Below are 143,949 nucleotides of genomic sequence, written 5' to 3' on the forward strand. Positions count from 1 at the left end.
CAAGATCATCAACTTGAAATTCGAGAGGCTTTCGCCTGCGATCTGCGTAACTCTTCTGTCGGCTTCGGGCAGTCAGCAGATGATCACGGATCTTGGCGATTTTATCGGTTGTCTCTTGAACAAGTTCGGGTCCTGTGATTTGAGTTTCACCCACTTCGCTCCAACAGATCGGGGAGCGGCACTTACGACCGTAAAGTGCTTCAAATGGGGCCATACCAATACTGGAATGATAGCTGTTATTATAAGAGAACTCGATCAAAGGCAGGTGTGAATCCCAATTACCTCCAAAATCAAAAACACAAGATCGGAGCATATCCTCAAGAGTTTGAATAGTTCGCTCAGACTGACCGTCAGTCTGAGGATGATATGCCGTACTCATGTCCAAGCGAGTTCCTAGCGCAGATTGGAGAGATTTCCAAAAGCGAGATATAAAACGGCCATCGCGATCGGATATGATGCTCAAAGGAGTACCATGGCGGCAGACGATTTCCTTGACATAAAGCTGCGCGAGTTGCTCCACACGGTAGTTTTCACGAATGGGCAGGAAGTGAGCAGACTTAGTCAAACGATCCACTATTACCCAAATGCTATCATGTTTGCTTGCTGTCAAAGGTAACTTGGTAATAAAGTCCATCGCTACACATTCCCATTTCCACGTAGGAATTTCAGGTTGTTCGAGCAAACCAGATGGGCGTTGGTGTTCAGCTTTCACTTTAGAACAAGTCAGACATTTAGCTACGAACACAGCAATATCCTTTTTCATACCGGGCCACCAATAAGTAATGCGCAAATCCTTGTACATCTTATCAGCGCCAGGATGAATAGAATACCGAGATTTGTGCGCTTCACACAGGATATCAGCGCGAAGATTCTCATCAAAGGGAATCCAGATGCGATTAAGATAGCAGAGAATTCCACTCAGATTAGGGACAAAGAGTGCTTCCGCGCCACACGCTAACTCGGCGCGAAGGTTACCATTACTGATGGATGCGCGCTGCGCGTCACGAATACGCGATTCAAGGTTGCTTTGAATCGGCGCGAAGTGAAGCTGGGTGCGCGGCAAGATACAGTTAAGCTGGCAGGGTTTTCGGCTGAGCGCATCGGCTACCACATTAGCCTTACCAGGATGATACCGGATCTCACAATCGTAATCGCTGATGAGTTCGTTCCATCGGCGTTGTCTCATGTTAAGTTCCTTCTGATCAAAGATATGCTGAAGGCTTTTATGGTCAGTGTAGAGGATACACTTAGTACCATAAAGGTAGTGTCTCCAGATCTTCAAGGCAAAAACAACTGCACCAAGTTCGAGGTCGTGAGTCGTATAATTCTTTTCATGAACCTTAAGTTGCCTTGATGCGTAAGCGATAACCTTGCCTCGTTGCATAAGAACACAACCGAGACCTTGGTTGGAGGCATCGCAGTACACGACAAAATCATCATTACCCTCAGGTAGCGCAAGAACAGGAGCTTCACACAACAATTGCTTGAGCGATAGGAAGGCTTCTTCTTGCTTCGAGCCCCAAATATACGGTTTACCTTTGTGCGTTAGAGCTGTTAAAGGCAAAGCGATCTTCGAGAAGTTCGAAATGAAGCGCCGGTAATAACCAGCTAAGCCCAGAAAGGAACGGATCTCGGAAGGAGAGGATGGCGTAATCCAGTTCTTGATTGCTTCAATTTTGGATGGGTCGACATGAATACCCATCTTGTTTACAACATGACCAAGAAACTGTACTTCATCAGACCAGAATTCACACTTGGAAAGCTTGGCAAAGAGCTGCTCGGTTCTAAGCTTTTGCAATACCAAACGGAGATGTTGCTCATGCTCGGCCTTGGTCTTAGAATACACCAGAACATCATCGATAAACACAATCACGAATTTATCCAAGAAAGGCCTACACACCCGATTCATTAGATCCATGAAAACGGCAGGTGCGTTGGTTAAACCGAAGGACATGACCAAGAATTCAAAATGGCCATAACGAGTTCGAAAAGCAGTCTTCGGAACATCCTCATCGCGGATGCGCAACTGGTGATAGCCAGAGCGGAGATCGATCTTGGAAAAACAAGAGGCACCTTGGAGTTGATCGAAGAGGTCGTCAATACGCGGTAAGGGATACCGGTTCTTAATGGTGAGTTTGTTCAACTCGCGGTAATCGATACACATGCGAAACGAACCATCTTTCTTTTTAACGAACAACACCGGAGCACCCCAGGGCGAAGAGCTAGGGCGAATGAATCCTTTAGCAGTCAACTCTTGAAGTTGGCTGGCCAATTCTTGCATCTCAGCGGGTGCAAGACGGTAAGGAGATTTAGCTACGGGGGAAGCACCAGGGACAAGATCAATACGGAACTCAACTTCACGAGCGGGAGGGATACCAGGAAGATCATCAGGAAAAACTTCAGGGAAATCACGCACAACAGGGATATCACGAAGCTTCTTCTCTTCAGCAGGTTTGACCACATGGGCTAAGAATGCAATACACTTCTTCCGCATAAGCTTTTGGGCTTCGGCGCAAGACATAAGCTTAAGACCACTGGAGGGTTTTTCGCCGTAGATGCGAAGATCACCGTTTTCTCGAGGAATGCGAATCAACTTCTTGGCGCAAATAACTTCGGCGCGATTATTCGAGAGCCAGTCCATACCAATAATAACATCAAAGCTCCCAAGAGGCATGGGGATGAGGTCGATCAGAAAATCGTTTTCGTTAAGGTTAAGCGTGCAATCTTTAATCACCGAGTTAATTAAAACAGTTTCGCCATTAGCCAATTCAACTGAAAAATCTTCTTTTAAGTTATCGAACGGTCGCGCAAGCTTCTGCTCAAAGGCGCGAGAGATAAAACTTCGATCGGCGCCAGTATCAAAAAGTACAGAAGCATAAAATCCGTTAAGTAAAAATGTACCATTAACTACGTCATTATTCGCTTGCGCTTGGTGCGCGGTTATGTTAAAAGCTCGTCCGCGTGTCACTTGGTTCGAAATCTGGTTCACCGGATTCGCTTGCGTAATCTGAACTTGTAGTCTCGGGCACGCGTTCCGGAAATGACTGGGATCACCGCAGTTATAGCACGACCTGGGTCGTGGGTTTTGGTAGGTTGGTTGTGGGTTCTGCGGGTAGACTGGTGGTGTTGGCGCAATTGGGTTGGCGAGAGGGACTCTACAGTATTCGGCAGAGTGACCAACGCGGCCACATCGGTTACATTGTCGACACGGGGTTTGGGTTGGGTGGTGAAGTCTACAGGTTGGGCAAAAGGGTTGATTTCCTGTGTAAGGTTTCTTAGGTGGCGGGGCAGGGAGTGCGGGATTGGTTAAGGCATAGTTGTGGACTACAGGAGGTGTTGGGTAGGCTGACAGAGGGTTAGGCGCGTAAACTGGAGGTTGATAAATGGGTTGCTGGGTAATGGGCGGGTTGGTAAGCGCATAGGCCTTGCGCCTGCGCTTGAGGTTGTTACGGTTTGAGGGTTCAGGTTTGGTTTCTGTTGGTTCAGGGACAGTCTTGGTGGGTTTGGTCTTCTCAGATCCCCGCAGGAACAGGGTTCCTGCTCTGACATGGTTGTCGCTGAGCACAGCGGCCAACTCGATGGCGTCAGAGAGGGTAACTGGGTTTCTAGCCCATACAGAATCTTGAATTTCCATGGGGAGACCCCCAAGGAATTTCTCTATGGCTCGGCGGGAAGGGGTAACAAGGTGAGGGACAAGCAGGCTTAGTTCATGGAAGCGCGTCGCGTACTCGCGCGCTTCACCGCTGTACTGCTTAAGATTCCAAAATTCCTCCTCCAGGCGCTTAACTTCGTTGGGAGGGCAGAATTCTCGCGTAAGAATTTCCTTGAATTCCTCCCATGTCATGCTAGAAGCAGCCTCTGCGCCACGCGCATGAGCTACTCCATTCCACCATGTAAGCGCTCTGGATTCCAGGACACTGGAAGCATACAGGGTTCGTCTGTCTGAGGGGCATTGGGTGTGGAGGAAAGTGTTTTCTATCTTCTCAAGCCACTGGAGCATCACGGTGGCTCCTTCAAGACCTGTGAATTTTGGAGGGTTACCCGCGTTAAAGGACTTAATGTTATAACTGGAGGTATTATTTTGGCTCAAAGCTTGGGCTATTGCGGCGGCCATTTCCTGGGAACGTTGCTGTCTACGCCTGCGCGAGGCTTCTCTTCTCTGAAATCGGCGAGATAGCGGAGGCATTCTATAAAAATTTTAATTTTAGTTAATATCTTGGTTTTAGCACAAAGTATAACCTCGAAAAGCTTGGTTTCACGGAGTTAGATACTATCAAAAGTTAAAAGTAAAATAAATGACCCTAAATGCAGACTTAATAAGGGTAACAAATTCGAATCAAGAATCGACAATTCATGTATCACCATGACTTTCCGAATTCCCAATTTAAAATATACGAGCAAACGAGTATTGGAGATTGACGATTCATGTATCACCATGACTTTTCAATCTTCAATATAAAACATACAAGAAAATGAGTATTGGAGGTTGACAATTCATGTATCACCATGACTTTTCAAGTCTCCAACCTCAGAACATAATCATAAATGGAAATTGAAAATCAACTATTCATGTATCACCATGACTTTTCGGATTTTCAAACCCAACAAACGAATATGTAAGAAAAATCAATCGAAATTCAACAAAAATCGAAATATCGTGAAATAAAATCATATACTGCGCAAGCGCGAGCATATTCATAAATAACGAGTAATTAACAATAAGCGCGCAAACATGAGATTTCTCTCATGCGCGAGAAGGGACTCTTAGGTATTCTAGGCCGTTACGTCTAACCACCTATCCTAAAGTCAACGAGCTCTGATACCAATCTGTAACACCCCGACCAAAGGCGGATTATACATCGGGGCGCCACATATTGTTTCATTACTCGTGACACTATTGGGTGTCAATATTTAATAAATATATTCATTCACGCATGCGCAACGTATACATAAGATATAAATAAACCAACATAAATCAATATATTATAAATCAAAATATTCGAACAGCAATAACTTGTCTTGATACATTTTAATCTAGGTCCAAAAGTAAAAACGTCCTATGTGTCCACAAGCTCCAAAACAGCTACTGCAAACCTGAACATGTGTTAAAATAAACGTCAAACACTTGCGTGTTGGTGAGAAATCAAGTTTAATACAATACATAGATAACAATAAATCTGCGCGCAACACGTGTATGTCTGGTGTTTAACAAGGGTGCAATCAGATTGTGATCAAGCCTAGATAGATCATAGCTCATAGTTCATAGTTCAATCCGTGCTCCCAATTGAGCACAAAAACGAGAAAACATCTGTGCAAGTGTAAAACAAGAAAACCGTAAACGATAGGTCTCCCGTGTTCATCTAATGGATCCATGAAAACTTCGGAATAGGCCGAACAAAGCGGTTAATGATACACACATACAAATAAACAGCCAAGTAAACGTCCTCAACACATGGGATACTGCGCGACTAAAGTTCATAAACAAGTTTAAGACTCTAAGTTTGTATGAACACATGAACATCCCAAAACATTAAAAATAAAAAGGGATTAGGTACGAGATTACTCACTTGATAAACGATGCGGTGTAAGATAAAGCAAGAACCAACTTTAAACAAGCACAGGTTAACCTATAATTAAGATTATTGTTTTAATGATTTGTTTTAAGTCTTGATTATAAGTTTGCATAAGTAAATTATTATATATATATATATTACCGGAAAAGCAGGGCAGAACAGGAAGGAAGACGGAGGCAGAGAGGGAGGCGGCAGAGAGAGCAAGGAGAACAGGAGAGATTAAGTGTTTGTGTGTGTAGTGTTAAGAAAATAATGTTATTATTTATAGAGAAACCCTAGGAGACATAAATCCAGAAAAAGGGGAAAAGATTCCAAGACAAACAGAACAAGACAAAACAAAAGATAACAAAAGATATCAAAAGATATGGCAGCTGCAGGGGGCAAGATAAAGCTGACAGGGAACAGTAAAAAAGGCATGGGCGGTTCAGATAAAGGTACTGGTCAAGCATGGCAAAAGCAGATCTCAAAAGATAATGTCAGTCACTTTTTCTGTCAACCAATGGGGTTGGTGCGCATGCTGCGCCGAAAGTAACTTTTCAGACAAAGCAGATTAGGTCAACAGCTCAAAAGATAAGACAACACAAAAGCAAACGGCTAGATTCCACAGAAGAAAACTCAAAGGGTTCAGCGCGAGAAGGCTAAGGCGCGAAGGCAGACACAGAAGGTCAAGAGAGCGCGAGCGCGAAGGCAGACAGAAACAACCTTAACGCGTCGTGGAAAGAACTACATTTCTAAGCGCGTCGCGGGAAGAGTCACATTTCTTAGCGCGCCGCGGGAGGAACTAGAATTCCTAGCGCGCCGCGGGAAGAACTATAATTCTTCGCGCGTCGAGGGATGAACTACGATTCTTAGCGTGCTGCGAGAAGAACTACAAATCCTTAGCGCGTCGCGGGAAGAACTACCGTTCTTAGCGCGCTGCGAGAAGAATTACAATTCTTAGCGCGCTGCGAGAAGAGTTCGTCTCGCGTATTGCTGAAACAGATGGTCTTCATGCAGGATTCCTTGTAAGGAGTCTGCGCAGACAACCTTAGGCGGGAAGGAACAAAAGAGTTAGAAGAGAGGGAAACAAGGCTTAAGGGCGGGACGGCGACAAGAGGGAAAAGAAGGCGGAAAGAGAGAAGGAGAGGGACGGGACGGCGGAAAGAAAAAGAGAGAGAAAGAGGCGGGAAGGAAATATATTTTATTATTATTAAAAATAAAGTATAGGTATTAATCATAAAAGAAAGAGATCGGGTCAGAGAAACGGGTACCTGGGTCGGGTCGGATCGGGGCAGATGTCACATCCGACACCGACGCAAACCCTCGCCATAGGGCGAAAGGGAAGCGTAAGGAAACGGACTTCCAACCAAGAAGGAATTTCGGAGGAACCTTCAAACCAAGGACCGCGGGGGGAAACCCACGTGACTTCTCCAAAACCTTTAGACCAACTGTTGCAAATGCGGGAACGTCCAAGTTTGCAAGGGACATTGCGGAAGCAATCGCCCCGAAAAGTGCCAAACAAATGTCCAACATAGGCACTTATGATGGTATGTCCGACCCAGACGATCACTTGAACAGATTCATAGCGGGGGCAACCGTCAGCAACTGGACGGAACCCACGTGGTGTTATATGTTCCAGATGACGCTGGTTGGAGCGGCCAGGGCATGGTTTGATCGTTTACCGGTCCACCACATCTATGATTGGGCGGACTTTCAACACAAGTTCAGCCAACACTTCAGTCAACAGAGGAAACATACTGAAGAGCAGTGGACGATCCTCAATGTCGTTAGAGAGGAGGATGAATCTTTACTAGACTTCATCACGAGCTTCAACTCCAAAAAGCTGAGTCTGGGCACCATAAGCGAAGATCTTGTTCGCGCCGCTTTCATCCAGGGCGCCGAATACCCAGAGCTTATCCGCACGTTGACGGGTAAGGACGGCATGCCATCCACATGGGATGCCATCATGACGGCGGCCAAGCGCTTTGCCGAAACGGAGAAGCAACTGGGTAAGGATCTTCCCCAGAATACACACCTCTACACGCAGAGGACTAGAGAAAACAACGTTCGGACCGCTCGGCAAAACAAAAAGAGGAAGCTAGGTATTTGGCAGTCAAGGGTAAACTTTGACACCTCATCCAACTCTCGCCCTCTAGTAGGCGGAAGGGATAACACGCACCCATCAAGCCGAAAACACCGGTGGACGCCACTCACCAAAAGCGTCACGGAGATATTTGCCACCGAAAAAATCCCATGGCCAAAGGCTCCAATGATCCGGCAGCGACCTAATGCGGATCAGAGCAAATCCTGTGACTTCAACGGGACAAAGGGTCACAGCACTGAGGAGTGTACATCCTTGAAGGATATTGTTGAAACATTCGTCAAGGATGGAAGACTTACACACCTTGTGGCATCAATTAAGAATGGAGGGATGAATGATAAACGATACAAAGGCAACGGACGAAAGCCCGTTGACATCAGCATCCACATGGTTCACAGTAACATCAGAGGAAGAAAAAGACGAATGACAGAACCATGCGCGTGGAAGGAAGCTGAGGTGCGCTTCCCGGGAGTGCCAGGAGGACCCAGCAAAGAAGGCCCTATCGTCATCAAAAGCCAGCTGGGGCACTACATCACTTCCCGCACTCTTGCTGACAACGGCGCCTCGTCAACGGTGATGTATAGGCAATTCTTCGACAAGCTAGACGACGAAGACAAGGAACGCCTGGAAACGGTCTGCGCCTCGATGGAAGGGTTCGACGGCAGCACAAACACCCCCTGGGTATCCTATCTTTCCCCGTCATTCTCACAGACGGGGAACACTCCCGGACAGAAGATGTGGACTTTGTCGTGATGAGGAAGCCACACCACACGTACGACATTCTCTTCGGGAGAGACGGGATGGCAAGATTCAATGCCGTGGTATCTTCAGTCCACGGCATGATGGGATGGCCAATAGCTGAGGGTGTAGCGATGATCACCGGCATTCCCCAGGTATGCATCGCATCTGTCTCATCTAAACCCAAACCAAAGATGGCTAAACCAACCATCACCGAACGGGAAGAATGGGCCTTCAATGGCAAATACCCTGACCAGGCCGTTACCATTGGCCCAACAGTCATTGATCCTACGCGCACCTTACTCAAACGCTTACTACTGAAAAACGCTGACATTTTCGCATGGACACCAGCTGACATGACTGGGGTACCTCGAAGTAAGGCAGAGCATAAGCTCAAGTGTGACCTGGCTTTTACGCCAGTCATACAAAAGCGCAGAGTAATGGGGGCGGAACAAGCTAACGCGTGTAGAACCCAAGTCAAGGAACTCCTTGACGCGGGCATCGTACGCGTTAGCAGATATCAAACATGGGTTGCAAATCCCGTTATGGTACCGAAGAATAACAAACAACGGCGCATGTGCATAGACTTCAAAGACTTAAACAAAGCATGCCCCAAAGATTGTTATCCGTTACCCGAAATTGATCTTAAGGTAGATTCGTTAGCACCGTTTCGCCTTAAATGCTTCCTGGATGCGTATAAGGGGTACCATCAAATCCACATGGCCGTTGAGGATCAGGACAAAACCGCTTTTCGGACGCCCGATGGCACATTTTGTTATCAAATGATGCTATTCGGAATTAAGAATGCCGGGTCCACGTACCAACGCCTGATGGACAAAGAGTTTCATGCCCAAAGTGGGAGAAACTTGGAAGTCTACATGGATGACTTGGTCATCAAAAGCCCTGACGCGGAAGCGATGTTGAAAGACATCGAAGAAACTTTCAACACGCTCAGGAAGATAAACATGAAGCTCAATCCGAGCAAGTGTTCCTTTGGGATGGAAGAAGGGAAGTTCTTAGGAGTCATCGTTACTAAAGATGGCTTCAGAGCGAACCCTGAAAAGGTCGAAGCCATTATCAAAATGGAATCACCGACTACCATCAAGCAAGTTCAGACACTGAATGGACGACTAGTCGCACTTAACCGCTTTTTGGCAAACCATGCGGATAAGTCGTTTCCATTCGTGTCAACATTGAGAAACTGCTTAAAGAAAACGCACTTCCGCTGGACACCAGAAGCGGAAGCAGCTTTGCAGGAGATTCGGTCATGCTTGATCGAACTCCCAACGCTCACAGCACCAGAATCGGGGGAGGAATTAATCCTATACCTTTCCGCCACAGATAGAGCAACCGGAGTAGTCCTGCTGGTAGAACGAAAAGGCATCCAGATGCCAATCTACTATGTTAGCCGTGTCCTAACAGACGTAGAAACCCGGTACTCTACCCTGGAAAAATTAGTCTTAGCACTTGTACAGGCTTCGCGCAGGCTAAGACGATATTTCTAAGGTCACCCAATCACCGTTCTCACCAACTTCAAACTTGCAAACGTTCTAGGCAAACCTGAATTGTCGGGACGCCTAGCCAAATGGACAATAGAATTGGGAGAATACGCGATAAAGTACAAGCCAAGACCAGCCATAAAAGGCCAGGTCTTGGCCGACTTTATTGCAGAAGTCCCCGCTTCGCGGGAGAAAGAGTGCCAGGAGGAGGCTCAACCCTTCCCAGCACAAGACATCCAGGAGGTCTGGCGACTCTACACTGATGGAGCAGCCAGCAACGAGGGTTCAGGCGCAGGGTTGAAACTAACCAACCCAGCAGGTCAAGAATATACTTACGCTATTCGACTGGATTTCCCAAGTACGAATAACGAAGCGGAGTATGAAGCATTCTTGGCCGGGCTGAGAATTGCGCGTAAAATGGGAGTGAAAAACTTGGAAGCCCACGTGGATTCCATGTTAGTAGCCAACCAAATAAACGGGACGTACACGGCCGTGAACGACACAATGGCCCTGTACCTCGCACAAGCAAAGACCCTTATGCGCGATTTTAACGATTGTAAAGTCATACGTCAAGCGTAGCGAAAACAAATCTGCGGATGCGTTAAGCAAGCTTGCATCGTTAGCCTTCACCCACTTGGGAAAGGATATCCGCATTGAACTCCTTGGAGCACCATCAGTCCCGCACAAGGAAATCTGTGTCATCCAAATCGGCACAGAAACATGGATGACACCAATAATAAATTACCTTGCGGCGGGTATACTACCAGAGTCAAAAACACAGGCAAGAAAAATACGTTGTAAAGCACTGAACTATCAACTCATCGATGACGTCCTTTATAGACGTAACTTTCTTGGCCCACTCCTAAGATGCGTGGACAACCAAGATGCTGACTACCTCCTAAGGGAAGTACACGAGGGCATCTGTGGAGTACACGCAGGTCCACGCGCTGTTGTAGCTAAGCTTAACAATGCGGGATACTTTTGGCCGGGGATGCATACGGATGCGCTGGCATACATCAGAAAATGTAGGTCTTGCCAGCTCTACGCACCCAACACGCATCGCCCGAAGAATGAACTTGTTCCAGTCACCTCTTCATGGCCATTCCAGAAGTAGGCCATCAATGTGACAGGCCCATTTCCCACAGCAGCAGGAAACGTTCAATTCCTAGTGGTAGCCATCGACTACTTCACCAAGTGGATAGAAGCAAAACCCTTAGCCCAAACAACCGCAAAACATATCAAAAAATTTATTTGGGAATTTATTATTTGTCGTTTTGGACTTCCACAGACTTTGGTGAGCGACAACGGCACCAACATTGCTGACAAGAAGCTACAAGAGTGGCTGGAAGAACTTCAAATCACCCACACCTTTACCTCAGTGGCGCACCCGCAGGGTAATGGTGAGGTGGAAAGAGCAAATAAAAGCATCGTCGACGGCATAAAGAAAAGTCTCTTGGAACACAGATCCGGCTGGGTGGACGAAGTCCCACACTTCCTTTGGGCAAACAGAATGCTGAAAATGGCCAGTATGGGAGAAACCCCGTTCAGCCTCACTTATGGCACTGAAGCCATGGTCCCGGTCGAAATTGGTTTACCCTCACCAAGGGTCTTGATTCAGCCAGAAGACAATGATGCGGAAAGACGGTTAGACCTTATGCTAACCGAAGAACGCAGAGACTTAGCCGCAGTGCGTGAAGAGAACTACAAGCGACAAATGCAAAAGTACTACAACACGCGGGTAAAACTCTTCAACTTCAATGTAGGAGACTACATACTGCGTAACAACGAGGCTTCAAACCAAGAGCGCCCAGGAAAGCTGGCCCCGGTCTGGGAAGGACCATACATTATCAAAGAAGTTTTGGGAAAGGGCGCATACCGGCTTGAAAGGCTCGATGGCACTTCCATCCCAAGAACATGGAATGGAGCTCAAGTACGCAAATGTTACATGTAGATCAATTCCAAACTTGTAAAGAAAAGGCCTAGAGCCACTTCTAATGGAAATGATTATCCTTTATCACATTGTGTTGATAGCCTTACCTTTATACTTATGAACTTTCCACACTGATGTGCCGGTATTCACCGCATAAATATGGGAAGAAGTAAGTCGTTGCATGTGGAAGGCGGCAAAACCCGCATAAACACATAAAACGGTAAAAATTTCTAAGGGAAAGATAAGGAAAACCTTCACGCAGGTCAGTTATAGGTGAAGTTTGGTCATCCTACTAAATGCAAGTGACGGTCCTACCCGCACAATCATGATAGAGGAAACTGAACATTAACCTATTAACAACCGCGCGTCGAAAGGTTAACTTATTCAAAATACTTAGAAAATTTCTAAGGAAAAGATGAGGAAAACCTCCACGCAGGTCAGATATAGGTAAAGTTTAGCCATCCCACTAAGTGAAAGTGACGGTCTTACCCGCACAATCACGAAAGAGGAAGCAGAACTTTAACCTATTATCTACCACGTGGAAAGGTTAACTTATCCAAAGTACTTAGGAAATTTCCAAGTTAAACTAGAATATGCATGAGCAAAACATATAAGGTTTACAAGGCAAAGCATTAACAAAAGATTTATATTCCATCAAAATTCAAATATTACAAGAATTGCTGGGCACATACCCGCGTACAAGAATATAAATCTATACAAAAATAAAAATCTACTCTAACGGTGGAAAGAGATCTAAAGGATCAAGCTTCAGGACTACTCCCACTCAGACCCGCACCATCAGTAGAGCGTGGCGGTTCAAGGAAAGCCTTGAGAAGAGTTAGCCCATCATCAGCACCACTGATCTCGTTCACCTTCTCCACCACCAGATGCGGAAGGCAGCATACTGATTCACTGCTTGGTCATAAGCAGCTTCAGTATCCACATCGTAAAGAGGGAAGTTGGAAGGCGGGATGCCTTGTTCAACAAACCCTAGACCAAGCAGGAAGCCAGACTTTTCCCCATCCTCATGAGAAGCGTTGAGGGCTGCGCTCATCGCATCGTCATATGATGTGTTCGTAAAGACCCGATGCACAACCTACAAAACAGAAGTATATCAAAAACTCTTTTAAGTGTAAGGAAAAGCGTAAAGAAATTGTGAAACTGCGCATACCTGCGACAACGCTTCTCGAAGAAGCCATTCCTTGGTAACCAGAGCCTCCTGGAGGGCAGCTTGAGCTTCATTACGGGCGTGTTCGGATTCGTTCTTTGTAAGGTTGGCAAGCAACACATCTTTGGCAGCAGCCTCTTCGACGCCCTTTAGCTTACGCTCAGTTTGGTCAAGCACCCCCCTCTGGTCCAAGATCTCTTGGAGCTTATTGGCATCTTCCATGGCCAAAGCATCATGAGCCTGCTGGAGCCTCTCTAATTTGGCTTTAAGTTCCTCATTCTCGATGCGTAGAGGCTCAGCAACAGCTTCAGCCTTGGTGGCCCTCTAGGTTGCGTTCCGTGCAGTTTCCTTGGCCAACCGAAGCTGTTCGTTAACAGCTTGGGCAGCCTTGGAACGGGCCTCAAGCCGGGCCTGAACTTCAACCTCGAGGGCCTTGAAGGCCTTCTCCTTTTCCGCAGCAACGACGGCAAGCTTCGCATTCTCCTCCCGGATAGCCCGCGCCTGAGCCACTTCAAGGCTACGCGCCGTCTTTAACTTGTCGTTTTCACGAAAAAGTAGCTCGACGCGCGGCTGCATCCGGGCGAGAAGGATTCGGAGCTCGTTGGACAGCCTACCTTCCTGGTAGCTGGCCATGGCCTCCCCCAGCGCACCGCTTGGGGCGGCGTGACGCGCCCATTCGACGCACTCCTCAGCAGTCCGGAGGGTCGTTCCCCGGCGGATATTCCACCGAGGAGCGTACACCTCGTTGGAATCTCGAACTGCAATAAAACAAAAAACAGTTAAGAGAAGAGAAATGATGAAAGGGATATAGGCCAAAATAACCCTACGCACCTATAGGGTCGACAACAGGCCGATAGCCACCAAACCCATCACCTGAACCTAAGGGATATCCATCCAAAAGGTCAAGGAGACGGGAAGGAGGCAAGGATTGGCTAGACGCCCCAACCCCAAACGTACCTGAAGGACTGCCCGTAGTCGCAGGCGCCGGAGAGGCATGGTGGAGGCTGCCGCGGTGGAAACCAACGGAGGTGAACTCACAACCGTGGCCGCGGCTGCGGAATAACCCGCAAGAGAAATCACCGCCGGCTCAGTGATGGATTCTGTGAAAATGGCACTGACAGCCGGTGGGGATAATGTTACAGCTGGAACAGTTGGCTCAACGGGATGAGCAACTGAACCAGTACTGCAAGCAGGCGTAGCCGCCTAGGTCATCGCCTCGGGTAGGTTGACCAAACCTACCTTCATGGGTCCATAGCTGCTCCCTCCCGCTCCACTCTGGAATGCCGTAGCATCCACGCCTGCACGAAGACAATATATATAAGTATAATAGCGGAAAGATATGAAGTTAAAGTTATGTACACTTACGGGTCCTTTTAAGCTTGAAGGTGCGAACAGGCGGGGACGAACCCGATGGAGCCGGCCTCTTCGTACCGGTCACCGTCGTCGTCCTGGGCTGCTCGGAGGTGACAGCCGTTTCAACCTCCGGAGCAGTGGTCTCAACACCACCTGGGTTCCCCGCCGCTTCTTCACTCTCGGTCTCCGACTCAGATCGGTTCCCCTGATCGGCAGTGGAGGCAACCTTCGCCATGCCCTTCCCGCCGACAGCCTTCTTCTTCCGCGCAAGGAAAGGACCATCTGCGGATTCCTCATCAGAAGATGACAAGATTAGAGGAATTCCAGCAGAGGTTTGAGCATTGAGAGGGCGAGGGTTAAATAGTCTTTTACCTGGCCGCGTGGCGCTCAGTATCTCGTGGCCTGGCGGGTAGGCCTCCACAAACCGATCCGCCGTCTGTTCGAGGATGGGCAACTCGTTCTCGTCAAGAGCACGAGTACCCAGCCGAGCGGGACCACCAGCTTCCCGTGGATGCAAGAGCGACTGCAAGTCATTCCCCTCTAAAATAAAAAGAGTTATAATAAAATCCTAAATCAACAAAGAAGACGGAGCATACCGAAAGGGATAAAGTTCAAACCGTATTCAATGACGATGGGAATCTGTGGCGCCTCCGCCCCAGCATCCTTCCACACCCGGCTCATACCAAGCATCACCATCCCGGACTCCGCAAAGCGGTAAACCGGAGACTGGATCCGGGAAATCTTGGCAAACCATTCCGCCTCCTGGTAGTTGGAGGCGTGAAGACTGCGGAGTGCTCTCCCGTTCTTGAATGTCATCGCAATAGGGACGACACGGGCAGAGATGTAAAAGAACTCCCGCTTCCAAGACCGAAGACTGCGCTCGGTAGCGCAGATCTTCAAACCCTTGATCCAGGTGACCAGGGTGTACCAGCCTTGGATGCACCTCCAGGAGTAGAAGGTCATCAGGCGGTCAACATGGGGCTCCACGCCAAGAATGAGGCACACCCATTCAAAATGGCGGATCTTGGCGATCGCCATTGGGTGTACCTCCGTCAGGTGTACACCGTGTCTTGGAAACTTCTTCAATGGGAACCTGAGATTCCCATAAACGAAGAAGGCGGCATATACCCCTATTTTGCCCTTGGGGGCATCATACACGGTCTGGTGAGGCTCAGGAAACTCAGGCTCGAATGGCTCGAGCATGAACTTCCTGATGATGTTCTGGTAAAGCTCGATGGGAAGAGCACACTGGCATTCGCCAGCAGTGCTCTTATCGTCCTTATCAGACGTAGACGTCGGGTTCTCGACGTACACGTCAGACTCTTCGGCGGTAGCTTCAAGATCGTGAGCAGAAGACATGTTTTAGAAGTAAAGAAGGAACGATTTCAGGAGAATGCTCGACAAAGCTTAGAGTATTCGCCGGAAATCGTTTAGAAGAAGAAGAGAGAAGTGAAAGTGTGGATTAAGATGAACCCTCTCCCCCTTTATATACTCATCGCAATGAATGCGATGAATTTAATGCGGAGGAGAGAGAAAAGCGCTGGTGCAATGAAACTATGACACGTGGAAAAAGCAAGCTGGCAACAGCTGCTGACAGGACGCGCGCCGTAAAATCCGCACCCACGCGCCCGAAAACCCGCACCCACGCGCCTGAAAAAGCGTCTGGAATGACCATATACTGTCACGTCGTCATAACTTCCTGCACGTCCTGAAACTGTCAGAAGAAACCGTCGGACACTAACGTCCCTTCAACAGTTTGGACTGTTCTTATCTTTTCACCAACTCTTCGAATTTCAAAGAAATTCAAAAAGATTCAAAGATTCAAAAATAAGAGGGAATATACCCCCTTACCTTGGTATCCAAGAAACCGTAAGACAAGTGCGGGTACAGTGTAAAGGCGAAACCCTTCACATACCTAACACCTGCAGGGAATTGAAGCCAAGAATACCTTGGAAGTAAAGAAACTATAAGACGAGTGCGGGTAGAGTGTCAGGGCGAAACCCTTCACATACTTAGCACATGCAGGGAATTGAAACCAAGAAGGATCTTCTGGACCGTGCTTGCGGAAAGAGAAATAGCACTTCCACATAGCGGGAACGTTGAGAACTACCTTGTTTGAAACTTCAAGGCGGAATTGGTGGTTTAACATAACTGATCACTATGTCCGAAACTACCAAAATCTCGTGAAGAATCTATGCAAGTGAAACTCAACGCTCCCGATGTGCGAAGGGGTTTACCTACCCGCATCACAGCCAAAGATCAGGCAGAAAAATCGGGAATTTCTGCGAGTGACATTAGGAAAACCGCGGGAAGAATCCCCACGGAAAACCTTAAAACTAAAAACCCTTTTCAAAACCCCTTGCTTAAGTCCAAAAGTTCACCTCACTTATTAACAATTCATGAGAAGAACATTGGACTGGGGGGACTTGAAGAGGTAGGTCCCAGCAGAGCCCAGTTGGACCCGCAAGACTCACCTTGAAGAGGGACGTCTGCGCAAGGACCAACTGGTTCCGCAGGACCAACCATGCTCAGAGATGAAGACCTTACGCGCAGTACGCCAGCTGTTCCCGCAGGAAAAGCCTCCCAATGGTGAAGTACCCCGCCTGTTCCCGCAGCTGCGGATACAAGCCGTCATGGAAGGCTACCCGCACTAACAGCAAGGCTACACGCATAAGGCACTAACTCAATAATTCAGTAATGTCACCTGAAGGAATGAGCAAGGCGGGAATACTCTCGCCCAAATGAGCCAGTCCGTACGCTTCTGAAAGGTCTTTTGTACTATACCTGCCAATGTATGGACAAAATAGACAAGATCTGACCAGAGCGGCCCATGAACCAATCACAGGGTGACAGCTCACCGACAACAGTAAGAGGAGCACGCTCTAGTACAAAATGTCACTATCAGCCGCTGCCTACTCACCAACCCCTGTCGTGGCACGTACATAGCCTGCAGTTGGTGGAAAAGGAATAGTACACAGCCGGCCATGTCACTATCAGCCGCTGCCTACCCACCAACTACCAGCATGGCACGTGCGTAGCCCACAGTTGGTGGAAAAGGAATATTATACGGCTGGCTGTACCTGCTTGGAAACCTACATTCGGCTATAAATACTCCAACACCTTGGAACGATATCATTATCTTGCATCTTATCTTCTCTAGCAATCTCTCTTTATATACACTTATATTCAAGAGCAATCTAGTCTGATTCTCACGCCGGATGGTGGTCACAAGGAGGTACCCCCCTTCTCAGTGACGAGCTCACGGTGTCTGTTTTGCAGGTCATCAGAAGAACCATCTTTGCCGGACCTAACCCCTCGTGAGAAACATCTGCTTGACCTTAAGATTATCCATAATCTACTCGGGGTCACCTAGTGTTTCTTCATTATTGTAACTGGATAGATTGAACTATAGTTGACATAAAGTCAAACTTATCAATTTTCAAATGCAGAATTTATATTGATATCTATTTTTTTATACCTCATAATGATCAGCCCAGATTTTTTTAAAATAATTAAAGAGCATAAATATTATATTTCTGTAATCTGATATAATTCTTGCAGATAATTGTAAACTAATGATGTTGACTTTTGAGAAAAGGCAATGGTATAAACAGAGTACTCTGTTTTTTCTTGAACAGGTTCTGAAAGACAATTAGTATGCTCCGGATGCCGAAATCTTCTTCTTTATCCGGTCAGAGCAACCTCGGTTTGTTGTGCGGTTTGCAGTTCCGTCACCGCGGTTCCTCCTCCTGGTGAGTACAAGATCTTTGCAATTTTAAAACTTGTTGCCCATTTGCTAAACATTATATTTTATTGTTTATATATAAAAAATTGATAATATATTTTTTCTAATAAAAATTTAGATCTTTGATTTTTCCCTTATTTTCATATTAATGAATTTGTATTGTGCTTCAACCTTTATTTGTTTACAATAGTGGTATGTCGTGCACGGTAACTTTTTTTACTAGTGTCACTTTTCGTAAATGTACAGTAAATCTTTGTCACTCGAGTATTAAATACGTAAATAACACATAAAAGTGTCACGTGACACTTGTATAGTTGCTGCCTACTTAGATCTGTGCGTGCATGGACCATGCTTGAAGACCATGTGTTATGTACATTAAGAAAACAAAATAGTTTAGAAAGTGGATAAGATGTGAAACACATTGTTAAAGTTATTACAACTGAAAACATGTTTGGAAACATGTTTTAAGAATATATGTTTCATAGGTACCGAAATGGCACAGTTGGTATGTGGTGGTTGTCATATTTTGCTCATGTATATTCGAGGGGCTGCAAGCGTACAATGTTCGTGTTGTCATACCATCAATTTGGCCTTAGAAGGTACCGGTTCACTCGTGAATTCCTATGATCACACGTTAAATATGTTTAAAATGCCATAAACGTTTAACTTTGGTTTAGGAAATCAAGTAGCACATGTCAATTGTGGAAACTGTAGCATTGACATTATTGTTATTGCAAATTATACTTGTATGACCGCAGGCTTCGACAAGCAATATAGAACAGAAGCTCGCGGCATAAAAGTTTGCAACGACCTCTCGTTGGCTACGCCTATAGAGTTCCAAGTTTTCTCTTGTGAGAGATTATTATTGCTATTATCATTGTTGTCATCTTTAATGTTTTGTAACAAATAAAAAGTTGAGCTTTGTGTATACCTAATGTGCTTTTATTGATTAAAGAAACGGAAAATAATTATAATAAGAACTAAAAACCGGTAGATAACGGTGAAAGTCGATTCTTTTTTATTGTTTTGAAATTTAAACTACAAAAAGTTCATGTTTCTCAACTATGACATGAGAACTCGTTACCAAACAATGAAACAAGAACTCAAATACTTTATTAACCAACGAGATCATGTAAATTATAATTTAAAAAGTTTTATGATTGAATGCAACTCACTCACCCTGAATCTTTGTCAAAGGGTTCATGTTGGAAATAAAGTAAAGTAGAATCCCAAATAATAAAATATGACTAGTGAATAAAATATGGATAAGGATATGGGGAAAGTTTGGATCAAAGAATAATGTGATCTTTCCTTTTTTGGAATAAACTTTAGGTTTGCATATATAAACTATAAAGTACGAATATTTATCCCTACTGGTAACTAGCTAGTATAGGTGTAGAGAACTTTTTATAAAAGTAAAGTAATGTTTGAAGGAGCATGTTGCACGTTGACTCGTCATAGGGCCCTATTTTCAATTAGCCATTTAGCCCCAAAAAGGAATAAAGGGATGTCTAAACTATACAAAGATTAAAATCAAAGGTTTATTTTATTTTTCTCCTTTTTTTAGTATGAAAATAGAAAAATATTATTGATATGATAAATTGTAAAAGACTCATCAAGTAAAAAACAAAGGGTCAAAGAGACGATGTTCGTTTATCACAGCCAACAAAATAATAATTTTAGAATGCTAGGGTTTGAAGGATGGCTCAACTTGAGAATTCCGATTGATTAAAAAATGATCCTTTTCACTATTTATTATTTCGTCATAAATCAAGAGGCAACGGGTGACGATGAGTAGAGCATCAATCGGTTTCAAGGGCGGCAGGGACAAGAGTATTATTGGTTGATCAAAACCGGTTGCCAATCGAATGCAAGGTATGCTTCAACATTAAGCTTAATAAGTAACTTTATAGTAGGTTTGTCGATTGGTAAGTTTTTAGGGTCAGATAACATTGTTTTATTCCATTATGAGTGTGACCACTAGTAAAGTGAACAAGATTGAAAATGATGTTTTGTTTTCTTTCTTTTTTTTTTAACTAAAAACACATAAAAATAGTTAAGTAACAAACGAGCAAAAATTTAAACCTAGTATACTATCAAAGTGGTGAAATTACTGACAATTAGTCTTTCATTTAATTACAAATTAGTAGAGGTATATGCAATAAAAAATATTATTCGGTAATATTTACATACATATACACACATATATATATATATATAACATAACATACATACAAAAATACATATATATCGGTTTCTAAGGTCTAAGGATCGGTTCCAAACTGATTTATGTTCTAAAACCCTAAACCGGTTCGGTTACAATTCGGTTTATTTACATAAAGTGATGAAACTGGTATATATGGTAATTTTAATTGAGGTATTGTAAATTGGAAAGGGTAATATGATAATTGTATACTAGAAGGAGAAATATGTAATTAAATATTTAAGATTGAGGAAATATGTAATAAGCTAAGTTAGGAGTGGATATATATAAAAATCCCTATATATTTAATAGATTTAACTTGTCAACAACGTTTACAAACAAAACTCAAACCCAATCAAACAATATCCTGATTCTGAACATCATGATTCAAGCCCAGCAAGAGCTTCCTAAGCCCAATCCTTGTAGATGTCTTCTGAGCCCAACAGCAACTGCTTTCCAAACCCATGCAGCTAAATAGACCATATTACCATAACCATATTAATGTATCGAGCTAGGAATTACTAGGGTGTGACAATATATACGTGTCATTCATGTAGAACAGTGGTCTTTGCATGGAAGACACATGGGATAGACGCATGCATCACTTTCACCGCCACAAACACCGTCCTTCAAAAGCCTTATTTGAGAGAACATGCATATTCATATATCAATCAATCAGAAACTAAATCACATAATAAATTAATATAATATAATAATGCATTCGGTGAAAGAGAAAGTAAGCAATGCAGCCAGTGCTGCCAAAGCTCATGTTGAGTCCTACAAAGCCAACCTAGAAGAAAAGGTCACTTAATCATGCATCCAACACGTTTACCTTACCTACAAACAATCGAATGTTCATGATTCATGAAACTGTTTTAACAGTATTGTTTATTTTTGATTATTCGAAAAACAAACGATGTTCATGAACTGTTTAACAATATTGTTTATTTTTGTTTATTCAATAAACAAACGAACGTGAATACAGTTTTCCGTTCATCTAATTTTAATTAAATGAACGAACACATAATATCGTTTATTTTTGTTTACTCAAAAAACAAACAAACATGAACATAGTTTTTCATTCATTTAATTAAATTTAATTAAATGATAGAACACGCCTACTTATGTTTGTTTAGTCACGTTTGTTACAAATAGTTAAGTTACATTTATACAACTATATATAAACTTGTAACATATGTGCGAGTATATAACATGTGTATGTGTATGCCTGGTTATGTTTTGTAGTTATGTCCATTTGCATTAATTCGTTTATATGTTTGTTCTGTTATGTTCATTTAATTTTGTTTGTTTGTTTGTTTGCTCGTTTAGGTTTCAAACGAACATGAACGAACACAAATATGCCAGTTTTCTTAATGGATGAACAAAGAATACATAAATTTGTTTAATCATACTTTTATGTTTATTTAAAAGTTAAATAAACAAACACGAACGTGCATGCCACGTTCTTCAGTTCATTTACCGGCCTAACGTCATGTTTTCAGGCGGAGAAGGCAACAGCAATGAAGAGGTAGGTCCCCGCAAAGCCCAGTTGGACCCGCAAGACACACCTTGAAGAGGTACGTCTGCGCAAAGACCAACTGGTTTCGCAGGACCCACCATGCTTAGAGAGATGAAGACCTTACACGCAGTAAGCCAGCTGTTCCAGCAGGAAAACCTCCCTTGGTACAGTACCCTGCCTGTCCCCGCAGTTGTGGGTACAAGCCAAGAAGGAAGGCCACCCGCACTAACAGTAGGGCTATACGCATAAGGCACTAACTCTTAATACTTCAGTAATGTCACCTGAAGAAGGAATGAGCAGAGCGGGAATATTCCCGCCCAAAAGAGCTAGTCCGTACGCTTCTAGAAGATCTTTTGTACTATACCTGCCAAGGTATGGACAAAATAGACAAGATCTGACCAAAGCAGCCCATGAACCAATCACAGGGTGACAGCTCACCGACAATAGTACGAGGAGGAGCACGCTCCAGTACAAAATGTCACTATCAGCCGCTGCCTACCCACCAACTCCCATCGTGGCACGTACATAGCCCGTAGTTGGTGGAAAAGGAATATTATACAGCTGGCCGTACCTGCTTGGAAACCTACCTTCGGCTATAAATACTCCAACACCTTGGAACGGTATTATCATCGTATCTTCTCTCTAGCTATTCCTCTCAATATACACTTATATTCAGAGCAATCTAGTCTGATTCTCACGCCGGAGGGTGGTCACAAGGAGGAATCCCCCCTTCTCAGTGACGAGCTCACGGTGTCTGTTTTGTAGGTCAAGAAGAATAACCATCTTTGCCGGACCTAACCCTCGTGGGAAACATCTACTTAACCCTAAGATTATTCGTAATCTGCCGGGGTCATTTAGTGTTTTTTCAAGCAAGGACGCAAGAAGAGAAAGAGAGCGCACACCAGCGGAGGAAAGCGAAGGAAGCCGAAGCCAAGATGAACATGCACATGGAGAAAGCCGAACATGCGGCTGAGAAGTTACATGGGAAACATGATCATGTTATCGGCCCCGAGCAACATCATAATACTTTGGCCAGACATTATGGTGGATATCCACAGACGCCTGCTGAGACGTTTCGCCAGAAGCCGACAGCGGTACTGGATCCGGTTACTGGAGAAGTTGTCGACCCGGCTTATCCTCACCTTCATGGACATAAACATAAAAAGTTTTGATGTGCTTTGTGCTTTTTATTAGTTGTAATATAATGAACTAATGATAGCCAATAATATATTTACTAATATGTATCCCGAATAATCTATTGTGTATTTTTTGTTTACATAATTTGGCATATTTCTTTGAATAAGACTGGATTTACTATTGTTCTAAGGATGTTAATCACTTGGATCATTTTATTGTCTTACGTAGCAGAAACATAGATGCACTCCTATAAACGTGGAAAATATACCGGATTAGTCAATTCAACTTGAAATTTTGAAATCGATTGATATAATATTACTTTTTAACGAACTAAAGGAGTGAAGTTACAAAAAAGACTGTTTTAACATATAAAAATATGAATAGAAAATGGTCCCTTATCTAAAACTTCGTAACTCAGAAGAAAATAAGTACATTTTGGAAATAATATTATAAAGGAAATAAGGAAAAAGATCCAATACAATATATTTTTAACGTACAATACGTAAATCTATTTTTTTACGAATCGACCCATGAAGTGACATCCAAACATCTCGTAATCGTCAATACATATCCAATCAATCATTGGTTTACCGAAAAAACAGTTTTGGATGGTTAATTGATCAATTTTTCAATTTTTTACAGAGACCATTTTTGAGCGTTTAATGAGTGTTTAAGTTTTTGTGAGCGTTTTCTAAGAGTTTTAGATTTTTGCTTTTAAGCGTCTCGCGTATCTATCGTACGTTAAGACATTAGCATACAGGACCTGCACCCAAGTAAATATTTATAAGAAATATGGACTTTTATCGATTGTTTTGCATGATCATCTCCTAAAACTTTGTTTTGTACATGTACATATGATTAAATCCCTTAAAACTAAACAGAGAAATAAATCTTTTTAATTAAGCTTAAAAGAACTGGTTTGTTAATTTTAACATGCTACACGATATAATCATGCAAAAGAGAGGCTTTCAGTAAGTTTAAAAGTAAAAAATTTAATAATGTTAGAACAAATTTTAGGGACTTAAATCTCTAGCGAAGATGATGGGTCATGGGAGTGAATAGAGGTGCACAAACCGGTTAATCTATAACTGGTTTTTTTGATAATCGGTTTTTTGATAAAGGGTACTAACCGGTTATACCGGTTTTTCGGTTAGGTTAATAACCGGTTTTGACCGGCTGGAGAAGCGGTTTTGACTGGTTAGGCCGGCCCGGTTAACCGGTTAATAACCGTTTTTTTATAAAATAATAATTAAAAAATCGGTTAACCGGTTCGGTTAACGTAACCGGTTTTGAAATCAAATATATAAACCGGTTACTAACCGGCAGTTAAAATCGGTTAGTAACCGGTTAGAGTTGGACCGGTTACTAACCGGTTAGGGAATCGGTTACAAATTGATTAGAAACCGGTTAACCGGTTAGGATGTGTATCTCTAGGAGTGAAGGTGGTTACGATCAAACCTCTTTTAAGCAAAAGGTTGCGGCCCAATTAATATGTAGCAACCGTACCCAACTCATTTCTTATTTCTATGACCAATAGCTGATGAACCCAAGTTTGCAGCCCAACTCATACGTTTAAATACTTGGCCGCATTGCTTACTCTATTCATCATAGAAAATTTACTAATATTTCTTCTATATATTAAACACCAAAAATAATAACTTTGACTTTAGCATTTAGAACTTCACTTGTGCTAAACGTGGCTAATTACAAAACTCATAGTTTATCAGTAGGAATTCGAACCGATTCGGTAATTAGCAAGCTTAAATGCTTACAATCTCCTAATCAATCATAAATCCACTAACATCTAATGAATCTAATAGCCCTGTTTATAGCTAAACAAGTAAGATAATTTATTTAGGAATTTGAGTTTTGAAAAAAATTAATAAAAGACGAAATTTCGGATTCTAATAAGGCTAGCTTGTTCCACACTCACAAGGATTCCTCCACGCAGGTCACCATTCAGGTCGGCTCTTACTCGTGGGTTGGATGCTCTTGCATCGGTGGAGCTATAGATAAGGCACTGGTACAATACTGATATTCAAGACACCTTAATACCAACACCAAAACATAATACCAAATTTCTTAAAAATATTAGTACCACTTTTTACCGAAAAGTATCGGTACCGGTACCCTAAATCCCTACTACCGAAATCCTTAAATCTTGGTATATATTGATACCGCAACAGAATACGCTAAATCATAATCTGTTGAAATCAAAGCAGACTCTAGTTCGTTTGGTGTTTAATACTTTAGCATTGTCTGTGTTGATGGCAAATAACTACTTTTATGCTTAGTATGATCTACATATATATATTTTTAAATGACCGGTGAACAAATCCCGGTTATTTTGGGTAACCTAATAGCAAAAGGTGATTCATACGTCTGCAATCGCAGACAGCGTTGGGTAGCCCAAGCCTACTATCTCATGTTCCAGGAAAAACATGCCGCCCAAAAACACACCACGATAAAACAGAACTGGTATCAGATTCAACATGAGACTCCTCTAGCACAAGTCTTCACATCCACTTAGTTTCAAAGTTAGTTGAGCAAAAGCTTATATTAATAATATATTAATATCTGTTAGTAAATTATAAAATATTAAATATGATAAAATGATTAAAGTGGACAATAATGTGGGCCAAGTTAATAGTGAAATACCGTGAGAGTCCAAATCTAAGTTTGATGCCGCGTATACATCGTGTATATGGTTCAGATAGGACTCGGACCACATGAGTCTCTTTCCGGTTTCCAGTCTCCAGCTGTGTAAAGTGGGTCAGCCTGGCTGCACTTGCACTTGCATTGAAACCAGTAAGGACAGCGTTACATGGATAAAGTTGAAACAATGGTTCACATGCAATGGCCAATGTCCTACATAACCACACGTGTTCCTATTATAATATGAGATCAATAACTTTTACAGCACAACTTAACACCGTTACACTACAATATTTTACTGAAAATATTTTTTTATATTTTACCAAAGCAAAAATATATTTTGTTGAAAAATTATAAAAATGACGACGATAACATTTTATCATCATCGTACTCAGTAAATCCAACCAATAACAAAGCTGGTAGGATCTAAAAAGAGTAAGATGTAAACAGTCTTACCTCTATCCCGTAGGAATAAAAAGGTTACTTTCGGTGAGACCCCCGGCTCGATAGTAGTTTTGCATCAAGCCTTGGACATAAGGCACATAACACTCAACCATCCGGACACCGGCTGATTGGTGAATATACCTTTGTCTTTTGGCCAGCAACGGCACTACATGATGCCAGATTAACCTTCCGCTATTTTTAATGTTATTTTCACAAAATTAGTTAAATAACGTCAAAAGTAGTGCAATTTTACTTTTGTCCATCCAAGTGCCCACAAATAAATACCTTATATGCGTGCATCACAACCAGAGCGTAACAACGATAACGTTTAGTTCGGTAAATGGCACTTAAAACATTTTTGTTATCTTCAATCAACAATCAACAATATCTTCACATATATTTTCTAAATACATATTATATTCAATACACCAATAATAAACAAAATAATGAACGAACGTACAAGGGCAGATTCAGTATTGAGTCATGGGGAGCGTATACACCCCTTCAAATTTGTATTTTCTTCTATAAACTTCTACTTTGTTAGGTTCAAAGGCCCCAAGTGCCCAATCCGTGTTTTTTTAGTGCCACAAACTTAACTTTTCGAGCCAACTTTTCAAACGCAAGTGTAGTTTTTCTTTCACAAATAACAATTAAGCTTAGATTATTTAATTGTCTAACCACTTCATCAATTAGTTATTAATATAGTGATATATTTTGTTAGTTCTATAAAAATTAGACCAAGATATGATAGTATTTAGAGTATCATTTCATTTTTTATAATTCTACACTATTTAACTTAAATTTTTTTTATTTGTACATAAGAGCGCTTTGTGTCGTATCAATTACACATCTAACACATAAGTCGGTTGGACTTGATACGCACCACTTAAACAAACACGAAATATTAGGGTTGTAAACGAATTGAACGAACAAGGTCTTGTCCATGTTCGTTTGTTAAGAAAATAATGTGTGCACAAACGGTTCATGAACACTTACCGAACAAGATTTTTATGTTTGTGTTCGTTCATGAAGGAAATGAATGTGTTCAAAAACACAAACGAACACAAATAAAATCAGTAGAGCCTAGAGATTGAGACCGATGTATTCATTAATGTGAATAATGAAAGTCTGTAAATGAGTCGAACGAATACGAACAAGGGCATGTGTGTGTTCTTTCATTTAACTTTAAACGAACACTAAATGCTTAATCAAATAAATATTTATATTCATGTTCGGTTGTTTAAAATCTAAACATACCTAACTGAACATGTATGAACAAATGTAAATTAACACACACAAACATAAACGAACATAAATAAAAATACTTAAATAAACACAAATTAACAAATATAAAACATTTAAGTAAATGACTCATCCAGATAATATTTAATATTTTAATTATTTTATATTAATACATAAACGAACATAAATAAACATACATAAACGTTATATAGAAAACGCAGGAATGGAGTCGTGTTAGGTGGGCTCTGAAGAAGAATAAGAGTTTATGACTAAGGAGGCTCCTTTAGAGCCCACTTAATTGGAATCTGTTCATGCCTAGCCACTTAGATTCAAACATTAATTTTATCTAGGCAAAAACAAACACCATTTTAGCCAACTCATCCCTCTTTAGACTTTTTGGTAGCATGATCATGTCTCGTATCAAAATACGGTTTTACCAAATCAGTTTTCTAATGTTGTTTCGTGTCGATCCAAATGGTGCCTAATTAGAATCCAACTATTTTCGGTGTCTATATGTAATTAGCCATAATTAGTTTAGAAAATAAAATAAAAAATCCAATTCCTATTTTAAGAATTTATTTGATCAAAATTTCTGATTTGGACATTTCCCCTCAAAATGTAAGATTTAAAATTGTCTTTGATTAGAAGTATAGTCACAAATATTAGGTGGTTAGTGGTAACTTAAGAAAAATCATCTGATAACAAAATACAAATAAAATTTGGTTTGTTTCTTCACAAAACGTTAGACCATGTGTAGTCATAAAGCCTCACTACCAGGCATTATGCGACACGTAGCATCCAGTCAGAGTTATGTCTTTATATAAAAACATGGTGTAGTCATAAAGCCCCACCCCCAAGCATTATGCGTCACGTGGCGCCCAGTCACTTGTACGCTTTTTTTGTTTTTTTTTTACAATACAATTAAACAAAAAGCTTTTTGTATATAAAATAATTTTACACAAACACAAACACTCCCACCGATCCTCATCTGCCCACCGTCAATCCCATCGACAATCCAACCCAGATCTCAATCACAAAACACAAACGCAAACACTCCCACCGATCCTCATCTGCCTCAACGAACGAGAACAGAAGCAATAAGAAGATCGAGAAGTAGTCTCCAGCCCTAATCTCCAATCCTATTCAATCGTAACTGCCACCCTCAATCCCACCATCACCGGCAACCGTTAACTTCTCCAGCGATGGATCCTCAGGTTCATCAAGCATCTGACGTCATCAACTCCGTTAACTTCTCCGGCGGCGATGGAGCTTCTGTTCAATCTCTTCAACGGTAATATAACGGATTTTTATTTTTATTTTTGAGCCATTCTCGCGTTATATAGAAAACGCAGGAAAAAAATTACCCAAAACGCCTGCATAACTCCCCGAGTACGCATGGTCTTAGAACTTTGAAAAATTGAATTTTAATAATCCAAACTATTAATAGCTGGTCAATAATAATCCCAACTAACACTGTGACCGGTGACAATCCCAACATTTATTTTTGTTACCAATAATAATCTGAGTCTAACAAATTGTTACTTCGTTAGTTATTATTGTTAAGTTAGTACTAAAATGACTAAAATACCCACTAACAAATAAATAATACTAAATAAATTTAACCAACTTTATTAATCTATCTTTTAAAACTCGATTAGAGCTTTGCCAACCTATCCCCCATAATTAGGTGAAGGGAATTGGTAAATTATAGGGTGCAGTTTTGAATGGTTGTGAGTGTAAATTATAGGGCTGAGAGAGAAATGTAGTGATTTTTTGTAAATTTGGGGAAACAAAGTTTGTCTCTATTTATTTTTTTAATATTTGTTGAGTTGGTTATGAGTAGAGGGAAAAGAAAATTGTAATAATAAAAGTATAAAAAGTATTATTTAATTAAGCAGGAAAGAGAAATGTAGTGTTTTGTAATGTAATTATAAGGATAGTGATGGGGGACGGGCTGTGAATGCTTTTACGTCACAGGTCACCGTATTCCCATCACCACCTCCGGCTTGTCACCGTCGCTCCACCATCTCCGGCCCGTCGTTGTCAGTAATCGTCTCCATCATCATTGTAGGCCGCTACTACCCATTTCTGGTCGACCCCCATCATTTTCACTCATCACCACCATGATTTTCCGGTGAAGTTTTTTAATTGGTGGTGGTGGTGGTGTGGTTTCGCAGTGGTTGTTAAACATTAGACAAGCAGCGGTAGCGCGACTGTTAACGGGTAGATCAGTGGCTAGGTTTTCTTCCGTTCATACGGTGGAGGTTGTTATGGTTGTCAGGACCTGATCCGATAACACTATAGGGATCCAATAGTCCGATGGTGTATGCTGGTATCTTTCCAGTGTCTTATGGTTGTCACAGCCCGATCTTAAGGATGTAGTGGGTGGCGGCGTTAAAGTTCCAATGGTACTCCGCGACAACTTTGGTTTTCTGGTGGTCTCAATAATTTTGATCAAGAGATTAGTAGATATATCGGCAAATTGTAGATGTGGATAATGGTGGTTTGGCCGGAAATGGGAGCCGACGAACCGGTGTAAGGCAACAGTGGCCGGAGATGGTTAACAGAATGGTGTGTGTGTGGGGGGGGGGGGGGGTGGGGTAATTTGGTCATTTAGAACTAACTTAACGATAATAACTAACAGAGTTAATAATTTGTTAGACTGAGATTGTTATTGGTAACAAAACTAAAGTTGGGATTGTCACCGGTCAGATTGTTAGTTGAGATTATTATTGGTCAATAATTAATAGTTTGGATTATTAACATCCAATTTTCCTTGAAGCTTTTAATCCAAGCTTACAAATCATATATATTAAGTAACTTTCAATGTAAAAATTAGCATCAACGACCCATGACCAACAAAATCTACTTTACTGTCTAAAAGACCGACGAACCAAACCTAGTTATGAAATTATGAACAAGACATCCTCTCTTCCACGTCCACAAAGATCTTCCAAATCAAAGTTTGTAGGTTGTTGATACACCAAGTCACCAACCCTATGCAATATGACTATCATATATTCCATTATATCACATAAGAAAATATAAACATGATTCCAATAAATATTAGTATATTAATAGAGTTTCTTTTCTTTTCATTTTATTTTATTATCATTAATTAATTCCTTTGTTGGCAAAATCCCAACGGCTACATATGCTTTAATTACCAGGAAACCAACATTGTTGTTAACCTCTCACATCATTATTAGCCGTTTGGTTGGCATGTTCACCTTCAACCACTACCATACAAACACCACTTTCACAACCTCTGTATATAATTAAAAATTTAAAATAAAATAAGAACTTTGACTTTGTCCACTACCAAAAACCTTATAAATTAACACACCTACACATACGCGTTCATTTCATATTTTCATTCACAAACACACACATACATACACACTTATTAGCCTTTCATATCGCACGTAACTCTCAAAATGGACTGCTTGGTTCTACCCGTATCAATCTTTAGCCGCGCTTGCTCCGGTCAGCGGTTAGGATATCAACCACTAACCAATGACTTATTTACGGGTTCGGATGATCCAATCACCGTGGTGGTAGGGAAGGAAAAGAAGGAGTTTTTGGTGGATCCATTTGTGTTGGATGAAAATCCGTTTCGGGTTTTAATTGATTTAGCGAATAATAAGAACAAACATTCGTCGTCGTCATCATCGTCAAAATTTATGGTTGATTTGCAAAAGAAGAGAGTGTTGTATGTAGATGTGGATGCCATCTTGTTTGAACACATGCTATGGTTAATGCATAATGATTCATCATCTTTATTCAACCTCAATCTCAAAGAAATTATTGATTTCTATGCTCAAGATTACTAGCCTAATTATTTAATTAATTAATTATCTGGTTAATTATTTTTTCTTATAATAAATATAACATTATACACACGAAGAATAGATTTGTTTAATTTATAATCCTTTTTGTTTTGTTTTCTAAGTTACTTGTATTTTTCGTGGGTAAATAAATAATCTTGTATTTTTTTTTCTTTCATACAACAAATAAATTTAATTATGTTGTTCTTTAGTTTAACGGCAATTATTATATTGTTCATTTTAATATATTGATTGTGATATTATATATATTTAGTGTTTAATCTCTCTCTCTCTCTCTCTCTCTCTCTCTCTCTATATGTTTTTCGTTTTATTACATATGTCGTCATGGAGTATTTGGAATATACTTTGACCAATTCTTCATATGCCCAATTTACTACACTTCGTTAAAGCTATACGTTACTCGGAACTTCTAGTTTGAGTGGTCATGCTAGTTGAGTTTATTATCGATTATAGTTATTATTATTTCACTTATCATTTGTTTTTAAGTTTGTTTGTTAGTTATGATTTCATCTTTAGTTTTAGTTTAAGGACGGTTATTGGTGATTTATCATTAGTTTGTTTATCATTATCTTATGTCGTTGTGATTCCGTTACACTTCATGTTCAAATAGATGAATCAATGAATCATGACTGATCATTATATGAAAAACCCTTAGTTTATAATTTAGTTTGTAGGTTTGTTCATATTAAAAGATAATATATAACATAGATGATTTATCTAATGAAACAAAAGGTTGAAGATGGATTGCGAATGTTGGTGGAGCAATTCAAGCTAGATAAACTGTAAATGTAATGGGTTTTATGTTTCTGTTTTTGTTTTTGGATATGTTGTGTTCTTTTCTCTGATTTATCCGAAAAGAACCTGAAAAAATCCAAAAAAAACCCCGAAAATATGGTTTTTTCAATACCTAGAAATATGGTATTTAAATTCCCGGTTTAGAATACCCGGTTCTATACCCGACCCGAACCCGATATATAGGATATGGTTTTTAGAGACAATACACGGACCCGAACCAGACCCGGGTTTTGCCAATACCGGATTTTCCAATACCCGGTCATACCCGAACCCGGTTTTATATCCGAACTTGGGTATTTGAAAAACCCAATTTGTGCACCTCTAGTATTCCATCACACAGTTAGACAAATGGATTGAATATTTCCTTGTGTACTTAAAGATATGTAGAACTTTTGGGTGAAAAAAAGATAACGTCACTTTACGTTCTGCTTTACTAAAGTCAGATAAAACTAAAATTGAAAAGAAAAAAAAACTAAAAAGAGATGGGTATTCTTAGTTGGTGCTGGAGTTTGAATTTATCGGATGTTGGTTAGATCGCTTTGTATTTGTGATATAGTGCGGTGGGTAGTCGGGCTAGTCCATGTGATATCATGTTTTGTTCTATCTAGATCTTTTTTTTTTCTTGAGACACACCATTACTTTTCGTGTTTCTTTTTATCTTGTAGCATTGTTACCTGATTTTACGAGTAACTTGTAATGAGTAATATTTTGTATTAAGTCATGTTTCCTCCTATATGATTCCTTACTAGCATAGGTCTTCTAATATAAGTATATAACTTTTGCCCTTAAAAAATAAAGACAGGATATACTGGGCAAATTTCCACCATAGTTTTAGCCTATGAAACTTGGGAAAATGTCAATCGAGATATATATGGCATATTTCCACCATAATTTTAGCCTATGAAACTTAGGAAAATGTCATTCTCACATTACATGACAAGTCCACTATAATTGGATAGTGTTTAGGTGATCAAATGCTCTCCATTTGGACTTTGTAATTTAATGATTAATAATTAATTTAGAAAAATAGACATTTGTTTTCTGTATATAATTTGACGGTGATTAAATAAATGTTGTGTACGTAATATCACGAGTTAAAATCATTAATCTTTAAACCAAATATGACTAAGTAAGATTTCATCTTGATCACTTTGTTTTAATATTATTTTGACTTGTTCCCATTAAAGGTCAATTATTTTATCAGAATGACAATGCAAAATAGGATGCCAACGAGTAAGGTCCTCTCAAAGAGGGGCGTAACTACAAAGGAAAGTTAACGAAGTTAAAATTTACAACAATGAATTAAATTAAAAGCTTAACGCACCTTTGTAATTATTTACCGCACCGTTATATACATACACATTATAGCTCATCACACCGTGACTTTGGGTACAAAATTAAATTATAAATTATTTGTATAGATTTGCTGATAAAAAAATTAGTTTACTTATGTAAAAGTGTGTAAATCATATTTGTTTGTCAAATATAATAGTATACTAGTGAAAACACGAGCATATAAATTATACAAGATTAACCGCAAGTTAATTATCTAAAGCTAAATACCAAGCTATATGTTTTCAATTCGAGTCGGTATAATCAACTACTAACCTTATACAAAATCAGTTGTTCTGACTCCTAAGTTAACTAAGTATAATATCATACCATAATAAAAAATTGCATTTTAGTCATATAACAGTCTCTGTGTATAACTATTTATAACATTCTATAGTTGTTTACTATTACTTGTATAGTTATAATGTTATATACAATCTTTCATCCAAAAGGATATATATCTAGATATGGGCCTAACCCACAACTGAAAAACAGGCCCATAAAACCCCAAAACCACTAATACCATAACTTTATGCCTATAAATATTTTTATAGATTTCTTGAGTTATTTTCTTCAAGATTAAGCTTCTGAATTCGCTGGCGTAATCTTCGTCGGTGATCATGTATCTTCCATAGCCCATGTCCCAGAATCGTGCCAGAGTATATCCCGTGTGTAATCATTGGCACTAGAATGTTGTTTGTCTGTCAGGAGGACAATATCGTCATTACAATAAACAAAAAGATTGTATATTTATGTATGTATAATATGAACAAGAACAATGCAGTACCATTAATGTTATCATTATAAGCTTAGACACTACATTTCATGTATATGTATATCAATCAATCATGCCCAGTAAAATCCCACCGACAGCAAAGCTATAAGTAGGGTCTGGGGAGGGTGGGATGTAGGCACACCGTACCTCTATCCAAAGGAATAAAGAGGTGGCTTCCAGAGAGACCCTCGGCTCTAAGTACATGTGTATGAAGCAAAATAAAGAAAATCAAAGTTTAACAGTTATATAAAAACTACTACTAATTATAATAATATTAATAATAAGATCACAGTTTAACAGCTATATAAGAGCTAATAATAATAATAATAATATATGTAAGGGAAATACCATTATGGTATGTGACCTGAATAAGTTAAGTCTAAGCCCTAAGGTATTATGCATAAGATAATTATATAGTTTCATATGTTATTAACATTTTATATTCATAATTTCTTAAGTTTGGTTACCTGAATCCATACAAAACCAAGGTATAGAGCTAGAAGACCTTCAAGTAATGGTGAATATATTTTCTTCATCTGTCTCCTTTCATACCAAGCTGTAGAATGTGTAAATATTCAAGTTAGAAATATAACCAAAGGGGTAGTATAGTAAAATCGCGACTCTACTGATTTAAAAGCTAGCAGACTCGTGCTTGAACCAGCTAAAAAAAGACAAACGGGCTATAAATAGGCTTAACTTAAAAAATACATAACTTGGGCTACGTCTTATAGGTCCATAAGTAATGGACAAAAACGTTTCGTCACAACATGAAGGGTAGAATGGGAAAATAGCGAAACGTGATACCTGCGAAAAGCTTCTTCATTTCTTGAAGACCAGAACGTGAACTCAAAACGGGTGCTACAACATAAGTAGGATCTGAAGCCAAAACAAGAAAAGCGTGTTAACGAAAATGAATAAACGAGAGCTTAAAGACACAAAAGAACAAACCTTTTGGAGACGCGGCAACATAATAAAGTGAGCCCGTTAGTGCCGCTGTAATAACCGCTGCAAACGCTTGAGCAAAGGGTACAAATGGAGGCAGCACCCCGGTCTACAAGTCAAAGATTAATGGGTCAGTTATCGACAGTAAAATTTTAACAGGAAAAGTTGGAGTGATCATACCAGTGCAGCCATTCCGGATGCATTCGAAACTAAATCGTTTCCCCTCAAAAACACATCTGCTAATGCACCCTACATAAATGCAAATTAAGATTTTAAAAAATAGTAAAAAAAAAAAAACACTAGTGTTAAGTTTCCTAATATTCCATGACTCACTAAGTCAACCCACCTGAACCGCAGCTCGGTAAAACAGCTCCTCACCAACTGAGCTTGCTGCAACAATCATTATAAACTGCCATGGAGACATTCCATAGAAAAAGCTTCTTAACTCTTCATCTTCGACATCTCTTATTGCACGAGCATGAGGCGACACTTTCACAACTTCATCCTGCACAACACCAACCGCTTTACAATCTTTAGTCATCTATAACAAACATTAAAAATGAAGGAAAAATAATATTATATAATGTCAACAAATTCACCATACGTCTAGTATAAATAGAAGGGCCATAATTGGTGGAGCAGCATATCCGAGTCCTTGCACAATGGCGTCTAAAGACAGTGAGTATCCACCCGTACTATCGATTCCTGTTGTCGAGCATATAAAGTTTCCTACCAAACCCATTGCCCCATAGATGCCTGTTTTCATGTTTCATAAGAGTTAATAACTTAATAGTTAATACTAATAAAAGTTGTAAAGTTAGTTAATAACATAATTTTTGAAATAAACCATATGTGGATTCATGGGAAATAATCACCTAAAAGTTGCAAGTTTAAGGTTGTCCTAGTTGATAATCTTTACTTAAAAACAAGTGGAATATTAGAAAGTGGCTAATTTTGGAATTTGATATTTGATTAACAATACTTTTATGCCTAACAATGGACCTATACCCTATATTTCGGTTTTTATAAACGGTTCAATTAATACAGCTATTGGATAAGATAGTTCGGTTAACCAACTACTTTGGATGTGAGCATATTTAAGCTCAATTGGTTAATAAACCCAATCATATCCTAGGTCAACAAACTATTAGCAATTATTTTTACCTTATATAAAGAATAACACGCGACAACTAATATATTATTTAAAAAATATTATACCAAAGGAGGTTGGGATTCAGTGTAAATGAAATTAACCTACTAAAACTATAAATATCGATATATTCCATTAAAAACAGTGTTTACGTCGTCGATATACACAGAAAACAATAAAGTAAAGTAATAAAAATATTATTATACTGAAATTAAAAGCGAAAACTGACCAATTCCGTAGCTGAGTCTAACAACAGCTCCAATTTTATCCCAAACTGGGAACTCTGCATCTTGAAAGCTCTGATTAAATGTAGTAACCTCCATCGTAGAACCCGAAAACCCGGTCTTTCGTTCTCCGGTATCGATCCCATCACTACTATTTCTCTCAACCGTAGCTCTCACACTCACTGCTCTTCTTCTAATAACAGTTTTCCTTTTACTAAATAATAGTATTTCCGGTAATCCAACAATAAGTTTGTTACAACAGTAATTAGTTGCTGCTGTTGCTGTTGGAGTTTGGTTGGTTGTTGGAACTCGAGAAAACATGATTCAGAAAACACAACAGTGGAATCTATGTTATGTTGTTGGGTTTTGTGATAAAGTTAATGGGAATGAAGTACTGGCCACTGGGTGTTTTTGATCCACAGAATCTGATTAATGAAGAAGACATGGACGGTTATGAATTGAGTTTGTGGGTCCCACGGGGTTTGAATTCATCTCGTGAAGAATCGCAAGGACCAATGGCAAGTTAAGGTTGGAGATAATGCTGCTGTTGTGTCATAAATGGTCGACCATGTAATAAAATCTTAGGATTTTTTTAGCTATAGGTGTGGTACACTTGTACGTAAGTAAAACAAAGATTAACCGGATTAGGTGACGGTGGAAGACTAACTGAGTAGTTGGGGTTTATTTGTTGGATTTTTTAAATGAACGGGTTTTAACTCACAACACATTCGTGCCTTTGAGCGAGTGTTCACGAGCATTGGTATCAGACAAGGGTTTTCCCCGGATCAAAAGACGAGTGCATCCCTATGTTGTCAATTAACCAGTAGTACATTTGAAGGACTTGCTGGATTTTTTTTTTAAAAAAAGGAGATTAATATATAACTTTATATTCTAATATAGGACATAATTTACGTGTATTCTTTATTCTCGGTGTATACACTTCCATAATAGGTTGGGCCGATTCAATTTTTTTTTGAGACTTTGGGAGGCCTAACAAATGGGACGCTCACTAGGACTTTTATAAATTTTTGGACCAAAATTGAAAAAAAGCATGTTGTAATTCATTAGTAATTAACAATTTAACACATAAATTAACAATCTAAACGCTCCAATGTGAAGAGTATTGACTGCACATGGCCTGACCTGTTCGGATTATGAATCTCATTCTTTTTGAAAAACCTATTTGATTCGTATAATTCATTGCAATTAAAATCTAAATCCTAAAAATGACATATTTGGTTAAGATATGAATAAAAGCGGATGAGTACATACTCAAATCCCTTTGTACAAAGAGAATTAAAGTTCCCTTACAAACTGCCAAGAAAATCAACAAAATGAATTAAATTCTCCAAATTCCATATAAATAATTTGTTTGATGTAAATGAAACAAAATGATATATTTTAAAAAACCTGCATCATTAAAATGGCAAACAACATAAGTTGAGAAGTGTTATTTAAGAAACAAAGGAAATTGTATAGTATAAAGTTTGTAACAACAAAAATGCTCTCTTAACTTAAAACAAAACACAATGGCATCAAATAAGATCCAAACTATTTCCCTATGTTAATAATCTATGGAAACAAATCCTGAAGATCAATGATGTCAGCAAGAACACCAGCAGCTGTAGTATCATTACCTGCTCCCGCACCTTGAATCACTAACAGGTTTGGAGACTTGTAACATCGACTGTAGATCTCCACCTGCAGTCGCATTTTTGTCGAGTCAATAAGTCACTCACAAAAAAAAAAGTTCAAAGTTTTCACAATAACAATTTAAAAACTTAATTACCACACTCTCGCTTCCTTTCAATCTGCCCAAAGCCGAATCTTTCGGGACTTCATTGAGTCCAATAATGCACCTATTACAAGTTCCAAAAAAATATTGCTAACACTATTGTTATTGTAATCTTTATTAGATGCAACAAAAAATTGATAAAAAAATAAAAACGAAGCGTACGATGATTTTTGTAGGATACAAACATAGCGCAAAACTTTGTCATTTGAAGAAGCTTTTTTTATTTGTTCTTCAATATCTTTATCCAGCAATGGCAGGCCACTTGCTAAAAAATCATCCAGGGTCATCACGTCGGGCCCCATTGTATCCGGGTACAAGCTGTGGATCTTGCAAAATTACAAATGTCATATACGAAGAACATTAGTATATTCAACTATATTTCAATTAAACATTATCGTGCTCACGCAAAAATATACCTTGATGGAGTTCATGTCAATGCGTTGGCCGAGAAGTCGTGCAAGGATCAAACCCTGTTCAACATAAATAATAAAATAAACTGATGTAACTGAACCAAAAAAACCGAACCTAAATATATTGATGGCTTGGTTTACGTTTCTTAAAAAAAGCCGATTTTTCGGTTTGGTTTCAGTTTCTGTTTTGTTATCAACCAAAAATCGAATCAAACCGATTTTTAGTAAGTTTTAAGAAATCAATAAATGGTGTAGCCCAAAAGTTTATGGTACAAATGTGTTAAAAACAATCAATCATTAGTTAACAAAATAAATATATAGACCCAAAATTATTATTTGGGCCATTTTTTTAGAATTTTCAAGCCCATATGGTAAAACCGAAACCGAAAGAAATCCATTGTAAAAAAAAAATCGAAACGGTTTACAAAAACCCAAAATCCGAATCTGAACAGTATAACTTATAAGATTACAATTCTTTTTAAAAAATAAGCAGAAGTAGAGATGAGACAGGACCTTCCTTGCAACATCCATACCGCTGAGATCATCACGAGGATCTGAACAATAGAAACATAGAACAAATAAATTTTACATATCTAATAAATCGGATTGGTCTGATTCATCAAATGCATATATATCTTGATATTCTATAATAGCATGCTTTTATAATAAGTTTTGACCTGGTTCAGTATAGCCAAGGTTTTTTGCAGCTTTAACAACTTCACTGAACGGTTTTCCTTTTTCTACCTCGCCCATTACATATCCCAAAGTACCTATGTTTGGGTCCAAAAGAAGATGTAAAAGATTAATTCATTTCGTCCGTAATCACTATGTTAAGTTGTTAACAAATGTAAGTTATTAAAATTTCAGTTTTCATTACCACTCAAGCTGCCAACTATGTAAGTAATCTCGTCTCCTGACGAAATAATACGATTTAATGATACAATAACGGGGAGGCCAGCACCAACCTAAATCAATCCATTCATAAGTAAACGAGTCAACATTTCCATGACTAATAAACAACAATAGCACGACTTACGGTTGACTCATGCCTAATGCGACGCGGTTGTAAGAACAATTTGTCAAACTCTTCCTGCAAAAAGACAAAATTCAATAATCAAATGGTTCTTTCAAGTGACCAAAATATTAATGGACAATTAATAATTTAGTAATTTACCATTGAACCGGTAAGAGGTTTCTTATTGGCTAACACGGTACAACATCCTAAATTTATGGTTTGAGTAATTAATTCAATGGTCTCCGAACTTGCAGAGCAATCAACAAGTACAAAACCTGAATGGTAATTTAAATAACAAACTAACACTAGTATGTTATTTACGGGCCAATAAATTTACCTAGACGAGAGGCGATGCCAGTGAGTTTGCTCCTGAATTCAGAGTATGAATAAGCTTCACATTTACCTATAAAAGCAATAAAATGAATAAATTCCCATGAATTTGGATGATTTTAAACTTATGTAAATATTACTAATTACTAAGAATATATAAATGGAATTACCAGAGTGAACACACTTTTCGAGGGACAATTTATCGGACTTGGTCTTGCATATTTCGGTCAAAAATGCATCATCAAACTCTTGTGACAACACATCTGGTGCAACCAGAAATGTTTTGCTGTCACATACACCCACAACTCTCAAGTGAATTCCCTGTATGATTTAATCAGGTGCATATTAACTTGAAAGTCAAAATTATAATCCGGTTGACCTTAAGGGTGTAAACGAGCCAAGCTACTTGCGAGCTACTCGAGATTGATTCGAAAAAAGCTTGAAATGGGCCTAGCTTAAACAAGCCCGAACCTAAAAATAAGCTTGGTTTGTAACTGAGCCTGAACTTCACTTATTGAGTTCAAGCTGACTTGCGAGCCTAAACGAGCCTAATAATTACTTCGTTTTTTTAATATACTAAATATATATTTACATATATAGCCTTTTATATATAATGTCATATATATTATTTACAAAAATTAACTAATAATAAATAAATGAGTCAAGCTCGAGTTTGAAAAAAACTACCCATAAACTGAGCTCATGCTTTAAAAACAAAGCTTCAACCGAGCCGAACTCGAGCTGTTATATGTTAAACGATCCCAGTTTTTCCTTGTAACAGAACTCATATCAACTTGCAAGTCAAAACTATAATCCGTTTGACCTCAAAAGTCAAAGTACACAATTTGATTTACTATTAAAATCAAGTTACTTATCAAAAAACACATAGGGTTCTAAATTTCTAACTAACCAGCATAAAACTAATCGAAATAGATTACCTTTGTATCTAAAATTAACAATTGATTTCGAAATATAATGCAGTTAATTGTCCAAAAGGATATAATAATCGAATGAAAATATTATTATTATTATTATTATTGTACCATGTTTGCGTGAAGTGATCGAGAAGTGACTACGTGTTGGAGGAGTTGTCTCCCAACGCCACCGCAGCCCATGAGGATGATCGGAATATTCTTCATTTTGTTCTCGGTGGCGATGCGTCGGAGTGTGTGTTTTTTGCAGCCTTGTGAGTGTGTAATTTAGAGTTGGGTAAATAAACTGGTTAATCGATATTTAATCGAAACCGAACGGATTTAAAACGGTAGAAGTCGGTTTGGAACCGAATGAAACCGTAGTTTTGGAATCGGTTGGTAACTTTCTCCATCAAAACCGGTTAACCGAACTGAAGCTGGTCGAAGCTGGGCAAAATCCGGTCAGAAGCTGAACCGGTACGATTACAAACGGGTTTTGACTTTTGTTAACCAAACTGAACCGGTTTCAACCCAAACTGGTTTTAAGTTTTAAAGCGATTTGGGCACCTCTAATTTTAACTATGTCCAAAACTAAACACATATGTTTAACTAAAGACGTTTGGTCCTAGTCCAACGATATTAAGATGTTGGATAAGACAAACACGCAATGTAAATTTAACGTGAACTTAAGATATTATTAATTTTGAGATGAGGCTAAGGCTATCCTAATAGTCTTTTGGTCTAGTGGTATCAAGTGTTTATATTGATCAAAGTGGTGTGAGTTCGAGTCACAAAATGGATATTAGGTATAGATTATAGGGGTGTGGTGTTCGCTAAAAAACTAAGAAGACAAAGTTAACAAACTCAAAATTATAGGAAAAAAAAACTTCTTTTTTTTTAAGTACGATATTAAAGGCAAAATCAACATGCCATTGCTTGGGATAGTGTTTGCGTTAGGGTTTCATATCTTAATGACTTTTGTTTTCTTTGGCATAATTATATCGTTTTAACATGGTTTCAACATAAACATACATGACAAAAAGCAACGTTGAGGTAGAGCATATTTAATGATAACAATTATAGACGGTTAAGTTGTGACAAAATACATTAGAAAGGTGTGTCTGGGTGCGATAAATCTCACATAGGAGTGTTACGATAAGGTCTTCAAAGACTTTGGTCGAGATGAATGTGTTATTTCCCCTCATTCTTGCTTGTAGGGAGGTGTGGGAGTGTTGTTAGTCGTTTCTTGTTTTCGTTTTTTTCTTGTTCTATTACGGTTCCAATTTCTGCATGGTATCATTTCGGCCTTTTTCTAGGTTTATATATCTTGTCATTCGAAAAGAAAAGTTAATATAAATGTGTCGGAGTGACCCATATATCACCACTTAAACGTAGGTTTACTAGAACGTTTGGTTTATGTAGCTATACATAATATTCACCGTTCGACAACAAAGTTGTAAATTCTCTTAGAAAGTAATTTAAGAGCTTCTTTAAAGTTCTTTTAACAAAATGGTTGAATGTTTCAATCTTTGTAAACCACATGAATGACAAAAGAAAGTAACAAAAAGCATTGCAAGATGTTATCTTTCACACTTGACAACTTAGATCTACACATGGACGTAACGGATGATTTGACATTTAAGATTTATGGATCGAATGACGGAATTTGATCTAGAGATCCATGCTCCCTTACCCACTTGAGCCTCTCAACAACACCTCTATAACGATCCTCCTTTCGCTTATTCAACAAATAAGCCATATTCTTTTCAACATTGCATCTTATTTTCGAATATAACTCTCCCAAATAAAACTTTGTCATCTAACATATTTTCTTTTCCTTTTGTTTGTATTGGTTTTCCAAACAAATAGTAGAGTCGACCTGGTAGCTTCAGTAAAAAGATAGGAAAATGAAGTTGTTGATTAGAAATCTCTCCACCCATCTCCTTTCTAGCATCAAAGAATATAACATACAAATGAGAAAAAAAACAAACGCATGTCATAAGGTAGAAATTCGAGTTAGTACTCATGAACTGCTAAATGTTTGTTACGCATTATCGAAATAATTAGCAAACTGAGGGAAAACGAGTCTAACAAGTAATGAATTAAGCATTCAAAGTCCATAAGTCGCCCATATTGTATTTTTATACATACAACCTTAGTTGTTTAACAAATGAGTATATTAACATCATAATGATAGAATAGTTGTAATTTATGCATAAAATGATTTTAGAAGGATTAATATGGATAAAAAGATTTTGTAAATCGATACATCCGACTACTAAAGCCACCCGACTTGACCACCTAACCAACTTACCGATACCTGACCCACTATAGCCAGCCGATTTGACCACCTAACCCAATAACCCAACCCACCATTTTGTCACCTTCATCAACAGTATTGAATAACAAGCACCCAAATGATGCGCATTTGTATATCTTAAAAAATAAATGAGTTAACAAATACTTTTCAATTTCAAGATTCCATTATGAAAAGTGTTCTTTAAACACACCACGAGTAATTTTTTTTTCCTGTAAAACGCCGAATGTTACTCTACCCATACTATTTTGTAAGTTACACCAAATGAACATAAACTACCACCTATCAGCTGTATCATGGATTGAACTCAATACCTCCCACCTAAACTCTTAACACGTTATTTTAGCTATATTGGTTTTATTAGGCCTATAAAGTGAACTAAACCTTAGTCAACCCATTAGCAAGTAAACATGCTAATAGTTTTAAAACACATTAAAAATAAAAAGTACCATAAAGATAAAATGATCACCTGACGTTTGTTCTCCCTTGATTTAATTGATTTACCATCCGATTTAGTAAAGGGTTTCTCTTCATTTCATCATAATCAATCATTAGCTGCCAACAAAAAGCTATAGTTATAATATTTAAGATAAAGTTGTAAACTAGTTTTTTTAACTTCAATAATCAAGTAAATATTTAATGTATGTGAGTGTGTTAGTACTTCTGATATGTCATCTTCCCCAACAACTCCAAATGGTATGATGGTGGCACCAAACTTCACTGCCATTCTTACAAATTCTTGTTTATCAGGCCAAAACAACTTGCAAGCTTCTCCCTGTTGACCACAAACTAAAAAATCAAAAGTTTTTATAACAAAAGCGTGTTCGCTTTATAACTATAGGGAATAGTCGTTTGGCCCATGTTATAACCATAGGCAAATTGGAATTTAATAATCCAAGTTGTCACGTATCAACCGATAATAATTCATACTGATAATTTGACTGGTGACACTATTAGCTTTCACCTTCGTTGTCAAGGACAATCTCACTCTAATGGAGAAGTAACCATGTCTGCCCACATGATGTGTCATTGACGTGTTATTGTCCTTGGCAACGAATGTGTTGGTTACGAGTGTCATTGGTTAAACTTTTTGGTATGATTGTTATTGGCCAATGAATTATAATTTGGACTATTAAAATTTAAAATGCCATAAACATATAACCATTTTGACTCTTACAAATGATTACACGAAAGTATAAAGCCCATCGACGTCAAATGGACTTGAAATATAGACATTTACACGGTTTAGGGCAAATAAATCGAAAATGGTGCAATGGAATAACCAATCATGTGATGACACATCAAGCCTAAACCAAAACTGACATTGATTTTGGGCTAAAAAACAAATGTGAAGTAGTATCGCGTTTAACCAATGACATTTTGACACCTAACCTTACGATGAAAAGCCTCGCGCAATCCACCAGGGTAAAGTAAAGTGAAAGACTTTCTTGATAACAATCTAAAAAGATTTCTTGCAGAAACCGGAATCACACCAAACAGCTTCAACATATCAGTATATGGAATCATAAGATATTCGTCTTCAACGTTGAATGCAAAAGTTTCCGGGTGAGCTAAAGCATGAAGCACAACTTTTTTTTCCCGCAAAAACTGCATAACAAAAGGGAAAGCTTCAAATCCCCATAGCATATGATTACCGACTAGAAACACAGGCCCTTCGTCCGGAACCCCTGCAAGCCCTCTCACTATTTTCCCATCCTCCAAAGTTGAAAACATTGCTGCACCCATAGAAAGCCTGTACCACCTTTATTAATGACAGCTTATCTTAAGTTTTGTAGTGTTTGTTGGTGTAAAAACAATATTAAAGTTAAGTTACATATTTGTTACCAATTATCCATTGGGGTGGTTCTGAAGTCTATGCTACTAGGAGGCAAAAAGTCATTTAAGATATCGTGCTTAGAAGAACGTCTGTAAATATGCGTGGTTTTGATAGTGGACAACACGTTAACACCAGTCTCCTGCGCACACCGACAAAATGAAATGTTTATTTTTTAATTAAATGCAGCTACTTTGGAGTATAGAGCATAGTGATAGATATGAAACTAATTTTAGTGGATAGTTACATTGTTTGTTAGTTATTTGGGAAAATCACGCGAATGGCCACGTTGACAAGAGAAATTAACAAAATAACCTTGACTTTTTAATATTACCAATCAACCAGAGTTTGACACGTGTACTTTGTTGCTTCATATTACCATATGACGCAACAAATTTCCATCTTGGCGCAACAGATTTGTACCGATGTGCCAGCGGTCCCACCAACCTTATTTTTTAAATGCTTTTTTAATTTAGTTCTTTTGAATTTTCTTTTGATAGTTATTTCATAAAAGCTTTTATAAATAATATTTATAAAAACATTTTCTTGAAGTTTAATTGTTTTGTAGTTTTTATATATTCTCATGTATATTTTGATCATAATACCATTAGGATTGTGTGACCATTTTCTTCGAACACGCATATTTGGCAACGCTTCAATAATCGTGAAAGCCTTTGAGCCTCATTTTTACTCGGTATGAGGTTATCCTTTCCACTAAAATGCAAATATAATTGATATATTAGATTGCATAATTAAAGAGCATTTGAGTAATTGAGTTTAACATACATAGAGTTTCAACTAATGGTAATTAAGCTGTGAAACCTGGCAAGCACGAGTACTTGAGCCGTAACAACATGAAGACGGGAATTAGCATACGCAGCAGCTGCTTCAAGTTGATCGATTCGCCATTTAAGAGTATCTCTTGGTACTATTTTGGTCAGCACCTATAAGCAAAAGTATACATTAAAATGACAATATTGTATCAGTCTATTTTGTTTCTTTAATTTGTCTACCATTTCTCTAAAAAAGTATAAAATAATTAAATGAAAGAGATAAAAGTCGCGGTACACCTTACAGAAAAGAGTGGTAGATTTTGAGTTAGATGGCTTAGAAGTTGATTAGGGGACAGAGATTGGTTTGTACCATCCATTTTAACCGTTGCCATCTTTACAAAATCACCTGAAAACAAAAGAAATATTGGAGTGAATAAAATATCTGATCATCATGATGCATTGTATAAGAAATTGTTACCTGAATTTATTATCTATTATAGTTATTATATTATTATTTGATTTATCATGTATCTTTAAGTTCGTTTGTTAGTCATTAATCTATCTTTATTAGTTTGATATTAGGACAGTTATTAACGTTTTATCATTTTCTCGTTATCTTGTAATTTAGTTACACCTCTATATTTAATAGAGGTGCCTAAATTATTCACCAATTAGTATGTGGTACATTTGAAACAATAAATTCCAGAAACATAAATCGAACTCGATGTTTCATGTAACGTACCTAGAAGAAAGCTGGTGATATAAGGAAATGTCGCATAATATTCTTCCGGCAGAGACCTCAGGAATGCTACTAAAGAGTGCAATGGTGACCTCTCATAGGAAGTTGCTGAAATAGGTTAGTCAAATTTAATACAATTTTGCATACTAAATTTATAAACTCAAATACCAGAAAATTATTAAAGAGGGAACCTGGGTTTGCTAGGATAAGTAATAAGTCAAGTGTAGGATTACGAGCAGCGACTGCAAGCGCTAAGGCTCCTCCAAAAGACTCCCCGAGCATATAGATTGGCTTATTTCCGGACAAAGCGTGCTCATTCAATACAGTTTCTTCCACTATTTGAATCAAACCTTCATAAATAATAAGAGTTTTATGAAATTACAGGTTTCTAAAGAGGTATATGAAATATATAACTTGTAATATAAGTGACTAAAATTAAACCGTGTACAAAAGTAAGTCTGGCAAAACAGCCAGGTTAAGTTAGGTGTCGGTCTCGATTTTGAGCAAAATAAAAATAACTTTTTTTCCCAAATCAACAGATTATTTGATGAATGGGTCATGATAATTACCGTCCAACGATGTTCGGTCCCAAGCTGGGATATGCAAGCATTGCACATGAAAAACCCTGCCATTCAAGTTGACCAAACAATATCATGAATTCATTAATTGTGTGGCATCAGTCGGTCACATTTAACAAAAAATAAATTTTTATCGTGTCATACACACACACGCGCGCGCGTATACGTGTGTTATAATCAGCAAGTAGATGTAGTCATGTAGATCAAGTGAAACTCACTTTCCAAGAGCTTTCTCATGTTAACAAGACCGGCACCGGTTCCATCCAATCCTACACAAATACCACATTACACCATGATAAAACAAACAAAATTGTTTATAAACATTAAGCATATATGTTCCAACCGAACACTGGTTACCAGGTATATACAACAGAACAGGAGAATCTTGTAACGGTTTGCCACACGCAACGGGGCAAAACCACCTAGGCGGGCCTCCATCGTCACTTTTAATCAAACCCATGGCCAAATCAATATAATCCCCTAAGCCTTGAGTCCCATAACCATCATCCCACAAAGGTTCCAACTCTTTAGGACCATTTTGCCCTTTATCTTTTCCACCATTATCATAACAAGCTACACCAATATCCTTCCTATTAACAAAACAACCATCATTAATTCTAACTGACTCCGGAGGATGCACGGTTACCGAATCCCCACCACCTAAACTTCTAACAAGAACATGTGAACGCGCTCTCGAGTGCTCGTTTAGAGTCAAAAGTGGTGATGATGGGATAGTTGAAAAGCTCATAGTTAAGGCCATTATGATTCAAAGAGTTTTAGGGAGCTTAAAAACTGGCTGTTTCGAACTCGGTAACAAGAATTGCGAAGAAATGGATGCGAGTTACGTGTTCTAGTGAGGTTGGAAACATAGTGAAATGTGGTTTCCATGTATCATGAAATATGAATGACTAGAGATATAATATTGTTACAGATCTTAATTTAGTTTTAATGGAATTTAAATATGAGGTTCTGATATTTAGAAGTTTAATGAGTTGATCTTTGTGACCAATGTTTATATCCCACATCGGTACAGGGTATAAAAGAAATGGAGACTGGGGTGTATAAAAGAAGGGGTTAGGTTAAGGGTGAAGGTATCTTTGCGCTTGGGGCAATGACGCAGCTAATGAGGTAATAACCGAGACGCGTCAATTGCTGGTTGAAAACTATTTCCAAACCCCCTCCTTGGCTTTGGGTCTCCCTTAGCCATCGAGAATTTCTGGAAGGACTCCCTCTCGAGGGTAAAGTCCTACAATAACCAGTTTAAATCTTTAATGAAGTTTTGTGTAAAGTCCTACAATAACCAGTTTAAATCTTTAATGAAGTTTTGTGTAACGCAACTTAATTAAACAACCACAAATAGAGATCCAAGAATGAAATAGTTGGCACTCAAGTCAGCCTCATTTTGTGAGAGTTCGCACTCAGTCAGCCCGATTTGCGGGCGTGCAAAAATGTGTTGTTGATATTGCCAAATTATACTCGCTGCCATGCTCAAAATCATGGCACATACAAGATTAATAAATGATAAGCCCCGTTCCTATTGTCATGTTCCCAGCTGGGAATACGACGGACGACACAACAAGACTTCGGGTATCCTCTATATATTAAAATCCTTGTAACATTTGGACTTGGAAGTGTGTAATTTTGTACACAACAGTAGAAAGGGAAAATCACATGTTTGACCGGTTGACTATAAAATAGCAATGAGCAACTTGTACTGATTGACCCACAGTTGATACCGGTATTCGTTTTTTCATGTTTTATGTATGTTCTGTTGTGTCAGGACCGAACCATACAATCGATACGGTGTGATTTACACTTTACTCTTTTAATATTTTCGATACCAATATGGCACTTATCTCATCCCCACTAACAAAAATTACAAAATTAGCTGTCGACTTTGTCTTTTATAAAAAACTAGCCCTTAACTCTATGAGCTTTCACCTACTTGGCAACCTATTTTTTGTGCCTACGTGGCATATATTTTTTCCTGACTTTTATAAAATAGTTTTAATAAGGTTTTAAAACATAAGTTTATATATAAATTTTATTTTAAGTTTCTAAATATTTCTAAGACACTTAAATTTTGATTATTTTATTTTAAATATTTTTATAACACTTAAATTTCTATAATGGAGGATGCTTACATTAGGCTAACAACTACTTATAGTTCGCAATAGGTCTACGAAAAATGTTAAGGCGTGTGTGCTTGTATTCATCTAGCATACACATGCTTATGTGTAACACATCTCATACGCACAAATCCTTGTAAGGGAAGACAAATGAGCTATGCTACCGGGGAATTTTGATTCATGTCGGTCGTCTTTTGATCAGACGTTTCGAGTATTTTAATCTACGGAAAATACAAAATTGCAAAACATGTCTACATATATAACAAGACTTGCAAATTGAAAAGGTTTTAGTTTGATCATACATATATGGCAGGACTTATAAAAAGATATCAATCATTGAATGGCAGCAAGTTTTATAATGTAATCTGCTCATGATTATATGATTAGAAGAGAATGTTTTGGGTTTTTATTTTCATGACTTCAAATATGATATGTTTAGAAGTTTGGATAGAAACACAGGCTGAGAAGTTTAATCTTTTGACCTCCAATTAAATCCCACGTCGGGGTAGGGTAAGAAAGGAAGTAGGGATTGTAGCATATAAAAAGAGGGTCGGGGCAGGTGTTACATCATCTTTGCGCTTGGGGCAATGACGCAGCTAATGAGGTATTAACCAAGACGCGTCAATTGCTGGTTGAAAACTATTTCCAAACCCCCTCCTTGGCTTTGGGTCTCCCTTAGCCATTGAGAATTTATGGAAGGACTCCCTTTTTGAAGTGTAAAGTCCTACAATCTCTAGTTAACATTTTTTTCTTTGTAAGTTTTAAAAAACCAACCTATTAATAAAAACGTTGTGAATCAGAACTAAACCACAACAAAATAGAGTTGTCTACTCATAATGTAGACCTTTTGTTAGACAGAACAATTGGATTGACCCTTTGCATTGACACGGCCAAAGAATCGAACCATAAGAACCGAACCAAGGTAAAGGTATACTGTTGTAACTTGTAAGCAATAGCTTTCTTTACCGTTACAATTGAAAATAAAACAACACAAATAGTTTTCTTTTGAAATTTTAATTTATAAAATCAAACGCAGTTTTAAACGCCACATTGTGCTCATGGCCGGCAACAGGGTGGGGGCAATGATGTGTGACCGCTTATGGTCAGTTCCGACATGGAAATAAACTTTTTCATATTACAATACAATGTTACATTCAACTTCAATGTATGTATTGAAACAAACTTCATTTTTCTCGCTACACTTAAGACACACTTTTAACAAATGAGCTATATTTCTATGATAAGTAAATACTGAATGGAATGCTAAGTATATGCATGCCTGAAATGCTTATGGTTTTAGGATGGTGAATATAACATTATCCAGGGTATGTGGATTCATAACAATCGTCTTTTGTTCATATGTAAGTATTCTAATATATGAAAAACACAAGATTGAAAAACATGTCTAAATTTTAATGTCCAATAACCATAAAGTAGAATTCCTTCAATCCTTCACATGGATATAACATGGCTAGCAAGTTTAAAAAAGAATTAGTTTGATCAACCATATACTTATAAAGATATCATCATGGCAGCAAGTTTTATAACGCTTTCAACTTGTGAATTTGTGATTATATGATCACAAAAGAATGTTTTCGAATTTTCACAAGAAACTCAAATATGAAGTTGATTATATGTTTAGAAGTTTGGATAGAAGTTCAACTTTATGACATCCAACTAAATCCCACATCAGAATAGGGTAAGAAACGAATCAGGGCGTATAGAAGGAGGGTCGGGGTAAGAGTGAGAGTATCTTTGCGCTTGGGGCAATGACACAGCTAATGAGGTATTAACTGAGGTGCGTCAATTGCTGGTTGAAAACTATTTCCAAACCCCCTCTTTGGCTTGGGTCTCCCTTGGCCATTGAGAATTTTTAAAAGGACCTCCCTTTTTAAGGGTAAAGTCCTATATTTTTTAGTTTTTAACATTAGAAAAGACTCTTGTTAGAAGTTGAAGTAGATGCTTAAATGTAACAAAGGAAATGAAGTGCATTTAACTAGAATTGTGTGTTTTTAACTTATTGGTACTTTATGTAAATTGTAAAATGTCTAAATCTTGTCGTTTAGTTTATACCATAATAGTGCAAACGTACTTGTACACATATAAAAAAGGTTGCAAGTTTGTTCATACATATGTGGTAGGACATATAAGAAAACTATTGTTGAATGGCACCATGTTTTAGAAGTTTAAAGTTTAGATGTAAGCACAAAGATGGAGTAGATAGTTCCATGTGGGTGGGACCAAATCCACACTTGTTCTTTATCAAATGAGCCAAAACCAAATCCCTAACACCTACTATATATCCACTTTACCCACTAAACCATGAACACGTCCTTGTCGATCTTTCAATAATAAAAGTCTTATTTATGTTCAATGTTTTACAATAGATAATCAATGTTGTATTGAAATTCAACTATGTGACTTCTCTTGACAGATAAAAACGTTTGACATCTCTTCCTTTGGCTTTGACGTATCGGGTTTCTCCTCGTGTTGCTTGTACATTCTCTTTGGTGTCAACAGTTGGGCCACCCTAGTTATATATGTTGTTTTACATTGTGGACCATGTAATTTCATATGTCTATCTATATATATCCACTAAGAGTAGTAGTAATTTAACATGTTAATCAAATAATTTTTAGGAAAATCCCAAAAGAACATAATTAAAGAGAGAGATTTCATTAATACCCTTTCCTGTCATTTTTCAAGAAAAGATCAGTCCAAAATCTATCGTCACGAAGAGAATCAACGTTGAATGAGAAGGTGACACGTGGCATCAAAACTCATCGTCACCTTCTCATTCAACGTTGAATCTCAACATCTCCTACAAAAATTTCATCGTGACAATGGATTTTGGACGAGAATTTGATAAAAGTAGAGGTGTAATCTATTCACTTGGCTTAATTTTGAGAATTTTCTTCATAATAATAAGAAAGGTTTTAACTTTGTGGGACAAAAGAAATAATGAATCCAATTCCCAAAGTGTATACATATAATAAAATATAATTCATTCGGCCCAAAGAGATGGGGAGGCCCTTTTGCAACTTGTTGACTTGATCCTTCCTCCTCACCCTCACCAACCCCATTCTTTCAATTTACCATCCACCGGAAGGAAACTTAATAATAATATTATTATTATTATTATTATTATTATTATTACAACAGATTCTCCCTATCATTTCAGTTCAACGGACCCTATACACTCCCACCAATCATTCATCAATCAACAACCCCATAAACCAATTTGGTAATTTATTTATTTGCTTTCATTTTTATATAAATTTTGCAACTTGCAGAAGCAATCTCTTTTATTGGTAGTTATGATTGGGGGTTGGTTTGTTTGGTAAGTAAGTAACTAATATAAGATTAATCGCTGCTGTCATGTTTTGACTGAAACTAGTGTTAAGTGGTCACAACTATAATATAATTCCATTACACCTGTGATTAGTTGTAATATGTATATTTTATTTAATCCGTTAATGTTGACTCCTCATAGCTTGTTGTTTGGTATTTTTAGATCGGATATATATAGGAGGGTTTGAAATAATAAGTGATTAGGGATTCATTCATCTGCTATTCTTCTATTCTGCAAAGGTATGGATGATTCTCTTACTAAAATTTATTTCATTTCAATGCAGATCAAGTTATGGAATTATTAATGTGTAATTTCTGAATGAGAGTGTGTGTGTTGTTGTTCTTATGCTGTTCAAAATCCAAATTAGGGCTCTTCATGGGCCATGTTTCGGTTTGCGTTGGTTTTTTAAATTTTGAAAACTATTTGGTTTTGGATTTTTGCAGTTTTAAGTTTGGCTTCGCTTTTTCAGTTTTGCCATTGAGCTTGAAAATTTTGGGCCGGAAAAAAAATTGGCCCGAAATAATGAAATTTTTGGCCGAAATCGTTTTAAACTAATTGATTATTATACATTTGGGCTAAATACAATATTTGAGTTACATACATATGTTTTGAATTGTTTATATGGATCAGGATCATGTGAGAACTATTTTGAAATTGAGAACTTTAAGAACCATTTTGAACCACAAAAAACCCAAAAATAAAAAAAAATCATAAAAAAAAAACGCAAAAATGAAAAAAGTAAAAAAACCAAAATTCTTATTTATCATCCCGGTTTCATAAAAAAACGTCTCGGTTTTGATAAATTATACATTTATGTATATAATATGTACATATATGTTTTTTTTATACACATATATACAGTTTAAGGTAAATGATAATGTACATATGCGTACATTACGTAACTAGAGATTAAATGAAATTATACACGTGTATAATACAAAGTTTTTTTTTTTATTTATTTTTTATTTTTTTTTATGAAACCGGAATGTAATATAAGAATTTTAGTTTTTTTTATTTTTAAAAATTTTTGTTTTATAATTTTTTAAAATATTTTTGTTTCAGTTCGGGTTTGACAGTTTTGGATCGGTTTCTTCGGTTTTATCCACCCCCTACTCAAAATGTTGTGTTACCTCTGTTTCAAAGAAAACTGCATTTTTTGGTTATAATGAGTCAACTTGTCGCTTCATATATTCCAAATTAATTAATGATTAATTCGTTTCGTAACTTTGTGATGTCGGTAATTGAACAAAGTTCTAATCATTTAATGAATCTATCATTTTTCTTGCATAAAATGGAACAGTTTTATCGGTTAAAACATTTACAAGTGGCCCGTTTGACCAATTAAAAGTCAAATGTGAAGTCTTATGGTTTTGTTATGAACTTGCAGATGGGAGAAGTAGCAAAGGACTTAACCGCGGGAACAATAGGAGGCGCTGCACAGTTGATAGTTGGCCACCCTTTTGATACAATTAAAGTCAAACTCCAAAGTCAACCGGTCCCTCCACCGGGTCAACTCCCTAGATATGCTGGTGCAATAGATGCTGTCAAACAAACACTAGCAGCTGAAGGTCCACGGGGTCTATATAAAGGCATGGGGGCCCCTCTTGCCACTGTGGCGGCATTAAACGCTGTTTTGTTCACAGTTAGGGGCCAAATGGAAGCACTTTTGAGGTCTGCACCTGGTGTGCCATTAACAGTGAACCAGCAGGTGGTTGCTGGAGCCGGTGCAGGAGTCGCGGTTGCCATTTTAGCCACCCCAACTGAGTTAATCAAGTGCAGGTTAGTACTTTTTGCATATTAGTACTTCCTTTATGTCAAATATTGACTCTTTTAAGTCAAATGAGGGGTGTGGATGGGTCAAATTTGGGTTAAAGTTAGGAGGTAAACGAGCTCGAGCTCGGTTTGTTTCAAGCTTTTTTTTATAAAGCTTGGGATCAACTCGTTTATTTTTCAGTTAACTTGTATACACAATTGGGGTTTAATTTTTTTGGGACCAGAAAATGGCACAGAATGATGAACCTGGGCGTGAAACTTTGTGTGTATATTTCCTTTTAAATTAATGATTAGTTGAATAGTAAGCATTTTAGTCTAAATTTTTGGGCTACACCGTTTATTAATTTTTTAAAAATTACTCAACATTAAAAAATAAATTTTTAGTTCATAAGTTCAATAACGGAAGTCGGTTTTTGGTTTTTGCTACATGCAAAACCCAAACCAAACCTTAAGTTCGGTTTTTGATTAAAAAAAAAACATACAACCAAACCGTCGCTTTTGGGTTCGGTTCATACACATCCTAAGTCAAACGTAATAAATTTTAGCTTTGGAATTGATCACACTTGCGAAATGCAGATTGCAAGCCCAAAGTGCACTAGCTGGTGCAGTAGTTGGTGGTCCAGGGGCAACAATAACCGCTGCAGTGAAGTATGGTGGTCCAATGGATGTGGCTAAGCAAGTGTTGAGATCAGAAGGAGGTGTTAGAGGTCTGTTTAAAGGACTAGTTCCCACAATGGCCCGTGAAGTGCCCGGGAACGCAGCCATGTTTGGTGTTTATGAGGCCTTGAAGCAGTATTTTGCTGGTGGGACTGATACTTCTGGTCTGGACCGTGGTTCATTGATGATAGCCGGGGGTTTGGCTGGTGGCGCATTCTGGGCTTCGGTTTACCCTACTGATGTTATCAAGAGTGCAATCCAGGTTGATGATTATAAGAACCCTAAGTATTCGGGTTCAGTTGATGCGTTTAAGAAGATTCTTAAAATTGAGGGGGTTGGAGGGTTATATAAAGGTTTTGGGCCCGCGATGGGGAGAAGTGTCCCGGCTAATGCTGCTTGCTTTTTAGCTTATGAACTCGTGCGGTCGAGCCTGGGTTGATCTTCAAGGGGGATTCTAATATTTACTCAAAAGAGTAGTTTCATTTGTTGCTTCAGGGGCCCTTTAATCTTCTTTTAACAAATAGAATTTTGAAATGATTTGTGACTAATGTGTTACCTGGATTTTGCTTTGTTTTTCTTAAAAAGTTGAAATTGGTGATTTTTATTATGTGCATTTCTTGAACATGCTACCTTCCACTACTTTGTTCTTTTTCTAAGTCAAGAATGTGGTTATAGTTAACTAGTTAACAAACATGTTGATAAATTATCGAATGGTTAATGTTCATAATCATCGGGTGGTTATGCTATATTATCCCATAATAAGCATTTATTGGTTGGAAGTTCTACTCATCAGAACTGCTATAACTGTTACGATTAGCGCAGCCCTAAACATATAAATGTGACACGCCATCAGAGATTATATGGTTTTGTTATTACCAACACCGAGGGCACACTATGGAAGTGGAGATGACTCACGGTTGAATGGTGATTACTTGCTCAATATTTCCATGTTTGCAAATGCGTGTCGGATTCAAATTTTATTAGATGGTTCAAGAAATTTAAGTTGAATAGAAAGAAAAAATAAACAGGCAACAAGCTACACCGCTCGCCCATTTTGGATTGCAAATATAAATTGCATTGATTAATCTTTGAGTCATAACATGACTATGCTTTATCCATTTGACTCCTCCACAGAGTTTCGCTACAAAGTCGGGCGCGAGGAAACCAAAGTATCAAATGCTTATGCAATTAGGTTAGAGTTTCAAGTTTTAACATTTCCTTCAATCTCTTTGTTTTCATTAATGTTGTGTATGGGTTAGAAAACAAGAGACCATTTCAGCCCATTCAGATAATTAACTTATTAACAAAATGCCATGCCAAGATTGACCAGTTTCATAACCTTTGTTAGAAAGAGCCACCAATTTCCTTATTTCAACCAAAAAAATATATATGTATAATCCAAATCGCCTCATACAGTCGAGTTGAATGTGATCACTAAAACGTACGAATCACCAAGCTTCACATAAAGAAACAGTTTCAATAACCATAAGCAATTAAGCATGCCTTGCAACACAACAACAGACCGAATATAAAATCTATGCGCGACAGTTTGACTGATACAAAACCAGACCGACGTAAACAACAAGCTCAATGTTGATTCAGCCACATTTTATGGTGAACCACCATCTAATATAAATCTTGTTCAAGAAATAAACAGATGATCACTGTTACCAACTAAAACAACTATATAATATATATTAAACAGAAGTAAACATAAAAACAAAAATAACTTACAAGAGACTGACTATCTTACAGCCAAATTACACTGCTGCAAACATGAATTCATACAAAGTTAGCATATTTGCCATTTCTTCTATTATCCATCTAATCCCTCCACCTTGGGCTTGCAATCGAGAAAAACCCTGGAGACGGAAAGCCCATACCAGGAGAAGGTGGAGGCTGAGGTCCAGGCCCAGGCCCAAACGTTCCATGTTGAGTTATGGGCGAAAATGAAAAATTTGGTGTTAATGGTGGCGGATTCTGATATCCAGGTGAAAGTAACGGGTATGGTGATCGAGGTGATAATAAGTTTAAGTATCCAGATGGCGACGGCAGAAGAAACTGAGAAGTCGGTGACGGTAAAGGTGGCGGCCCGTTCGTTCTCGGTGACGGAAGCGGCGGCTGAGGCGGCCCGCCACCGTTCATTCTCGGTGATGGAAGTGGTGGCACGAGTGGGTAAGGAAGCAATCCCGACGATTGCTGCGGATGTTGTCCTTGCATTTGACCTTGACCTTGAGCGGGATCAATTATCGAATGTTGAAGGTACCGCATATAAGCCGAGATAGGCGACTCCGCAGTATTTGACCACCCGGTATGCTCACCTCCACTCGGCGGAACCCGTGGTTGACCATGATAGGGAGGCCTAGCAAGATTACTACTACTACTATTATTATTTACCGGACGTGTAACAGGCATATGTTGTTGCGGCGGGGCATGATGAACAACAGGCATCCGGGGTCGGGCCACATTTAACGGGGTCAACGGTGACGGTCGACTCCGCTGCATCCGCATACTAGGCGGTCGAGGGGCGTTATGGGGCGGTCTAGTAACCGGTTCTTGTGAATGGCGGGAAGGCGAACCGGTAAGCTGCTGAACAATGCTTTGAAAATCATTCTTATTAATATTATACACTTGAGGCTGAGGAGGCTGTCTAGCTGGATTTGAATAACTGGGTTGATGCACAGGACTCTTTCTAATATTTTTCCTAATTTTATTCACACCCAAGTAATCATTACCCCTGTTTCTTGAATAATCAGAATTATCCATTTCTTGATATAAAGATCCAACCTTTATTTAAATCCCCAAATCAAGAACCCTAACCCTAGCCCTAACAATCTCAATTCAGTTCAATTCAACCCAATTCAATACAGAAACCAATAAATACCAAGCTGATAAAAAAACCCACCTGTGAATTGAATCGAATTGAACTAAACAAAACCCTTTGTTGGATCTTGGTTTCTGAGGTAAATTAGGGTTTTGTGAGCAGTTTAACAGTGGGAAATTGGGGGTAATAATAATAATAATGAGTTGAGGTTGAAAATTGGGTAAAGTTTGAATCTTTCTTCTGTGAAGGCAATAATAAGGTTGGAAAAATTGAGGAATAAAAATGGAATTGGGGGTCAACGGATGGATGGATGGATTGGACTAGACAAAAAGGTGAAGAAGAATTTTTATGTAAATTAAATTCAAAGGAGTTGGATTATGGGTTATGTTATTGGGGTGATGATGGCTATTGGGCAACTTGGCTGATTGTGTGACAGCACATATTGTTCTAGATACTCGTGACAAAATTTTTGCCAGACTTATATTATTTTTCTAAACTCTGAGTTTAGAGTTGTATAACTTTAAACTTTTTAGAATAATCTTCTACTTATTTAAAAGTTTTGTTTGTTTGAAGAAGCCGGAAATTTTTAGATTAGGATAAAAAGCTAAAGTTGGAATCTTTTGCTAACAGTGTTCGAGAAAAGCTACAAAATTTTAATATTTAAAATTACTTAAATAACTTTCTAAGATATATACATTTATAAAACATGTATATCATATGTATCAACTATCAAGTCTAAGGGCCATCTTTGTTACTCTATAAGTTAAGAATTAGGACCATATGTTAACTTTCTCATACTTCATGATCAAATCATAAAACATGTATATCATATGGCTTTATCTTTATAATAAACACTTTGGCATTTCGCCATATGTTGCTCAATCTTAAGGATAACAAGTTAGTTGTTTAAAAACTTCCCTAAGTATGTATTTTTAAAAAGTTTGGTCATTTTCTTTTATATATGCATGTAAAATGAGGACGTACACTCAATTTATCACACACTACTTTTCTTTCCTCTTCACGTTTAAAAAACAAGACTGTATGAATTTAGTTGATCCAAATCTAATATCAGCTATCTTAAAAGAGCTAGAACTCTTGGGATTGTTTGATATGTGAGTAGATAAGTTGATTAGTTAGAAAATTATAACTTATCTCAAAAATAAGTTATAAAAAGGTAAAAATAAGAAATTCCAAACACCTTTTAAACTCTTTTGCAAACTTAAATATAAACCTGGAACCCATCAGGTGTCAGCTATATCTGTTCGACAACCTCAACTTAAAAAAAAAAAGGTTTGGTGCAAACAAAAACAGAAAACAAAACTTGAGGGTATGTTGTAAAACATAACCCCTTCACTTCATCATTCATTCATCATCAACACCTCTCTCGCCATCTCCACTTTGGTGGGATAGTAAAGGCTTTAGTCTTTGGGTGAAAGGTTAAGGGTTCGATTCTTGGCAATGGTGGTATAATGTATATAGTAGGAGGTAGGCATTGACATTCAAACAAAAAAAAAATCAACACCTCTCTCAACTTGAACCACAAATCAAACCAGCCGCCACCAAACCATTCTATACCACCATGGTTCGACCGTACGCAGTCAAGGGTCAAAAGAGGAAGAAGAACAAAACCGAACGGTACGACAAAGAAGAAGAAGAGAATCAAGGGTTTGTTGAAGAATTAGAAGAAGATAATGGTACGAAGAAGAAGAAACTGAAGAGTGTGGTTACTGAATCAGATGAAGATAAAGATAAAGCAGAAGCAGCTGCTGAAGAACTTGCCGGAATACCAGTTAATTTGAATGATAAGCAGCAACAAGGTGATAATAAGAATGGTCAAGGTGTTATTTTTATTCTTGAGAAAGCTTTTTTGGAGGTTGCTAAAGTTGGCAAGGTTAGTTTGCTCATTTTTGCTAAAAGATGAGATTTTTAAGTGATTAGTGTAATTGTGCTAAACATTAGAGAGAGTAATTATTATTACGCTATAGTTTTAAATAAGGATGCAATGTGCAAACGAGCCGAGCAGCTCGTGAGCTACTCTAGATTGTAATGATAAAGAGCTAGAGCCTGAGCTTCAAATAAAGCTTGTTTAGTTATTGAGTCTTGCGCTCGAGCCTAGTATAGAAAGCTCATTTTTAAGTTTTACCTCTTTTGGGCTTCTATGTATTAATTTCACATTGCACAACCGAGCTCGAGCCAAGTTTTGAATAAGTATGCAAAGTGCAAACGAGTCGAGCAGCTCGTGAGCTACTCGAGATTGTATAAATAAAGAGCTCGAAAGGAGCTGAGCTTGAGCGGAGCCCGAGCCTCAAATGAAACTCGTTTAGTTATCGAGCCTGCGCTCGAGCCTTGTATGGGAAGCTTGTTTAGGTAGGCTTGTCGAGCCTTAACTGGTCTTGTGTATTTTTTAACTTTTACCTTTTTTAAATTCTATGGTTGAGCATAGGAGTTCCTAGAGACGTAGAATTAAGGTTAATGACCCTTAGGAGGAGGGGCTGTTTCTTGTTATGGCCTTTATTATTGTTGTTGTTGTTGTTGTTGTAAATTTTACCTTGGTTTTATTTTAGTCTATCTATAATGAAATGTTGCTTGAAACGTACTAATATCATATTGTTTTAGTTTATTATTTACAGCTTTTCTTTTATTTTATTTTGTATAATTATAGTTTATTTTATTCGTTTATTTTCGAGTTGTGGGTCTCGCCGGAAGCAACCTCTCTATCCTTAGGGATAGAGGTAAGGTTTGTCTACATCCCACCCTCCCAAGATCCTACTGATAGCTTAGGCTATTTGTGGGAAATATTGGGTATGATTGTTGTTGTTGTATGCATTAATTTCACATTGCACAACTGAGCTTGAGTTGAGTTTTGGGCTGTTTGAGGTGCTACATGAGCTCGAGCCTAGCTAAGGCTCTATTGAGGTTTTTCTCAAAATATATAAAAATGATTAAAAACGCATGTATATTAGTTAATGAATAATAAATGAGCTGAGTCTAAGCTTGAAAAAACGACTCACGAGCCAAGTGCCCAAGTTCGAGCTCTTGTAAGTCAAAACGAGCCTAGTTGAGTTCAGGCTCGGCTCGTTTACACCGCTAGTTTTAATCTATGTAATAATGTACAAGAGTAAATATTATAACTTTAATTCAAAGTTGTCACATAATAATAGTTACCTTAATGTTGACATAGTTACTCTAATGCTTCTTACATTTATCACGTTAAAAGCTGTTTGGATTTGATGATAACACTTTAAAGATTTTAGTGCTTAATTAGTAATGTGATTTTTTGTAAATGTGTTTGTTCAGAGTTATCAATTGTTAAATTCAGAGGATCATGCCAATTTTTTGAAGAAAAATAACAGAAACCTTGCTGAGTACAGGCCTGATATTTCTCATCAGGTTAGTAGTAACTAAAAACACTAAAATTATTAATTTTTTGGTTTGTTCTTCATATTAAGTAGATTTCTTTTGGGCATGTTATATGGTTTGTGCAGGCAATATTAAACATCTTGGATAGCCCGTTGAATAAAGCAGGTAAATTGAAAGCTTTGTATGTAAGAACCGAGAAAGGTGTGCTTATTGAAATCAAGCCTCACGTTCGTATTCCGAGGACGTTTAAACGTTTTGCTGGAATCATGTGTAAGTTTAATCTATTGAAACTTAATCAAGTTTTCGTGACATCTTTGACTTTTCTATATTTGACTTTGATTGTTTTGATATTTATTTTTAGTGCAATTACTTCAAAAACTAAGTATTTCTGCTGTCGGGAAACGAGAAAAACTTTTGCGTGTGATAAAGAATCCTGTAACTCAGTATCTCCCGGTCAACTCTCGCAAGATAGGTTTGTAATCATGTCTTAAACTTAGCCAGCTCAGCTCGTCTCGAATTCTAAGCCGAGCTGAAAACATGACTCAAAATGAGCCAGCTCAGATTTCATTCGATGATAGTCGTTTAAAGAGTTAAGACTTACACATGTATTATTGTTTTGTGTAACAGGGTTTCACATAGTTCAGAAAAGTTGGTTGATATGCATGACTATGTGGCTACATTGGACAATGATGCAACTCTTGTATTTGTGGTAAGTATTAAAATTATAAGTAGTGCTGTATTTATTTTATTATTAAATTGGGCATTGAGTTCAAAAAAAGTCATTTGCTAGTTAGTAAACATTATTTTAAAACTTATCTATGGGTCACAGGTTGGTGCAATGGCTCATGGGAAAATCGAAAGCGACTACATAGAGGATTTTATTTCAAGTAAGTTTATTCTACACGAGTATAGTTACATAGTAATGTATAGTGTATGTGTATTTAATTCTTTGAGACGTGACTTATTTTGGTGGCTGTATTGTTATTATAAACCGTGTATTTTTTGCAGTATCCGGGTATCCGTTGAGTGCAGCATACTGCATTACAAGGATCACTAATGCATTGGAGCGCAAACACAAGATTGTATGAACATGTTTCTACATCGTGTGCGTGTAATGGTAATGTTAGATTGATAGATGACAGTTCATGATTATAATACCTATACTTCGTGTTTTTTTAATAGATGCCGGTTTTGTTCTTTTTTTAATGGTTTAAGTCCTAACTCCTAACTTTTTGCAACAAAGTTTTGACAAATTATTTTGGTCTTTTATGAACATCTTGGTGCAACTTGTATAGGGCTAGAAAACCATTCATTCATTTCCCGTCTTCCTCTTCCATCGTCTTCTTTGTCATCAAGCACTTACGATATAAACACACCATGTTTTTATTGGCACCTTTATGTGCTATTGGGAAAACATATAGTGGTAGAAGTTTTGATGAGGTTAGTAGTATAGGAAGGATGTAGTTCAACAATAATGGTCATGAACCCGGGCGGCAAGGCTATAAGAAGCCAGCGGGACGAAAATAGATTGGATCATCGAAGATCTAACACGACTACGCATAGCTAAACAGTAGAAAAATAAGCAGTTTATTCGTATAGTTGCTTATCTCAGGTTGCAAAGAGAGGATTCAAAAGGTTGGCTTGTAAGAATAATTATAGGAGATATATTTTCAAATAATTGCGAAAATTTCAACAAAACCTTAGAAAACTAGTTTAGATAATAATAACAATCTGAAGTCTAAAAATGTCAGCCATGTCGTCATCTGTTCGGGTTGCCCTCTTATAGCCAAAAACTTGCCCGCTTCCTCTCCTCCCCTCTCACAAAATCCGCCCGATCCCATCTTTGTACACAGATGGGGCACCCAAAAACGACCAAGGACGCCATATGAGCTCAAAATGCCCTCTAAACACATGTTTTTATCTACGGTGAAGATGCAAGGGGATGAGGTGATGGATGCGGTGACGTGGTGAACACCATGCCACCCCCTCATTCTGCAATTATGCATGGTGCGTGTGATGACCCCCTTGCGCATCACACGCTCATTTTGTTGCATTGTTATCTTGTACATTGCATTGGAGCTTTTACATAATATTTATTGTATTAAAAAAAATTAAGACTGAGTGATTAGTATAATACAGGTTGAGTGATATAGGTGAATAATGGATGAAGTGGTGATGTGATGCTGATGTGAAAGTATAAGTGATGAGCATAACATGCAGCCTATAGCTTGAGAAAACTAGATAAATTTGTCACTTCTTAGTTCTTATGTTTGTGTTTAGTATTGTTGATTAAAATAAGAATATTGGTTTTTAATACTCTTAACTTTTACTCGTTGATAGATAACACTCCCAACTTTCACTTTGTCTCTCACCACTTCCAACTTTCACACTATTTGTTTTTATCACTCCCCCGTTAAATGAAGACTAACGTCGTTAGTGGAAACGCTGACGTGGTTTTTTTTTAATAAAATCAGATGAGGTGTCATGCCTACTTGGAAATTAACTATTTATTTTTAATTTTTAATCTTTTACAATTTATCATCTTCTTCACCATCCAACCTCCTACTACTACCACCACTCCGATTCGGCCGAAAAAGCTCTTATGTCGCTGGATTTAACAAAAACACCCGTGTTGTCTTATTTACCAAACGACCGCCCTTAACCACCACACTTACCACCATTTGCCATTGTCATTCTAACTAGATCTGAACTTGGAACCGCCACCGCTGCTGTCATTACATTGTCGGGAAAACGTGTGGCATCAAAACCCTAATTGTTCATCCATCTAGACCCGACAAAGTACTGATGTTCAGTCTCGCAAGACCCACCGTTGCAACGGATGTCATCGTCGTTTTTCGACCAACTAAAACCACAGTCTGATTTCCACCCACCATGCTCGCCGGGAAATCGAGTGCGGCGGCTAAAACCAGGTGTCTCCAATTTGAATGGAGGAGAGCAACCAAACTTCAATTTGAGCAGAGGAGTGCGACCAGACATTGTAAAGTTAAAATAGAGAGAGTGCATAAATGGAGGTACCGGTAGATAAGGATGGTGCGGGAGAAGTGGTGGCGGTGGTGGTGATGTCCGGTAGTGGAGGTTGTGGTGGGAGGTTGGATGGTGAAGAAGATGATGACTTGTAAAAGATAAAATTAAAAATAAATAGTTAATTTCCAAGTAGGCATGACACCTCATCTGATTTTATTAAAAAAAAAAGCCACGTCAGCATTTCCACTAACGACGTTAGTCTTCATTTAACGGGGGAGTGATAAAAACAAATAGTGTGAAAGTTGGGAGTGGTGAGAGAAAAAGTGAAAGTTGAGAGTGTTATCTTACCAACAAGCAAAAGTTGAGAGTATTAAAAACCAATATCCCATTAATATAAATATTTTTACAATGTAACAGATAAAAAAATCAAAAAGAAAAATGCATAATACTTGTCTCTTTCGTCACCTTCGGCCATAGCTCCTCCGTTAATTTATCACTAAAACGTTTATGTTGGTGAATACCTTATTGTCGCGAGCTCGCTAGATAGACCAAATCGTGCATAAGATGGTTACTTGCAAAACCTTCTTGCGAGGTGCCTATTTGGGTATACATTTAACAAATCTACAATAGAGCAACAAGGACTGATCTTCATCTTAACCCATGAACTAGTCTTGTATCATATTGTCTAGGCATATATACATGAGACGAGTAGGTGATTAACTATTTTGGGCTCCCCTCCGTATTGTACAGAATATAGATGCAATTTGAATGTTTGTCCTTGAAAAGAAGTCCAAAGTTGGAATGCCATTTATGATCACCCTTCATGAGAATAAAAATGACTTTGATAGCATGGGCGAAGCTTAGTGAGGGCTAGGGTGGCCCGAGCCTCCCTTTTTTTTAGTATTAGTGTAAATTTACCTATTTTTCACCCGAAAATTTTATACATGGTGTAAATTTAACCGTTTTCGACCAAAATTTTGATACCCCCCCTCTTATAAATTTTGTTATACATTTTGAGCCCCCCTCGGACGTTCTAGTCCAAACTTTACCACTATTTGATAGAGACTCAATTAATCCAACGGGGTGAACATTGATCTTTCAATTGTTGTGCACATGGAGTGTAGAGTAGATCCCCGTGACTTTTGACTTTGAAGTTACACAATACTAAATTTTGAAAAGTCTTGATCGAATTTGAAAACATCAAGGTAATTGTTAACAAACGAACTTGTATACCGTTTGTTTTAGTTCTAATACCATAACGAACGTAATGAAAACCGATCGAAAACCAATTTTATTTTAGTTCCGGTACTGTAACGAATGTGACGCCAACCCATTGGTCCACCTTAATAGTTATAATTTTTTGTTCCAGTACTAATACGATAACTCACATAACCAAAACCAATCGAATTCGTGTTTACTTAAGACCTAAACGCTTTGCCAGATAAAACAAGAGTTGTGATTATAATAATGTGTTCCGTGTAATTGCGAAATGAAAAAGAACCTAACTAACCACCAAGACACCAACCCAACACCGGTCCCAAGGGGCATTCCCGTAATCTGAGCACCACCGTGTAAACGTAAAACAAAAAAAACTGTATTTATTTTAACATCCACAAGTTCAAGTTCCCCTGAGTAGTTGTTAATAAATCTCAGATTCAGTTATCTTCTCCTGAGAACCAACCAACCAATACTCTTTCATTCCAATGGCTTCTGATTCTGCTGCTGCTTTCACTGACAAAAACGCTGTTTTCCGCAAGCTCAAAGCCAAATCAGAAAACAAGGTCTCCTTCTATTTCCTCAGATCTGTAATCTAATCATTAGGTTTAATTCAGTTGACTGTTTATTGTTAAATCCTCATCATCAGATGTGTTTTGATTGTAACGCCAAGAATCCGTCACCTACGGGATATTCCTCTGTATTGACTGCTCTGCCACCCATCGCAGCCTCGGTGTTCATATCAGCTTCGTTAGGTGAGTATTATTCTTCTTATTATTATTTCTTCTTTTTAGGGCTTAATAATTGTGTATTCCAAAGGCTGATGTGACTTTGATTTCACTTTAATGAAATTTAGATTCAACTTTACTCTACTTGTAAGATATACTTGTGAGTATTGCTAGTTTTTGTGACTTTGTAAGGTTTAATTGCTATTGAACACATTTTATATGTTTTAAAACTCAATAGGAATTTCTTTAGGTGGTAATTTCGCCATACAATGCAGTAGGTTTGAATGTTTGGTTTGTTGCCTCACTGTTCGTATTAACAATCTCACAGCCTCAGTGTTTATATTAGGTTTTTTTTTTAGGTATTTGTGTTGTTGATGTTTTTAGGGCGCAGTTGTGTGATCGGTTGATTATTAGGTTTTAGTAATTAAACCTAATTTTATAATAAAGTAACTATGAAATTACTTAAGAGTATTGAATTTTTGTTGAATCTGATTTAACATTACTGTAGTTGTAAGTTCTAGTTGTGAGGGTTGCTAGGTTTTGTGAATTTAGACTTACTTTATATTTGAAGTTAGGTTTAATATCTAATGAAAGCATTTTATATGTTTTGAGATTCAATACTTTGTAGGTTATTGGGAATTTGTTTAGGTAGTAATTTCACCATGCAATGCACTAGCTTTGAATGATTTGGTTTGTAGTCTCGGTGTTCATATCAGCTTCGTTAGGTATTTTCTTATCAGTGCTGATGTGTTTTTTAGGTTCAATTGTGTGATAGGTTGATTATTACATTTTATGATAGTGTAAGGCTGATGTAACTTTGATTTCACTTAAAGAGTACTGAACTTTTTGTTGAATCTGGATTGAACTTTCCTGTAGTTGTAAGTTATCATTCTGATGATTGTTAGGTTTTGTGAATTTTAAGCTTACTTTATTTTTTGAGATTAGGTTTAATTGCTAATTAAAACATTTTATATGTTTTGACATTCAACAGTTGTAGGTTATTAGGAAATAGTCTAATACCATGCAATGCATTAGGTTTGAATGTTTGGTTATGAGGAAATGATGAATTGCCCTTGGATCTTGCATATTTAGTATAATGTGCTATAACTTGTTTCAACAGCAGAATGCTTTCTATATTAAATAAGATTTACAAGGTCATAAATATCAGTAAAGTTTGTAAGGCTAATGTAACCAGTTACTTTAGCCTAACAAGAGAAGGAGGCACTGAAGAGATGATATTTTTTTAGCAGATATGATTTAATCTTATACTTTACAGTAATATACTACGCTTATTTATGCTGATTTGACTGTTAAGCACCAGCCGGACTACTTTTTTAAGTTGGGTAATCATATTTGTTTATTAAGGAATTAACAAAAGGTTAAAACTTTTAAGGAGCATTGTGAATAATTGTAATTTCAGAAACTTATTTAGGAGGAACAAAGGGAGTCTACAGTCTACCTTCTAAAGTTTTGATTGGTTTAGAATTAGAATTTTTTAGTCTTTCTATTCCAAGATTTTGTACGTGCAACTCTTAGAGATGCACACTATTATCCTGTAATATTGTTGGGGTAGTTAGCTCTATTGCATCAACTCTAAAAGCTTATCTCTGAAAAACAAAATTAACAGATAGCAATAGAAGTACTAGAAAATATCTTTTTAATGGACTAAGAGGGACAGAAATAGGTCCATATAGTAGCATGATATATTCGAAACACTAACACCCAAAAACTACAGTTGCCATTTTCTTTTTGTTTTTCCTTGTTGACCCATAAAGCTGTTAACTTTTTCAGGTCAACCAATTTAGATTCATGGACACCAGATCAGTTAAAGATGATGAGCTTTGGTGGCAACAATCGTGCCCAAGTTTTCTTCAAGCAACACGGGTGGACAGATGGAGGGAAAATCGAGGCCAAATACACCTCTAGAGCTGCTGAGTTATACAAACAATTACTTTCAAAAGAAGTTGCTAAAAGCTCTGCAGAAGATGCTGTCTTGCCAGTATCCCCTGTTTCTACGAAACCAGTTGAACCTTTTGATGGACCTTCTGATTTCAAGCTCACGGAACCCCCAAAAGAGACCCCTTCAGCAAAACCTGAATCTAATGGCTCTGCTCCAGTGAAAACCTCTTCAACTATTCGTACCACCACTGTCAAGAAGCCTATTGGTGCAAAAAAGACTGGGAAACCTAGTGGGCTTGGTGCAAGAAAACTTAGCACCAAGGTAACAATCATAATGATCTAAGTTATTACTAATTGTTATCTATGTCTTTTTGATTTTCCTGATTTTGCGCAGACAAGTGAAAGTCTGTATGACCAGAAGCCTGAAGAACCGGTTGTACAAGTGTCCACGTCAGCAAGTGGCAAATCCACATCAACTGCAATACCTCACACTTCTCGCTTCAAGTATGTGGATAGTTTTCAAACTGTGGAGACAGGTCCAGGTGGTGTGAACACTCTTAGTCATGTTGCGCCACCTAAGTCATCTAGTTTCTTTGCTGAATATGGAATGGATAGTGGTTTCTCCAAGAAAAGTACCTCATCAAAAGTCCAGGTCAGCAATATTTGTATTTTTTTCATTATTATTTTTGCATCAAATGATTATAAGATGGTCTGATAGGACTTTGTTCAATATCGTTATTCAGATACAGGAAACTGATGAAGCAAGGAAGAAGTTTTCTAATGCTAAATCTATTTCATCAGCACAGTTTTTCGGGGACCAGGAAAAAGCTGATCTCGATGGTCAAGCAAGACTTGATAAGTTTAAGTTATGTATTCTCGTACCTTAAACTTAACAAACCTTCAGTGCTAACTTATGTGGGCTGTTTCTATTAGATTCTGAATTATTCTTTTATGATTTGGTGTTCTAGGGCTCAGCAGCTATCTCAAGTGCTGATCTATTTGGTCATGATGATAATAACCTCGATCTTAGTGCCAGTGACCTAATCAACCGTCTGTCGTTTCAGGTATTAGTATTATCAACTGTTAAAAATGAGATTCATTTTCTTTCTAAATTTACATGGTTGATTTGGATATTTGTTTTTTTTTTTAAATATTGTAATTGCAGGCACAACAGGATATGTCATCGCTAAAGAACATAGCAGGAGAAACAGGAAAGAAGCTGAGCTCAATAGCCTCGACTTTAATGAATGATTTTCAAGACAGAATCCTTTAAAAGTCGTGTGAATTTATCGTTAAGGAAAGTGTAATGTGTAAAGGGTGGCGGAAATGGTTATAATATTGTGATGTGTGGCTGTCGTCGTTTTCTTGGTTCTTTTTTTTTTTTTACTTATAAGATGTAGAGAGCTACAAAGTGTCATCGGATTCAGTCAGGACATATGTATAAGGTTAAAGTTTAAACCCTCTCCAAAAACAGGCTTTGTATTACATTTATAAGACTTTTTTTTCATATTTCCAATTTCTTCATGTTTAAATGCTTCTTTTTGGTAGTAAAACATAAGGATAACCAAAACTGTATATTCCATTCTTCATCAACAGAACACAAGTTCTGCTTATTAAATATGAGCATAACTGCGTAACAAATAGACTATTGATGACATCTACTCTCTTTTTTATTAACATATGATTGTAGTGACTAGTTCAATCTCAGCGATTCAATATATACTTAAAAGTTCGAGCATGCCGCTACGGTGAAATCATTAGGCATGCTACTCCTAGGAAGCAATACTAGAGCATTCGAGTCCGAGTGGAGGCATGCCATTTAAACATTTGAGATGAATTCAGATTTCTTATATGATCATGCTTGTTTTAGGCTGATGAAATACCAACAATTACAAACATTACTAATAAGGTTGATTTGCATCATAATTTGAATCAGTTTAAAAGCATACACTGCTTAAATAAATACAAGATTCCACAGTACTAATTATTTTTATGATGATTAAAATTTAAACACAAGGTAAATAGGATATAACTTGGCTCTCATGGAATGTAGCCACCATGACCATCACCACCCCCGGTTCCGCCACCGCCACCATATCCACCTCCTCCATGTTCACCACCACCGCCTCCACCTCCCGAACCACCTCCACCTCCTCCACCATAAGCACCACCTCCATATGCTCCACCTGCACCACCGCCTGTACCACCGCCACCTCCATATCCACCTTGTCCTCCAGCTCCTCCACCGCCTCCACCATGCCCACCTCCACTTCCACCACCATACCCACCACCATTCTCACCCCCGGCTCCATACCCACCACCGGTACCACCTCCTGCACCTCCACCGTAACCTCCTCCATGCTCACCACCACCGCCAGCGTATCCACCGCTACCACCACCGCTACCGCCTCCAGCACCTCCACCATAACCTCCTGCATGCTCTCCACCACCTCCAGCATATCCACCACCGCTACCACCTCCAGCACCTCCACCATAGCCTCCTGCATGCTCACCACCACCGCCAGCATATCCACCACCACTACCACCTCCAGCACCTCCACCATAACCACCCGCATGCTCCCCACCACCTCCATAGTATCCACCGCTACCACCTCCACTCCCTCCACCACCACCACCTCCATAACCACCACCATGCTCCCCATAACCAGAACCACCTCCAGTACCACCACCACCACCTCCTCCATAACTAGGAACATGCTCATACCCACCCGCGTATCCACCTCCACCACCATGTCCCCCACCACTACCACCACCATGCCCCCCTCCATGTTCACCACCTCCTCTATAACCACCACCACCACCACTCCCCGAACCCTCACCGCCACCTCCATATGCATACCCAGGCACTACATGTTCACCACCACCACTTTCAAAATTCAAAAGTGTTCTAGCAGCTGTAGAACAAACTACAATGCATAAAAAGATAACCAAAACACTAACAACTACTCTCCGGTTATCCATTTATGGAAAGTTGAGTATATATGATAAGAAACAAGTCCAAATGCAACAATTTATAGGCATTGTGGATCTCAATCCATTAGCATTGTGCATTGGGCACATGGCAAAGGTGCAGCTGGTCCAGAGTAACTCCTCCGCACTGAGCCTGCATTATCTATAACGCACCATAGCACATAGACCATAGACCATAGCCAATATCTATGTATCATGCATTTTTGCTGTAACCCACATTTTCAAATTCAAACTAGTTTACATCAATTTGGATAAGATGATAACACTTGATTAAAGTTATTGAAATAAAGATAACCTTTCTATAATCACAATTAATTAATTATAAGTTAATTAATACATTATAAGACATTGTGCAAATTGCATTATACATACATGATAACGTCACCACCTTTCACTTTCAGACACGCGTTGAGCAAATAGGATAAAATTAATGTTAACTAATTAAACTCATATTGTCTGTTGGCTACTTTAAGATTCAAATAATCACGTTATGTGATGCATACATGTTAAGGATGAGTGTTTGTATGAAAACTTAATAGAAATAGAATGGATAACATCTTCTGTTACTTTTTAATAAGTTATAAACAAACATGTTATGATTGGTCGCTGTTAATATTATTTTTCAAATCTTTCTTTTGGTATTGAAGCAAAATGCAGTAGTAAATGAAGACAGCAACAATGCACTTCCATTGTGGCCACTATACATGGCTCTTTCCAATCCCATGTGATGTACTCAATTGTTTTCATCCCAACAAGGATCATAAGTCAACTACACTATTCACACTCAAAAAAATCATTTTATCACAAAACAGTTTTATACAAAATCTTACCAGTCAAGTATTTAACTTTAACCCAACAAATGGTTTTATATTTTCAATAAACGGATTAAAAGCTTCGGGCGCCATGCATGTTTAATCACATATTCCTATACAGCTTGAAGTGGGCCAATCCGTAAGCCCCTGGCTGACAGCACAACCTGATCCAGGCCTCCATACCCGACCCAAACCTAGCCCTTCATGGTGCGAGTGACAAAGAAGAAAGTTAGCCCTATAGCTGTTAGCTAGGCCCAAATACAATATCATGCTAGTCCTCTAGGCCCATGATGAAGCCCATTCTAACCACTAGGCCCATGTTTATGACTTAGAATAAGGTCAGCCCAGTCTAATTTTAAGGCCCATGTTTATGACTTACAAATTACAATTAGGTCAGCCCAGTCTAACTTTAAGGCCCATACATAAGTCCAGGTTAATCACTAGATCTAGTCACCTAGACATTAACAGGTCCTATTACCAAGCCCATACTTCAATCATCAAACCTAGATGCATATAAGCCCCACTCTCATCCAGGTCTCTTGAACTAATGTTTTAAAAATCGATATTTAATTCGTACCGCATTGGGCTAAATGGGTTGTATAGGGAGGTTAAACCGAGTTAAATAGTTTACCTTGTAATATCATATAAATGTAACTTCAACTCAAAAAATAACCTAAAAGTATATGATTCCTATAATCCAAAAGTGATCCATAATTTAAAAAAAACAATACAAAAGCACTCGATTTTCAAAAAATAATCCAAAAGTTTATACTCGTTTTGATGTTAATCGCTAGGTTAAAATTAATTTTTAAAGGCCGCAAAATATCAAAAATCGTTTGGGCTTAGAACCAGTTTGCTAGTTTAACCCAGTATTTTAGAAAAAACCGCCGGTTCGATGTTCTAGCAAACTGCTCAACATACCGGTCTGATATGCGAAACCTGAAATACCGGTTCAACTGGCCGGTATGAACCTGTTTTTAAAATACGGTCTAGAATGATCTAAAAGTGAGTAGGACAAAAATATAGTGGGAGATTCGTGGACGCCTCCCCTACACTTTTATGATTGATTAAAAGTTTGGTAATAACAGCCACATAATACAAAAGGTGACACTAATATACACTAAAAAGAGTTGAAAAGGACAATTCTCCACTATAAGCTAAGTGATGATAAATAGCTAAATACCATAACACACAATAAGCAACTTCAAGAAAGTAGCTTTATTTGGGAAACTATGGAGCCTGAGAGTGTTAGCCAAACTTCTCCAAGGTATTCCTTACTCATTTAACATTTTCAAGCCACTTGTATATTTACCAAGACATTATTCACTTGTGCAGCACTGAGAACAAGCCAAACTGCAAGTGCACAGATGGATGGAAATGCACCGTCACCAAAACCGAGTCATCTAAGGTTGGCAAACCATTCGCAAAATGTGGTGGCGGTGGTTGCACTTGTGTCACGTACGTGCCTTAACGGTTTAACACTCACAATTCGTTTATTTACACTATAAAATCTATAATCTATATACAATCAACTCAATATGGTGTTGCAGTGAGACGGCTGTGGTGAAACAGCCATTGGAGATCTCTGCAGCCGCAAAAGCGTTCTGTGAGTGTCCTGAAGGTTGGTCTTGTGTTGTAACCAAAGCTGATGGCTCGGAGGCCGGTAAGACATACTTTGAGTGTGGTGAAGGCTGCATTTGTGTCATAGATGAAACCAACACTGTGAAAGTTGTATGCGCCTGATTGCATCGTGTCTGCAAATGGTTAAATCTCACAAAAAGATACAAACTTGCTCGGTTTCTACTATTAAACTAGTTCCCGATATTGTATTTGTCCTAAAATAAGCATGTGAGATTTGTATTAAACTACAATCTTTGTGTGATCCTGTAATATATGAAGTTTGTGTTTGGTTTTTGCTTTGAAGATGCATATTTCAATCAATAACTGATTCTCAACACATGTGAATAAAGTACCATAACATCAGCATACAAAGAGGCTTCTATTTCAGACTTTAATAAGGAGATTTTGTCCATACAAATACAAATCAATGGGCTTTATTTCAAAGTTTTCAACAATATAAGTACATACATACACTGCAATCTGCCTGTGATTTTAATCACAGGATAAAATCACAGGATAATATCATCAATGCTGAAAGCTTGAATGAAGATTTATACAAACCACCAATTAGCAACTTCAATTGTTCTTCCAGAAACTGTTACAAAAGACATTAAAACCATACAAGGTCAGAAGTCAGAATCTGATTCAATTATATGAAATGGGGCAGAATCTAAGCATATCTTATGATCCGGGGTGCAGACGAGCTTAGTCGAGTCCGAGCTCGGCTCGTGAGCCGTTTCTTCAAGCTCAGACTAGGCTCGTTTATTATCTACGAACAAATTAATTTATATGCAATTTTAATTATTTCTGTATAATATGAGAAGAACCTTAAACAAATTTCAGTTCGGCTCAAGCTCATTTGCAATACCTTAAACGACCCAAAGCTTGGCTTGAGCTTGGTTGTGCAATGTAACCAGATTTGTTTGAGGCTCGGGCTCGATAAGGCCCGTCTAGTTTCAGAGTTTTTTATTATGCTCCAAAACTAAGGGGCACAAACAAGCCAAACCGCTCGAGATTGACTCGATAAAAATCTCGAAATTATCTAAGCGTTTTCGAGCTCGAGCTGAGCCCCAAATAAAGCTCGTTTAGTTATCGAGCCTAAGCTCGAGCCTTGTATGGGAAGCTAGTTTAGGCTTGTCGAGCCTTGTGAGTTTTGCCTCCTTTGGACTTCCACGTATTAACTTCATACTGTACAGCCAAGCTTGAGACGAGCTTTGGCTCGCTTATAAGGTTTTCCTCAAAATATATAAAAAATAATTATATAAGTACATAAATTAAAATTTAATAAATAATCAACAAGCGAAGTCTGAACTTGGAAAACCAAATCACAGGCTGAGCTCGACCTCCCGTAAGTCAAAACAAGTCAAGGTGGAGCATAGTTGAGCTCGGGCTTGGCACCTTTACACCCCTAAGTTATGATTGCCTTAAAACTATTATGTTCCAAAACACAATTAAATAACAACTTTCCAGAAAACTAATCTCTAAACTGACACAATTGCAATCAAACCTCACCATTTTTGGCTCAATTCGACGAACAAAACAGCGTAATCTGCTCACGGAAGCTACGATCCTTGGGCCTCAAATCTCTCCTCACATAACCCTTAGCAACCTCATAATCAAACGACTCAAACCCTACCTCTCCACTCCTCCGCCACATATCCTCCGCAAAATTCCGGTGCGCATAATACGCTTCCGCCTCCACAACCAAGTCACCATCACCCTTACCTTCCGGCCGGACAGTAATCGATAGCCGCTCGTAATGCCCTAGAGTTATACCTTCAAGCACAGATTTTTATTTTTTTATTAAAAAATATATAATTTGAAAACAATATGTTTTCTTAATGTTAAACTTAACTACCAATTACCCATTACCCAATTCATTCATTTAAGTCTACTTAAAAAAAATAATAAAAAAATAATAATAATCTTGTATCCTAAATTTTACCTTCAAGCACAAATTTCTTTTCTATAAAAAAAATTAAAAATATATATTTTGAAGACAATATTTTTGTTAATCTTTAAACCTAATTACCAATTACCCAATTCATCCATTTAAGTCTAAAAAAACTTCGAAACCTAAATTTCACCTTCAAGCATAGATTTCTATTTTATACAAAAAGATTTAAGATATATATATTTTAATATTTTGAAAACAACATGCATTCTTAATCTCTAAACCTAATTACCCATTACCCAATTCATTCATTTAAGTCTATAAAAACACTCTTTTTTCTTGAATCCTAATTTCTCCTTCAAGCACAGCTGCACAGATTTCCCTATTATAAAAAAAAAAATTTTAAAAAAACATTGTTTTAACACAATATAAATTCTTAATCTTTAAACCCAATTACCCATTACCCAATTCATTCCTTTAAACCTACTTTCATAAAAAAAATAAATAAATAAAAACTCTTTTACCTTCAAGCACATCAAGGCGTTGGATTCCGGCGTCAGAAACCGAATAAAGCTCGCCACGGACACGGTGTCGAGATCTCCCGGGAAGGTTTAACAGAAACGGAACGCCGTACGGACCACGGACGAGTGGCAGGCGTAGGTCCGTGACGTAATTGCCTAAGAAAACGGCGTCGTTTCGAGATATTAGATCTTGCATTAGCTTGTGATTAGAGAACCCGGTTTTCAGAGTGCCGTATGAGAATATTAGGGTTTGGTTGCCGGAGACCGTCATGGTTTTAGTTTTCCGGCGGGTTTAGAATACACCGATGGGTGCCGGAAGGAAAAAGAATGATTAATAATAAGAAGTGAGTGGTGATTGGACATTATTATTATACATTTATATAGCGTTGGATTTAGGGGACATTACTATAAGAATATTTAGTTTAGTGTTACTATGAGAATATTATTAGTATTAAATTGTTATTAACCCAACTTGGGCTAACCAATGGGCTTTGAAGATATAAACCATGAATCCAATTGATAGAAGGCTTCAGTTTATATGAGTGAATACTATAAATAGTAAATATATATATATATATATATAGGGTAGGGTTAACGTAAAAAAAACAATATTTTTGTGAGAAACATATTAATAGATCTTGGCCCTTGGATCTAGGATCTAGTGGTTAAGATTAGTAGTTTCTGAATATTGTATAGTTTCCTATTTACATGGTATAGTTTTCTATTTTACTGGTGTGCTTAATTTTAAAGCCTTCTCACACTTCTCACAAAACAATTATTTTTTATTTGAACTCTTTTATATATATATATATATATATATTCAATATTTTAGAAAATTATAATAAAACTAGTTTTTATCCCCCGTATTACGGTATACGGGGGTTTATTTGTTTTTAATATTTATTTATTTTTTGAATATTTATCTTTTTTATTATATGAAAGTTAATAATATATTTATGGCTTGATGATAAATTGTTTAACAAATAAATGAGATATTATAACCCGGTTTAAAAGCTATATGGGTTTGATAAGACCAAAGACCTGTTTATTTTTTTTACTACAAATTGGTTTTGTAATTATAAATAATATATATTTTTTTAAAATAAATCATATATTAATTTTTAGTTTTTATCCCCCGTATTACGGGGGTTGTTTTATATTATTTGTTTTTAGTAGTTATATATTTTTTGAATTTTAATTTATTTATTGTATGTAAGTTAAGAATATACTTATGCTTTGATGATAAAAGATTTCAAAAATAAATGAGATGTTATAACCCAATTTAAAAGCTATATGAGTTTGGTGAGACTCAAGACCTGTTTGTTTTTTTACCATAAAATTGTTTTTTATTTATAATAATATATTTAAAAAAAAATCATATATTAATTTTTTATATATTTCTATTTTATAGGATTTTTACATCAAATACTTGGTAAGATTAGTTTTTAATTTAATGAGATGCTATAACCCGTTTAAGAAATATATGGGTTTGATAAGACCCATACCCATGAATTCGGGTCAATGCATGAGAAGCTTCCATTTAAAAATCAAGCAAATCTGGTGACTCCAAAAAAGGGGGGAGCGATCACATCACGACACCTAGGATTTTTGGGTTTTCGTTTATATATTTTATAGATAGATTATGAACTTTTTAATGTATGATGAGCTTTGATTACCATAATCTTAATCTTAATCTTAAATAAATAAAACCTTTAATAGTTATGTGGTTGCTTTCTGTGTTTTCTCAAACCACAAGGTTGATTTATTTATAAATGAGGGGTTCTCTTGTATTTGACCCGAATTCACGTGTATATGTTTCATCAAATTCAAATAGTCCTTAAACGAGCTATAACATCTCATTAAATTAAAAATTAATCTCACCATATATTTGATATGAAAATTCTATAAAATAGAGATATACCAAAAAATAATATTTTTTTAAATATACTATTTATAATTAAGAAACAATTTTAAAAAAATAAGCGGGTCATGGGTCTCACCAAACTCAATTAGCTTTTAACCGGGTTATAACATCTTATTTATTTGTGAAATTCTTTCATCATCAAACACTAAGTATATTATTAAAAATCTTACTATAAATAAAATTAAATTCTAAAAATATATAAATATTAAAAACGAATAATGTAAAACAACCATGTTATACAAAAAAAAAAAAAAGCTAGTCATTAATATATATACGACAACCGAAGACAATGGTGATGATTTTTGTTTGACGTGTCTCTTTTGCTAGTGTGGAACGCAACTTTATTAATTTTTGTAACTTTAAATAAAGTGAGAACTACCTTATAAGTTATAAGATACAAAAGGAAGTTACCCATTGTTATACATTTTAGATGTCACATACATCTTTAAAACGAGATAACAAGTTATTTTTATTAAAAGATCAATAATATTTATGTGTTATAAACATTTTGAACTAGTTTTTATCCTCCGTATTATTAAGGGGGCTGTTTTTCATTACTCGTTTTTAATGTTTATATATTTTTTTGGGTTTAATTTTATTTATTGTAATGAAATTTATAATATACTTAGAGTTTGATGATAAAAATGTTTCACAAATAACTACGATGTTATAACTCGGTTTAAAAGTTATCTGGGTTTGGTAAGACCCAAGACCCGCTTATTTTTTTTACTATAAAATTGTTTCTTAATTATAAATAATACTTTTTTTTAAAAAATCATATTATAATTTTTAGCATATCCTATTTTATAGGATTTTCATATCAATAATTTGGTGAGAATAATTTTTAATTTAGTGAGATGTTATAATTCGTTTAAGGAATATCTAGGTTGGTAAGACTCATACCCGTGAATTCAGATCAAATGCATGAGAAGCCTCCATTTTAAAATCAATCAGATCAAATGCATGAGAAGCTTTTGCGACGACATTTGCGGTCGCAAAACGGTAGCAATTGGCCTGTTGCGACCATTTTGCGACCAAAATTATGGTCGGAAAAACACACGTCACTAATGGCCTTTTGCGACTAACTTGCGACCGATTCTACAGTTTGCGACAAGATTTTGCAACCTTAAAAACAATCGCAAATATGTCAGATGTTGCAACCATGAGAGCAGTCGCAAATGTTGCCACCAGAAATGCGGTCGCAAAGATAGCCACCGTAAAAACTGTCGCAAAAATTGCTACTACAAAAGAGGTCACAAAAATTGCTACCTTAAAGCAGTCACAAATCTTGCTACCGTAAAAGCGGTCTCAAATTTCTAGCCAAAATAATTTTTTAATATATATCTTTTCTGTTTCCAGCTAATAATGCTCATATTTTTTTTAATTAAGCATTTATTCAACTTTCAAAATTATATAAAAAAACATTTCACTTAAAATTACAAATTAAAATGTCAAATAACATATTAAACATTCAAACATTCAAATTTAAGTGTTATAGTCTATCTTTTAACCATAGTTACTAACATAACTTCAATCTTTGTCATCCTATTGTACGTCGCATCTTTTTCCGCCTTATCTTCGCAACTCCTCAATAATTCCATTTAACATTTTTGTTTCTATTCTTTCTTTTCCTTGACGAGTTCCTTGATAACCATGATTACTTTTCAATCTACAAAACAACCAATGTATAGAGGTCAAAGAAATCAAGAGTCAAGTCAGGCTTTTTATTATATTCAAAGTACTCATACAAATCATCAGGGGTGATCAAACGGGTCTTACCCGCTAAAACCAACCCAAACCCAATTAATGGAAAAATTAGACCCGCGGACCATAAAACCACTTGCTAGTATTGAACCTGATTTGTACAGCTAGTAAAACTTGCTTCGAACTGACTTCTACACTGCCCCTTGACCGCCCCTTTGACTTATATGTAAAAGGCAAATTTCTCAAATTTGTGTTTCAATTTTAGTAAAGAATGTTAAACTTAAAAAACTAGATTGTATGTTATGACTAATGATAACAGCATCTCATTAGAATTATGTACTAAGACAAGAAAACTGGGATAATTTAAATTAGTGTCATCGTTTATAATTGAGATAAGTATTATGTCTAAGAATTTTATATTATAATTTTGAAATCATTATTTCTTAAGTTATATTTTACCATGTATATGTACCATGTATAATAAAACTTAAACTATAGTTTAATTATAAAACTTAAATCTATCACCATACTAAAACATAAAAAGTATGACCACAAAAAATTGCATCACCAAATATTTATATATATGCATAAGAAAATATTACCTCATGATGAATCGCTGATGGTTGGATCCGTGGTACAGTGTGTCGGTGCCCTCACGGAGACGGCTAACTCCAAATGGTACACTAATTTAGAAATAATAGCAGATAATATGAGAAGAATATTAAATAAAAAACCCATTACATATTGTAATTAGGCCATAAGAGCTTAAGCTTTGCTAGTTACCTCAGGCATCATTTAATTCGGTGGGATTAGGGAAAACTGAATGCAGGATGCAAATATGGCCATTGCTATTAATGTGCGGGTGAAGTAGAGTAGAATGCAAAAATATCACCTGTGTTGGATAGGAGAAAACTAAATGCAGTAAATGCAACAGTTGTCTAGTCCAATAGCTATTAGTAATATTGGTGGAGCTTCTTAAAACTAGAAATGATGCAATCTGCAGAGTTATAAACATCAAAGGACAAAGCATTTATATTAATATTTACAAAAATATAAAAATAAATAAATAAATAAAGTTTAGAACTCAAATGTGCACGTGAAAAGATAAACACTAAATATGAATGTTAAAAGGATTTACATAATATGGACAACTTATAATTTGGTTTCTTCAACTGTTCAGCCAAAGAAAGGGTAACTAGAAAAAACTTAAATAAGTGACAAACCTAACAACTCATGTCGTATTGACGGTTGACCCAGCCCCAAAAGCTTGTTTCATCAGGCCCATTTTCATATCCAGAATCTGTAAATATGATTAACAAACTGCATTTTTATCCCATAAAAGGTAAACTAAGTTTAGATAAAGGTGTTGTGTGGATACCAAAATTTTCATTAATAGTTTAAGGTGTTGATACAAAAGAAAGCATGAGTCTTTTACATTTGGGCCAATGGTATATAAGGCTTCTTTTTCCAAGTGCATCTTTAACAAACCATAGTGCCTTTGAGCTCTCCTGAAATATATATAAAAAAGCAATAAATGATTATATAAACAAGAAGTCAGATTATGCTACTTCTAAAGGTGACAGAGTAGAGTTGACAATCATTTAGATTAGTCTTGTTAAAGAACATGGAGAGATTTTTTTTGTTCATTTAGTTAAACAAATGAGCATGAGCACTCGTTCATTTAAGTTCATCTATGTTCGTCTATTTACCTTCATTTATGTTCGTAAGTTTGTGTTTGTTTAGTTCGTCGTTTATATTCGTTAATATGTATTTAAATTTTTGGTAGCATTCAGTAATGTAGATCCATGTTCAATAATGTCCGTTCGTTTATGTTCATCAACCTTTTATACTTTTAATGAATGAAAACAAACATGAACGAGTTCATTTTCTTAACGAACGAACACAAACAACTCGTTTTTGGTTGTTTGTTAAGTTAAAGTTAAACTAACGAACACGAACATACGCCGTTCGTGTTCATTCAGTTCGATTACAAGCCTATCTAGCTAAATAAACTTGTACCATTTAAATGAATGGATCTTATTTACCCCTCAAAAGTTACCTGCCAATATATTAAAGCCCATGGCGCCTTATAACATGAAAGAAATTCAGGAACAGAGTATTTCCCAGCAGAACATGTGCCATCACAGTTGCTACATTTATTCAAAGACTCAATGAGAATTCCTCCAAACACTTCACTAGTAAATACAAAAAAAAAAAGCACATTTGATTGTTCTTTACTAGTCATATTAATTCCAATCCGATCCAAATTTAACAAATATCTAAACCTTTGTAATAATATCCTTAATTTAAATGAATATATATATATATATATATATATATTATAAACCCAGGTATTTTAATTCATCACGTTTTATGGAATGAAAAGCTGAAAAGGTCGATATGATAAATGGTAGTTCTTAACTAATCTATATTTTGTATTCAAAACCAAAATGTTAGAAGCACTAGATCTTAACACCTTCACTTAGATTAATGTTTCTAACACCTTCAGCTATATCGTTTGTAATTTTGTTCACCAATTAGACACTCAGTGATACCACTTCCTTCATCTACAATATTACACCAATTTAAACTACACTAATACGTAGCACCCTTTTGAGCCCCAGAAACGCTCTGAATTCAAAGAGGCATATTATCGAACACTTTGTGTGCAACAAAATATACAAAGAAATCAAGGAACAGGCCACATAAATACACCTTGAAGTTACAGTTATAACTATAGTTTAGCCTCAGAAAGCGACATTTAGTAACAATTAGCTGTGTCAACCACTGGCATCGCTAAGCATGTGGCATTCAACTGAATCCTCTTTACAAGCCTAACTCTTAATTAAGGCACAACTGAATCCATTAGACTAGTTTCTTACTTGCTTTTCATATAACTATAACCGAATTTCATCATCATCTATCAACGAAATCAATTAAAGCGGTTACATTACAATCATAACCTAATTTAATTATTATAATCATCTATCAGTTGAATGCATTAGATAACCTAATTTCAATATCATTTATCAATTGAATCTATTAGATAACCTAATTTCATTATCATCTATCAGTTGAACCTAATATCATCTATCAACTGAGTGATCAATGAACAAACGAACAATTCATCATCGTGAAGTAGCTTAGGGCACAATTACAGCTACGTAGTTTCAAACAATGTTAAATTCGTTATTTAAACGCTCATACTAACAACCGTTCAAAATCCGTGGCAACAAATTACGAAATCGAATAGTACCAGATGAATTAACGAGTGACAGTTAACATATATGAGTGAGTGACTGTAACATCGTGAAAATTTCGAGTTCAAAAAGGTAAAATTTCCAAAGTATGGGGATTTAATTTGCCAAATTCCAAACCTTAGGGTTTAAAGTGAAAATTCTGCTTTCTTGTCCAACCGCGATGACGTGGCCTGACACCTCTGGCACAAGCTTGCCACGTGTCCACACGTGGCACACCTCACGCCACGTGTCCCGACACGTGACCACACGTGGCACGACGTCCGCCACGTGTCAACACGTGACACACTGTCTGCCACGTGGCAGACCTACGCAGTGACTGCGCAAGGCTACATTGCGCTACGCGACGGGTGCCAAGGAGTCCATCGCGTACCGCGATGGGATCCCAAATTTTGCCTATAAATAGCAAGTCCGGGATCTCATTCAAGGCACACCAAAATCAGCTTTCCTTTCTCTCTCTAGCATCTCTCTACAATCCCACAATCATATTAGCGATCTGCTTCGATAAACGTGCTCCAATTCCTCGTTTTGTGTACCAACATTTCCTCGAAGTTTGAGCCACCCTCCACCCACATACGACCAAAGAGGTGTTTGTTATCAAAAGGTGTGCCAAGGAAGGTGTACCAACGTTGATCAAGAAATTGGAGCGGCGTTGGAGTGTTGCTTGAGTTTCTAGGGTTTCTAAACGCCAAAAAGGTTAGGTGTAACGAAAAAATGAATATAATATAATATTATATTAAGGGCTTAAGCCTTAAGTCGAGGTTATACTCGATACCTCGATAAAAGAGAAGTAAACATAACAAAGAAAATAACAAAAGAATGAATTGAAAATATGTATATATGTGTGTAAGTATATATGTATATTCTTTGTTATGAAGTTATTATTTAAGTAATAATGAGTATTCTTAAATAATAAAAGAAAAAGAATATGTTTCTTAGAGAAGAAGAAACGTCAGGTTTTTATATAAACTAAAACTTATAATTTACTTTTAAACTAAAGGTTTTCAAGTAAAAGAAATATATGAACTAAAGGTTCATCGAGGTAGAGATATAAAATAAGACTAAAGGTCTTAAGCCGGATTGTATATCCGACTAACAAATGTTTATACTCGTACTATAGGTGCGAGATAAAAATGGAAAGACCCTCGGACGGTGTTGAAGCCGATCCCAAAGCGATAAGGTGAATACGCCCCCAAACTTTTAAACTTGTTTTCAAATGAGTCAAACATGTTATATGAAAATGTTTACAAGGGACTACGTGTCCCTAAAACCATTATAAATGAAAGTATAAACCTAGCCCTCAGGTTGTGGTATATGTGTGTCTGGATCCTTACATAGGTGGTAGTACGCGATGGGCACATCGCACCACCCTGATCGTAGGACGCTTTCCCGTGGGAAGTACGATCATTGTGTATGCTTACGGTTACTTAACTAAGTCGAACGCTGCGGTGTTTGCTGAGGTGACCTAGAGAAACTTACTAACGTGATAGAACCTATTAGGCCAAAGCATGCTATATCAAACGTCACATAAAACAAGTGTTTTCATTCACAATCAAAGATAAACGATTTCAAGGTTAAGTTTACAATCATAGCTTAACATTATTCAAAAACATTCATACAAACCTATTTATGTATAGGTTAAGTATCATTCACAATCAATCAATCAATCAAGGTTTCCAAACACCGACGGTACATGTGAATACGTTCAAACCTTTCCAATCAGTCAAAACATATTTATACTCAATGAGATGAACGGGTGTTTGTCTTAACGAGTCAATCAAATGTCTATATGAGATCGAGTAATCTCTAAAACGTTACAATACAAAGTAGAAAATAAAATCAACTCAGACCGAATACGCATGTGTATGGATCCAAACATAACTGTTAAGCCCAATCAATCAGTCAATGGCCAGGTAGGTCGTAAGGGCTAAACGATCATGACCAGTTCTCTGTTCAGGGTCGTGTGGCTCGGAGAATACCGTTGTGTGTGTAGGGCAGTGGTACATATACCGGAAGTAGTAATGCTTCCGCTGAGTTTGTCGAGAAAACTATGTTTGTATTGTAATATCATTCAAAATGTTTTATCGAGTCATACGTGTTCACAAGCATATAGCTGACGTATTTTTCTAACCCATTGCAGGTAATTAAGCATAAGTAGCATTAACAAGGATTGGAGTTTTATTGAAGATAGAAGCGCGTACAAGATGGCTCCTTTTTTGATATAAATCCTTGTAATATGAAAACATATCTTTTGTAAACCAATACTCGGGTATTTAATTCCCGAGTAAATTTTCAATGTAAATTAATATTATATTCAACCTAAAGTCTTCCGCTAAAATTAACCCATAAACTCTGATATATATTTACAAAACAGGTACCAACTTGTGGTCACACGCCTAGGCCCTAAATCGGGGTGTGACAACTTGGTATGGATTGGTTATCCAATAACCATGCTCGTATCATCTGCAATAGCAAGACCGTTGAACTTCAAGCCCCCAATAAACGAACGATTCGAATTGAAGGGGACAAAGACGCGGGCCAAGTTATCATAATTTCCGTGATTAGGGCTAACAAATGTTTAAATCAAGGATGCTTAGCATTCATGGCCTATGTCACTGAAGAGTCGAAACCAAAGGAGATAAAGGACGTACCTACATTCTCCAACTTTTCTGATGTCTTTCCTGATGAACTTCCCGGAATCCCTCCCGACCGCGAAGTAGAATTTAGGATTGATCTTATTCCCAGTACCGCTCCGATCGCTAAAGCTCCATATCGTTTAGCGTCGACTGAAATGAAGGAGTTAAAGAAACAACTCGATGAGCTACTGGACAAAGGTTTCATACGACCAAGTTCGTCACCTTGGGGAGCACCAATCCTGTTTGTCAAGAAGAAGGATGGTTCCATGCGTATGTGTATCGATTATCATGCGTTGAACAAAGTCACAATCAAAAACCGATATCCACTTCCTCGAATCGATGATCTTTTCGACCAAATTCAAGGTGCTAGCTTCTTTTCCAAAATCGATCTTCGTTCCGGCTATCACTAACTCAAATTCCAAACCGAGGATATTCCTAAAACCGCCTTTTGAACAAGGTATGGCCATTATGAGTTCACCGTTATGCCATTCGGACTCACTGATGCGCCAGCCGCGTTCATGGACATGATGAACCGAATTTGTAAGCCTTACTTAGATAAATTTGTTATCGTATTCATCGACGACATACTTATTTATTCTATGTCTAAGGCTGATCATGAAGTCCATCTCCGAACTATGCTCGAAATTCTTATAACCGAGAAGTTGTATGCAAAATTTTCAAAATGCGAATTCTGGTTACAAGAAGTACAATTTCTTGGTCACATCATCAACGTCAACGGTATTCAAGTCCATCCCGCTAAAATTGAAGCTATCTCTAAGTGGGAGATTCCAAAATCGCCAACCGAGGTCAGAAGTTTCCTAGGTTTGGCCGGCTATTACCGTAGGTTCATTGAAAACTTTTCCCGAATCGCTGTTCCCCTAACCTCCTTAACTCACAAGAACATCAAATATGAATGGGTAACAAAGCAACAAGATGTGTTCGATATACTCAAACAGAAACTCACCCAAGAACCTATCCTGGCCTTGCCAGAAGGTACTGAGGATTTTGTGGTATTTAGTGACGCGTCTCATTCCGGCCTGGGATGCGCACTAATGCAACGCAAGAAAGTAATCGCTTACGCCTCTCGTCAACTTATGGTACACGAGAAGAATTACACGAATCACGATCTAGAGTTAGGCGCCATAATCTTTGCACTTAAGATATGGAGGCACTATCTCTATGGAGTAAGATTTACCGTGTACACTGATCACAAAAGTCTAAAGCACATCTTCGATCAAAAAGAGCTTAATATACGCCAACGACGCTGGATGGAGACTCTCAACGACTATGATTGTGAGATTGTTTACCATGAAGGCAAAGCCAACGTCGTGGCTAACGCCTTAAGTCGTAAGGAACATGAAAAGCCAAAGAGAGTCCGAGCCTTGAGATTAGAACTCCAAGTTGATCTCCTCGAACAAATCAAAACTGCCCAAACTCAAGCGATCAATGAAAACCAAATCTCTGACGAAAAGCGTAACGACACCATTGACTCGCTGGTCAAGGGTGACGATGGTATCCTTAGACTCGGCAATAGAATTTGGGTACCAATCGTTGGGGACTTGCGTGAGTAAATTCTGAATGAGGTTCACAAATCCAAGTAAATTCTGAATGAGGCTCACAAATCTTAAGTGCAAAGATTATGGCGCCTAACTCTAGATCGTGAGTCGTGTAATTCTTTACGTGTACTTTTAGTGGACGAGAGGCGTAAGCAATTACTTTCTTGCGTTGCATTAGTACGCATCCCAAACCAGAATGGGACGCGTCACTAAAGACTACAAAATCCTCAGTACCTTCTGGCAAAGCCAAGATAGGTGCTTGGGTGAGTTTTTGTTTGAGTATATCGAACGCCTCTTGTTGCTTAGTTCCCCATTCATACTTGATGTTTTTACGAGTTAAAGAAGTTAAGGGAACGGCGATACGGGAAAAATTTTCGATGAACCTACAGTAGTAGCCAGCCAAACCTAAGAAACTTCGGATCTCAGTTGGCGACTTCGGGATCTCCCACTTGGAGATAGCTTCAATCTTTGCGGGGTCCACTTGAATACCGTTGACGTTAATAATATGGCCAAGAAATTGCACCTTGTGCAACCAGAACTCGCATTTCGAGAACTTGGCGTACAACTGATGTGCGAAAATATATATATATATATATATATATATATATATATATATAAAACACAAGTCGCAACTAAGCTTTAAAAACCAAACAATCTATCCTAGTTCACACAAACGGCAAGTGTACCGGTCGCGTATAGCACAGATGAAGAAAGTCCGGATATCGAACTCGAAGACACGTGAAAACGTTTATAATTACTAAACTTTAACCAAGACTCACCAAAATATTTAATTGATTTATTTTAGAATTTAATTTAACTACTTAACTTAACTGAATGAAAACTTTTGACAAAACTTTGAAAACTTTGGTTTAAATTCAATATATAAAGGCGTCTACCTAGGAATGAATCATGTTGACAGAAATAACAAGACAACGGATTGAAAATATTCACGACGCCGGTTATAAAAGATGACACAACTAAAACTTGTTTAAGAAAGTCAAATTACCTCTCAGTCTCTCTAACAATCTCTAACTTATCTTAGTTGATTTTAAAGAATAAACCGGAAAAACAATTATTAACGTGTTCAAATGTCGACTCTCCTCTCGGTCTCATCGACACACTATCCTAATGGAGACAAATACTATGTCACCAAGGATAGAGGAACAATTTAACTTAACCCAAATTAAACCAACTAATTGCACATAAACACTCAAACTCGACAAGACAAAAACCCGCTCTCGCGCGTTCTTAATTCTAACAAGTAAAAGCAACGAGACAATATTACTTCTTATCACCTCTCGGTCTCAAAGAGGGTGTATTTTAACTGATTTGAAATGATTTATATTACCCACTTATCCCTACGGTTGTACACCCCGCAAATAAACCCTAAACACCAAGTCAAGAGTCTAACAAGCAATCAATTAATCAAAACTAATTCAATTAACTAATGCAAGAGGATTATAGGTAATAACACATAAAACACAGCCATCACACACAATCTAATTTATGGTTTAGTTAAACTTTACATCAATAATTCAAGTCTTGAACATTAACAATCCATTAAACAAGTCTAAACTACTCAACAAGCATCTATCCTAGGCAGAACAAACAAGTTTAGCTACTCATAGATTTTGGACAGCCATGTATACTTAAGAAAAACATCACAAACATCAACTTAAACATGATCAAATTCATTCAAGATTCAAACACAATCAATCACAAGTCAAACTATCAATCACTTGCAAAACAATCCAAAGCAAAAGATTAATTCAACAAAGTTAGGGTTCTTGAACAATAAACAAAGTTTAAGGATAATTACTTAGGGTTTATGGCTGAGTTTATGGATGTTATTGATGCCTAGCAGCTGTGCCAAGATGCCCCTTGATGTTCTTCTTCCTCTCCAGCCGCCACAGCCTCCACAGCCGCCGCCTTTTCTCTTTTTTTCTTCCCTTTTCTGCTGTTCCGATCGCAAGGAGTTAGGGTTTAGGGTTTTTTATTTTGATTTCGGGTTCTTGGCTGGATAATGGCTGGTTTCTCAATTAATTATCTTCATATAATATTATACAAGGCTTCTAACTTGTGGGCTTGGGTTGGGCCTTGAGTTGTAGCTTCAAAACTTGACCAACAAGGCCTCTAGAATCTTCCAAATTAACTCTTTTTTCACCATCTTTCATAAACATACAATTAACATTTAAACTTTGTAAATTCTTGCACTTAGCCCCCAATACTTTCATAAAATAAACAAATAAGCATAAAAACCATGACAAATTCATAAGGAAAGTAAGTGTGTTTTACTACACATCAACAACTTCTCGGTTCTAAGAATTTCAAGCAAAGTTCGGAGATGGACTTCATGATCAGCCTTGTATTTTGAATAAATAAGTATGTCGTCGATGAATACGATAACGAATTTATCCAAGTAAGGCTTGCAAATACGGTTCATCATGTCCATAAACGCGGCCGGAGCATTAGTAAGTCCAAACGACATAACCGTGAACTCATAATGTCCATACCTTGTTCGAAAAGCAGGCTTTGGAATGTCCTCGGATTGGACTTTAAGTTGGTGATAGCCGGAACAAAGATCTATTTTTGAAAAGAAGCTAGCACCTTGAAGTTGATCGAAAAGGTCATCAATACGAGGGAGTGGATATCGGTTTTTGATTGTAACTTTGTTCAACGCACGATAGTCGATACACATCCTCATGGAACCATCCTTCTTCTTGACGAATAGAATTGGTGCTTCCCAAGGCGACGAACTCGGTCGGATGAAACCCTTCTCCAAAAGCTCATCGAGTTGTTTCTTTAACTCCTTCATTTCGGTTGGCGCTAAGCGATACAGAGCTTTCGCGATCGGAGCAGTGCCGGGAAAAATATCAATTCTAAACTCTACTTCGCGATCGGGAGGAATACCAGGGAGTTCATCAGGAAAAACGTCAGAAAAGTCAGAAACGATAGGAACGTCTTTGATTTCTTTTGGCTTAGACTCTTCAGTGACGTAGGCCATGAATGCGAGACATCCTTGATTTAAACACTAGTTAGCCCTAATCATGGAGATTATGCTAACTTGGCCAGCGTCTTTGTCCCCTTCAATTCGAATCATTCGTTTATCGGGGGCTTGAAGTTCAACAGTTTTGCTATTGCAGATAATACGTGCATGGTTATCGGATAACCAATCCATACCAAGCATAATATCAAAACCAGCCAGACTCATGGGTAACAAACAAATAGGTAATAAATAACCCGCTAGAAGGATTTTTCCGTTTTCAAGAACTTCGGAGATTTTAACGATTTCACCGCTAGCAGTCTCGACGCTTAGAGTTTTATCTAATTTAGTTAATGGTTTGTTTAATAATCTATAAAACTCAAATTGGCACCAGAATCTAATTAAACTCTAGCATAGGTGTCGTTGACTAGAAACGTACCGGTTATGGTTTCTGGCACGTCAGCGGCCCTTTTTGTGTCGAGTACGAAGACTCGAGCGTTTCCCTTTTTGTCCTTGCCACTTCCACCCGCACCACTAGCAGCGAGCTTGTTCTTTGGGCACTCAAAACTTAAATGGTCCATCTCCTTGCAGTTAAAGCAAGTCATCCTCTTCTTCCAGCAATCAGCATCATCGTGACCCGTGCGATTGCATGATTCACATACTTTAGGAGGCGGGGCGAAATTGCAACGTTCCTTGTGATACCTCCTACAAGTCTTGAATTGTGGGGTGTTTGAATTAAATCGGCTTTGGTTCAAACCCTTTCCCTTAAATCGATTATTCTCTCCACTTGTTCTTCCTTGAGTCGTTAGTGGTGTAACATTCTTGTCTTCTTCCTTGTTACGAACCATGCCGCCCATTAAATAACCGGCCAAATCCATTGCAGAGTCAGCGGTTTGTGGTAGGTGAGACCTTACCATGTCGCGGATTTCCCGCGGAAGTCCCCAAATATATCTCGTGACTTTGCTGGACTCAGGGTGAACCAGCTGGGGAACAAGGCGACAATACTCATGGAATTTAGTATTGTATTCGCAGAGGTTTGTCCCAATGACCTTGAGATTCAAAAATTCGTTTTAATTAGATCGGTCTCGTGCATGGGACAGAACTTGGCCATCAAAAAGGCTTTAAAATCTTCCCAACTCAAACCATACATTACATCTCTTCCTTTGCTCATCAACAGAGCATTCCACCATTCCAATACTTCACCCTTGAACATAAGGGCTGAATACTGAATTTTCTCAACCTCAGAACACTTACTAGTAATCACGATTGTTTCCATCTCTTCAAGCCACCTCACGGTTGAAATGGCTCCTTTGTCACCATGGAACTCTTTTGGTCCATAGTACTTGAAATCTTTAAACGAACAACCACTAATCTTGAGTTTCTTGAACTCATGTCTAAATTTGCCGTCGGCGTTAGACTCATGTACACTCTCTTCGACATGAGATGGGTTCGGTCAAGACTTTTCGGATTTTCGGGAGGGATGAACTGAAGGGTTAGCAGTTCGAGAATGTTTAGATTGTCTAGATTGAGATCTAAACGCGGATTCTTCCCTAACATCATCTTTAATCATCTTTTGAATTTTATTCATATATTTCTTGGGAATTTCTTCCTCTCGCTCATTTTCGAGGCCTTTCCCCTTGTCTTTCATTTCTTTTTCTTTACGAGCATTCTCATTATTATTGTTACTTTGTTCAGACATCTTTTCTTTTTGTCCTTTTCAAGTTAGTATGAAAATTTTAACAACGTTTCTTTCAAACACACTTTTTATTTATCACACATTCATATATATATATATCCCAAGGATATATATATATATATATATTTTACAATACATATACATATATATATCGTTCCCACGATATTTATATAACTGATCCTATCATTACATAAGAACGTTTCATACGTTCTTTATTTATACACATAACATACAAAAACTATTTTACACGTAGTCTCCTCATAACACATCTTTCCACCGTCTTCAATCTTTCAGGAATTTCTTCACTACCTTCGTTAGTTTGTTGCATTTACGAAGGAGAGTCTCTCCAACTTTCTTCTTTTTCTTCTCTTCCTCGTCTACCTTCTTTCTCCAGTCGTCGGTCTCATGCGATGCACGATCCAGATGTTCCTCATACGACTGCGGGACTATGTTAGGGAATCCGTACTGTGGAGGTGGGTCGCGATGACCCAGTGTTACCATCTCATAATGGTTCCGCAGTTCAGGATACGGAACATAAGTCTGATCAGATGCAAGGTAGAGGTATGTCTTGGCGGCTTGATTTTGCTCGCGAATTTCATCGGCTTGTTCTTGAATAGAAGGAATTCTTCCTTGAAATGGCGGGAAGCTTGACGAAGCTTGGTTCCTTAGTTGCTCCAGATATTGAACATAAGGATCGTCGGAACCGTAGCTTGGATTCTTGGAAGTGAGTGATCCATTCATTGAGCATGTCATCTCGTTAGAGTTCTCAGGATGCTCTTCTTTCATTTCTTCCTCGGACTCCTCCACATGGTCCTCATCTTCTTCGGGGTCCTCTTCTTCATCGGGATCCTCCTCTTCATTGGGTTCTTCATCCTCTGGTTCATCTTCCTCCATTGGTTGTGCAGTTTCGTTCTCCATTGGGGGGCATCTTGAAACTTTTGTAGGGCATCATTATCCTCATTTTGGGCTTGCGGGATGGCACTTCGTTATTGTTTGGTTGGGAGCTAACATCATTGAAAGTAGAGATTCCGGTAAACCATCGGCATGGGTCGGAATGGCACTTCATCCAATCAGAGGATGGGCTTTGTGGTTCTTCCTTTATGGGTCGGTTTGAAAGGAAAGTATAGGATGGGTGTGCATTTGGGAAATATCCAGTGGGATAATTTTGTGGTTCTGGTGATGGTTGATACATCGGCATGGTTGGTGGGTGATAGCTGGAGTGTCTAGGTAACTCAACACTTGGCTTTGATGGACTATCGGGTACTTATATCGGGTAATGCTTACTTCCGGGGTAATACAAGGGTTTGGACAAGTCTCGTTCCACGTCTTGATCAAAGAACGCTTCATAATATCCATCGCTCATGTTATCCTCGGGATTAGGTTCGGCTATACCGGCTTCCTTAGCCTTGCAAGTAAAATTCTCCATAAGAGCTTTGAATGACATCTAACAATTTTGGGTGGTTTAAAATGTAGAGAGGGATAGAAAGGTTACCAGCCTATCTTATCCTTAAAACAAATAATCAAATAGTTTCCTATACTTGGATCGAAGCTTGGGTATTGTTTTATGATACCCAATTCGCAAAGATCGATGGCTCTGATACCAAGCCTGTCACACCCCCATCTATGGCCTAGGAGTGCGACTAACAAGTTGGTATCGTGTTTGTAAATAATTCAGAGTTGCGTTATTTTGCGGAAGACTTATAAAACTTTAAGGATCGAAAGTGTAATTTATATATACATTCAAAAGACGGGAATTATAAAATACCCGTTTAAAGTTGTTAACAAAAGATTACATGTTTTATGTTTACAAACCACCACATTAAGTTTATATGAAATAATTCCGAGCCATCGGATATCATAGTACTTCGTCATTCCAAGCTCTAACTTTGTTCACCTGCAAAAATGTAGAAAAATACGTCAGCAACGAATGCTGGTGAACACGGTGACGCAAAAATAACTCTTTTACTTTATTACCCCTCGAGACTACGCCTGCCTCGGCCCAACGTGGCTTAGGAATAACAAAGTCAAATAACACATTATAAATATGAGCCTCTACGCTAGGTCACCTCAGCAAACACCGCAGCGTTCAACTTAGTTAAGTACCCGTAAATATACACAACGGTCGTACTCCCTGCAGGAGAGCGTCCTACGACCAAGGGTGGTGCGATCATGCCCATACATCGCATAGTACCACCTATGTAAGGATCCAGACATATGTATACCACACCCTGAGAGCTAGGTTTATACCCTTTATTTATAACGGTTTTAAGAACACATAGTTCCTTGTAAAAAATTTCAAATAACATGTTTGACTCATTTTAAAGTAAGTAAAAGTTTGGAGGCGTATTCACCTTCTCGCTTTAGGATCGGCTTAACTCACGTCCAAGGGTCTTTCCCTTTCTTTATCTCGCACCTATAGTACGAGTATAAATATTTGTTAGTCGGATACAGATCCGGCTTAAAACCTTTAGTCTTATATCTCAATCCTCGATTGAACCTTTAGTTCAATTCTTATTTACTTGAAAACCTTTAGTAAGTTATAAACCTTTAGTTTATATAGAAACCCGACGTTTCTTCTTCTCCAAGAAACGTATTCTTTTTCTTTTATTATTTAAGAATACTCTTTATTCAATAAATAATATTTCATAACAAATAATATTTACATATATACTTACACACATATATATGTTATCACAATATTCAATATCTATTCTTTCATTTATTTCTTTGTTATGTTTTCTTTTCTTTTCTTTTATTGAGGTATCGAGTATATCCTTGACTTAAGGCTTAAGCCTTTAATATAATATTGAGTTATATTGAATTCGTTATTACGCCTAACCTTAGTGGCGTATAGAAACTCTAGAGAATTGAGCAGCACTCCAACGCCGCTTTACTTTTCTCGATCAACTTTGATTTGCCAACTTCAACACTCATCGGCACGTCTTTCGGGACTCTTTGCCATAACAACGCCTTCTTGATGAATGAGGGTGGAGGGTGGCACAAACTTTGAGGAAACGTTATACACAAACAAAAGATCATGGCACGCTTATCGAGGCAAATCGTTTCTATGATTGTCGGGTTGTAGAGAGAGGCTAGTGAGAGAGTGAACAACTGATTTGGGATGTGGAAAATGAACACCCCATGGCTGCTATTTATAGACGAAATTTTGGCTCCTATCGCGCTACGCGATAGGTCCCTGGGCAGGCCTATCGCGTACCGCGATATAGGCCTGATGACGCAGAGGGTAGGGTTGCCACGTGTCGACACGTGGCAGTCACCGCTCCACGTGGCAACACGTGGTGGCAGTGTTGCCACGTGGTGACACGTGGCAGCACATGGTGCCACTGTGTGCCACGTGGCACACGTGTCACACTGTGTCAGACTCTCCATCGCGATACGCGATGGGAGTCTCTTCTGACTCATCGCGTAGCGCGATGGGTCAGGAAAATCAGAATTTTTATTTTAAACCCACAACTTTGAAACTTGGCAATTTTAGTCCCTAGACTTTGGAAAGTTGATACTTTGAACTCAAAATTTTCACGTTGTTACAGCTTCCAACAAGCACTCGGTATAAAGCTTAACGTTAGCACCGCCTATCATCCGCAAACCGATGGGTAAAGCGAAAGGACGATTCAAACATTGGAAGACATGCTTCGAGCTTGTGTGATTGATTTAGGTGGAAGTTCGGATGACCACTTACCCCTAATGGAATTCTCATATAATAATAGCTATCACACAATTATTCAAGCTGCACCATTCGAGGCGTTGTATGGTCGAAAGTGTAGAACGTCTGTGTGTTGGTCTGAAACCGGAGAAAATCAATTATCTGGACCCGAGATAGTCCAAGAAACCACCGAAAAAATTCTCCAAATCCGAGAACGACTTAAGACGGCACGTGATCGCCAAAAGAGTTACGCCGATGTTCATCGTAAGCTGTTGGAATTCAATGTTAGTGACAAAGTGTTACTGAAAGTTTCACCTTGGAGAGGCGTCGTATGCTTCGGAAAGAAAGGAAAATTAAGTCCTCGATTCGTTGGACCCTTTGAGGTACTTGAACGAATCGGCACTGTTGCACGTCGTTTGCGACTGCCCGAGGAAATGCAAGGGATACATGATGTGTTCCATGTTTTGAATCTGCGTAAATGTTTGACCGACGAATCATTATCCATGCCATAAAAATATATTGAAATAAATGAAAATTTAAAATTCGTAGAACGTCCAATTCAAATTCAAGATTCGAAAACAAAGAAATTAAAAAGAAGAACGTTGAAAATTGTGAAAGTAAAATGGTACTCGTGTAGAGGGCCCGAATACACATGGGAACTCGAATCAGAACTGAGGAAGAAGTACCCCCACTTGTTCTTGTAAAGCAATCTCGAGGACGAGATTTATTTCAAGGTGGGGAGGATGTAACATCGTGAAAATTTCGAGTTCAAAAATGTAAACTTTCCAAAGTATGGGGATTTAATTTGCCAAATTCCAAACATTAGGGTTTAAAGTGAAAATAATTCTGCTTTCTTGTCCTACCGTGATACGCGACGGGACAAAAGATGAACCCTTCGCGTACTGCGACGGGTTTGGTCAAAAAGGTTCTAGAAGAGTCAACAGTGATACGCGATCGCTGTTGAACCTACGTCATCGCGTATCGCGATGACGTGGCCTGACACCTCTGGCACAAGCTTGCCAAGTGTCCACATGTGGCACACCTCTCGCCACGTATCCCGATACGTGGCCACACGTGGCACGACGTCCGCCACGTGTCAACACGTGGCACACCGTGGCGACACGTGGCAGACCTACGCAGTGACTGCGCAAGGCTACGTCGCGCTATGAGACGGGTGCTAAGGAGCCCATCTCGTACCGCGATGGGATCCCAAATTTTGCCTATAAATAGCAAGTCTGGGATCTCATTCAAGGCACACCAAAATCAGCTTTCCTTTCTCCCTCTAGCATCTCTCTACAATCCCACAATCATATTAGCGATCCACTTCGATAAACGTGCTCCGATTCCTCGTTTTGTGTACCAACGTTTCCTCTAAGTTTGAGCCACCCTCCACCCACATACGACCAAGGAGGTGTTTGTTATCAAAAGGCGTGCCAAGGAAGGTGTACCAAAGTTGATAAAGAAATTGGAGCGGCGTTGGAGTGCTGCTTGAGTTTCTAGGGTTTCTAAACGCCAAAAAGGTTAGGCGTAACGACAAAATGAATATAATATAATATTATATTAAGGGCTTAAGCCTTAAGTCGAGGTTATTCTCAATACCTCGATAAAAGAGAAGTAAACATCACAAAGAACAGAACAAAAGAATGAATTGCAAATATGTATATGTGTGTAAGTATATATGTATATTCTTTGTTATGAAGTTATTATTTAAGTAATAATGAGTATTCTTAAATAATAAAAGAAAAAGAATACGTTTCTTAGAGAAGAAGAAACGTCGGGTTTTTATATAAACTAAAGCTTATAATTTACTTTTAAACTAAAGGTTTTCAAGTAAAAGAAATATATGAACTAAAGGTTCATCGAGGTAGAGATATAAAATAAGACTAAAGGTCTTAAGCCTGATTGTATATCCGACTAACAAATGTGTATACTCGTACTATAGGTGCGAGATAAAAAGGGAAAGACCCTCGGACGGTGTTGAAGCCGATCCCAAAGCGATAAGGTGAATACGCCCTTAAACTTTTAAACTTGTTTTCAAATGATTCAAACATGTTATATGAAAATGTTTACAAGGGACTACGTGTCCCTAAAACCATTATAAATGAAAGTATAAACGTAACCCTCAGGCTGTGGTATACGTGTGTCTGGATCCTTACATAGGTGGTAGTACGCGATGGGCACATCGCACCACTCTGATCGTAGGACGCTTTCCCGCGGGAAGTACGATCATTGTGTATGCTTACGGGTACTTAACTAAGTCGAACGCTGCGGTGTTTGTTGAGGTGACCTAGAGAAGAGACTTGAAATTATAAATGTGATTTGACTTTGTTGTTCCTAAGCCACAATGGGCTGAGGCAGGCGTAGTCTCGAGGGGTAATAATGTATAAGAAAATATTTTAGCCTCAGCGTGTTCACCAGCATTCGTTGCTGACGTATTTTCTTACATTTTGCAGGTGAACAAGACTAGCGCTTGGGAATGTCGAAGTGCTACTTATATATCCGATGGCTCGGATTTGTTTTATAAACTTAATATGTTAAAATGGTGGTTTGTAACTAAAACAAGTAATCTTTTGAACTTAAACGGGAAACTTTTATATCCCGTCTTTTGTATTGTAAATATTTTACAACTTTGATCCTTATATTTTATAAAGACTTCCGTTAATTTAACGTAACTCTGATTTATTGATAAATGTGGTACCAACTATTGGGTCGCACTCCTAGGCCGTGTTTTGGGGTGTGACAGTGACTGTGAAATTAAACGTACCAGAAGAAATAAGCGGTGGAGCGAGAGGTGCCGAGTGATGCTTCATGGCGGACGGAGTGGTTGTTTTAGAGGTGCCGGTGATAGTCGGAGAAGCAGATCTGATAAAATTAGGGGTTCAAATGCTTGGACATAATTTGCTTTTAGAAGGTCACAGTTACACAATTTAACTTTCAATTTTATAGTTTTTTAAATTTTGTTGAAATTTTAAGTTTTAATGAAACTTAACAAAGTCTTTCATAATCAATTTAATTAACTTTATGCTACCATTTTAAACTATGGTCGAAAATGAAAACTACCTTTAAAACTCCGACCGCTTAGTCAGCGGTTGCAAAAACTCCGACCGCTTAGTCATCGGTTGCAAAAACTCCGACCGCTTAGTCACCGGTTGCAAAAAAAATCCGACCGCTTAGTCACCGGTTGCAAAAACTCCGACCGCTTAGTCACCGGTTGCAAAAACTCCGATCGCTTAGTCATCGGTTGCAAAATCTCTGACCGCTAAAATAAGCGGTTGCAAAAACTCCAACCGCTTAGCCACCGAACAAAAGTCGTTGCAAAAACTTTGACCGCCTAGTCGTGGTTGCAAAAACTCCGACCGCCTGGCCACTCGGTAGCAAAAACTCCGACCGCTTAGCCACCGAAAATAAACGGTTGCAAAATTTTCGACCGCTTAGCTACCGTATCAAGTAACTATGCATTTCGGTAGCAAATATGATAAATCGGTCGCTAATATTGCTACCGTTTTTTTTTCGGTAGCAAATTTTGGTAGCAAATGCTCAATTTTTTAGTAGTGGGTGATAGTGTAACATTTTCGTTAGCCTAGTCCTGTCATTGTAATGCATGGTTGTAGGCTTGTAGCTTATCATGCCATGTCACACCAATGTGTTAGATCGATTGTTAGAAAGTGTATTAACATGTTATGTTTTTACTTGGTCTCTTTATGCACATAAGAAGATCGAATTGCCAAAAAGAAGTGCATGTAAGAATAAGGAAAGGCAGAGTTGGAGGAGTATATAGAGAAAAAAGAAACGTATGAAAGAATAAGAGGTCACCTTTATATAGGTAGTCTCGAAATTAAAACATATTTAGTCTACATGACAAATGAAACAAATTTAGAATTAAACCTGATGGAGTTGATAATCGTCTATTATTATTTCATATTATACATTTTTGTAATATGTTTATTGTTTTTTTTAACTACTATTTCCATCATGTCTCAAATGAGATATAACCCACAACTAATATTTCCATCATACTGTAGGAACCGAATTCGTGAATTGAGTAAATAAACAGAAAATTAACAAACAGTTTTATTACTCATACAATACAATACAAGAATCTGAAATACAATACAGAATCAAAGAAATAAACCAAATACAATACGGAAAAAAAAATAAACGGTTTGGCTGAGGATCGTATTGAACACGGGGCCCTTAAAACAATATTTCGAGTCTCCCAAGAGAACTCGTTGTTTCCCAGGGTACAACAGCCGGAGCAGTAGTACTGCCGGAGTTAACCGTAAACCTGAAAAGGTTCGAATAAAAGAAACCAGAAATGTAGAAGAAGAAGAAGTTGGAAAAACCTTGCAACAATGCTTGTGTTGTGTGTAAGGTTTGGTGTGTGTTGCAACTTAGTTTACCTCTCTATTTGTAGAGGAAAAACAAGGCACAAGTTTTTCATCCCACCAATGTGGGAAACACCACTATAGTATTTTCTTTCAAATACACACAATCACACATCGATATCTCATTCATCAATGTCTATTAGTGTGCATTTGTTGTGTCATAACAACCTACTAATGCACACGTAACAAATTTTCCAACAATCCCCCACATGAATGGAAATCGATTCTTCTAAGTAAGTTTCAGCAGTTGAGTATTGCCGGATAGGTAGGTGTTACCCTTTGAACCTTCCGTTGTGAAGCATACTTAGCCTCCTAGCGGTTTGTAATCGCGATGACTTTGAACAGACCCCCATTTGTGTAGACGACAATATGCCTTCACACAATACTCTCCCTGGTTTGGTCAACCCCTCATTCTTGTGTCCGTTATGGTCATGGATCACGGTCCTGGTTCTGCGAGAGCTCTAGGAAATTGCGCCTCCCCACAATTCCATTCGAATTGACCACACTTCTCTCTAACATAGGTGATTCCCATGAATCATTAAAAGCATCATGGTTATTTCACTTAACCTTAATATGCTTAACCTCTCCCAACTGTCACTGGTTTTAGGGTACCCCCTAGGAGAAAGGACTAGGAAGTTCAAGACTCCCTTTGGTTTTGGGGTACTCCCCCACAGTGACTGCCTCTGGTCATATGATTAAGTTTGCCTATTGAACTTAGCTCTTGGGATCTTCAGGCTGCTAAGTTAGGTTTCCATCATACTTCCTTTATCGCGGGCTTTAGTCCCATTCCTCTCGACAACTTATAAAATTTATCCGTGCTTAAGCCTTTTGTTAACGGGTCTGCAATGTTATCTTCTGACCTCACATGGTCAATCGTGATAACACCCGTTGACAGTAGTTGTCGTATTGTGTTATGTCTACGTCTCATATGCCTTGATTTGCCATTATACATTGAATGTTGAGATCTACCAATTGCAGACTCACTGTCATAGTGTATGCAAATTGCCGACAATGGATTTGGCCATTGTGGAATGTCTACCACGAATTGACGTAACCATTCTGCCTCTTCCCCAGATTTGTCTAAGGCAATGAATTCAGACTCCATTGTGGATCTAGCAATTACAGTTTGTTTGGATGATTTCCAAGACATTGCTGCCCCACCAAGTAGGAACACGTACCCACTTGTTGATTTGGAATCTTTCATATCCGAAATCCAGTTCGCATCAGTATACCCTTCGATCATAGATGGATGGTTGGTATAATGCAAACCATAGTCTCTTGTGTATCTTATGTACCTAAGCACCCTTATAATAGCTTTCCAATGTTGAACACTTGGATTGCTAGTATATCTACTTAGCCTACTCACCGCGTATGCTAAATCGGGTCTCGTACATGTCATGAGATACATTAGACTTCCAATGATTCTTGAATACTCTAATTGAGCAACCGGCTCAGCTCTATTTTTACATAGATGTAGAGTAGTGTCAACAGGAGAACGAGCCACTCGCTTGTCTTCCTTGTTGAATTTTTCAAGAATCTTGTCGACATAGTGTGCTTGACTCAAAGTAAGACCTTCTTTGGTTTTAATGATTTTTATTCCAAGAATAGTATCAACTAAACCCATGTCTTTCATGTCAAATCGTGCCTTTAACATGTCTTTTGTAGATTGAACCATTTTATCATTACTCCCAATGATAAGCATGTCATCCACATAAAGGCATAAAATAACATAACCTCCATTTGTGTTTTTAACATAAAAACATTTATCACACTCATTAATTTTGAAACCATTGCTAATCATGACTTGGTCAAACTTTTGATGCCATTGTTTTGGAGCTTGCTTCAAGCCATACAAAGACTTGATGAGTTTGCATACTTTTCCCTTTTGACCAGGGGCGGAGAAACCCTCAGGTTGCTCCATGTATATCTCTTCTTACAAATCACCATTTAGAAAAGCCGTTTTTACATCCATTTGGTGCACTTCCAAACTTCGTAAAGACGCGATTGCAAGCACCAACCTTATAGAGGTTATACGTGTTACATGTGAGTAAGTATCAAAATAGTCTAGACCTTCCTTTTGTCTAAAACCTTTGATCACTAGCCTCGCCTTGTATTTATCAATACTTCCATCGGCTTTCATCTTCTTTTTGAATATCCAACGATATCCAAGTGGTTTGCAACCAACTGGAAGATCTACCAATTCCCAAGTATGATTTTGTAAGATCGAATCAATTTCATTCTTGATTGCTTCTTTCCATTGAAGTCCTTCAGGTGAGGTCACCGCTTCATGGTAGGTATTAGGTTCACCTTCAACCATAAAGCTTACGAAGTCATGACCAAAGGATTTTGCAACATTTTGTCTTTTGCTTCGTCTTAAATCACCATCCTCAGTCTCGGGCCGTTCATGTGTTCCTTCATGAACCAAGTCGTCATTTTGTGTTGACGAGCTTGCACCTACATCATTCGCTCGTGATGATGAGGCCTCATGTGTGTGTCCTAACTTAGGAAACACGTGCTCAAAATACGAGACAGTATTGGGGCTCGCCTCCATGAAAGTGTTTACGTGTACATTTGGATTTTTGGATTCATGTACCAAAAACCGATGTGCACTACTATTGTGAGCATATCCAATGAAAATGCAATCAACAGTTTTGGGGTCAATCCTAAGAGCTTTAGGAGGTGGTACAGTGACTTTAGCTAGGCACCTCCACACTTTCATGTATTTGTACGAAGGTTCTCTTCCCTTCCATAACTTATAAGGAGTCTCGTCCCTATTATTGAGAGGTATCTTATTTAAAAAATAATTTGACGTTAAAATGGCATCCCCCACATGTCATGGCTCACCCCAGAACTAACCAACATGGCATTCATCATCTCTTTCAATGTACGGTTCTTTCGTTCCGCCATGCCATATGATTGTGGAGAATAAGGAGGGGTTAATTCATTTATTATGCCACTTTGTGCACATAAATCCGCAAATGGTGAAACGTATTCACCTCCTTGATCGCTTCTCACACGTTTAATTTTCTTGTTAAGTTGTAACTTAACTTCATTTTTAAACAAGATAAAATTTTCTATTGCTTCATCTTTACTTTTAAGTAAATATACATAACAATATTTTAAGCAATCATCAATAAACATGATGAAATATTTGTTTCCCCCTCTTGTTGGACACATTTTTAAATTGCACACATCGGTGTGAATTAAATCAAGTGTTTCGGTTATTCTTTCAACCGATTTGAATGATGATCTTGTAAGTTTGGATTCAACACATGATTCGCATTTCGAGTTTGTATCAATGTGGAATGTTGGTATGCTTTTTAATTTAATTAAACGACGAAGTGAATTGAAATTTACATGTCATAATCTACCATGCCAAACATTTGAATTTAAAGACTCAATAATATAAGCAGAAGCAGATGCCTTATTCATTTCATTTCCAATCATGGTTACATCAAGTTTAAACATACCATTGAGGGCATAGCCCTTACCAACATACATTCCACGCTTAATCAAGACAAACTTGTCCGACTCATACACTAAACGAAAACCAAACTTATTAAGCAACCAACCCGAAACCAAATTCTTACGAATTTCGTGCACATACAAAGTGTGCACATACAAAATGTGATCATCTTCAAGATCACATTCCCTTCACCCTTGATGTCGGCCGTTGCTTGATTCCCCATAAACAACTTAGCATCACTAGCAGCCTCCTTAAAGGTGCTAAAGAGGGTCTTGTCACCACACACATGACGGGTCGCACCCGTATCAATGAACCATTCTTGCGGTTTGTCCCCCACAAGATTGATTTCTTCAATCATTGCCGAAAGCTCGGTGATCATTGCCACCAACGGTTCACCATTTTCATCCACCATATGCGCACGCTCACGCTTAGGCTTCTTGCATTGGTTCGCACGATGGCCATTCTCATTACAATTGTAACAAACACCTTGGAAATTTGAAGATTGAGGTTTCTTTTTCACAACCTCCTTCTTCGGTCCAAGGTTCACCTTTCCCTTTCCCTTATTCATTTTACCCTTACCCTTATGCCCCCCCTTAGAAGATTGTCCAAGTTCAACCATGTTGGCCTTAGCCATTGGCTCCACACGAGCTGATTTTTGAGCCGTTTTATTGTCTTCCTCAATTCAAAGACGAACAATTAATTCATCAATAGTCATCTCCTTTCGTTTGTGCTTAAGATAATTCTTAAACTCAACCCAACTAGGAGACAACTTTTCAATTATGGCTGCAACTTGGAACGTTTCACTAAGTGTCATACCCTCGGCATGAATTTCATGAAGTATAACTTGTAGTTCTTGGACTTGGGTGATCACAGTCTTGGAGTCAACCATTTTAAAGTCCAAAAAACGGGCCACAACAAATTTTTTTGTTCCCGCATTTTCGGTTTTATACTTATTGTCTAAAGACTCCCATAGTTCTTTGGCAGTCTTTATCCCACAATAGACGTTATACAATGGATCCGCCAAGCCATTGAGCACGTAATTGCGACATAGAAATTCAGAATGTTTCCAAGCGTCCAAAGCACTCACACTTTGGGCATCATCTTGGGCAGTGGGTATGGGGGCTATTTTCTCCAAGAACTGTGCTAAGTTCAAGGTTGTCAAGTAGAAAAACATTTTCTGCTGCCACCTCTTAAAGTGGACACCCGTGAACTTTTCGGGTTTTTCAGCATGGTTAGCCATTGTGGTCGCTCCCACATTGGCTGGGGTGGTCAAATGGACAGCAGGGATATCATTAGAAGTGTTTGGGGTTGAGCCTGTCATTCTTGCACACAGAAAACATACCAACTTAGTAACTTAGAAAAAAAATTCAGAAAATTATGAAATTTGCCAGATAAATTTATCCCGTGCGAGATAGCTTTATCTCGTGCGAGATAACAAAACCAGCCCAAAAAAGGAGCCTTTTCTGATTTCATAATGCTAAACCAAGAACGAATCTGTCTAAGTCCAACTTTGAAGATCCAATTCTTGATTCTGAGACCAAAACATAAAAGAAAAACTGTTTTTAAAACATATACTATTTTGAAACAAAATTGGTTTGGATCAAAATAGAATAGTTTCTGAAAATTTAAACAAAGTTTTCACGATAAGCTATCTCGTGCTTGATAGCCAAAAACTGCCCAAAAAGGAGCCTTTTCTGATTTCGGAATGTTAAACCAATAACGAATCTGTCTAATTCCAACTTTGAAGATCCAATTCTTGATTCTGAGACCAAAACAGAAAAGAAAAAACTGTTTTTAAAACATATACTATTTTGAAACAAAACTGGTTTTGATCAAAACAGAATAGTTTCTGAAAATTTAAACAAAGTTTTCACGAAACGGTTTTAAAAATATTGTTTTAAGATTGTAGGAACCGAATTCGTGAATTGAGTAAATAAACAGAAAATTAACAAACAGTTTTTTTACTCATACAATACGATACAAGAATCTGAAATACAATACAGAATCTAAGAAATAAACCAAATACAATACGGAAAAAAAATAAACGGTTTGGCTGAGGATCGTGTTGAACACGGGGCCCTTAAAACAATATTTCGAGTCTCCCAAGAGAACTCGTTGTTTCCCAGGGTACAACAGCCGGAGCAGTAGTACTGCCGGAGTTAACCGTAAACCTAAAAAAGGTTCGAATAAAAGAAACCAGAAATGTAGAAGAAGAAGAAGAAGTTGGAAAAACCTTGCAACAATGCTTGTGTTGTGTGTAAGGTTTGGTGTGTGTTGCAACTTAGTTTACCTCTCTATTTATAGAGGAAAAACAAGGCACAAGTTTTTCATCCACCAATGTGGGATACACCACTATAGTATTTTCTTTCAAATACACACAATCACACATCGATATCTCATTCATCAATGTCTATTAGTGTGCATTTGTTGTGTCATAACAACCTACTAATGCACACGTAACAAATTTTCCAACACATACTACTACATTTTTGTACTAGGTTTATGATTAATAAAATTTTAAAATATCAAGGCCGTTTATAATTTTTATTATCATTTGTTTTTACTGTCCCAAATTTTACCATATGGCCGAAAATGTGCGAATTTGCTATTGTTCTTGAGGTGTGGCCGTGTGGGGCATCTATGCACAAAGATGTGATCTTTATATTTATTGTTTAAAAACATGAAGATAACAAAATAGAAAATTTCTTTCTCTTAGTTTTACTCTCTTGCTCTAAACAATATATGAAATACCGAATCCTTAGAATAATGTTTTTATTGATGTATAATCTCATGTCTGATGCTTACCAAAAACACATAGTTTTGTACTCCAAGCCACCAACAAATGTAACAAACAACAGCCATAAGTTGTGATTAGGTTGTTCGTACACTGTTGGTGTTAGTTCTTGAAACTACTGATCAATAACACATCCGTTAAAAGCATCCAAATATCGAAATAAAATACAATATGACAATTTAGTTGGTGATAATTTAATTAGGTAATGTTGCTTCCACCACAATCCATGTGGGTAGCCTGGGGTTGCGGTAACACCAATATGAATGGTACTCTTTCTTGTACGAAGTGGTTTTTGTGACACATAATATCGTTAATCTTGTTACAGTGAGCACCTAGGAGTTTCACTACTTCGATGTGAAAATAAATGTGCCTAATATCTAATAAAAGAAATAAGATTTATACATATTTTATAAAAAAAATAAAATAAAAAATATATATTTAAATTTTGTGCCCCAAAAAATTAAGTGCCCCGGCCGGTCGCTCAGGTTGCCCAACCCAAGAGCCGGCTCTGTTCCTCACTTATATATATTCAATCTCGTAGTTTGATGACGTCCATACATTGCTTCAAGTGTGTTCCCTTTTAGGTGGCTCGGGCCGTCCTAACAATTTGAGTGCCCAAAACATATTAGGTTCATAGGTTCGTTCACTATTAGTTAGTTTGACCCTATAAAGAGTGTGTGAGCTATGTAAGATAGCAAGTGAGCTATAAGAAGGCTTAATGTTCATTGCTAGAGAATCGAGTCATCGATGCCCTGTGTGAAATGTTGGATCTGTCATGTATTAAGTATGTTATGCTTATTTTCATCGTGATACTGATTAGGCTATTCATTATTGTCTTTTTGTAGTGAAGATTCTTTATAGTAGTTTAACATGGCAATATTTCGTCGTTTCCAAGGGTAGGGCTTACACTCCCAATCCGCGTCGCACTGAGAAAATACAAAATTCAAATCAAACCTAATACGATTTGCTGTTCAGTTTACAATCCAAACCAAAACTTAATTTTAAACTTATTTCAAGAATCCATATTTGAAGAATCGAACAAAATTGGAGCAAACCTTAAATTGAGTTTTAATTTTAAACCTGGTTTTAAATTTTAATGGTCCGTGACCCAAACAAACTAAACCAATAATAATAATAAATATATTGAAGTGTGAGAACACCTGAAAATGAAGGTGTTGGGTGAAGGGTCAACGTCGCAGTGAAATGGTCACGAGTGGCGTGCCGCTTGGTCAACTCAAATAGACCAATTCTTTGTTTTTGACTCATTTCTCTCTTGAATATATCAAAGAGCAAAATACACATTTTCATTTTATAAAATATTAATATGGAAAAGTCACAAAATTATAAAAAAAATTCTAAGTTTGACGACAACTATGTATCATGAGAGGTGTGAGACTATGAGTGTTATCTATGAGGTTTTCACGTTTCAAACCAGGTGGGATATGTTATGGTGAAGTATAATACAAATAAAAATGAGGGGTTTGGTGAAGATATATAGTTTGGTTTAATAATTAATTGGAAACAAATCATAATACTTAGCCCTAGCGTCCGTGATTAGTAGTACTGCGCTCGAATGGCAAATGGGCAATGCCATTGCAACTTGCAAGTGTTTGGGGGCTATGATGCCTATGCGAGTGGTTATGAAGCGCAACTTAGAAAACCATAACACATACCCGAATAGAATATAATAGGAACTCTTTATTCTCGGTCTCTTTTAAAGTACTTAGTATATTTGTATTTTTTTTTTATTCGACAAGCCTAATAGATTTATATTTATAAAGACGGTAAAGATGTTAGTTTTTATGTTACAAGACATTTATAAAGATACAATAAATAAAGTAGACATGTGAAATCATTTTGTAGAAATCATAGCCATAGAGGCACACATTTACGGAGTACATTATAAGTTTATTAGCATATAATAGCATATAAATATACTAAATATTAATTATATTCTTTTTTTATATATATAAACTCTAAAGACAAAAAGGGTCATGTGTACTGACTGATTTTATCTAAAAACATATTGTGGCTAAATTTGCACAATTATCCTTTTGTATTATATTCTCACAAAAAGTTATTTTTTCGCGGGATTTTTAAGCTATTTACTATATATAAGCATCAATAATTAATATTCTTATGTGATGTTGAGGACACATTTGTATTTTTTTTACTTTTAATTTACCCTGCCGTTAAAAAAAATAATAATAAAAATAGAAAAGTTACCCTACCCATTTTAAATTTGTTAACATAAATACGTGTTATGATTTTATTATAACTACTTTTGGTAAAACAATCAATAAGTGGTTAACAAATTAAAACAAAACAAAATGACAAAAAAAACATATAAAGTTGAATGAGGTTTTATTAAAAAAGGTATATAAATTAAGTTGACGATAAAAAGAGGTTTGAAGAGTTTATATGAATAATATTAATTAATACAATAGACTACCTAGATAAAACATAGTGAATTTTCCAATAATAAATTATATGAATTATATGAAAAGAAAAATTTAAGGATCAATAATAACGCGTATCACCAAGGGGTGATCTATTTACACAGGCAAAACCTTTAATACATGAGTTTGAAATAAAGAGGTCTTGAGTTTAAGCCCTATAGACGAAAAATATTAAAAGAAATTCATCGTTTAAAAAAAAAGAACAACACGCATCACCTAAACTATTACTCGTCGCATTCCACAATATGATTGTTTACTTTTATTCAAACATTTGCATAAGATATCAACCAACAAGCAACATTGCTAATTTGGTTATGGCGGAGAAAACCAAAAGTAAAGTTCATAAAATGGAAATTCATACATGTAAAAGTCATTATTCTCAAATTAAATATAACATATAATTAGTCTAGAGTATCTGAATGACCCAACCACCAAAAGAGTGTAGGTTAAGTCCCATAAACAATTATATAAAACTTGTGGGTAACTTTTATACAAATATATATTCAAATACGTATATGATATGTAGTTATTCGATAAGAAAAATATTAATTAGAGTATTATCAAATATGTAACTTACTCTGATCCAAGTTGTTGTCATTATCATTTTCGTTACATAAAAGCCTGCTAAACTATTTTTTTTTATCTTGAGAGTATTAATTTCTCAATTGCTAACATATATACACGAACACGATTCAAAAGGCATACTAAAACCCATAAGATATGTGAAGCCCGTATAAGTTATAAAATGTCATTAAGACCATAAGTCGTGGATATGTCAAGATAGTATTAATTAAGACTGCGGAGTCTTTTATTAAATAATATTTCATAGGTCGTAAGGATGTCAGTATAAATGAAAGACGATCATTTAGTTTCTCTAGTCACAGGAATACAATCAAAATTTGTGACAAAGCAAATAAATTTATCTCAAGATTAGTATTTAGCGATTGGTTGTCTTGATGTTACAATTCTCAACATAATATATTATCATATATTATATGGATATATAGTACTTCAGAAATTAATAATAAGTATTCTGAAAAGATATATAGGGCACTTAAATTGGGTGGATCATGGGCCATGTCAATAATGGTTGTAGTCAACACAGTTCTCTTGATTCTCAGAATCACTTGTCCAAAGTTCAACTTGCACATTGATGACTCTTTTAGTTGACTTCCTTGGTTAAGGTTAATACTTAATAGTCAACAACCACCATCGCATGATTCACACCATAAGATATAGTACCCTTAGCAAAACATAGTCAACGACTCAACAACCACACTTGTAAGAAACACACACTCCTATCATCAAAAACTTCTTAGTAATCATTATATTGAGTTTTTATACTCACATTGTGTGTGTTTTGTTTGTTTGTTCCTAATTGTATTCTTATCACAAACCTACTTTTGTTTTTGCCTAAACCTTTCAACCTAACCTGATTTTTAGCATTCACTAGTAAAAGTGAATAACCACACTGATACATAATAAAGATGTGTGACTAACCTATCAAGGCAAAAGATAAGCAAACACTTTATTATTGCAACATAAATCTGACTTAAAACTTGTTACATTAATAATTCTTTATTGATCATATACAACTAAGGCCTCTAAAATCTAAACAAGCCATATATAATCTAAATGTATTAATCATATTATAGTTAAGAAAACAAACCAACTCGACCAATTTGTCAACTTAGGTCAATCCATATATATTCACCGGCTTGTGAATACGGTCCGGAATTACCAACCGCCTATCCCATACATTAAAGTTTAGATTCATGTATATCATTGATGTTTTTCGATTGTTTATGGATCAAATCATAAGTTTGATTTTCAATTTTATGAAGATAATTTATCAATATGGATATTGTTGAATAATTTTGATGAAAATGAGAAATTTGCAATAGAAGAAACCCTAAATTGCAACATATGTAATTGAACTTGATGTATAAAACATTAATGCGCCTAACATCAGTTGGTTATTGGACTATTGACAAAGACAAAATTATAAAACTCCTTAATTCTATGGGTTTAGAAAAAATATGTGATTAACAATATTCAAAAGGGGGTGATAATGGCCAATAGAGGGGCATGAGATGCCACTTTCATGCATACTTTTTAAGTGGATGGCTATAAATATACCTTTTAACTATAATAAAATCCCATTACTTTAATTTGTATTTCTGATATTTGTTAATCCCTTCCTTTAAAAACATGACACATTAATATATTTTTTTTCTTTGATAACCAAAAATATAAAATAATTGACATGAAAGGGAATAAATGTTTAAAAAGGAAAATCATAAAGAATAATCTGCCAATTCGTCTTGTGGCACTACCATATTAAACTACATTTACTTTTAAAATACTGATTTAGTTAGTTCTGCATAACAAATGTTTGCATATATACATAGATATAATGACAGTTTTAACCATAACTTTAATGACTATACATTTGTTTTAATGATTTACATACATTTGTTTTAATGATATTCGAGTGTGTAATAAATGTTTCCTTCCTTGAAGGTAGACTATAATGACATTATATTATCAAATCACCTCAATTATATCTTTATTATCCTATCATCAAAATTTGTTAACAATGTTTTCAAAACCACTCTTGTAGCTATTTAAACAACTTTCATTTAAACTAGTCAGGTTACTGGTTGAACTGTATATAAAAAATTTTATTCTATGTGTTCGTTTCTCTACTTCTAAAATCTCATTTACTTTTTTATTTGCCTTTTCTTACTTCATATCTTATTATTTAAAATTTCATATTTTATTTATATGTAAATGTACATAAAAGATAAATATTTCACATGTTTACTTTAAACTTTATAGTTACTTATAATGTCATCCAACTTTTAATCGGGTTCCTCATTTCAACCAATAAACCAATTTGAATACATATATATCACTGGTAGTTGCATATAAAACTAAAAAATAGTGAATACATTAAAACAAAAGACAATTAGGGAATAAGTTGCATCATTACCTATTTTTGAATTACAAAACCCAGTTTTTTAAAACTAACTAATATTGGAGTCATTACATGAAAAAAGAAAATATGAAAAAGAATGAATAAAAAAGGTGCAAGAAAAAAGAATATGAAAAAGGAAAGAAGGAGGCTGGTTCCTTGCGCCGGACGTTCTCTTTAGGTTCGGTTTGTAATTAATATAGGTTTGTAAGTAGGTTCGGTTTTTGTCTACTCTAATATACATTACAAACTCACTTTGTGTGTGCACATAAGAACCACCCACACCCACTCCTCCCTCTCATTTCAACCCAAATTGCTCCGATCAACCGGTCACACTCTCCTTCGCCGATAAACGGGCAATTGACAACGCCATCGGGCCTAAAAACCTTCGTCTTATGGTTCGTCTTATGCAATTTCATAACAATTTAGACATCTAATCCCACACTGCTTCAAACTGCAAATGTATTGAGGTCAGACAGCCGTTCTGACCAAATGGTTTTAAAGTTTTACCGTTTATGGTCAGAACGGCCGCCTGGATATTGCAGAAACCATAGTTGTGATCAGAACTTTGACTTTTTGGTTAAAACGCCGTATAAATGTTTTGTGAACGGCTGTTTGATGGTGTGAAATTAAATGTAAATGGTGGAAGTATAGAACGACCCTGAATTTGGTTTTTGTTGTAATGCAGGGTGCCGGAGGACTTGATGAAGAAGATAAGAAATGGCCGCAATGGTTGAAGCCAATGCTCCGTGAAAGCTACTTTGGTCAATGCAAATTACACGCACATTCGCATAAGTCGGAATGTAATATGTACTGTTTGGATTGTATGAATGGTCCTCTTTGTTCTCTTTGTCTCAATCATCATAAGGACCACCGCATTATACAGGTTAACATTCATCTTTCCGCCATTGATTCTTACTTTATGTTATTCCAATTTCAGTTATGTTGGCGTATTATTATCCCTCGTTATGTGGGCTAATAATACACCAATAAACCGTACCATTGTGGATTTTAAACATAATCATAATTCAAATATAATCTTCTAATATATTTTGTATGTTTACAGATCCGAAGATCATCATATCACGATGTAATTCGGGTTTCTGAAATCCAAAAACACCTAGACATAAGTTCAGTTCAAACATACGTGATCAATAGTGCGAAGGTCGTGTTCTTAAACGAACGGCCACAGCCGAGGCCAGGTAAAGGTGTGACAAACACATGTGAAGTATGCGAACGCACTCTTCTTGATTCCTTCCGGTTTTGCTCACTCGGATGTAAGGTAAATTGTAAATTCTATCGCCACAACATGTAAGCTTACGTCATCTAGTTGGTAACTAATTTTTTTCTTATGAGTTCTCAGATAGTTGGAACATCTAAGAATTACAAGAGAAAGAGTGATGATCATTTGATGAAGTCGGTATCGGATTCGGAGGATTCGTATAGTAGTAACAGAAATGTCCGGCAAATGCATAGCTTTATTCCGGCAACTCCGTCGCCGCCGGCTGCCAGATTCCGGGCGGCAAAGAGGAGGAAAGGTATTCCTCATAGAGCACCAATGGAAGGACTAATCATAGAAGTTTAAACATCTTTTGTTTAATACTCCATCCGTCCCATTATAAGTGTCATACTTTGATTTTTCAAGTCTTTCTTATTTAACTTTGACCGATAATATTTTTGTTTGTGTTACATAATATTTGATGCAAAATATATAAATGGATTGGGTTTTTAAATGTATTTTACATTGATATAATTTTCATCAAGTATTATACGACACGAACAAAAAGATTTATGGTCAAAGTTGCAAAAGAAAGACTTGAAAAATCAAAACAGAACACTTATAATGGGACAGAGGGAGTAACTATTAAGTCCTTTTAGTTTCTTGTTTTATAAAATGCACACTTCTACCACTTCATATGGGAATTGGGAAATTACCTTATTACCCTTTACCTGTTTGTTAAAAAAATGAAGCTTTATATATAGCATAAAGATGTGTAGTTTTATAGTACGTAAAAGAGGGGTAAATATGTCTTTTAATAAGAATTGTAATTATAGTGTCAAAGTCTAACGTTTGGAAAAATGTGAACCCTTTATAGTGGATATATGGAATAAGTCTTGTAATATTATTGGGGTTTTATAAATGCATTATTAAATGATATTTTAGATATTCTGTTTGATGTCAATATGAGGGTCCATTTTTTTAAAAAAACCGGTTTTCATGTAACTTTCAAGATTGGCGACAAGTACAAAGGAATTGACTCGATGTTTAAAAATATCTAGATGTAAAATCATGACCCTTGTTATCAATTTTGGGCTACTTTTGTAGATAACCCTTGGTTTGCCTTATTGATGTTTTGATTAATTTAGGATTATTAAGTCTTAAATAAATACATTTGGTGCATTAACTGTTGGATCAACACTGACGTAACCACGAGTCCCTATGTGCCCGAAATTAACCGGCATGTGGTCGACTAGTGTCGCTAGCAAATAGCATGCATCACTAAGGCGCCTACATGTCTGACGCAAACGAGTTTAAGACCACATACGATGTTGGCAAGATTTGTTCGAACACATTGTACTATATATAATCCCATGTAAGCTATAATAATGGTTGACAATTACACACTCACTCTAGTCAATATTCACATCTACAGCGTGTTATTGTATTGTGAAAAAGCTTGCGATTGTTTTTTTGTCTTAACAATACAAGATAAAGATCCTTGATCAACGTTGCACCAATTCACCATCATTAAGAAACTATCAGTTAATGTCTATATATGTATTATATTGTTTATTATGGCTCAAGTTTACATTGCTACCAAAGAGCATTTGGTGGGTGTGATGTAAGGTGTCTTATTCCCAAGAGGCTGTGTTCTAGTCCCGTCGTGGACAAAACTAGATTTTAATAGTAGATTTTGAGTGTGTGTGGGCTTGTCGTTAAAGAAAGGGTTTGCATTACTATTTTCATCGATCATATTACAACTTTTAAAATCATGCTTAATATATCAGGAATTTCTATAATAACTATACTAAACCTAAATTGTTTGGTATTTTAAAAGTTTCTCAAAATAAGTACAAAACTACAAAAGCGATTCTTGTGCTTAAAATATATATCTAGGCTTATAATTATTCGGACAACGGCAAATAAAATATTAAAGAAAAAGATGAGAAACGAGAAGAATGTTTAATCCTTGTGTTTAGTATTTTCGAAAACCTTTTCTAAAGGAACACGTTTTTCTAGTTGACCCTAGTACTTATCGAAAAATGGGGTTCTTTTCCTAGGGTATATAAATGACGGCCTTTTTTTTAAAATTATTTTTATTACCTTTTTTTTAATTTTTACAAACTCCAATAGGTGTTAACGGATTCATGATTTTTTTTAAACAGAGGCGTGCAAGTTTCTTTAATCGTTTTTCATGTGATACAGCCGAGGTGCTTCATAATACTTTTTTATCTCTCTTTATTTTGTACAGGTGGTTATTTGGAAAGTGGTTGATGATATCTAAGCATCGTACCAAGTTTGTGCGCCTTAACTTGCTCGGTTATTTAGAAAGAAAGAAATGCGTTCGTTTTTATGAAATATATATGATCTCCCTTTAAAACGATGGTTGATAGTATTCCTATTATAATTATTGTAACTAACTTCAAGTAACATGTACCTGTATCTACTCAAGTAAAGGGTAAACTCTTTAACCATATTTTCCAACTAATACTTACGTGCCAAGTTTGTGTAATTATTTATAATTGCTATCATAAGAGTCGTGATAAAATAGCACTTAACAGTTCATTCAACTAATACTTATGTGCCAACCATTCGAGCATTCATGTTATATAACTTTGATTTGATTTAATATGTATTTGTATACACACGCACACATACCCAAGACTTTATTTTTAAATATAAGTCATGCTATCATACGTTGATTATATCAATCGTATACACATCTTCTAAGGCTGATGAGTATACATCAGTGGGCAACCCCACTGATTCTATGTGGCAGTCACATGACAACCCACCCCTCATAGGCCTCGCTGAAACACCCCCCCCCCCCCAGTATAGAACCCATTGACGGCAGTCAATCGCGTTAGTGAGGATAAAGGCGGGGCCCATTTGACATGTGAAGGGGGATTTTGAATATTATATAAATTAAAAAATAATAAAAATGGAGAATAATAGAGAGTGATGTATTTCCTTGGTTGAAGAGTGCTAAAGGGTGATGTTGAATGATGGGGGAAAGTTGACGTGACGAATGAGTGGAATGGTGTTGAGGGGTGTATACCCCTTAGCCTAATTTATACTGCAACTTGCCCAATAGCCATCTCCAACCTAAATGTTTGATATATTACCAATGGACTTAGGTACAATGTTTGATCCTTTTATCACTACTACTTTTAAACAAAACTAATTGTCATATCAAGAATAGAGTTGTGGAATAATAGATTACTGATATCACAAAAGTTGACCCCAAACATGGTTAATGAGACGTATGGAGGACAAACATTCCAATTAAGTGAAAGCACCCGATTTCTAAGTATTTTTCTTCCAATTTCTTGATTTGATGATTACTTAGTTTGTTTTAATTTAAAATAAATAAATATACACTAACTAAATATTTTCGATTCATTAAAAAACTTATAAAGGCTATATATAGAGAGTGAATTGATAATTTATTAATCGGCTGAGTTGTGAGAATTGTGGGAATATATATGAGTCATTCATTTTATTAATTGTGTGGTTAAGATTAAACCATAATAACAAAATTGAGCATACCACTTTCGATATAAATAATATATTGGTTACATAGACATAACTTATATTAACTGGTTAAATTTAAACATTACTTATAGCAAACCGCATCGAGACATCTATTACGTATCTAGAGTATCCCTAAAGTGAAATGAGATCATCAACAACTCTTACTCTTACTTTTAACAACAAAATCTAAAAAATACATCCCGCTTCATATTTTCACAATTCGATCATATTCATATGTCAAATCTACCTATACTATTAAAGCAAGACAATTATACATGTCATTCGATTAGACCCTCCATATAGTATGCCAAGTGTACAAGTTTCATTTTTACAATTTTCCATTCATGAATGATAAAATGAAAAATATGTTGTTGGCGGGAATCAAACTCACTAACTTGCTTTTAAGATGTTTGTGGCTTACCAACTCAACTAGGATGAATTAATGTTAGCATTCTCTTTATCTTAATTGGTATAGAACTAGAGATGTTCAAAACGGTTTGGGACTAGGAACCGGAACCGGTTCCTAACCGGTTTCTATATTCAAAACCCCATTTTAAACCGGTTCCAGGCTCGAACCGATTAGGGAACCGAACCGGTTCTCCCACCCTCGGACCCCTAACCTATCTAACCGGTTCTTACCGGTTCCTAAACCGGTTCCTGTACTGTAACCGGTTCCAACCGGTTACAGTGTAAAAATTTTTTATTTTTTTTCGTTTTTCGTTTGCAATTTGGATTCTAAACTACGATTCGTATTTGTATAACATGAAAAATAAAAAAAACAATTAACATAAAATTCATTTTATTTACTTTAAGAAGTTCAAAAAAAAAGGTTACATGTTTTAAAATCTTCAAAAACAAACTAACAAAACATTAAACTTATAAATATAAAGTTGTGACATATTATTTCTAGAAAAACCTTCTTGTTCGTCGTAATTATTGAGCGGCGACTTCTTCCTCGGAATTACTTGTAGAAATGCCTTCTTGTTCGTCGTGCACTCGAACATCAAGTGGTGTTTCATCTTCGAGAGTGGTTACGTGTTGAATACGATCGATTGAGTCTGTAGGTTCCCAGCCGGATCTACACGAGATATCGCGTTCTACGTAGGTGCGGAATCCCTACGTAAGACGTTACGAGTATAGAAAACAATACGAGCTAACACACGATACGATAACCAAACACACGTTGTATTCCAACCGTAAACACGTGATACTATGATCACTGAATACAAAACTCTCTGACTCGAATACACGAATAAACTCTTAATCTGATTAACTTCTTAAGAATAAGCCGTATACAAATGGCTTATATAGACACGACAACTTCGCCTGGCATGTTCAGGCGAAGTTGTCCCTAACTTCGCTTGTCTAACAAGTTCGCCCATATAAGCGAACTTGTTAGTAACTTCGCTTACATACAAAACTCAAATCTAACTAACACGATTACAGACACTCGACACTGAACTACTGACATCATGCACCAACAGACTCCCCCTTGGCAGTAGCTTCATCTCTTTACCTTCAAACACGTGTCTTGTAATCTTCAATCTTCTATCTTCAAGCATGTACTCCTTCTCGAACACAAACCGAGACAACTCTTTGATATTTCCTCGCTTCGTCTTTCCAAGCAGGAATATAAAATATCTTCTTGTCATTCAACACCTGCAAATCAGCTTGCGATAAGTTTACCAAGTGCATCGGATCGTACACTCTAAGCAGCTCTTGTTCATCTTCGTCTTCCATCACTGCCTCAGCTGTCTCACAATCTACAAACCACCACTTCAGGTCTTTAAGCACATCCTTGGGCATTAGCTTCATCGGTACTTCTTTCAAACACCGGATCGGTTTATACTTCATAATCATCCAAGGCTTTCCATCAGCTCTCAAACCTCTATCCTTGTCTTCAACAAGTTTTCCTTTTTGTGGCTTCAACGGCTCAAATTTCTTCTCTTTTATACTCTCTTTCCACACAATTTTCCCAATGACTCTAGCCATATTATCGTCACTTCTGTTTATCAATCCCAATCTGGCTAAGTCTTTCACTTCACATTCTAGCAGTGGATTCAACGATCTTAACATCCTTCTAAAGTACTGAACACCGTCATACCTTTTAATCACGAAGAGCCTCAACTGCTCATCATATATCCAGCAAATAATCCCTTTCTTCGCTTCAGCATAGCCTTTAATGTTGTAACTCTTCTTAAACATTGTAGGGACCGCCGGTTACTTCGTTTTGACGAACCACTGAGCATAGCCTTCCTTCCATCTAGGCTGCTCTTCCCATTCAGACTCATCACTTGCCATCTCTTTACTCATATCTGCTTTCTCAACATCTGGAATGTCATGCTCAATATTTTCCTCAACTATCTCTCCCTCTTCTATCTCTGTATCAATCACAATCTCTTCACCAATCTTCTCTATCACATCACTCGGTAGTACATCATCATCACCAACCAAAACATCATCCATCTCCTCTACATCCACCACCACCACATCATCACCACCAGCTGCAGTTGCCGACTCCCCCTGAGTTGTGGAAGTTCCAAGAGCTTGATCAGTTCTTGGCAACTCACCACCTGCATCTTTCGATGCATTGGGATCATCGTCTCTATCATTTCGTCTCTTGGTCCTCAACTCGTCGCCTTTACAGCTCGTCTCCCCCTGAGATGCCAAGAACTCCTTGAAAGCATCTATGATTTTTCCATGTTGTACCAGCAGGGACGACTGCATCTGATTCTCTGCAACTAGGCGTTGAATAGCCTGGGTCTGGATAAGATTAATCCTTGACTGCTCTGCCACGACCCGTTCCAGTGCTGCTATTCGTTCAGAATCTGATAGGGTTGCATCGAAATCGAACCTCATATGTGATATATCTTGAGTGTACTGAGGAGGGATTTCCGATGTCACCGGGACCTCAGAAGTAGAAATAGACGTAACCGCAGGTGGTATCGTCACCGATAGCCCTGCAGTGGCCACAACAGTCGACTCTATAAATTGTGCCACGACCTCCGATGGAGTAACGGTCGGAGGCGGCAATGAAACGATCTCAGGAGTCGAAAGTTGGAAAGTAGTGGGTGGGAGGCCAAATGTAGACGAGGTAGCCACCACGGGAACACTCGTAGCGCTTGGCCTTGTAACCTGTAGTGATGAGGGAACCATTGTCATACCGGATAGTGCTGGTGGAGTGAAACGTACCACCCTAGAGCTCTTACCGGCTCCTGATCGTGCACCTATCCGTTCCCTTCTTGACCTCCGGATCAACTGTTGTACCTCTTCCTCATAATCAGACTCGCTGTCATCAACAGTTCTCTTTCTCTTCCCATGTAGTCTTTCTCGAGTTACCATAATCCTTCTTGCCTCTGCCACTTCATCATCAGAATCTGAGCCAGCCACCGTTGTAGCTGCCCTAGTAACATTCACAGTCGAAGCACGTTCAACCGGAACCTGAACGTTCTCCTCTGGATCCACCCGATCCATATCAAAGAAGCCTTGACCACCAAATTCTGCATCAAGGTCCACGTTCTCCTCCGGTGACACAACAGGAGTAGCAGGTATAGCTTGAGGTGCTCCTGCCTGTTGTGGTGCCGGGTCCCTAAACTCGTCCCCTCGAGCAGGCACATACCCCGGGTTGATCAAGTACCCAAAGAGTTGGAGTATGTCGAGGACGGAGCTCAGGTTTGCTCCACGCACTGGAGGATCTACATTTGGCGAAGATCCGTTTGTTCACACTCTCAACGTATCGGATCGGACGGCGCTGAGGAAGCGTTGGAGCAACATGATTCAAGATCATTTGTAGGAATCTTGGATACATGATGAATCGCTCACGCGCCATCGCTCTTCTTTGACGATCAATCTCATAAAAGACCATCTGACTAAAGCTGAATCGCTTGTTGTAAGTCAGAGCAGTCATCACTGACTGCATGGTCGCGCCCATGCCATCAGTGCCCGCCTTTCTCCCTGACATGCAAACGATCATAACATGCATGAGAAAGCGCCACTGGTCAAGTAAAAAGCCTTTCCTCCTCTGCGTATCCCCCAAGGGACCAGAGTATCCCATTCTCAAAAACGCTCCATCACGGAAAGGAGCTACAAACTCTGTTGGATCATCCCTTGTCTCATTCCCAAATCGTAAAGCCGCCCGGATTTGTTCAGAAGAGAACTGAACAATCTGATTGTTGACTGTTGCGCGCATCACCGGGGGCTCGACTCTACAGTCGTATTCCACTGTCTGCCAGAAATCCTCAATATTGGGCAAGGATATTGTAACGATTCCGACGAAACCAGGTATACCCTAACCGGTAGACGTTAGTTACGTCATATGTAATGTCGGGTACATGAATTACCATAGTAATTGTACGAGAATACATGGTTCACTGTATTGATTGTACGTGAATATATAATTCATCGTATTGAATATGCGATCAATCGATCGATAGTTATTGAAACCCGAACGAATCGAGGGTTCAACTATAGACGATATCTATAATATTTAGTGATTTTACGAAGCATTAATGCTTCGGGATAAGTAAAGTACGGCACAGAAAAAGAATTTCGATTTAATGGTACGTCGGTACATTAAACGAAACCTTCAATACCAAACCGAGCAAGAGATGATCGATCAAGCCGAAAAAGATGCGCGATAATTAATAATATGATGTTTTAAGTTAATAAAAGTCATGGTTTAAGTTTTTAAAGTTTTTAAATCAGTTTTATATAAATTTCATTTTTAAGCCGAAAAACGACCGTTTTAGCCTCGTTTTAAGCCGAATTAAACGTTTAACCGAAAAACGAACTGAACCAGATTATCCAAAACATTATCCAGATCATGGAAATCCAAATGAGTGGACTAGATTGAACAAGTGGGTCCCACCCCACCCATCCACTAGTTCCGATCGGAACACACACACACCCACAAACCATTCATTTTTCTTTTTTACACAATCCCAACTCAACATCCTTCATCTCTCTCTACTTCATAATCCAAAAACCGACAATTCTAGCAAGAATAACGAGGTAATGATCGTGTTATGTACGTGTTTATCTTTGTTTCTTGAGTTTTCTTTCAAGAAAATGAGGTTTCCAAGTGAAAAAGGGTGAAAACCCGAGATGGAACCGATTCTTGCATGATCAAGTGATGTATACAAGTTATACAAGGGATCTTGGTCCAAGAAAGGAGTTAAACGAGTCAAAATCAAATTTTTACGGTTAAATCTTTGTTTTAGTATCATAACCGTAACCATGAAAGAAATGGCTTGATCGTGAGTGTAACTTGCTTGGTATTGTGGTATGTTATTTGTAGGCTCTGTATTTAGTGGTAGATAAGGCGGAAAGATGAGTTTGTAGCTTGTAGTGGCGGAAAACGAAAGGTATATTCGGTTTTTGTCGGTGTATGTGTTTTTGGACAGATTGTTGGTCGTTTAGAGTTAGGTCACGAAATTTTACAGAGGTGTTAAACACATGAAAATATGAGTTCTGTGAATTTTTGGTAATTTTTGGATGAAGGATGAATATTTGGTGAATTTAATGCTCGGTTTTGGCCAAAAATGGTGAAAAATAGTTAAATATCATGAAAAATTCTGGAAAATTGTGGATAAGCTTTTCATATCATGTATAAGTCACACACAAAATTTGAGGTCCGTTGGAGAAGTCTAAGTAGGCTTTTCGGTTAAACGAGTTCTAGGGATTTCTAGCTCGGTTTTAGTAAAAAGGGCATGTAAAAGAAGATTTTGGTTCTGGAAAAATTACAGGGGACTATTTGGATGGCGGGGACATTCAGGAAAAATTTGGGATTTTTCTAAGATCGTTTGGTATTTACGACATATTTAGTGTTTAAATGGCGTTTATATATAGATAAATAAATTTTTAATATAAGAATTAATTCTGGAAATATTTTTATAAAATTCCCTACTGTTAAAAAGTGGTTTGTGCAAAATTTCAAGATCCGAGAGTAAACGGATAATTAATCGTGCTAATTATCAAACTTTTAAAGTTAAAACGCGTAAACCGGTGAAGTTCGCTTAAGCGAGCTGACTGGTGTGTAAAAACCTTAAAAATGGACTATTTCCATATAATTGAGTTAAACAAGTAAAAATGAATCATCCGAAAATAATTCGGATAATTTGGGTATTTTTAACCGATTTAACAGTTTCCGGTACGCCAAAGACGGAAACGGGTCTCGCGGCCAATCGGGACGTCTAAACCGAGCTATAATTTCACATTTTAAATTAAATTATCAGACAACCACTATTTTCGGGTCGTGTGTGACCAAACTCATTTTTGAAACATAAAACGGATATTCGTGCTAGGCACGCAAAACGAGAAAACGATTAATAGAAATTGTGACCACGGAACTCTAAACGACATCACAATCTGAGTCCGGAGAAGTATTTCTGGGTTAACATTGCCCCCGGAACAGGTACAGTACTGGGTTAACAGTGTCCCCAGATGTACCGATTGATAAGGTTAAAGTTTTTATAAACAATAATTGTATAATAACGATCGTAGGGATCATATTACAGATTGGACGTGTTAAGTGATAATGATTGTTGTTACCTGCTTGCATGTACTAAGGTGAGTTTTCACGAGCCCCTTTTACTGAACTGTTTTAAATATTTTCCCGGGGCGGAAAGCATGTTTCTATCAAAATGATTAAGTACATGCTGAACGCATGGAAATGAATGTATTTATATAATGTTATTTGTACGGGAATCGTACGGTAATGTATTAAAATGGTAATTGTTTGAGTGTTAATATTGTAAGGCCCGAAACAGTGTTCTGGGTTAACAGTGTCCCCAGAGGTTATTAAATGTGTTTCTAGGGTAACAGAGTTCCCAGAGGTTATTGGAAGTGTTCTGGGTTAACAGTGTCCCCAGAGGTTATTAAATGTGTTTCTGGGGTAACAGAGTTCCCAGAGGTTATTGGAAGTGTTCTGGGTTAACAGTGTCCCCAGATGTTATTAAATGTGTTTCTGGGGTAACAGAGTTCCCAGAGGTTATTGGAAGTGTTCTGGGTTAACAGTGTCCCCAGAGGTTATTAAATGTGTTTCTGGGGTAACAGAGTTCCCAGAGGTTATTGGAAGTGTTCTGGGTTAACAGTGTCCCCAGAGGTTATTAAATGTGTTTCTGGGGTAACAGAGTTCCCAGAGGTTATTGGAAGTGTTCTGGGTTAACAGTGTCCCCAGAGGTTATTAAATGTGTTTCTGGGGTAACAGAGTTCCCAGAGGTTATTGGAAGTGTTCTGGGTTAACAGTGTCCCCAGGGGTTATTTGATATGTTTCGGGGTTAATAGTGTTTTTCACTTGTGGGCCCAGTATAATTACATCGCTTATTTATGATTACCATAATGATTTGTTATGGTGTATTTAAATTAGTGAAACTCACCAACTATTCGTAGTTGACCCGTTTTCTCACATGCTTTTCAGGTACAACTAAGATAAAGTGATTGATTACGTGCTAAGTGCTTGATGTGTGTAAGGTTGCGTGCTGGACGTTAGGATACATTATAATGGATAGAATTATGAATCGTATTGTATGATGTGTGTATCACCTAGACGGTAATGAAAGATGAGATAATGTAATTTTGAAGTATATTAATGCATTCGGTTTTCTTTATAAACAATGTGGTTGATATCAGAGGTGTCTGTCGCATCCCGTTTACGTTTCCGCTGCGGTCACGGGGTGTTACAGAACTTGGTATCAGAGCCATTGGTTATAAAGAATTAGGATGTCTTTAAAAGATACCTAAAATATAACCAGTAGCTCAAGTGTTATAGGATCTGAATATCAACTAATAATTTATAGTGACGAGGTCTGGACGAACTTGGATGGACAAGTGAGTTATTATGGTCCGGAACATAATAACAGACTTGTCCGCACGAGGGAATTCAGGGGAATGTCACGAGGTACATTAATAGGTAAAAGTGGCAACATATGTGTACAGTATATAATATTATTTATATGTGCTAGTGTGTATATATATATATACGTGTGCATATCTTGTGGGTTCAAGTATTGGGAAATAAGACCCGGATAAGGAACCGGGGGATGTGATAATAAAAAGTACCGAGGATGCTGAAATTTCTAGATCATCGGTTGGTGATAAGTCGGACTTATCGGATTATAGTTATGATGGTACCAAATCAAATCTCCCGTTTGACATTAACCAGAAATATCTAGTAACCGCCACTCCCAACCAAAAAAAAAATTGATAAATCCCATACCCTACCAACACCGGTACCGCCTATTCTAATAACTTCCTATGTTATCCTTACATCCGTTAGATGTTTACACCCGTGTATGCTCGAATAGAATGATTACCTATACACAAAGAAGTGTTGGAATCATTATGGCATAGTTGGTTGTTCGATCGTAGGAGGTATATTGTGTATGCCGGATATACGAATAGACACGGATATTATAACTCCGTGGTACGTAATCGTTCGGTGCTCACGGTGAGCATGTATCGGTTATGCTGACATGCAAAAGGAATATTGAAATCAAGCATATTAAACATTGATCTTTGTTGAGAAAGGTCTACATGTCAGTTGGTGACAAGGGTTATGAAACATATTTAAACGTTAACCGATGTCAGGTTAAGTCCATATGTTATTATATTTGTGGGACATATATACTAGATGCCGGTATGTGTAATATATGTGATAATATTTGGTGTGTATGTGTACCTGTTGTTATGATTGAGCTGGTAACGAGTTATATGGTGAGATTAGTATTGATTACTGCGTACGGGATGAGTACGGCAGAATGACATAAAAAGAGTAACTCCAATGATGGAGATTGATATGATTCAGTTGATTGCTCAAAGATAGCAGATGATGATACCGAATGTCGTATCAATGTTCACTGCTAGTGTTGATGCAAATGTGATCGCGGAATTATACATCGAGCAATCACATGATTATGAATATTTCAACTCTTAATGTAATTACTAAGAGTGAAAATGTTACACCGAATGCTATTATAACTACAAGTATTAGTTATAAACTAAACATGAATAGTAGTCGTAATGAATTAGATCCGGTATGAAGGATATGTTTGTTGTTTGTGGTAAGGAAATTATTAATAGTTTACTGATGGTAAAGGGAGGAATAGATTAGCGAGTGGATGGAAAAGATCGAAATGGTTAAGGATATTGGTAAGAGTCTAAAAATATTGTGTAGTGAAATATGCTACGGATATGTTGGTAGATTATGTTGTATCGTGATGGAACACGATGGTGCAAAAAAATATTAGTTGGAAAATTATTACTCAGATGATATGGTCAGGATTTAAAATTTTTGTGCTAGAGCATTTTTATTCGAGTAATTAAACTCAGAGATTGGAAACTGAGCTATGAAAGATAGAAATGTTGTGTGCTGATCACTTAGAACACGCAAATCGTTTGAAGGAATTGTCATGTCTGGTAACATGGCTAATTACTCCTGAAACAAAGCAAAGTGAGTGCTAGATTGGGGACTAACTCCATCGATAAGGAGTATAGTCAACCCTGTAAAATATATACAACCGTTGGAAGGGTTGTGGCACAAGCCAGCATTGATATATTTGACTTTATGGGAAGCGGAATGGAAGGAAGTTAGGTGAGACGTCGAGTGTTAAAGAAGGGAAATGATAAAGGTATAGTGCAAGATAGACGTGTGAATAAGTAGGTATGTCCTACAACTCGGAATTATACTAAGACTAGTTCTGGTGTGAAACCATGAACCGCATAAAGGGTCCTTCCCTGAATGTGGAAAATATATGGTTATCGGCAGGAAGAAGAATGTCGAGTGATAGTGGGCCACAGGTGTAGTAAAGATGGACGTAATGCCCCAATTGTAGAACCAATTGAAGTCTTGTGAACCGGCAACCCCCAACCCATTCCTGTACGACCACTCCGAAACCAACAACTTCAATAACAATCCACCCAAAGAAATCAAATTATGCCAAACAGTTGTATTTGCTATGAATGTGGCAGTACAGAACGATTCAAGAGAAATTGCCCAAAGTTGAACCAAGGTGTAGTTGGAAGATGAACCTCATGACAAGCATCAACCTCTGATCAAGCAAGGAGCCGTGCTTTTGTGAGTAATTTGAATAAAGCACGTCATGATCCAAAGGTGGTGTTAAGTATGTGGTAGTTTTAAATCAATAGGCTTCAGTGATATTTTTACGGTCGTCGATAGAAGTTAGTTCCTGCTAACCTCCTACCCTTGGAAAGATACCGATTAGTGAAACTATAGAACCCTATAATGTAGAATCGCTAACGGTAAATCCCTAATGGTTAACTAAATTGTACGGAATTGTCCTATTATTCTGAACGATTAACCTTTCCTTATTGACCTACGACCAGTAAAGCAAAGAAGTTTTGACGTAATGGTTAGCATGGATTGGCTAACTCAACATGAAGTAGAAATCAAATATGAAAAGAAGATGATTAGAAGGAGAAACACATATATATAGAAATATATATGTGTTGGGTAAAGAAAAATATATAACATACAGAGAAAAGTGTACGGTATTATGTTGCCACTCAAATCTCATCTTGAGATGTTATAATATTTACGACAAGAAGACGTGGTGTAGTTGACAAACGTGATTGCCAAAGTATTTAAAAGAAAACATATAGAAGATATCCCGGTGGTGCGCAAATGTCCACAAGTTTTCCCAGAAGAACTCCCTGGATTACCGCCAACCCGACAGGTCGAATTCAGAATCGATTTAATGTCTCAAGCTGGCCCTGTTGCTAAAGCATCCTGCCGACTTGCACCGTCTGAGATGCAAGAATTATCCAATCAGTTAAAAGAATTGCTGGATAAGATTTTATACGACCTAGTTAGTCACCATGGGGTGCACCAATTTTAATTGGGAAATGAAGGACGGAAGTGTTAGGATATGTGTTGATTAGGGAGAATTGAATAAAGTGACGATCAAGAGTAGGTGCTCACTTCTTCGAAGTGAATGATCTGTTTAACCAACTGCAAGGGACGATTTATTTTTAGAAAAATTGATCGTGGATATAGTTATCACCAAATGAGAGATCCAAGAGGAAGACGTTGCAACAACAGTGTTTCGGACTCGCTACGGCCATTATGAATTCTTAGTTATGCCTTTCGGGCTAACAAATGCGCCGGCAGCATTCATGGAACTCATGAACCGAGTCTGTAACTTTATTTTGACAAATTTGTCATAACATTCATTGATGAGATTTTAATATATTCGCAACGTAAAGAAGAGCACGAGCGACGGATAAGGAAAATTGTGGAAATGTTAAAACAAGAGGAGTTGTACGCGAAAATTTTGAAATGTGATCTTGAATAAAGAATGCATAATCCCTTGATCATGTTGTAAAGCAACAAGGATTTCACATAGAACCAAATAAGATAGAAACCATTAAAATTGTGCCAAGCGCCGATTTTAAGTCTCCCCGATAGAGACGATGGTTTTGTCGCGTATTGTGACGCATCGCGTAAAGGGTTAGGATGCGTGTTGACGCAGTATATTAAGGTTATAGCCTATGCTTCCCGACAGTTAAAAGTACACGAGTAAAATTACACTACTCACGACTTAGAACTGGGAGCGGTTATCTATGCACTTAAAATGTGGAGACATTGTCTCTACGATACGAAGTGCACCATCTTCACTGATCATAAAAGTGTGCATCACATATTCGATCAGAAAGAACTAAATGTGAGGCAACGAAGATGGGTTGAGTTGTTAAACAATTAAGACTGTGACATCCGTTACCACCCGGCAAGGCTAACGTCGTAACCGATGCCTTGAGTAGGAAAGATCGGGTTAAGCCATTGCGAATGAGGGCGTTGGGGATGATAGTCCAGTTGAACCTTCGAACCTGATTCGAGTCGCTCAACGTGAGGCGTTGAAAGAGGGACAATTGGAAAAGGAGGAACTTTATGGCAATGAGAAGAATTTCGAACAACGCGTGGACTAAATTCTCTACTTCAAAAATCGAGTTTGGATCCCGATCCTCCATGACCTTCGTGAATTAATCATTGACGAAGCGCATAGATCGAAATATTCCATACGTCCGGGATCGGATTGGACTATTGATGATACGAATATCTGAAAAGATTTTGTTAATGACCGAGAGTGGAGAAAGATATGGTTACATATGTTGGTAAAAATCTAAGTTATGCAAGAGATAAGGCTGCATACCGAAAACCCTTGGGAACGCCACAATGACAGAAAATTCGCCAATGATAGTGGGAATAAATTACATTGGATTTCGGGATGCAAATTCCCAAGATATATCAAAGGCATGAGGAAAATTGGGTAATCGCGGATCGATTAACCAATCCTCGCATTTCATTCCAATCTATGACGATTACCACAATGAATTCTCACCCAAATTCATGATGTTGAAATGGTAGCCCGTCGTGGAGTACCATTTTCAATGATCTCAGATCTAAATAGTCATCCTACTTCCATTATTGGAAGGAGGGGAAGGAAGCATCGAGAGCTTGAAGCTTCCTATGGGTGAAGCAGTTATCTCCAATTTGTTAAATTGAAAATGGGTGTCGATCGAGCCATAAGATTTGAATTGACCCGAGAAACAATCAATCGGATTTATAATATTTAAGGTAAGTTGAAAGCAGCGCGAGATTGGCAAATGATTTATGCCAACATTCAAAGGAAACCATTGTCACTGGAAAGAGGTGACAAGGTATTTTTAAGGCATCACCTTAGAGAGGTGATATGAGGTTTGGCAAAACCGAAAATAACTCCGTAATATATTGGACCTCATGAGAACTATCTCCATGGTTGGTCATTTAGTTTATCAATTAAAGTACTCCAGGGGCTAAGTACTATACATGATATTTTGCCATGTATACGGATTGAAAAGTGCCTAAGCGGTGAGGCAACGAGAGTACTAGTAATAGGGGTACTCATAGAGGACATGCTTGATATCATAACGAATTCCGTAAAGATAATAGACGGGAAAACTAAACAGTTTGGACATACCAAGCTTTATTAATTAAGATTAAGTGGAATTCACAGCGAGGACCAGACTATACTTGGTAACGCGAGGGTGAATTCTTAAGGAAAACCCCCCCCCACCTTTCTCTCGAAAGGAGATAGTGGGCGTATAAAATTTCGAGGACGAAATTTCTTAACGGGGGGAGAATGTAACGATTCCGACGAAACCAGGTATACCCTAACCGGTAGACGTTAGTTACGTCATATGTAATGTCGGGTACATGAATTACCATAGTAATTGTACGAGAATACATGGTTCACTGTATTGATTGTACGTGAATATATAATTCATCGTATTGAATATGCGATCAATCGATCGATAGTTATTGAAACCCGAACGAATCGAGGGTTCAACTATAGACGATATCTATAATATTTAGTGATTTTACGAAGCATTAATGCTTCGGGATAAGTAAAGTACGGCACAGAAAAAGAATTTCGATTTAATGGTACGTCGGTACATTAAACGAAACCTTCAATACCAAACCGAGCAAGAGATGATCGATCAAGCCGAAAAAGATGCGCGATAATTAATAATATGATGTTTTAAGTTAATAAAAGTCATGGTTTAAGTTTTTAAAGTTTTTAAATCAGTTTTATATAAATTTCATTTTTAAGCCGAAAAAACGACCGTTTTAGCCTCGTTTTAAGCCGAATTAAACGTTTAACCGAAAAACGAACTGAACCAGATTATCCAAAACATTATCCAGATCATGGAAATCCAAATGAGTGGACTAGATTGAACAAGTGGGTCCCACCCCACCCATCCACTAGTTCCGATCGGAACACACACACACCCACAAACCATTCATTTTTCTTTTTTACACAATCCCAACTCAACATCCTTCATCTCTCTCTAGTTCATAATCCAAAAACCGACAATTCTAGCAAGAATAACGAGGTAATGATCGTGTTATGTACGTGTTTATCTTTGTTTCTTGAGTTTTCTTTCAAGAAAATGAGGTTTCCAAGTGAAAAAGGGTGAAAACCCGAGATGGAACCGATTCTTGCATGATCAAGTGATGTATACAAGTTATACAAGGGATCTTGGTCCAAGAAAGGAGTTAAACGAGTCAAAAACAAATTTTTACGGTTAAATCTATGTTTTAGTATCATAACCGTAACCATGAAAGAAATGGCTTGATCGTGAGTGTAACTTGCTTGGTATTGTGGTATGTTGTTTGTAGGCTCTGTATTTAGTGGTAGATAAGGCGGAAAGATGAGTTTGTAGCTTGTAGTGGCGGAAAACGAAAGGTATATTCGGTTTTTGTCGGTGTATGTGTTTTTGGACAGATTGTTGGTCGTTTAGAGTTAGGTCACGAAATTTTACAGAGGTGTTAAACACATGGAAATATGAGTTCTGTGAATTTTTGGTAATTTTTGGATGAAGGATGAATATTTGGTGAATTTAATGCTCGGTTTTGGCCAAAAATGGTGAAAAATAGTTAAATATCATGAAAAATTCTGGAAAATTGTGGATAAGCTTTTCATATCATGTATAAGTCACACACAAAATTTAAGGTCCGTTGGAGAAGTCTAAGTAGGCTTTTCGGTTAAACGAGTTCTAGGGATTTCTAGCTCGGTTTTAGTAAAAAGGGCATGTAAAAGAAGATTTTGGTTCTGGAAAAATTACAGGGGACTATGTGGATGGCGGGGGACATTCAGGAAAAATTTGGGATTTTCTAAGATCGTTTGGTATTTACGACATATTTAGTGTTTAAATGGCGTTTATATATAGATAAATAAATTTTTAATATAAGAATTAATTCTGGAAATATTTTTATAAAATTCCCTACTGTTAAAAAGTGGTTTGTGCAAAATTTCAAGATCCGAGAGTAAACGGATAATTAATCGTGCTAATTATCAAACTTTTAAAGTTAAAACGCGTAAACCGGTGAAGTTCGCTTAAGCGAGCTGACTGGTGTGTAAAAACCTTAAAAATGGACTATTTCCATATAATTGAGTTAAACAAGTAAAAATGAATCATCCGAAAATAATTCGGATGATTTGGGTTTTTTTAACCGATTTAACAGTTTCCGGTACGCCAAAGACGGAAACGGGTCCCGCGGCCAATCGGGACGTCTAAACCGAGCTATAATTTCACATTTTAAATTAAATTATCAGACTACCACTATTTTTGGGTCGTGTATGACCAAACTCATTTTTGAAATATAAAACGGATATTCGTGCTAGGCACGCAAAACGAGAAAACGATTAATAGAAATTGTGACCACGGAACTCTAAACGACATCACAATCTGAGTCCGGAGAAGTATTTCTGGGTTAACATTGCCCCCGGAACAGGTACAGTACTGGGTTAACAGTGTCCCCAGATGTACCGATTGATAAGGTTAAAGTTTTTATAAACAATAATTGTATAATAACGATCGTAGGGATCATATTACAGATTGGACGTGTTAAGTGATAATGATTGTTGTTACCTGCTTGCATGTACTAAGGTGAGTTTTCACGAGCCCCTTTTACTGAACTGTTTTAAATATTTTCCCGGGGCGGAAAGCATGTTTCTATCAAAATGATTAAGTACATGCTGAACGCATGGAAATGAATGTATTTATATAATGTTATTTGTACGGGAATCGTACGGTAATGTATTAAAATGGTAATTGTTTGAGTGTTAATATTGTAAGGCCCGAAACAGTGTTCTGGGTTAACAGTGTCCCCAGAGGTTATTAAATGTGTTTCTAGGGTAACAGAGTTCCCAGAGGTTATTGGAAGTGTTCTGGGTTAACAGTGTCCCCAGAGGTTATTAAATGTGTTTCTGGGGTAACAGAGTTCCCAGAGGTTATTGGAAGTGTTCTGGGTTAACAGTGTCCCCAGATGTTATTAAATGTGTTTCTGGGGTAACAGAGTTCCCAGAGGTTATTGGAAGTGTTCTGGGTTAACAGTGTCCCCAGAGGTTATTAAATGTGTTTCTGGGGTAACAGAGTTCCCAGAGGTTATTGGAAGTGTTCTGGGTTAACAGTGTCCCCAGAGGTTATTAAATGTGTTTCTGGGGTAACAGAGTTCCCAGAGGTTATTGGAAGTGTTCTGGGTTAACAGTGTCCCCAGAGGTTATTAAATGTGTTTCTGGGGTAACAGAGTTCCCAGAGGTTATTGGAAGTGTTCTGGGTTAACAGTGTCCCCAGGGGTTATTTGATATGTTTCGGGGTTAATAGTGTTTTTCACTTGTGGGCCCAGTATAATTACATCGCTTATTTATGATTACCATAATGATTTGTTATGGTGTATTTAAATTAGTGAAACTCACCAACTATTCGTAGTTGACCCGTTTTCTCACATGCTTTTCAGGTACAACTAAGATAAAGTGATTGATTACGTGCTAAGTGCTTGATGTGTGTAAGGTTGCGTGCTGGACGTTAGGATACATTATAATGAATAGAATTATGAATCGTATTGTATGATGTGTGTATCACCTAGACGGTAATGAAAGATGAGATAATGTAATTTTGAAGTATATTAATGCATTCGGTTTTCTTTATAAACAATGTGGTTGATATCAGAGGTGTCTGTCGCATCCCGTTTACGTTTCCGCTGCGGTCACGGGGTGTTACAGATATTGGCAGAGTTGTTGTAATCGCGTGGAATATCCTCGAGCGTAAAAGAAATGTGATGATTTCGCGGAAATCATCAACTCCGCTCGCCTCCGGGTCTAATGTTATGTACATGTTGTGACCCGGGAAGAACTGTCTCTGGTGATCACCTCCGTCATCACCTCCTGCACCACCTGCTCCAGCAACAGCAGCCATATCTGCAACAAACAGGTTAAGTTAGATAAATGTTAAAGCGAATCACAAGTTCGCCTGTTACCATGAGCGAAGTTGTGATCAATTCTGTATAGGCGAAGTTAAAGGTGGGGCGAAGTTGGGAAACAACTTCGCTTCAACTTGAACTTCGTCTAATAATAGTTAAGTAAAATGGTCCAGGCGAAGTTACGGATAACTTCGCCTAATCACAACATCGCCTCATAAACTATTTCAAAATCAATAATCAGGCGAAGTTAAACCTCAGGCGAAGTTACGGATAACTTCGCCTAAACTGTAACTTCGCCGAATTCGTATCGGCAACAGTTAGGATTTACGAACGACGTGTAGATGATGATTTCGGAGATCGAGGACTCCGAAATACATGATGTTATGAAGTTTTAGACGTTCTAGTAGTCTACTATCACGTAAAAACAAGTTTGAAATCGGGTGTTTAAGGTTTCGAAAGACGAGGTCGAGAATCGAGTCGAAACGACCGATGATTAACCTCAAAAGACATTGATAATATGATAACCAAACCCTACACACCTTGAATCAAGGATTGGAATCGAAATAAGAACACAGACGCTTTAGATCGATAAGTTCGCTAAGGTTTCGGAGGATAAGTTCGCTGAGATTTTGAAATAATGAAACTGTTTGACCTTTAACTTCCTTTATATCGGGTCAAAGTTAGTACAGGCGAAGTTATCGATAACTTCGCCTATTCCAGGCGAAGTTATAAACAAGTTCGCCTGTATTTACAAAACAAACCCCTATACTTTTAACAATTTTCAATAAAGTTTTAAAAACATCCTTTAAAGCGTTAAATGATACGATCAAGACCAAGTAACCAGGTATAAAATCAACCAATTACAAAAGTAACAAAAATTTGAAAATTAAAGTACACGGGATCAAATTTCAGTCTCGACAGGGACTACCATGTTTTAGAAAAGATCCGAACAGGAATCATACTAATTTCGTGACTGTCACACAGATCCGTGTTCAGCTGTATTATGACATAAAGAAACAGGTTGTAAGCAGGTAATCTACTTAAAATGGTTTTCATCGTTTCTGTGATACGAGTTAGGTTCAATTAAGCTCAAAACTTAAGTGGGCAACAACTCAGAGATTATGATGCCTCCTATATGTTCTCAAGGCGTATTTGGCTTTCCCCAAGTCACCCCGAATTGACCTCAACTCGTAGTGTCTGATTAAGTAGTAATTACTCTTCGATCTTAGACTCTGTTTCCCGTTCACCTTCTTGTGTCTTGATTGATAATCATTATCATTATGAACTCTGGAATTTTTTTTTTTTTAATATGTATATATTAAAAAATAACTGCAAGTCCCGAATCTGGATCACTGCAGCGTCTTGACACACTATCTTCACGGGAATCAGAACACTCACGGGCTCGTGTATGACTGGGTAATCGCTTTTCTGCCTATCATTTGGAAAGATATGTATGAAGACATGCACAACTCTTAAGGAGTTTCCACATAAAATCGAGTAGATTTAGTTAGTATCACTTCTACTTTTACGCACCATAAAAAGCTACCCTGACATACAATGACTGTTCTAAATTCTTTTAGGCCTAATAACTTCACTGATTAAGCACACAGAAACAATATATCTATCATTTTCCAAGGTTGGATCAATTAGCTGTTAATCATAGTAAAGTAACTTCTTACGAAGTAGTAGACTTGAAAAATAATTTCATCTCCCGAAAAGAAAAAATTTTAACATTAATCGCCCCGACCAAATCAAAGTCTTCAGGTGAACGGCTATCCCGAAGATCCAATGGATCAGCTGGACCGACCACATACTAGTATGTGTCCTTCTAACTAAGTATGATCGACTAATTTTCAGCGAAAGAATGAAAACTCATCATAAACCGCCCCGGTCACTTTCAGTCATCTGGTTAATGGCTATCCTTATATTCTACAAGTAGAAATGAGGACCAAACATATCCTGAAGACATGTCCTTCAAACTGAGGCAACCGACATAATTCTAAGCGATAGTGACGTTTTTTTTTTTTTTTACACACAAACATATGACATGGTTACTCGGGATTGATCATCCCATTCAGCTCAACAAGGTTTTGAAATCTAGTTTTGTCAAACGCTTTCGTGAACAGGTCAGCGAAATTATCTAACGTGTCAACCTTTTCGAGCTCAATCAGTTTCTTCTCAGCACAATCCCGTATAAAATGATGACGTATGTCAATATGTTTAGTTTTACTGTGCTTCACGGGATTGTTAGTTACTGAGATAGCAGCAGTGTTATCAATGCAAATAGGAGTAAGTGAGAAATTCAGACCATAATCGCGCAACTGTTGTTGAATCCAAAGAACCTGGGAGCAGCAGTTGGATGCTGCCATGTATTCTGCTTCACAGGTTGAAATTGCGACTGAGGTCTGCTTCTTGCATTGCCACGACACTAATCTGCCACCAAGAAACTGACATCCACCAGTTGTAGACTTCCGACTCTGATTGCACCCTCCATAATCAGAATCTGTGTAAGCGACTAGCTCCAAGTCTCCTCCTCTCGAGTACCACAACCCCAGCTTCGGCTTGCCTTTGAGATACCGCAGTATCCTCTTCGCACCCTTCAAATGAGATTCTTTTGGGTTTGCCTGAAAGCGTGCACAAAGACAAACAGCAAACATTATATCAGGCCTAGAAGCAGTTAAGTACATTAAAGAACCTATAATAGCCCGATATTGGGTTGGGTCCACATCTGCATCGTTGTCTGAATCAGCACCCAATTTGTGATTGACGCAGACTGGAGTATCATATGGAGTGCTGTCCTCCATCTTGAATCGTTTGAGAACATCATGGACATACTTCGTCTGATGAATGAACATCCCTTCTTTCTTCTGATCAACCTGCAATCCTAAAAAGAAAGTTAGTTCACCCATAGCACTCATTTCAAATCTCTTCTTCATGACGGCCTCAAACTCCTGACACATGGCGACCTTTGATGCAGCAAAGATAATGTCGTCCACGTAGACTTGCACCAGCAGAAAGTCGCTACCCTTTCTCTTGAAGAACAATGTGCTATCAATTTTACCTCTTTCAAACTCATTCTTAAGCAAGTAATCTGATAAGGTTGAATACCAGGCACGAGGTGCCTGATGTAGTCCAGACAGCGCTTTACTTAGCTTGTACACGTGATCGGGAAAGTCAGGGTCAGGAAAACCCGGAGGTTGCTCAACATACACAACCTCGTCGACTTTACCGTTTAGGAACGCACTCTTCACATCCAACTGAAAGACCTTCATCTCCTTATGAGCAGCAAATGCCAAAAACAAACGAATGGCTTCCAATCTTGCTACAGGAGCAAACACCTCATTGTAATCAATCCCCTCTTGTTGATTAAAGCCTTTAACAACCAGCCTCGCCTTGTTCCTGATAACAATCCCTTTCTCATCTCTCTTACATTTGAAGACCCATTTCGTGCCAATCGCATGCACATTTCTTGGTTTTGCAACCAAGTTCCATACTTCCATTTTCTTAAACTGAGCTAACTCTTCTTGCATGGCTTCGACCCACGAGCTGTCCTTAAGAGCCATTTGATAGTTCTTTGGTTCAATCTGGCTGATAAAGCAGGTGTACAAGCACTCGTTGATTATGCCTGATTCTTTAATGCTTGTGTAAACACAGGTGTGCTCATTCAAGCTTTGTCTTGTTTGTACACCGGCGGACAGATCACCTATCACGTTCTCTAAAGGATGATCTTTGTGAATTCTCGTAGTCGGAACCGAACTGACATTCAGATTATCTTCCAAGTTCGAAGATAGCTCATCAATGGGTGATTGATGTTGAGAGTGAAACGGATTGATGAATTCCTCTTCAGTAGAGGCAGCAGGGGTATTGATAGCATTTGACGAGGAAGGCTGACATTCATCATACTGTGGTCGTTGCACCAAAGTGTCTTCCTCATCGCATATCATCTTCGTAGCAATTCTTTCCTCAACTTCTGCAAAATCCAGATAAGGTATGTTAAAAGATTTAAAAAGTCTATCATAGTCGAAAACCCCAGCGGGTCCCGAGCTTGGTTTTGGTGATTTGTAATTTGTGATATCAGTGTTACACACCACCTCAACCTTGCTGTTCGATGTATTAAAGACCCGTCTGTTGGGAGTCCCAACAACGTATCCGACTAAGATTCCTTCGTCGGCTACTTCACCAAATTTAGAATTAGTCTTTAATATCGAACATGGGGACCCGAATGGTTCAAGACCACTCAAGTTTGGCTTTCTCCCATGCATAAGTTCATAACAGGTTTTATTTAATCTTTTAACAGTTAACACTCTATTAAGGATATAACAGGCTGTAGCAACAGCTTCAGCCCAGAACACCACGGGAAGTTTCGAATCAGCCAGCATGGTTCTGGCTCCTTCAATTAAGGTTCTGTTCTTCCTCTCAGCCACTCCATTTTGTTGCGGTGTATATGGTGCGTTGTATTGGTGTTCTATCCCCTTCTGTAAGCAGAAGATTTCCATCTCATAGTTCTTGAACTCAGTTCCATTGTCACTCCTGATGAATTTAACCCGTTTCCCCATGATATTCTCAACCTTGGTAATCAAATTCTTTACCATCTGCACTGTTTCATCCTTTGACTTCAGGAAATATACCCAGGAATATCGAGAGAAATCATCAGTGATCACCAAGCAATACGATGTTCCTCCTAGACTTCTTACATTCACGGGACCGAAGAGATCCATGTGAAGTAATTCTAGGGTACTGACAATTGAATTGACCTTCTTGGAGTGATGGGATTTCTTGTGTTGCTTTCCCTTTCTGCATGATAAACATTTGTCTTCAAAGTTGAAATTCTTCAAGGGAACACCCAGCACAAGCCTATTTTTGACAAGGTAGTTCATTTTCCGAAGATGAATGTGCCCCATTCTTCTATGCCACAACTCGGACTCCGATTCAGTTGCTTTTGACAGAAGACACGATTCTTCTGTGGCCATCTCAGTCGATCTCATATCCATGATATACGTATTCTTCACTCTTGGAGCCTTCATAACAATCCAATCCTCTGGTATCTTAAAACCAGGATACAACACAATCGCTTCATTCTTTGTAAAATGTACAGTGTAGTCTTTGTCACAAATCTGCGAAACACTCGGCAGATTGTGCTTCAGTTCTTCAACAAAGTTTATTTTCTCCAAAGTCATCTTTCCATTCGACACCGTCCTTATTCCCGTAATCCTTCCACCGCTCTCTCCTGCGAAACTCACTCTTCCTCCTTGAACAGGTTTCAAGTCGTGTAACAAATTCTTGTTACCCGTCATGTGCCGGGAACAGCCGCTATCCACAACCCATTGATTGTTGGCAGCCCTGTTCAACTGTTCCTGCACGATTAAAGCAGATGATAAAAATCTGGGGACCCAAGACCGATTGGTCTTGGGTCGATACATTCCGTACCTTGGCTGTCCAAAGTTAGTATCATAATAATTTCTGTGAGTCCTAACAGGATACCTTCTTGTGGATTGACTATGAGGCCATCCAAACCTTCGTGAATTAAAAGAATTATTACTTAAGGTTTGGTTGTTAGCAGTGTAAAACGGAGATCTATTTTTTTGAAAACCTGAATTAGTCCATTTTCTAAAATTTGATGGGTTTTCATTTTTACCATTATATTGATTACCGTTAGTTCTTTTCTCAGATTTTGAAGTCCTCACACCTCTGAATTTCTGCTTCAGAGGGCAATCAGCAACAAGGTGTCCTATTTGATTACATCTAAAACAACTCCTGTGTCCAACTTTCTTATCAAAAGTTGTCTTAGATGTTGAGGCTGTATTACTGCCCGTTTGTCTCACATATGGTGGGACATACGGGTTTAGTGGAGACTTCTTTTCAGGTGTTTTATTTTTCTCTCCACTTTTCAGTAACACTTCCTCTTGTTTTGTCTCACACGACTCAGAGGACTTGTCTGAGTTAGATGAGACAGGACTCGGAGCAGAAATCTTAACACTTGCAACAGGCTTACTAACTTCTGGTTCTTTAGTAGTAACTTGAACTGGAACTGTCTGACCATAGTCAACATCAACAGATTTCTGATTACTAGGGTCATAAGTGTAATTATGATTGAAAGGTGGTGGAACGTCATGATAACCAATTCCTCCCCTTTTTGGGGAACCTTGATCACTAACGAGGTGATCAAGTATAGCGGAGGAATTTCTGAATTGCTCAAGTTTCCTGTTAAGTTCCACCACTTTTACCTGGTGATCAGCTATCTGTTTTTCCCTTTCAGCTATTAGTTTGGTTTTCTCTTCTAGAACCTCATAGTTAAGATCAATCACTTGAATTTTTTCAGCAAGCTTTGCTTTAAGACTTTTAATATCTTTCTCACTAGCTTTAATTTTTACTTTGTAACTATTTTCTCTAGCTTTAGTGAAATGATGATCTTCTTTTAAAGTTTTAAATTGCGCATCCAAACTAACAAACTGATCAGTTATAGTTGCCAGTTGTTCAGACAGATGTTCACATTTAGTACAAGGGAGTTCGGTACTTACCTCGGAGAGCTGGTCTGCTACATCTGCCATGTAAGCTTCATTTTCGCCAGTTCCCTTCTCACTATCTGCAATTTCGATTTTTGCCAAATTTGCCAGTTCAAATACTTCTTCAACATGCAGATTCCAGTTGTACTCCTCGTTCTGTCTGGAAATCATGGCTCTATAGTCATTACCATTACCACTCTGCTGTGTAGATCTGTTTTGACTGCGTTCTACACGTTCATTTTTGCACTCTTTTGCAAAGTGGTCATTCTGCTGACAGTTGTAACAGCGTACCTTCGACTTATCAAACCCTGGCCTCTCTCCGACAAACTTCCTGCCAGTCTTCTTCATGAACCTCTTCACCCTTCTGACAATCATAGCCATCTGCCACTGCAGATCCATCTCCTCCAGATCATCAGCATCGATCTGATCATAGTCTTCATCCAAAATTGCAGGATCAACAATCTTACCCTGAATGTAGTTCTCATACGAAGCAATAAAAGATGCATAGAGAGCAAACTGTTGTTCAGCAGATTTAACACTCGTGGGCATCTTCGAGTAGTTGTTGTTTGACACACTTGGGGAAAAACTACTCTTGGTCGCTTGAGGTTGAGAAGCATTTGATCCTCCAGCTACAAAGCACATATCACCGTTCATGTTGAGAGATACATGTCCTTCATGTGTTGAGCTAGCGCCTGACTCTCCCTTAGAGTAATAAGCAGATGATTCAGTTTTCGAACTTGATCCAGAGTTAACCTTTGCACCATACATACCCGGATCTTGAACCTGATCGGTAGGTGTCTCCTTTCGTACCATGTTCAGTTCAAACGTTCTTAGCTTGTTAACTGCTGTCTCCAGGTCATAGTCAGCAAAGTCTTTGTCTTCTCTCATCAACACAGTATACATCTCCCATTTCGGTGGGAGAGCATCAAGAAGTTTTTCAACAATCTCATCTTCTTTGTAAGCAATTGAATAGTTGCTGAGTTCAGTCATCAGATGATAATATCTAGTGATGATATCATCAAGTGATTCATTCTTCAGATACTTGAAGACCGAGAATTGGGTTTTTAGAAGTTTAATTTTCGAGGCACGAATTCCCACATTGCCCTCAAACCGGTTCTCAAGTGCTTCCCAAAGCTCTCTAGCAGTTTTATACTTTCGGAAGGTGTGAAGTATCTCTTGTGGAAGAGCCATTGTAATTGCTGCATGAGCTTTGCTTTCGGCCTCATACATTTTCTTCTCCTCTTCTTCCATCTCTTTGTATTTCTTAATCTGATCACAACCCTCATACTCAGCAGTAGGTGGAATGTAACCATCTTGTATGCACACCCACATCTTGGCATCTTGATACTTGACATATTGTTCAAAACGATCTTTCCACGCTACATAATCAGTTTTCTTAAGCATCTTAGGTGCCTTTGTAGCCGAACCCGCTTCTACTTCCATCTTTACCAGTTCGGTAATGTTTATCGAAGACATCTTTTTCTAAACTCAAAGAAATCCGAAAATAAAAATTTTATTTTCAAACAGCACTGTAGGCGAAGTTGTGGATAACTTCGCTTAAAACTTAACTTCGCATGAATTTGTAACTTCGCTCACTTTCTTAAATTCGCTGGATTGGCGAAGTTGAGAATAACTTCGCTTAAGTTGAGCGAACTTGGGAGGTAGGCGAAGTTGTGGGTAACTTCGCTTGAGGTAAGCGAACTTGAAGAGGTAGGCGAAGTTGTGGATAACTTCGTTTAACCTTATATCTTCGCCGAAACCCTACTAACAGTGACGGCAACTTCGCCTGATGAACACGAACTTTCTGCAGATTAGATTTCTGGGTTTTTCGAGGTTTGTGAAGGTGTTATGGGTTGTTTAAGATTGTAGGAGGAGAGTATAGCACAAAAGCTCAGAAAACTCATCCCGCGAATAGTCGAACGGAACGATTTCTATACCCGCGTGATAATCCCGAACCACACAATCGAGCAAAAGCTCTGATACCAATTGTAGGTTCCCAGCCGGATCTACACGAGATATCGCGTTCTACGTAGGTGCGGAATCCCTACGTAAGACGTTACGAGTATAGAAAACAATACGAGCTAACACACGATACGATAACCAAACACACGTTGTATTCCAACCGTAAACACGTGATACTATGATCACTGAATACAAAACTCTCTGACTCGAATACACGAATAAACTCTTAATCTGATTAACTTCTTAAGAATAAGCCGTATACAAATGGCTTATATAGACACGACAACTTCGCCTGGCATGTTCAGGCGAAGTTGTCCCTAACTTCGCTTGTCTAACAAGTTCGCCCATATAAGCGAACTTGTTAGTAACTTCGCTTACATACAAAACTCAAATCTAACTAACACGATTACAGACACTCGACACTGAACAACTGACATCATGCACCAACAGAGTCCAAGTGATCCTTTAAGCAAATGCACATCTCCACCGACTCCGAATTTAGTCTTGTTCTTCTCACCGATATTACCCTGCCACTAAGAGAAAAAGCGGATTCCGAAGCTACCGTAGAAGCTTGGACGGTTAGTAAATCACGGGCCATGGTGGCAAGAATCGGAAACTCGGTTTCCTTTACCTTCCACCAAGCCAAAACATCAAAAGTGTCATATTCCTCTTCGGATAAACCGGTAGAGTAATCATTTGCACTATACCTTCCTAGTTCGCTTGAAGGGGTTTTACCCCTTTGTTTTTTAGCCGTTACATTGCGAACGGTGTTCATAAGGCTAATCATGGGATCTCGTACTCTAGTAGCACTTGAACTTGATGAAGACCCCCCCGGTATAGGTCTGTGTATGTTTGACCCATATTTATTTAAATAAAAGTCATACATAAATTTAAAATTCAAGTTAAAATAATTTTTTGCCTCTGTTGAAAAGTTTGGGTCAACTTCATGCATATCTAAGGCTGAAAAAATTTCGCCTATCACACATTCAACCCCCGTAACATTTAACATTGGGTTTAAAGCGGCGGCGCAAGTAAAAACCGGTGGCAATTCAAGAAAGTATTTTTTTAATTTAAACTTCATTGGTAATATGATGTTTGAAAACATTGGACTTTTATTTTCAAATTCTTTAAGATTGTTAACCATTAAAAATAACTCCGAAAGAACCAAGGGACTTGTCTAATAATACATTCCCGATAGTTTCGTAGTTGATGTTTTAAAAACTTCAAGAAAAGTCGATAAGTCATTGATAATTTCCCATTTCTCATTTGAAAAGGGGATTGCCAAATCATTCTCGGCAAGACTAGAATGAAACATTTGTAAAGTTTCTCTTTGTTCCAAAGTACTTTGAAACATTATGCAAGTGGAATTCCATCGATGAGGTACATCCCAATTAGCTCCCAAAGTTTTTCTTCCCGTATCTTTACAAAATTTTCTATATTCCATTTGTCTTTTTTTACTTTTCTTAAAAACTTCATGTATCATTAGTCTAAAATCGTTTATAACCGATGTAACCTCATCCGAAGCAAGTCCGTCTTGCACGATTAAATTAATGATATGTGCAACACACCTTGAGTGAAAAAATACACCATTGCAAATCGGCGTATATTTTAATTTTAATTTATCAACCGCCGATGTATTATTCGACGCGTTATCAAATGCCATTGAAAATATTTTATTTTCTAGTTTAAAAGTTTTTATAACATAATCTAAAATTTCAAACAAATTATCTCCCGTATGTGGATACTCAAAGAGTTCGAAAGCAATGGTGCGTTTCATCATTTCCCACGATGACGGGTCTACCCAATGAGCGGTGACACAAAGATAAGATTCGGGTAGACCATGTGGAGCCGACCAAACATCACTAGTTAAGTTTATTCCCGTATTTATATTTTCAAAATATGCAATTAGTACTTCTTTGGCCTTCTTCCACAATTTTAAACAATAACGTTTAAGAGTATGACGACTTACGTGAGTGTATTGTGGTTGAAGCGTATCTCGAATCATGGCGGTTAAGCGAGGGTTGTCGAAGTGGCTAAATGGCAAAGCTTCTTGAATCACAAACTTCGCCATACGATCTTGAACTCAATCAATTTGGTATGTAAATATTCCGCCTTCACTATCCATTTGCGTTTGTTGCGAATCGACGTTCTTTTTCAACGCCTTGCAATACGGTTTTTCGATGTATTTCTTCAAATTTGAATTCGAAAGTGGGTTTAAATAAACCCCACAAAACTTGCACCGAGCCTTCAATGAATGGTCACTCAATTCAACCAAATCCCAATTGCACCAAATCTCTTGATTACGATTATGAGGTACAATACGAACGAAACTTGGTTCGGCGTTGGAACCTTGACCAACCGATGATTGTGAGGCAGCCATAACAACAAATATGAATATAGAAGAAGAGAAAACAAGATATTAGAGAACTCAAAACGTTGTAATAGCGTTTTTTTGTATTTTTTTGCGTTCGGGTTTGCGTTTTGAGTGTTGTGATGAACCCATGACACCAAATACCTATTTATACTAGTAGTGGGGTGCTTGGGGGAGCCAAAAAACGGCTATTTTTGACCCCAACGGTCAAAAAACGGCCAAAAAAAACGATTTCCAACGGCTATACTCGATCCAACGGCTAGAACCGGTTCGGTTCCGGTTCCTA

General features: G+C 37.7%; 8 protein-coding genes, 2 long non-coding RNA genes, 3 other non-coding genes and 3 pseudogenes across 15 annotated transcripts; 10 read left to right on the forward strand and 6 right to left on the reverse strand.

The window, feature by feature from the left end:
* The first annotated feature begins 17,955 nt into the window (after nucleotides 1–17,955).
* LOC143603029 (uncharacterized) lies at nucleotides 17,956–18,803 on the forward strand. The gene is made up of 3 exons (XR_013147975.1): nucleotides 17,956–18,093; nucleotides 18,572–18,685; nucleotides 18,764–18,803. It is a non-coding gene; the product is annotated as an uncharacterized LOC143603029 (long non-coding RNA).
* Nucleotides 18,804–30,723: 11,920 nt separating this feature from the next.
* LOC143604705 (uncharacterized) lies at nucleotides 30,724–31,119 on the forward strand. The gene has a single exon (XM_077081105.1). It carries the CDS (start codon nucleotides 30,724–30,726, stop codon nucleotides 31,117–31,119), a length of 396 nt encoding a protein of 131 aa, XP_076937220.1.
* A 2,520-nt stretch (nucleotides 31,120–33,639) lies between these two features.
* Nucleotides 33,640–36,673, reverse strand: LOC143604714 (uncharacterized). The gene is made up of 8 exons (XM_077081115.1): nucleotides 36,358–36,673; nucleotides 35,583–35,734; nucleotides 35,325–35,483; nucleotides 35,159–35,227; nucleotides 34,985–35,087; nucleotides 34,841–34,912; nucleotides 34,504–34,592; nucleotides 33,640–33,962 (listed from the first exon to the last, which is right to left on the reverse strand). Exons 1-8 carry the CDS (start codon nucleotides 36,671–36,673, stop codon nucleotides 33,810–33,812), a joined length of 1,113 nt encoding a protein of 370 aa, XP_076937230.1. The 3' UTR covers nucleotides 33,640–33,809.
* Nucleotides 36,674–37,735: 1,062 nt separating this feature from the next.
* On the reverse strand, nucleotides 37,736–41,101 carry LOC143603037 (uncharacterized). The gene is made up of 12 exons (XM_077079968.1): nucleotides 40,946–41,101; nucleotides 40,073–40,223; nucleotides 39,910–39,975; nucleotides 39,732–39,847; nucleotides 39,594–39,647; nucleotides 39,435–39,522; nucleotides 39,235–39,327; nucleotides 39,071–39,111; nucleotides 38,564–38,617; nucleotides 38,310–38,473; nucleotides 38,142–38,211; nucleotides 37,736–38,053 (listed from the first exon to the last, which is right to left on the reverse strand). The coding sequence occupies exons 1-12, from the start codon at nucleotides 41,039–41,041 to the stop codon at nucleotides 37,925–37,927; spliced, it is 1,122 nt and encodes a 373-aa protein (XP_076936083.1). The 5' UTR covers nucleotides 41,042–41,101; the 3' UTR covers nucleotides 37,736–37,924.
* Nucleotides 41,102–42,257: 1,156 nt separating this feature from the next.
* LOC143604725 (phytyl ester synthase 1, chloroplastic-like) lies at nucleotides 42,258–46,129 on the reverse strand (annotated as a pseudogene). The gene is made up of 8 exons (XR_013148347.1): nucleotides 46,040–46,129; nucleotides 45,787–45,908; nucleotides 45,570–45,678; nucleotides 44,976–45,106; nucleotides 44,523–44,892; nucleotides 43,792–43,905; nucleotides 43,600–43,685; nucleotides 42,258–42,760 (listed from the first exon to the last, which is right to left on the reverse strand). The product of XR_013148347.1 is annotated as a phytyl ester synthase 1, chloroplastic-like (transcript).
* Nucleotides 46,130–48,147: 2,018 nt separating this feature from the next.
* LOC143604929 (U4 spliceosomal RNA) lies at nucleotides 48,148–48,300 on the forward strand. Its single transcript, XR_013148391.1, has one exon. It is a non-coding gene; the product is annotated as a U4 spliceosomal RNA (small nuclear RNA).
* A 1,452-nt stretch (nucleotides 48,301–49,752) lies between these two features.
* LOC143604937 (U4 spliceosomal RNA) lies at nucleotides 49,753–49,907 on the forward strand. Its single transcript, XR_013148394.1, has one exon. It is a non-coding gene; the product is annotated as a U4 spliceosomal RNA (small nuclear RNA).
* Nucleotides 49,908–50,934: 1,027 nt separating this feature from the next.
* On the forward strand, nucleotides 50,935–51,083 carry LOC143604945 (U4 spliceosomal RNA). The gene has a single exon (XR_013148398.1). It is a non-coding gene; the product is annotated as a U4 spliceosomal RNA (small nuclear RNA).
* Nucleotides 51,084–52,638: 1,555 nt separating this feature from the next.
* LOC143603931 (mitochondrial carnitine/acylcarnitine carrier-like protein) lies at nucleotides 52,639–55,591 on the forward strand. Its single transcript, XM_077080579.1, has 3 exons — nucleotides 52,639–52,774; nucleotides 53,923–54,314; nucleotides 54,885–55,591. The coding sequence occupies exons 2-3, from the start codon at nucleotides 53,923–53,925 to the stop codon at nucleotides 55,402–55,404; spliced, it is 912 nt and encodes a 303-aa protein (XP_076936694.1). The 5' UTR covers nucleotides 52,639–52,774; the 3' UTR covers nucleotides 55,405–55,591.
* A 1,069-nt stretch (nucleotides 55,592–56,660) lies between these two features.
* LOC143603939 (protein HAIKU1 pseudogene) lies at nucleotides 56,661–58,227 on the reverse strand (annotated as a pseudogene).
* Nucleotides 58,228–59,085: 858 nt separating this feature from the next.
* On the forward strand, nucleotides 59,086–62,325 carry LOC143603045 (uncharacterized). The gene is made up of 8 exons (XM_077079974.1): nucleotides 59,086–59,168; nucleotides 59,312–59,680; nucleotides 61,087–61,179; nucleotides 61,275–61,419; nucleotides 61,511–61,625; nucleotides 61,777–61,858; nucleotides 61,979–62,036; nucleotides 62,158–62,325. The coding sequence occupies exons 2-8, from the start codon at nucleotides 59,369–59,371 to the stop codon at nucleotides 62,235–62,237; spliced, it is 885 nt and encodes a 294-aa protein (XP_076936089.1). The 5' UTR covers nucleotides 59,086–59,168; nucleotides 59,312–59,368; the 3' UTR covers nucleotides 62,238–62,325.
* A 3,477-nt stretch (nucleotides 62,326–65,802) lies between these two features.
* On the forward strand, nucleotides 65,803–69,563 carry LOC143603950 (putative ADP-ribosylation factor GTPase-activating protein AGD8; annotated as a pseudogene). Its single transcript, XR_013148185.1, has 7 exons — nucleotides 65,803–65,915; nucleotides 65,999–66,104; nucleotides 67,869–68,298; nucleotides 68,371–68,628; nucleotides 68,720–68,840; nucleotides 68,943–69,040; nucleotides 69,142–69,563. The product of XR_013148185.1 is annotated as a putative ADP-ribosylation factor GTPase-activating protein AGD8 (transcript).
* Nucleotides 69,564–72,956: 3,393 nt separating this feature from the next.
* Nucleotides 72,957–73,695, forward strand: LOC143603053 (uncharacterized). Its single transcript, XM_077079979.1, has 3 exons — nucleotides 72,957–73,046; nucleotides 73,115–73,237; nucleotides 73,330–73,695. Exons 1-3 carry the CDS (start codon nucleotides 73,012–73,014, stop codon nucleotides 73,520–73,522), a joined length of 351 nt encoding a protein of 116 aa, XP_076936094.1. The 5' UTR covers nucleotides 72,957–73,011; the 3' UTR covers nucleotides 73,523–73,695.
* A 231-nt stretch (nucleotides 73,696–73,926) lies between these two features.
* Nucleotides 73,927–76,211, reverse strand: LOC143603062 (putative gamma-glutamylcyclotransferase At3g02910). The gene is made up of 3 exons (XM_077079981.1): nucleotides 75,818–76,211; nucleotides 74,907–75,175; nucleotides 73,927–73,994 (listed from the first exon to the last, which is right to left on the reverse strand). The coding sequence occupies exons 1-2, from the start codon at nucleotides 76,083–76,085 to the stop codon at nucleotides 74,922–74,924; spliced, it is 522 nt and encodes a 173-aa protein (XP_076936096.1). The 5' UTR covers nucleotides 76,086–76,211; the 3' UTR covers nucleotides 73,927–73,994; nucleotides 74,907–74,921.
* A 3,026-nt stretch (nucleotides 76,212–79,237) lies between these two features.
* On the reverse strand, nucleotides 79,238–98,125 carry LOC143603072 (uncharacterized). Its single transcript, XR_013147986.1, has 6 exons — nucleotides 97,999–98,125; nucleotides 81,502–81,592; nucleotides 80,666–80,950; nucleotides 80,226–80,439; nucleotides 80,045–80,125; nucleotides 79,238–79,407 (listed from the first exon to the last, which is right to left on the reverse strand). It is a non-coding gene; the product is annotated as an uncharacterized LOC143603072 (long non-coding RNA).
* Nucleotides 98,126–111,425: 13,300 nt separating this feature from the next.
* On the forward strand, nucleotides 111,426–113,432 carry LOC143603078 (protein RGF1 INDUCIBLE TRANSCRIPTION FACTOR 1-like). Its single transcript, XM_077079992.1, has 5 exons — nucleotides 111,426–111,713; nucleotides 112,004–112,201; nucleotides 112,382–112,597; nucleotides 112,679–112,909; nucleotides 113,168–113,432. The coding sequence occupies exons 1-4, from the start codon at nucleotides 111,711–111,713 to the stop codon at nucleotides 112,898–112,900; spliced, it is 639 nt and encodes a 212-aa protein (XP_076936107.1). The 5' UTR covers nucleotides 111,426–111,710; the 3' UTR covers nucleotides 112,901–112,909; nucleotides 113,168–113,432.
* The last annotated feature ends 30,517 nt before the right edge of the window (nucleotides 113,433–143,949 follow it).

This window comes from Bidens hawaiensis, unplaced genomic scaffold (genome assembly GCF_021521415.1).
Source record: "Bidens hawaiensis isolate Kalapana, Puna unplaced genomic scaffold, B.hawaiensis_p1.1 tig00001961_1, whole genome shotgun sequence".
Classification (NCBI taxonomy): Eukaryota; Viridiplantae; Streptophyta; class Magnoliopsida; order Asterales; family Asteraceae; genus Bidens; species Bidens hawaiensis.

Excerpts from the sequence above, each read along its gene's own strand:
- LOC143603078 (XM_077079992.1), top strand. Across the intron at positions 112,202-112,381 it reads AGGACCACCGCATTATACAG|ATCCGAAGATCATCATATCA; the intron begins GTTAACATTCAT and ends GTATGTTTACAG. Across the intron at positions 112,598-112,678 it reads TTTGCTCACTCGGATGTAAG|ATAGTTGGAACATCTAAGAA; the intron begins GTAAATTGTAAA and ends ATGAGTTCTCAG.
- LOC143603062 (XM_077079981.1), bottom strand. The coding sequence starts at position 76,085 with ATGACGGTCTCCGGCAACCAAACCCTAATATTCTCATACGGCACTCTG. Across the intron at positions 75,176-75,817 it reads ACGCCTTGATGTGCTTGAAG|GTATAACTCTAGGGCATTAC; the intron begins GTAAAAGAGTTT and ends CTGTGCTTGAAG.
- LOC143603045 (XM_077079974.1), top strand. The coding sequence starts at position 59,369 with ATGGTTCGACCGTACGCAGTCAAGGGTCAAAAGAGGAAGAAGAACAAA. Across the intron at positions 61,626-61,776 it reads AACTCTCGCAAGATAGGTTT|GGTTTCACATAGTTCAGAAA; the intron begins GTAATCATGTCT and ends TTTGTGTAACAG. Across the intron at positions 62,037-62,157 it reads CATAGAGGATTTTATTTCAA|TATCCGGGTATCCGTTGAGT; the intron begins GTAAGTTTATTC and ends TATTTTTTGCAG.
- LOC143603931 (XM_077080579.1), top strand. The coding sequence starts at position 53,923 with ATGGGAGAAGTAGCAAAGGACTTAACCGCGGGAACAATAGGAGGCGCT. Across the intron at positions 54,315-54,884 it reads ACTGAGTTAATCAAGTGCAG|ATTGCAAGCCCAAAGTGCAC; the intron begins GTTAGTACTTTT and ends TGCGAAATGCAG.
- LOC143604705 (XM_077081105.1), top strand. The coding sequence starts at position 30,724 with ATGGACTGCTTGGTTCTACCCGTATCAATCTTTAGCCGCGCTTGCTCC.
- LOC143604714 (XM_077081115.1), bottom strand. The coding sequence starts at position 36,673 with ATGTTTTCTCGAGTTCCAACAACCAACCAAACTCCAACAGCAACAGCA. Across the intron at positions 35,484-35,582 it reads CCCTTCTATTTATACTAGAC|GATGAAGTTGTGAAAGTGTC; the intron begins GTATGGTGAATT and ends GGTGTTGTGCAG. Across the intron at positions 35,088-35,158 it reads CATCCGGAATGGCTGCACTG|ACCGGGGTGCTGCCTCCATT; the intron begins GTATGATCACTC and ends TTTGACTTGTAG.
- LOC143603037 (XM_077079968.1), bottom strand. The coding sequence starts at position 41,041 with ATGAAGAATATTCCGATCATCCTCATGGGCTGCGGTGGCGTTGGGAGA. Across the intron at positions 39,648-39,731 it reads AACCTCTTACCGGTTCAATG|GAAGAGTTTGACAAATTGTT; the intron begins GTAAATTACTAA and ends GTCTTTTTGCAG. Across the intron at positions 39,112-39,234 it reads CCTTGGCTATACTGAACCAG|ATCCTCGTGATGATCTCAGC; the intron begins GTCAAAACTTAT and ends TCTATTGTTCAG.
- LOC143603053 (XM_077079979.1), top strand. The coding sequence starts at position 73,012 with ATGGAGCCTGAGAGTGTTAGCCAAACTTCTCCAAG. Across the intron at positions 73,047-73,114 it reads GTTAGCCAAACTTCTCCAAG|CACTGAGAACAAGCCAAACT; the intron begins GTATTCCTTACT and ends TCACTTGTGCAG. Across the intron at positions 73,238-73,329 it reads GGTGGTTGCACTTGTGTCAC|TGAGACGGCTGTGGTGAAAC; the intron begins GTACGTGCCTTA and ends ATGGTGTTGCAG.